Source organism: Ursus maritimus, unplaced genomic scaffold (assembly GCF_017311325.1).
Source record: "Ursus maritimus isolate PB19 unplaced genomic scaffold, ASM1731132v1 scaffold_15, whole genome shotgun sequence".
Classification (NCBI taxonomy): domain Eukaryota; kingdom Metazoa; phylum Chordata; class Mammalia; order Carnivora; family Ursidae; genus Ursus; species Ursus maritimus.
The window spans coordinates 29,585,127-29,721,187 of record NW_024423897.1 but is presented as its reverse complement, the minus strand read 5'-3'; the positions used below and the strand labels follow the sequence as shown (position 1 = coordinate 29,721,187).

Below are 136,061 nucleotides of genomic sequence, written 5' to 3'. Positions count from 1 at the left end.
TTAACCTACTGAGCCACCCAGGTATCCCAGGACTTACTCTCTTTAACAACTTTCCTATATGCCATACAACAACATTAGCTATAGTCATCATGTTGTACATTACAACCCTAGCATTTATTTATCTTATAACTACAATTTTGTATCTATGACCACCTTCCTTTAATTCTCCCTCTCCTCACCCTCCACCTCTGGTAACCACAAGTCTGATCTCCTTTTCTGTGAGGATTTTCTTTTTCTCTTTTAGATTTCACATATAAGTGAGATTGTACAGTATTTGCCTCTCTCTAACTTATTTCACTCAGCATAATGTTTTCAGGGTCCCTCCATGCTGTTACAAATGGTAGGTATTCCTTACTTTATATGGCTGAATTGAATTCTATTTATGTATATATATTACAATTTGTTTATCCATTTATCCATCTGTGGACGTTCAGGTTGCTTCCATGTCTTGGCTATTGTAAAATATGCTGCTGTGAACATGGCGGGTGCGGATACCTTTTTGAGTTAGTGTTTTCATTTCCTTTGGATATATTTCCAGAAGGGGAATGGACCATACGGTAGTTCCATTTTTAATTTTTTGAGGATCCTTCATCCTATATTCCATAGTAGCTGTACATTTACAACTGCACCAACAGTACACAGGGTTCTCTCTTCATATCATTTTTTATCTCTTATCTTTTTTTATGATTGCCATTCTAACATGCGTGAGTGATATCTCACTCACTATATTTCCCTAATGAGTAGTGATGTTGAACATCTTACATATACCTGTTGGCCTTTCATGTGTCTTCTTTGGAGAAATGTCAGTTCAGGTCCTTTGCTCATTTTTAAATTGGGTTATTTTTAATTTTAATTTTGTGTGTGTGTGTTTTTGGGTTGTATGAGTTCTTTATATATTTTGGATATTAATCCCTTATCAAGTATGTGGTTTGCAAGTATTCTTTTCCCATTCTTTAGGTTCTCTTTTCAGTTTTTGATGGTTTCTTTTGCTGTATTAACAAATTCTTAATTTTAATATAATCTAATTAATCAACCTACTTATTAAAATCATCCTTTTTTCTTGCACTTAATTTAATACACTCTTTCCTACTTCAAGGTCATGGGTATTCTACTTTGGTTTCTTAAATATTAAAGTTTTCCTTCCGCATGTCTTTAATCCATTAGAAATTTTTATAACTAGCATAAGGTAATAATTAAATTTTAGTCTTCCTTTGTGGTCTTATCATTGGTAGTCCCAGACTTGTTTTGTTTTGTTTTATTTTGTTTTTTTAAAGGCTCAACCTTTCTTCAGGGAGTTATAACCCATTTCTTTCATTTGTCTCATATTCTCATACCCTTATATATCCTTATATGGGTTTGTTTTTGGCCTCTAAGTTTAGTTACATTAGTCAATTGTCTATTCCATGCCCTCTCATACTGTCTTAATTATTACAGCTTTACAATAAGCACTGATGTTTGGGGGCTTATCACACCATCTTCTTATCCTTCTTCAGCAATACTTTGATTATTTTTAGTTCTTCCACATAAACTTAGAATCAACTTACCAAATTCCTTGTAAAACCCTGTTACAATTTAGATTCAAATTAAATAAATCGAAAAAGTCAATTTGAGAAGTGACATCTTTAAAACATTGAGGATTCCTACTTACGGTGTGGATGGTGTTTGTTTACATGAAATTGCTGACTTTAAAGTATGTTCGTTAGAGTGGACTTGATATACCAAACATTCAAGAAAGAAATGTCAATTCTACACAAACTCTTTGAGACCATGGAAGAGGAGTGAAAACTTCTAGTTTCATTTTGTAAAGTCAGAATCTTTTTTTCTTAAATATTTTGTTTATTTATTTGTCAGAGATAGAGCACAAGGCGAAAAAGCAGGCTCCCTGCTGAGCAAGGAGCCCAATGACTCGATCCCAGGACCCTGGGATCATGACCTAAGCTGAAGGCGATGCTTAACTGACTGGGCCACCCAGGCGCCCAAGTCAGAACCTTATAACAAAACCAGACAAGGACACTACAGGAAAAGAAAACCATAGACTGGTATTTCTCATGAAAACAGATACAAAGATCCTCAGTAAAATATAATCAAATTAGAATCAACAATTTGAAGGAAATGTTGTGACACCAAGGTTGAGTGGAATTTCTCCTGGAAAAGCAAAGCTGGTTCAGTGTGCAAAATCAATGCAATCAGGTTATCAGTAATTAAAGAAGAAAATCCATATGATCATATTTATACAGAAGAAGATTTTGACAAAATTCAACATCCATTCATGATACAATTCTTGACAAACTAGAAATAAAAGATTACTTAACCCAATAAAAAAGATCTCCCCACCTCCCCACCCTGCAAATAGATTAACATAATACTTTATTGTGAAAGACTGAATTCTTTTCTCTGAAGATTGGGAGAGAGGAAAATATGCTCACTCTCATCTAACTTCAATTTTACATTATGTTGGAGGTCCTAACCAGTGTGAGGGAAGTAAATAGGTAAATAAATAAATGCCATACAAATTGGAGAGAAAGGAGTACAATGTACTCTATTTATAGATGGCATGATTGTCAATGAAGAGTGTGCACAACCTACAAAAAGGTATCAGACGTAAAAATTGAGTTTAAAACTGAGGGCATCAGAGGGAGGGAGGGTGGGGGACTGGGATAGGCCGGTGATGGGTATTAAGGAGGGCACATATTGCATGGAGCACTGGGTGTTATACGCAAATAATGAATCATGGAACATTACATCAAAAACTAAGAATGTACTGTATGGTGACTAACATAACATAATGAAAAATTATTATTAAAAAAATTGAGTTTAGCAAGGTCAGAGGATACTAGGTAAAAATGTAAAAATCAATTGTATTGCTACATACTAGTACAAACAATTTGAAATTTAGCAAAACTCTAGAGTGGAGTTTAATGATTGGATGCTTATTAATTTAGTAAAGTTAACTTATTTTTCCATGTATAGGATGTCATTAAGAAACCTGGTCAGGATTTGATTTGGATTTTCAGAGCCCTTCAAAGAAAATAATTTATTCATTGGTTTGGACTTCTCATGGTTCAACATAGTCTTAGTGTTATTTTAAATCTCTGATGATGCACTCACAACTCAGCAGTTGTTATATGCAATACAGATTGACAAGAACTGTTATTTTCAACGATAGATCTGAAATAGCTTTGGTTGAGTTCAAATAATTTGTGGACAGAAAAGGCATGTGATCTGCATCATGGCATCTCATCACCCAAAAACATATGCTTAATAAGTTATAAGGAAGGGACAAAAAAAAATGAAAGATTTCCTGAACAAGCCTGTTGAAGGTGACAGTTGAAAAGACCTTCAGATCTCTTGGCACCCAACGTGTCACTGTGAATTTCATTTAAAAAATGTCTGTCTTTCTGAATTGCTTACAGGGTGAATTTATTAATAGATAATAACTTGCAAGTGAAGCATAGATGTGGTCTGGATATGGTTCAGCTTTTATTTACTTTTAACTTAAATGTTAAATTTTCTTCAAAACATTGACTCGAAACATGGTGGATTCCTATCTCCTTAATATAGATATTTTGGGCTGTGTTTTACAAGGCACATTATATAATATGGCACTGCTATGTTCATAAGCTGCCAAGGTGTTTCTTCCTAGCTGCCTTGATGATAGAAGTACCATTATGTGTGTCTCCACCAGAGCTACAAGGCATTGAACATTTTTTCTCTGCCACATGTCTGCAAGGCCCTCAAAAGAGGAAATAATTATTTTCAGGCCACCACAGTGACCTAAGTAAAAACATCTGGTATTTCTGCAACCAGTATCGTAGAAAGGTAGACTTACTAAAAGAGACCCATTTGCTGGTTAAGTAGTTATTTTAGAGGGCCATTATATATTCCATAAGGATATGATTTTTATTTTTCCCTATTTTTCTATATAAATTATTCATTTGTTCAAATATTTGTCAAATATTCTTCAGATGTTTGAGAAGGTGGTATGTGTCAGACAGTGAACCAAGATACCTAAATAGTTGTATAGGAAGCAAAGTGAAGCAAAATTATATGGAATTATTTCTAAGAACTAGTCAGTCCAGAAGAAACAAAAATCTTCAAATACAGAGGCAATAAAATACTCAGACTAGCTCTCTGTATACAAGTAAGGTTACCTTTTCATTCTGCTGTCTGAGATAGAATCTATATAAAAAAGACAGTTGTCATCACATGGCCTAAAACTATCACTGTCCTATGACTGTATGTCATGTACAATTTTATTTCCTCCTACTTTGTTTCAGATAAGAATATATAAAACATTTAAAAAGTGAAATGTTGCCAGAAAAGTGAAAGGATATGTTTGTTAGCTCCTGCTGCTCTGTTCTGTCAAAATAACTTTAAAATGCACTTGAGCTGCAAGAAAGTGAGATTGACCTTAAATGTTTGTGTCAGATTGTTGTTACCCTCTGGAGAGGTAGCATCATTTCAGAAACAAGAGAAAGTGAGGATTCAGTAAGTGAAGTCTAAGAACTTTATGTCAGCATTGGTATTCATGTCCTTGAGTTCTATTTACCCAAAGGAAAAACACGGTCAAAAAGCCCAGAAACATTTTGTGGGCAGCTTGTATAGTTCAAAACCAGTTTATTTGCTTTGGTGGCTAATTCTTTGTAAGCAAATTCTCATGTTTTTCCAGCCACAGTAGCCACACCATTGTTCAGAGAACTACACTTTCTGTATTATGATATTAATAACTAGGAGTGAATAGTTACCACAAATGTGGAAAAGAGGGAAAAACTTAAAACAAACATATTTCTTTTATATGAATGATGCCATTGGAAAAAGAATTTTATAAAATCAGAGGCAAGACTTAGGACACATAAATGGCATCTATTAGGTTTTACAAGCTTGTTTTGAACTCACAATTTAAGTTTGGGGGTCTAGTTAGCAGAGTGCATTTTTTAAAACCTACAATCTGGTGATCTTGATTCAGATAAAATAGAAATATATATAAGTCCTTATGGGTTTTTACAGATGGATTTAAGTATTTGGACCATCTAGTAGATTTAAGTGAAAATATCACTTTGATATTATTTCTTTAGACTGAAGGCTCTTGTGTGGCCAAAGGGGATGCATCTAAACTTCCCGAAGCCTTGTAATAGCTATGGGAACATATTCATGTTCGGTTCAGTAAAACGGTATTTGAATCAGCTTGAGTGGTGCCTTAGATTTCCCGTAACCCAACACCAGTTTTGCAATTCTTAAAACACAGAATATGAGGTCACTGTATCAAATTATATGGTTTCATTGATAATGAGAAGAAATTTTAGGACTCTAAAAACATCTTACCTAGGCTTATCTTATCTAAGCTTAGATAATTATGTATTTCTTTTACCTCATGCCAGGGAACACTGCAGGGAGTGGAGAAGGAGGGGTAGCAAAGAGACAAACGGGAGAGGCAACACACTATGGGGTAATCAGTATGATGGAGTATAATGGGAGTTTGGGAGTGAGATTCAGCTTGTAGTTATAGGGTGGTCAGCACCCTATACCAGTTCTTGTTTTGGAAAGATACTCTGTGAACACAGAAACCTCAAATTTGACATTAGATATTATGGAATGTAACTTGCAAGATCATGGAAAGCCATAAGGGGGGTTAACCGAAGAGGGAACGAACCATGAGAGACTGTGGACTCTGGGAAACAAACTGAGGGCTCAGAGGGGAGAGGGTGGGGGATTGGGATAGGCCGGTGATGGGTATTAAGGAGGGCACGTATTGCATGGTGCACTGGGTGTTATACGCAAATAATGAATCATGGACCATTACGTCAAAAGCTAAGGATATACTGTATGGTGACTAACATAACATAATAAAAAATTATTATAAAATAAAGGATGTTGCTTGATCCTAAGCTTGAAACATAGTTTGTTCCCAATAATGTCTGGCTTCTCTGCTTCCTACTACAGCACTTATTGTTCAGTAGGGGAATTATATATTAAGCATACTGGATTTTGAGGTCCTTGAGGAATGAACCATGTCTCATTCATATTTATACTTTCAGCACCTTATCACCCCTGGTGATGATGGAGTTCAAAAATATTAAATGGAAACAACAGAATTTTTATGTACAGGAAGCCCATGAGGGGGAGATATTTCAAAAATAAGCATGTTAAAAGTTACCTGAATATTATTGGTAGTGCCACAGTAGTAACTAGTGCTGGTGGAAGAAGAAATGGTTTTCACATGTGGTGTAGGATTCGAAGTCAGAGGAGTATGGTTCAGAAGAGTCGCTAGAGATGTTCATTAGTTCCCAGTTAACGGCTCTGTAAGAATCAAAGATGCACTTGATTGTTCAGATCCTGCTTGCTCCCTGCAAACGGAGGCAGGCAATGGAGTACCCAGAGGTTTTCCAGCCTTCCTTATAGTTTAGGGCAAGAATTTGAATGTTGGGATTAGGAGGATAGAATTTGAAACATTTCTGCCTCTCATGTGCAGAACTGATCTTTTATGTCTAGTAAAATGTGTAGAGCATAAAGTTGAAAATACTATATACATACCCTTCCAAAAGAGTTGGTTTCTAATATTAAACTCTGTAGACATAGATGAATAAGAATGTCTAAAACCTGGGAAATGGCACACTATTTCAAGGGGAAGCAAATAGAAAACCAAAACAAAATGGGAAGTTCTAAGAAATAATCTTGCACTCTGTGTTTTATGGAGGGGAAGGGCTCACCAAGAAAGTTGCTTTGGCTTCAGGAGAGAAACTTCATTTTCTTATATAGAATGATATGATCATACTTGGATAAGTAAAAATACTTAATTTGGTGTCTGCATAATTCTGTTGACTTGATTCTTTTATTTCTTTTCTGGAAATTATTTATTTTTTACTACCCTTATTGAAATGGTGAATTAAACATTTTCTTCTTTATTTAAACTATGAAGTGGAAAAACCCAAATGGGATTATCTCAAATAGTTAATATATATTTATGAAAATAGTCATCCTAAAAATATATATAAAATTTATACTGGCAAAAATATAACTGTTCACAAATGTTAAAGGTGTAAAGAACAAACAAAAGATTCTGATGACTGCACCATTAATTTTATTTTAACATAGGTCTTTAATAAGAAAAATACCCATTGGCTTCTTAGACTCTGTGGATATTGTTAAGACATACAAAGATTATATGAAAATATTACCTTTAAATAATTGTTTTCTACATGATTTTTATCTGTTCAAAGAATAATGAGGAAAAGTGATAAAGTAGAATTATGATTGTGTGAAAAGGGGAAGGAGGAAATGATTGTCAGCATCTGCCATAGTGGGTTAATGTCAATATTAAAAAAGATGATTTTTTGATATGTAGAGTCCAAGAAATCATGGACCCAGAAACTGATGGAGGAATTAATAACAGAACTGCATATTTAAAGACCTGGAGGCACAGAGGTCACGGCACATTCAGGAACCTGAAATAAGTTCACCATGGCCGGAACCTATGTTTAATTTAACAAAACATTAAGGGTGTTTCTATAGTGGATGTAGAGCAGGCAATTATAGCTGATCTGTGGTCATGATTTTTAACTGTTCCTGTGATCTGTAACTACAGATCTGTTAAATAATGATTAGTAAATCTAATTTTAAATTGCCTATCAAACAATTTGAAGAAATTTAAGGGCAAGTTAATGTTACGGGAGCATTACTCTAATTAGAAGCAAATATTCTTATAGATCCAGCTCAAATGATAAGAAAAATTGGAGTTAAATAAGAAACATACCATTCTACTTTGTTTCTACAGAATCAGCTACAATCCTAAAAGATATATAGCAACACTTTCCAAATAACATGGGTTTGGTTTTCAAAATTCTTGGTACCCTCAGAAAAACAGTAGGATCTTGCTGTAATACTCTTCATGATTTGATAGAATTCACATAATGCTATTTGATTATTCTTTATTCATTAATTTAAGAAACAGTTACTGAGGACATATCTTGTGCCAAGAATGACCTACAAACCTATGGAATACTCATCTTTATTAACTAACTTTTACTTTCATGAGTATTAATGGTAACAGTGAGTTACCATTTCACACCACCAGGTCACTAAAATATTCTTTTAAAGTTCTAAAAATACAACGTTTTGGTGAGAATGTGTTGGAATGGGAACATCATGCAAGTGTAACGATTACCATTACTGTGAAAAACCATTTCATATTACCTGGTAAGGTAATAAACGCACACATACCATCAGTTCTCCTAGGTTGGTGTGTATACTAGACGAGTGTTATAGGAGCAAAAACTACAAAACAAAAATAAGCAAACAAAACCTAGATTCTTTAATACTAGAATAATTAATTACTGATATCTTTATAAAACTGGAAAAATAAATATGAATTAACTGCAGCCAATTTTCAACATGGATGAGTCTCAAACCCACATATGGGAAATATTTACGAAATACATACAGTTTGGCTTCTTTCATATAAGGTTCAAAAGTAAGCGAAACTAAACAGTAAGTTGTTTAAGAGTTCACCCATATGTGATAAAACTAGTAATGAAAAACCAGGCATTGATTATTCCAGCATCCTCTTCCCTTAGTATCCTTCTTCTCCCTTTGATGGTACTATTTATTTGGCTTTCTGCTTCTCCACTTTTTCTTTACCTAATATCACCTGTTTCAAATCTTACCCTGTTTTGGGTGAATAGCCAAATTTGAATACCTTTTCTCCATAATCCAGAATTTACCCAGTCTTTTCTGTAACATATTACTGTATTATCACATTATATTTTGTGCAAGATAATTTACTTGTCCATGATTCCTTTTATTTTGCTACCATCTCAGAGATTATAAGTCCTTAATTGTTTACAACCTCACGGCCTTTAGTAAAGCACCTAAAATATGTACAATTACACTTTTTAATAGAATTGTATATTTTGACTAAAGTTCACTTTATTATAAAACCCTTAAAGTCCTATAATGAGGTTATAGGAAGGAAGAACACTTCGCTCTGTATTTTCAAATTTTAAACAAAATATAGAGGAGGATTGTTTTAGGGGCAAAGCTATAAAAATGGATTTAGGAAAAAAGATTCACAATGTGTGTGTGTCTGTGCATGTGTGCACATATGTGTGCACACACGCACAGATACTTGAGTTTTTTGAAGTGATAAATGTATCTAATTTTCAGTATAAAATCATGTAACAATAGAAACATGTCCAAGCCTCTGTTTCCAAATTACTCTCACCATGCAATGAGTGTACTTTTTAACAAAGCTTTATTTTCAAGCTCATTGATAAAATTTTACTTTGGAGAAATGGACTGTTTAGATTTTCAACAACTGCATCCCATCTTTCCATGTCAGATTGGGTTGCACAGTTACTGTTTTGAACCTTGTGATGAAGCTAAAGCTTGGTCTAGGAATAGAAGTACTTCTATTATTGTTTGCTTGTGCTTCTGTGAGTAAGGTTATGTTTATTCTGAATATTTATGGAAATCTTTTAAAGTCAGTTGTCCATCTCATCTGTAATCTCATCTGTAATTCCAACACATGAGAAGAAATATCCATATGAAAAGAGGTGAGAAGAAAAACCTCAGAAAAATGAAAGTGATCAGTCTTGGAATTGTGAATTTCATTTTTTTAAATGAATTTTTGTTATTACTTTGAAGCCAGGCTTGCAAAATTTAGGGGTCAAGTCAGTTTTTTTATTTGAATCAAATACCAGTGAGGACCTTTAAGGTTTTCTTCTCAGAATGCAATTGGTTTTGCATTTATTGAGCATTTTCTGTAATCCAGAAGCTGTGCTAGGAGCTTTGTATGCATTGTTTCAGATCTTTGTAATAGCCTTTGAGGGAAGAATTACAATCCCTGTTTTACCATAAGAAAACTTCCTTCAAATTCAGCTAAATGACTAAGCCAAAATTTGAATGCAGGTTATGTCAGACTCCAATACTCATATTGTATTGACTACACTGAGATTGTCCAGGCCAGTTCTTTAATAAACCTGTGAAATCGTTTATGAAAAAATGTGTTGTTACTATACCTTGGGCATGGAGGGGGTCAGTAATGAGAAGAGGCAGGGAATGATAATGATTTTCATCATTGTCCAGTCAATAATACTACTGGAAGGATTGGAAGGTAGTTCTTTCTCAAACTTGGTAAGTTTGGTTTTAGGCTGACCTGCATAACAACACATGTAAAATATTTTCTACAAGTGTTTATTTTTTATGTTCCTGTATCTTTGAAAACTATTGTATATGTATGCATACACTATCACATATACTTATTGAATCTGTAATTCTGCATAGGTGGCAACAAATCTGTTGCATATTTCATGCTCAATTAAAAAGAAATCTTACAACTTTTCTATGTATTATGGAAAGATCGACATCTGTCCTCCATTTAATTAGGTCCATCCTGATTATGTTAAATGTGTTCTGGCTCCCGTTAAGAAAATTACCTAAATATACATGAAGGAGAACCTTGTTAAAAATGAATTGTCAGCAAGAAACGGGAGATTTAAACAAAGAAACTCCAAGTAAAGCTTAACAAAAAAAATTATCTCAAACCTGAATGCTCAGACTGAATAATAACCCTGCCCCTTCATCTCTCATGACTGATCCATACGAAAATACAAATGCAACTTGAAACCAATAGTTTTGGAGCTTCAAGAGTTTGGTTAATTTTTCCTTCCTGTTACTTTTCACTTTGGAGCACCTTTTGGCTTCTGAAATCTGACTGGAGCCAGGAGGGGAAATGCCAAAATACTATGGGGAAAGGCTTGTTCTTGGGGTAATTTAGACCTGATTTGAGAAAGCCAACTCCTGCTATAAATTTTATGTTAAAAAAGTTCTGTCTGTGAAATTTCTAGTGGGCTGAACAGATGCAAGAATTTCAGATAATAATTAGATAATGTAAAAGTAGAGAATTGTCAGAATTCATGGGAGAGCTTGAGTTTAAGCTTTGGATCCTTAAGCTTGGGTTCTCTTTTTTTGTTTGTTTGTTTTCCTATTAATTGTGTGATTTTTTCCTCAAAAATTTTCTCTGAATTTCTACCTTAAAAATATGCAGCAGTAAGATCTCCCTGTGCCCCATCACTAGGGATATACAAGCATTTGAAGGGGGTGGAAATTCCTTTTATCATTTATTTGTTCATTTGCCCCACAAATGTTTGCTTGCCAACTGTATGTCAGGAGCTAGTCTAAGTTTTGGGGATATAACTGTGAACGAAAGGAATCTGTTCTTATGGACCCTAAGTGCCAGTAGAGAATAAACACAGACATATACAGTATGTTAGATTGTATTAAGTGCCATGCATTAGAATGAATCCGTGTACAAAAATATTTTATGTAGAATAGTTAGGAATGGACTTTCTGAAAAGTGACCTTTAAGCAGAAACCTGATTGAAATGAGTGAGTTAGCCATATAGGTACCCTGGGGGAAGAGTCCCACAAAGGAGGACCAGCAAGCACAAAGGTCCCCAAGTGCCCTCATGCCTGTGTATTGGAAAAGCAGTGAGAACAATGTGGTAGAGATGAGTGAGTATGGAGGAAATGGTAAAAGGCATGTTCAGAGTTTTAGCAAGAAAAAATTCTCAATTACTGAGTCTAGATCACAGGCTGGCAAGTGAAAGAAATTCACTGAAAATAGTGGCTGTTCCACCATGATTTAGGAGTATACCTGGAAGGGCTCTGCTACATGAGTGTAGAATATCAGACTGTTCCCTTTACCAAATTTGTCAGAAGAGAATTACAAAGGAGGAAACCTAAATGCACGAGAAGAGGTAGAAGCCTGTTGAAACAAGAGAAGGAGGCGATTGAGGGGGGAAAAAAATTCCCCTAATTAGGCTATGCATTTTTAACAGTTCAGTCAAAATCCCAAAATGATGCTTCCTATTTCTCTTCTTCCTTACCCCCTCTCTTGCTTTTCCTTGCTTCCAAAAGTTTACATGCTATATGATTTCATTATATCACATTCTTGAAATGACAAAACCATAGAAATTGAAAACAGATTAATGGTTGCCAGATGTTAAGGACAGGGGTGAGAAGGAAGTGGGTGTGGCCATGAACAGCAATATAAGGGATGCTTGTGGTAATGAGAACGTCCTATATGTTGACTCTCTTCACACCAGTATCCTGGTTGTGATATTGTATTATAGTTTTGCAAGATGTTACCATTGGGGGAAATTAGCTCAAGGATTCACAGGCTCTTGCTCTATTATTTTTTACAACTGCATGTGAAATCTATAAGTATCTCAAAATAAAAGTTTAAGAGTTTAAAAAATAATGACCACCATGATCATAGAGGACAGCGCGAGGCATCTGAACTCCGTCACTCACATCACAGTTCCCCCCTCATCTTTCCACCACAGCTGTCATGGTGCCATATGTTCTATGCATGTGTAGTCCTTAGTGTAGTAAAGCACATGTATCCCTCGGTGCAATAAAGCAACCTTGTGAATACTTGAAATTCACTGGTACTCACAGCAAAATGTGGTGTGGTTAGTTGAGAGCAGAAAAACTACTCAGATGAAACCAAACAGTTTTTAGAGGAACAAGATGAGTTGATTTGAAAGCTCATGTAAAATAAAAAGGGCCATGAAACATTTTGGAACATTTCTGGTAAAGAAGGTAAGTAGATTATTCTCCTTTTTTCCTCTCTGTTTGACAGGACACCAGAGTATGTAAGATTACAAATTCCAGCAAATCTTCTCCAACACTTAGTGTTACCAGAATTTCTTATTTTTCCTAATTTGATGGATGTGAAGTGGTTTCTTTATTTTCATAGAAATTTGTAGGAGTTCTTGATATTTTCTGCATATTAACCTTTCTCAGTGTTATGTGCTGAAAATAACAGTTCCCAATCTGAAATTCATTTTTTTAAAGATTTTATTTATTTATTTGAGATAGAGTGAGACACAGAGAGAGCGAGCACACTCAAGCAGGGCAGAGGGGCAGAGGGAGGGACAGAGGGAGAAGCAGACTCCCTAGTGATCAGGGAGCCCAATATGGGGCTCAAACTCAGGACCGCAAGAGCATGACCTGAGCCAAAGGCAGACATAACCAGCTGAGCCACCCAGGCACCTCCCCCCCAATCTGAACTTTACATGAAATAGTTTTATACTGTAAGATCATGTCTTTCTTAACATTTTGTTAAAACTGGCCTGAAACTATCTGGCATTATAAACTCATCACTTAAATTGTGTGTTGCAGCTGTAGGAATAGATAAACTTTAACAGAGGAAACCAAGTAGTAAAAAAATAGACCCATACACATATTTGAATTTGGTTTATTAGTAAAGTTACTGTATGTCCCAGTTTGCCTGGGACAGTTTTTGCTTATGCTTATTGTCTGAGCATTATTAGTAACAATTCCCCCTTTAATTTTGAAAGCTTTTTGTTTTGGATGAAAAAATATATATGGTCATCCTATATATATGATAAGGGTGGACCTAAAAATAAATAGGGATACCAATTGCTGTCCATATAAAATTTTATCCATATCTTACACTATAACAAAAATATATTTCACATGAATTAAAAATCTAAATATGAAAGAAATCTTTAAAACTTTTAGAAAAAATTATCAGAAAAGCTTTATAACATTAAGATGGGGAAGAATCTCTTTAAAATGACATGAAAACACAAACCATGTTAAAATGAAAAGTTTTTCTTTTGGAGAGCAACTTGACAATATGTGGGAAAGTTCAAAGATGATAAAACCCTAGAGTCCATCTCTAATTACACACCGAAGAGGACTTTTGACTTTGGGCACCAAGGGACTTGTATGAGATGTTTCACTGCATCAGTGGTTATAAAAATTTAGAAACAATCTCTGTGTGCATCAGTTTGAGGATAGATGAATAAATGAATAGTGTTATTTTCCTAAAATGGAATGCCATTCAGGAGTTAAAACAAATGTACCAAGTTAAAATTCTCAAGAAATCATAGAAAGATCTTGGCCTTTTTCTCTCCAAATTGATGGAGTCACCTCATACCAAGGCTGCTGGGGACAAATGCAAATTTCATCAATGATTATTTTTTGAAAGTAGAAGAAGAGGGACACTATATACTTTTATATTTTAAGATTTACTCACAAACTCAGAATTAAAAAAAAAACCAAACACCCAGCGTATAGTGTATTGTGTTTTAGCTGCCCAGGGATATCTTAGATACAATGAACAGTGAGGTTTTTGAAAAAATTGTTCAAGGATACATTCTAGAACTGAAACACTTCCAAAATTGTTATCCTATCCTGTGTTAAACTCATACGTATTAATACAAATATACTAGTTTATGTAATACTTTAGAGACTCCAGAAAAGAAACATTGCACATATAAGGTAAATTAAATATATTTTATGTTTTCTTGGGTCAGATTGTTATACCATATGACTATCTCTAAGATTTGTTTTAATCTAAGTTTGTTTTTACACAAAAAAGGCTGTATATTCCCTATATCCTATTTCTGACTTGGGTTGTTGAAATATTTTCTTGAATCCATTAAACTAATAAATCCCATAAACTAATATTTAGCCTTGTCTCATGGAGGTTTGGGTGTCTATCTCCACTGGACTTGAAGAATGTTTCTACTTTTCATCTTTGGTTTCACTACTGGCCACCACTTTCCCACAATGTTAAAACAGTATATCAAGAGGCCAAAGGGATATCAGTCCTAAAACAAATCACTTGCTCCCTGAAACTTGCAATTTTATGTTAATGTTAAAGCCAGTCCAAGGACTGAGACTCAGGATCTGGACATAAATAGTACCCAAGGTGGAGGGCAGCGTATTCTTTGGTCCACTCTCATTTTGCTTCTTCATCTCTGAGCTGAACATCTGTCTCCTAAATCCCATTTCTTTTTGCCTCTTCTCTTGCCTCACAAATGGCAAAGTAGTTAATGGGAGAGTGTCAGGGCGGGGATGATGGTGATAAGGATTTTATCTGAATAATTAGGAACCTATTTTTGTCTACTTCATATTTTATCGAGAACCTGGATTTTGTTGATACTATGAGTTGCCCTGTTTGAGACTTCTTCAAGTAATTTCCTTAAAAAAGTCTTTCACAGAAATAACCATATTTTATAATCTGTATTTCTTCAGAGTCATGCAGGGTGTGCTCATCAGAATATAAACTGGCAAATACCGGCATGCCACATAACAATGTGGAAGCCCTCTGACTTGTGAGAAGCACTGTACCTCATTTCTTTGACTGGCTTTTGCTATGTGGTAATTGTTAGGGAAACATCTGGTTACTGTCACATATTTGAGTATCCGATCTCATTGCATGACATTTTGTTCTGTGACATTTAGTTCCCACTTAGGACTTGGAATTGAAACCTAAAATTAAGTTCCATTTCCAACATAATAATAGGGAATTGTCCTGGATAATGATGTTTGAGGCTCTCCGTAATGGAATTTCAACATAGCACATTGGGGAAAAAATAATAGCAAATTGTTATCAGTGATTTTCTTTATAAAAATACAAATACTTAGAAACCATTTGGAGGGGCTGCTTTGGAATTTTTCTTAGTTTTGAAAATAGTATCCTTTGCTTTCTGGACTCATGGTAAACTGAAATGGACTCTCTTACAGTGAAGCTCATATACTTAAACATCTCTCACTTTATACTTTTTTTTTTCCTGTAAGGAAAGATTTAGGAATGTTCCTTTAAAAATGTCTGAATATACTTTTCTGACCTTTAGGTTTTCCACAACAGAACTGCATCTATCATAGGTTCTCCCTTTTGGTTCTTTCATAAAATAAAAAAGGAAAGGTTTTTAGGCAATTGCCATTTTGCTTCTGCATGATTTTGGCACTTAGCCTAGTGCCCAAGGGCCTGTAGTTCATATCCTGGAACTTGATTGGTAAACCCATTCTTAATCACTTATGCTGTTGGCTCTGACCAAGCTAGTCCTAAAAATTGCTGCTTTCCTCATCAATTTGTTCCTAGGAAGTGTTGTGTGTGTGTCCTTAGGTTTCTCCAGTGGACTTATTAAACTCACATGTATTTAAGTTAAAAACTGAAGCAGCCATCATTCAGAAGAAGGGCTAGTTGTTTTGCTACACTTTTTATCAAATAGACCCTACCTTAAAAACAAACAAATTATACTTAACAGGAAGTCTTAGAACTAGTTCCAAAGGAGGCAGAGTCTGTGATGGAGATTTGCATGTAGGAAGTTTATGGGGGAGTGCTCTTAGAAGGAACACCTGTGAGAGGTGAAGTAAACAGCTCTAGGCAGAGGGAGAAAAAAAGTTGATCTGAGATGAAGTCACAACAGATGTCTCAGCTGATGCCACAGGGATGACCCATCAAATAAGTGATAACTCTTATTCCCAACTGAGCAAGGGGACAATGCTTTTATACCTGACATTGAGCTGTCTTTGGATGTGGCTGACACAGCAGGGGCCAGGAGAAGCATGCAGCTTGCCTTTAGCACCTAGGGAATGAGTGCCTGAGTCCTGAAAAGGGGATTTGGGCAGTGTACCACCCGTTAAGTATTCAGGATTCTAAAAGCTAACCAGTTTATGCTTGGAAACAAAGAGGATAGATAGGCATAATTTCCCTCATTTCCCAGTTTATTTGCAAAAGGATTAAACATGTAACAGAAAGCAGGTGGCTACACAGTGAAGAATATGAAAAATATTTTTGTGTGTTTTTTTGTACCCCCTATTCACTGTGGGTTGGATAGTTATCACTTTCACTTTCAAGAAAAGTTAGGCTTTGTATTAGTTTTGAAGAAAAGCTGAAATATTGCTAGAACATAGCTATACTAAAGCATCTGTAATTTTACTGGAAACCCTGTGCTCATAGTGTTTATTCTTCCAAGTGAAGATCTTAAAACATCAGTCCCTCCTGGTTCTCAAACCAAACTTTCCATAGGCGATGGCACCTCCATATCTGAAGTAGGAAAGCTTATGTTCTTTTTATAGAATCTGTGCCTCCTTCATTCTGATGACTCAGAAAGCCCATTTTTTTCAGAGGAGAAAATTACACTTCAAAACCCAAGTATGTTCTCATGAGCTGGTAATCAACAGTGAGCTGAGAGAAGCATGACTTTCATATCCACTGCTGATCTAGTCAGTGGTCAGAAAAAGATTTTCTGGAGAAGAAATAATACATGAATTAAACCTGAAATCTGTGTAATGAAGTGATCTTCTTCAGTAAATGTGGAGATTTTGAAAGTGACCCAGTCATTATTTTAGCACATTAGGAAATGTTGTATAAATATTAACAGTTGACCAATGAAAGGGCAGAAAGTCAACATGGATTGAGCGCTTACTGCTTGCCAGTCACTGTACAAAAGAGGTGACAAATATGAATATTCAGTCCTTACCACTGTCCCAAATGTTAGGAATTATTATTCAGGTGGTTTTTTTTTCGTTCATTTTTATCTTAAATGGGATAACTTTTGTAAATTTACACTGCCGGAGAGTAAGAAAGCTAGGATTAGAAATGACCTCTGATTCAAAAGTATATGCTAATTCTCTCAAAAAAACATCCATTAAGAGCGATGTGTCACTAAAGGAAACCCCTTCACTATCCTTAGAGTACATTGAAGCAAAACAAAACATTGGGCTGTAAATGGTGTGGTTCTCATTTTTCTTTCTTTCTTGGCAAAGTGCCTATATAACGGAGGGAAGAACGAGTTTGAAATCAGGAGACCTGCTTTCGTTACCTCACGCTGAGCTCTGGTAAAGACACTGAACCTTACTTATCATTTATAAAAGTAGGGTATAAAAGCAGAATGAGAGAACTCAACCTTTCAGCTAATTTACTGCATTTGATACAGGAGACAAATCTTGAACAAGATTTCCAGTGATGGAGCTATGTTGTATCCTGGAACCAAACTGTGATATTCTGAATGTTGAGCGCTCCTGTGGTTACATGCAGCACTGACTTAGCAATGGGTTATCCTGTAGTCATTTTATTTCCGTAGCAGATGTCTATTTTGATGCTGGCTTCTTGCTTATTTGATTACTAGTTGTACATAAGATGGAAGTTCAGATGGCAAATGATCAAAGGAGGAGGAATAAACAAATTAGGAGAAACGGTTTGGCAAATGTGACTATATTTACAGAAGATCCTTGTAGTTTTGGGTACATAACACAAACATTTCCTTGTTTTATACATTGTTGGTTCTGGATGGATTTACTAAGGTTTTTGAAGAAGGAGGGACCCTTATTAGCTACCCATTTTATGGTTGCACCACTGTAGGATCATAGGAACCGATTCAGTGATGTATTTGGACTCAAAAGCTAATTGTGTAATTCTACTGGGAAAATTAAGACTACAAAGATGGGAGCTAGGATTGTAAATGAGTGTGAGCACACGTACCTATCTCTGGTGTAAACTGCTATGGATGGGATGGGACAGAAAGTCACTTGCATCAAATCATGCCCTTGAAAGGAGGTAGGAACGGAGAACATTTGATTTCTAAGATGAAGAATATTAATATAAATATGATCTCCTAATGTTCTCCGAAGTGAGCAATATTCATTAGATGTATAAATTTTAATATATTAGCCAATTCCATTATCTTATAGTCATGTCTCTTTTATAGTCTAATTATAAATATTTCACATAAAATAATTGAGGTGTTAATTCCTAAAATTGTCATTAATTATCAGGAATTAATGGGGGCTACCATATGTATATTTATATTTGTATGTCCTAACTTGCTTGTTTTTTGTTCCTCCTCTAGTAAACAAGGAAGGTCAAGATTTAAAAATAGCAGAACTCCCAAAAGCATGTGTGTGCCTCACTAAGTTTGCTGGCTTACATCAGATTCATCTAACGAGCATTTTGAGACTTGGGTCAAGTGTAATTTTTTGGAATCTATCATATTTGGGGGCATTGAGCAAACTACAAAATTTGGGGGGGGAAAGTATGATATTGTGGGGATATTCCAAAAATCTACAGGTTAAGTAAAAATTTACTGAGCAAAACTGTACTTTAGACTTTGCAGTGACATGGCTTAGGAGTTGGTTAAGGTTGTTTGATATGAACGTTGGTGTCAAATAATTCTGTGTATTAACATGAAAGCATTATGATTGCAGATATGTCAGACATCCTCCTAACTGAGGAGTTCTGTGAGTCTTATGTTACAGACTCTGTATTAGTTTCCCAAGGCTACTGTAACAAAGTCCACAAAGTGGGAGGATTAAACAACAGAATTTCATTGTCTCACTGTACGGAAGTTTAGAGAGTCTGAAATGAAGGCATTGGCAGGGTTGGTTCCTTCTGAGGGCTGTGAGTGCAGAGCTTTTGGTGGTTTGCTGGTGATCATTGGAGTTGCTTTGTTTGTAGATTCCTCATCCCAATCTCTGTCTTTGTGTTCATACAGTGTTCTCCCTGTGTGTATGTCTGCGTCCAGGACACAAGTCATGCTAGATTAGGGGTCCACTCTAGTTTGACTTTGTCTTAACTAATTATATCTACAAAGGCCGTATTTCCTAATAAGACTGCATTCTGAGATACGGAGGGGTCAGGACTACAACCCCTAACTGGTCCTATGTTCCAATTTTGTTTTTCTTTTCTTAAAAGTAGGAGTGAATGATTTCAATGATTAGGAAGCACTAGTTTTATCACTGGGGAATATTTCTAACCGTAGAAATAGAAATGAAAACATAAATAAAACCAGAAAGGTGAAAATAACAATTCCAGGCTCCCAGTATTAGAGGCCTCCAATCTCTACTAACATTACTGTGGAGTCTACTCTTTTGAAGCAGCCGAACGCAGATATGGGTCTAAATAAAGTCTATCATTTCTTGTGAGTTTAATAATGATAAAGATTTCATGTAGTTATTAAATATCACCTGGAGTTAAGAATGAGGAGAAAGAGAAAATGTTGCAGTTGATATGTGGTGATTTGACGATTTCTTAGGAGGTTTTAGAGGATGGAATGCAGAACTTTTCTAAGGTAAGATGAGAAGGAAAATTGTCCAATCTGACTTTAAAAATACTTAAAAAATTCTATTAAAAATACTATTAAATTTCATTTGTTTCCTGCATGAGGGTAAGCTTGCATTATAAAATTCACTTTACACTTTATAGCAATTTATCAGGAAAACAAATAAGATACTATGTATCTTATTTGCAATGTCATTTTTCAGTGTTTTTCTTTTGTTAGTTGGAAAGCTCCCTAAAAACAGATTTTTTCTTCTCATATCAGTTTTACAGATATTGGCTTAAATACTATTAATGTCAGAACATATTGATCATGTCACTGAAAAAAAATTGGTATCAAAAAGTCTGGTGGTTAAATACCAGATGTTAAAATATTTTTTTGTTGTTGTTGAATTGAATTGATAAGCGACCTCTAGCCCGAATGCCTCCTGTAACCATAAAAAGCAGTCTTTTTTTGATTTATAATACCTAGGAAACACTGATTTTAATTTACTGCTCCTTGAAAGACCTGGGAATATTTGCATTGTCAGCAGCTAAAATTGAGCACAGAAATGATAACTAATTTAGAAAATTGTGAGATTATTTAGTCATTTAAGATGTGTATAAGATAATTAAAAACAAACTTGAGGAGGGTTAAGACCTTACTGTAGTTGGTTGATCTACAGCTGGGGTCACCGCCTAAGTTGTATGAAGGCATATGTTCAATTTACAGTTGTAATGAGGAACATGGGATGTTTTGATTCTTCATTTGCTGTGTTCATCTCTAGAGGATGCAATTGCCTATATTAAAAAATGAACATAGGCTCTTTTGTGGAGGCTAATAAAAATGTGTAAGATAATACATGCCACATGCATATATGGTTGACATATGGCTCTTCTCTTTGAGTTGCCCTGAGCTGATATCATGGAGCAGCCACGTGGAAATATTCATTATTGGCCACTTAGGAATGAGACCAATTCCTTTGATCTCACTAGTTCAATCATGATTATTCCATCTTAACTAATACATGGTGTTTGTAAAGGTGTTTTCAGTAGATTATTCACTTGCAGGGGCATTTTGCGTTTTATTCTAATCAGCCAAAAACAGAAATGCATGTTATAAAGTTTTCTTTTGTCTCATAGTGAATGTATACAAGACATAGTAAAAGACATAAAGCAGATTTTTTTTTCTTTCTTTTTATTCTACATTTAAAAAAATGAATGGCATTTGAGTTGCAGATTTTTTCTACTTGTTGATAAACTTGAAAATACTGGTGCATACTTTTGAGGTAAAGAAATACTTTTGATGTCATTATGGTTATAGGTTGATATTTAGTAGGATTACCTTTTGATTTAGTGAAAGCTTGCATTCATCTCAATTATTATTCCATAAAGTTTGCAGAATTATAGTGATCCTGGCTACAGTCAGGGCCCTTCTCTTGGCTTTAAAACAAAACAAAACAGAACAAATGCAATCTTTCCCTTATAAAAAATGCACAAAAGGAAAACATCTTGAGATGTCTCTGATTTGAACAAATTAGGAGTAGGCTAATTAGAATTAGCGAAAAAGGTAAGACTAAATGATATGTGTTTTGAAAAAGGTATGTGTTGAAGTCGGTGGTCTCATTTACATAGGTATAACTAAGAACTGTATCTGTTTTTACATCTGTCCAGCACTGCCCCTCCCTTGGTACACTGTTCTTTCTTCCAGTTGCGTGGGCTGCCAGATTGGGATGCTGTCCAGGTCTGGCCAATAACAGTCACGCCTAGGATGTTTCCATTTGGGGATCTTGAGAGAAAGGTTTTGGGTTTTAGAGTAGGAAAAATGTAAATTGGTAGCAAGCAGTAGCCGTGCAAATAAAGCCAGTGTGAGGTAAGAGGAAATGAGTGCTGGGAGGAGGCGGAGTTTAGTTGCTTCGTGACCCATTTTTGGTGGAACACAGACCTGCCCATTTCTTTCCAGTATCCTTCCAAAATACTCCTCTTTTTTCTTAACTGCTTTGTGTAAGTTGCAAAAGTCCTTTTGAGTGAAATAGTTAAGAATTCTTAATCAACATGGTATTTGCATTAAATGGGTTACTTCTAATGCACTAGGTATTGTAAGTATTTCATGGTTTCCTACAGATATTTTTATTTAAACAAAGTTTGGACCAGCTAGAGCCTTCACTGATAAGGAAAAGGTAAATTTTATTTTTGCTGAATAATCATAAATCCTGAATTAACAGCATCCAAATTATTGGAACTGTGCAACATTAATGCTGATCAGTTTAGATAGTGCCCATAACCTGGCTTGGGCCCTGGACCCAGCTTGCATAACTATATACTTTGCTCTCTCTACTTTTCAAATCAAATTCATTGGACTACTCTCTCCCCTTGAAATCAGAGTTTGCAGCCTCCTGGCTTTCCTCCAAAAGTCTTTCATTGTTTCACAAGCCATCCTTGTTTTCAATTCATCCTTCTTTATCCACTGTGTAAACTAGGTGGACCTGAATACTTAGGAAAAATCTAAAGCATTTGGTTGTTATTAGAGTAAGGATAGCTGACTCACACATGTAAAGCATTAAAGAAAACTTACAAATGTTTGAGTGATTTTTTTCTCTTTTGTTGTTGTTTGGGACTGTGGGGCATTTAACCACATCCTGCCATGCATAGAACACTTGCACTTCTCTTTTTATTACCAGGTATAGTTAGGTATAGGCTAATAAAACAAACAAGGAAAATACTTTTATTTTCTTTTCCCAGCATTTTTATTGATTTATTTAAATGTAACATACTATACACTGTTCAGCCTTTTGGGAGGTAGGAGGAGGGAGAGATTCTATATCTTTATGAGGAGTCTCTTCGGAACCAGCACTCAGATAGACACACATTTGTGGCTGACACACCATGACATCATGGCCAGGGGCCACACTTCCCGCAGAGGTTGAGCTCCCAAAATCGTGATGATTTTTTTTTTAACATACAGTATTCAGGGCTGGAAGTGCTTTTCTTCAGTAGCACAATCCAGCTGCAAAGGGGACCAGAATTCTATCTCAATATCAAGCAAAGATGCTGTTTTTAAATGCAGGAGAATCTCCTTACCAAACTGTTTCTGTCCTTATCTCTGTGTGTGTGTGTGTGTATGGTGTGGGGGGGGGGCGGTGAAAGAGATGTTTTCTATTTTTGGCTTCTGCAAGCTTTGATATATTTTGCTAGAAGCTGTTTTAGTGTTTGGAGTCCGATAATGATGCCTGTTTACACATAGTCTCCTTGGTAATCTAAATGGCTATGTGAAATACGAATCCAGTTTGTGCCCTGTTTGCTGTTTGTGCAGTCATCTAATCCTGTATTTGTCTCACCAAACATTTAATTTTGGTTTTGGGTGGTCTGTGTTCATGTGTCAGGTGCAATTATTATTTTAAAATAAAAGAACAAAGATAATCTAGTTCTGATAGCAATATGTTACATTATAGGCCTCAGACTCAGTTACCAATTACATTTTCACATACAGATTCCAACCACAAAAATTAAACATTTTTAGAATCTGATTTGTTAAGAAGCAAGTTGGAAGCCAAATGCCATGAAATGCAACTTTAGCCATAAGCCAAAACTCTCTGCCTCAAGTGCATATCTTTTGAAATCCCAACTTTTTTAAGGAATGAAGAAAATAAGACCTTTTATGGGATGACTTTATGGGAAAGTTTCTTAATAAAACTAATTCTTAAATAAGAGATTAACTGGAAGTGCTGGTTAAGCATTGACACAAGTTATAGGAGAAGATCACAAAACACCAGCCTTTCTAGAGGTTAAACTTTAGTAAAAAGACACATTTAGTGAGTCTTTCCCTTATACCAAAATACTGTGTCCAAAAGATAAAAATAAACAGACCTTTTCAAAACAAGAAATATGAAGATAAAACTGCAGCATCAATATAATCTTATAGTTATCACTTAAAGTAGTTAAAACAAATAGTATTTTTCTACACTTTTTAAAAAAATCACTACAGACACTGCAAATAAGGCTTATGTATTTATTTACTGGAATACAATGTGATGATGACTGGTATACTCTTATGTATTGTTTTCTATACCTGCTCTAACAAAATGAATTTTGATATGGTTACATGATGGAATCTTCCAAAGCTCTTTAAATTGACAGAAAATAAGTTTTATTTGGTTTTGTAAAGACTAGATCATACAGCTCGAACAGGTTTCAGTATATGGTTACACATATACCAGGATATATTTGCTCAGTTTAAGCCCCTGGGAGAGTTACACTTCAGAGTCCTTGATAATTCCTTTGGGGGAGATGCACTATGTGGGACTTATAAAGGATTCTTATATATGCAGACAGCCTCTTCATCACTTACCGCTGTGACATATGGCAAAAAATAGTTGGTAAATAATGAGGCTGGGCTACTAAAATTTATTTAACAGTTTTCCTTCTTTTAGTATATTCTTGGAGCCCCATTGGTGTATTGAAAGAGAAGAATTTGGCCTTCTGGTCCCTTTCTCATGAAAGGAAGCCCTAGGAGTGATAGATGTTTTGAAACGATGGCAGGTATCTCTCATCAAGCACTGTCATATTTATTGTTGATGGTTCTTATTGCAAAAGTGATTTTAAGTTAACTGATAGCACATGGGGCTCTCACCCTGCTTCCCTATCTCCTCTCCTGTTCTTGAAGTGTTTGCCAAGTTTTAAAAACACTTTGTCATGAACATGCATGTGGTGTGCTGAAGAAAAAGAAAAGGTAAATCAGAGGGCAGCTGCTGAGGATACTCTTTAAAACCCCAAAAGATATTTAACATCCTATTAAATAAATAACTTAGAATGAAATAGAAAGGGATGAAGGCAGAATGCACAAGCATACCATACAATTTGTTGTGTTAGAACAGTTTTACACTAACATGTTTACATTTTTTAAATCTTATCCAACTCTTCCATGATGCCACGCCCAAAGCGCCTTCGGTTGTGCATATGATGTGACCCAAGTGCTTTCCAGTAAATGCTTGCATGTCTTACTGCTCATTGAATCATCAGGCTTGCATGAGCAATGAAAGTCTTTGATATGAGTTCGTATTCCATAAATAACTTTCCCAAAGATCATTCAATAGATTGTTCCATGTCCCTTAAGTTCTATCTCAGAGGTTAGAAAACAAGAATAGAAACAAAAACTTCACCAAAAACCCAGCCACTTGGTTGTTCACTTAGGACTAACTTTCATCCCATTTAATCTGCCTGTATCTCGATTATAAGGCATGACACAACTAATTAAAAGAACATCATATGTCAGCAGTGAGTACAAAACCTTCAAAGACTTCCTTTCTTTCAAGCAAGCAGACGTCTGCAATATGTCTCTGCCTTTGAGCTACTGTCTTCATGAAGAATTCCAACTAGTCCTGGCAAAAGAACCTTTGGTTCTACTGCAGCCACGAGCATTGCCTTCCTCTACGAGTGTACCACCATTGGAAGAAAATGCGCTGAGGTGTTTTTCCTTCGTGTTTTCTGTCCTCTCCTGGGAGCTCCTTTTCCATTCAATGCCACGTACATTTGCCTCCCATTGTGCTGCCAGTTAAAGGATGCATATGTGTTATATCCATTTTCCTCTATCCTCTCCTTCAGCTTACAGTCATTGTTAAATTCTTTCTGCAAGGGAAAAATAAAATCTTTTATTCCTGTGATGATGATACTTACTTCCATTTGACACAGACCATCCAGAGAACTCCAGTTCAAGAGTTTCCTTTGCTGTTGCCATTTGTACGTAAGTTGTGCCCTTCAACAGAAGAGTCAACAACAGAAGAGGAAACTCGTAGCCACAAAATAGATTCTGTGTTTGAGGGCTCATGATTCATTTTAATTGATCATCATAACCACAAGTTAGGGCCCTTTTAAAAAGCTGGTGTGTTTTGAATATGACATGGCTTAAGTGTCTAGATTGATGTCAAGAAGTAAACATTCCACTAACAGTATTTGTGATGATCCAATGATAAAGAATAGTGTTATAATCCTTTTTTTTCCCCCAGAGTAATGACCAGGGGTCTCATGGGAAAAACAGAATTACAGAAAAAAACATGGGCTTATCAAGTTTGCAAACTTTACCTATAAATCCATGATAAATGCACCCATATTGGTAAGAAAGCAGATCATATTGCAAAATCATAATGGTTCTAGATAACCAAGAGGCCAGGGAAGGGTAGGGGGATGTCTTCCTTTTTTACAAATACTAGATTTCTCCATTTTGTAGATTACATACAATTATCCATAACTTTGAATTTTAATAGATTTACTCTGAGGTCTAGAAATGATTGAGAACTAGGACATGGAATGCCTTGCTTTGTGAATTATCATATCAAAGAAATTACAAACATGGTGACTATCAGTGCCTTTATTGTTTAAACCTGAGACTTTGATCCTGGAAAATTCCACTCTATAGCCATAGTCCTTTGGCTTTGTTTCAGGTGGCCATGTGTTTTTAAGGTGGTCTTTGGGACAAGAATTGATGTTTCCTTCCTTCCATAAATCCAGTATCTCACTCTGGAGTTACCGATGAAGAGTAACCGCTAATCTTAAAACTCTGGCTTTAGAAATGTCCCTCTTCTCTTATATCCACACTAAAGCAGATATAAAGCTAAGGAATAGGGGCTTTTGCTCTTCTGGTTCTACCTTTTCCAATCCAAACCAAGGGTATTGTAGGCATCTTTCAGTTGGCCTCTTCTGGGCAGTTCAAATATTTTTCTCACCTTGGGATTTAATTTTTTTTTTTTTTTTTTTTTTTACTGAATTCTCAATATCCTGAAAGTGTGTATTTTTAAGTGTCTCGGTTTCTGTGAACTAGATCATCATTTTGAACATTATCAGAACCATCAAAAACATAGTTTGTCTAAAACTATATGGCTTCAAAGGAGAGATGATTTTTTACATGAATTATATTCATTCTAATAAAGGGGGTACAGTTTAGAGACTATGGGAGGATTGGGGCTTTTTGAGATATTTTATATTTGCAACAGAGCTGTATATAGAAAAGTAGCAGTGGATACTTACTTTTCCTCCCCATAATAAATTTATAGAACAATGTCTCTTTTTTTAAGATGTATTTATTGATTTGAGAGAGAGAGCGTGAGAGCTCATGTATGAGTAGGCATGGGGGCAAAGGGAGGGGATGAGAGAGAGAATCTCAAGCAGACTCCCACTGAGTGCAGAGCCTGATGCCAAGCTTGATCTCATTACCCTGAGATCATGACCTGATTTGAAAACAGGAGTCATTTGCTCAACTGACTGAACCACCCAGGTGCCCCTAGAACAATGTCTCTTAAAGTGAGGTACACCTATAGCAGACTCCTAATCGCAGATATTTTTTTTTATATATATTTACATCTTAGCTCAAATGTATCAGAATCTCTGGAGGAGGGACCTAGAAATCTATGTGTTTACAGCATTTAGGTGAATCACAAGTAAGAAAGTTTAAAAAAAAAAAAAAGGTCTTGGGGCTCTGCTCTGGATGGATCTGAGTGCTGAGTATATAGTGTGGGACAAGGCAGCCCCTGTCCAGTTTAAGCTCACAATATATTGGGGGAAGACAGTCAACAATAAACACATTCATGAGAGAATTTCTGATAAATCTCATCACAGGTAACTAAAAGGGGGGTGTTATGATAGAAAGCAATGGGCATCTAGTTTAGATACAGAAATGGGATGAAATAATTCACGCATTGTAGAGTTCAACAAGAAGCATAGGCTCAGTGTTTGAGCTGTTTTGGGATAGAAGAAAAAGCTTATTAAATATTTGTATGACGCTGTTAATTTCAGAATTCTCCATTTCTTCCTGATGTCACTTTTTTTAAAGAGTATTCTTTATCAATTAAAAGTTATTTCAATTTTTTTGCAATTAAAATTGTTTACCTTTTTTCTCTCATTCTAAATTTGTGTGATCTGGCTTTACTTTAAAGCTTTAGTTTTGACTAAGTGTATTAGTATTTCTGCAAAGAATATGAATCGGGTCCTCTTACCCAGTGATTCTGGTAATAGTAGATTAAGGAGAGATTCAGGCATGTTTGTTCAAGTAAATAAATAAAAAATGCCTCAAAAGTGATTATGCTGTAAACCTCTGAATGGTACCACTTTTTAAAATGGCCCATTACTCTTCTGGGCTCATGAGCAGAACTGTGCATAATGGAAAATTTTAAATTCCTTTAACTACCTCCCTCCTCCTGACACGCAAAAGGCAGTTACCCTAGACAAAGGAATTGGCCCACAGTGCGCGTGCCCAGCTCCCCAGTTAGGAGTGGACCTGATACAATGAAATACAAAACTATTCTGTAATCAGACCAGTGGCTCCTTATTTATTTATTTATTTTTATTATGTTATGTTAGTCACCATACAGTACATCATTAACTTTTGATATAGTATTCCATGATTCATTGTTTGCTTAAGTTTGGTTATCAAAGTGTTGGATCAGGAACACCTGGAACCTTGTTAGAAATGCAAATTCTTAGATCTTGTCACAGCTTTAATGTATCAAAAAATCTAGAAGTGTGTTTTAATCTTCCCAGTGATTTTGATCAAGTTTGAGAGCTGTTGGCTCTAGGCAGGCAGTGCAATTGTTCTTATGCTAATCAACAAAATAAGGTTATTTACACATGTTGAAGTGATATTCCTCAATACTTGCTATGAAACATAGAGAAGTATGTACCCAAAGCATTGGCTGGATACCAGCTGCATCAATGAATTAATGACTATTGTCTAGGTAAATAAAATTATGAAATTGACTGAAGGCACAGAAATGGTGGATTTCTTAATCTGCCTCCCCATCTCATATTTTAACAGAATACAAAATACCAAGCCCCTGTTTTATCTTCAGCTCTAAAACACACACAGTGTATGGTTTCCTACTCAATTTAAGATCTTTGTTTTCAATGATTCTTCTCCAAGTTGTCTGTAGCACCCGTGCCAATCTGACCAGATGCTTCCGTGAGAGTCTGACCCGTTAACAGTTCATAACATTGACTGACGAATGCCAGCAACAGCCTGTGTGGTAGACTGATGGGTGAACAACAGAGGAAATTACTGAGTTCCAAGAGCTGCTTTGCCAGCCCTGAAACTCTGGTGACCAGTCCACTGTGGCTCTATTTACTAGCAATAGAATGATAACAAAGCTCTTCAATGTCTGAGGGAAACATTCCAAAACTCTGGTAATGATTTACTGCAGTGGACTTGGAAAACTAAAGCAGAATACTTACTGAGCCATAGAGTTTCCCCTTCTTGTTCATGGCTAAATAATAGTTGCTGTTAATGGCTTTGACGGCAACAACTCCGATTTCCACTGAAGTTATCTCTAGGATACCTAAAACATACAATAAAAAATTTTTTTAAAAAAAGCTAAACTTAAAGGGTCACATACATTAAGGTGAAAGAAAAAAACAGAAGAACTATTGAGTTTTAATTTCTGACAGTTCTAAAATTAGTAGGTTTAAAAAACTGGGGGCACCTGGGTGGCTCAGTCAGTTAAGCAGCGACTCTTGATTTCAGCTAAGGTCATGATCTCAGGGTGGTGAGATCGAGCCCCATGTCAGGCTCTGCACTCAGTGGGGAGTTTGCTTGAGAGTTTCTTTCTCCTTCTCCCTCTTCCCCTTCCCCCCATTCTCTCTCTCTCTTTCAAATAAGTAAATCTTTAAAAAAATTCTAAAAAATTAAAAATTGGAAAAAAAAAAAGCAAATCTCTTTCGATGTGCCTAAAAACCCAGCAAGTATATTGAAACAAGTAATAAGTCTTGAAAAGAATTCTCTTATATTTTACTCTGAGCATATAAGGAAAAATATTGTTTTAATTAAAACGCTTCCTTTGCTAACTCTGCATTTTCAACCCCATAAATATTGAAATAACTCTGTCTTAGCCTAGATTACACAAAAACTTATCAGAGCACACATCTGTACTATGGTACTAAATTAAATCCATAGCATATGTCAATAATATGTCAGATTTGCCTCAATCTGTAAAAACAGTGGTAAACTATTTCTCCTTTGTAGGACACTTAGATAAACTAAATCTCTTGGCTACATTTAACTGATAAATTCGGTTTTGGAAAATGTGTTGACATTCTGCGATACAGAAAGACTAATCCCAACATCCACATTGTCTTTAAAATAGCAAAATCACTGCTCTGGGTTGGGAGAATATCCAGTATCCATCAGCATTTTTAAAGCCTTTTTTTCCCTAGAAAAAATGGAAACCTGAGGGAATTTGTAACTGATAGACAAGAGAACTGTTTCCCTAATGCACATGTTTTTGTTGGTACATCTAAAGGTAATTTTCTCTGAAAGGTCTGTAGGTAACTCTAGGGAAAGCATTCAGTACTTTACCTTGTCTTCAAGATACAAACAAATACATCTATTTATTTACATATTTAAAAATACTTTCTTGAGTTTATTTCTTTAATTCTCACAACAGTCCTCGAAGAAGGTATTGCTATTCTTAATTACAGATGAAAAACAGAGGATATGAGATTATATAACTCACACATAAGATGCTAAAGTGACAGAGGCCAGTAATGATGGATCCAACACCTAAGCTTCCAGCTTTCAGACTGTTCTGCTCTCTATCTCTGACTATTTGCCTCTCCATCCTATCTCCCCACCCTTTCCCATTCTCCCAATGGGATCCTGTTGGAAAACTATCTGACAAAATGACACATCAAGATAATAGTCTTTAACAGGCATGCCACAGAGGAAAATGTCAAAGTATCAAGGAGGGGAATCTAATATGTTTTATGTCACAAGCAGAAGGTACAGAGCAAGTCAGGAGGTTGAAATCTTGGACAAAATATTTAGGACAGTATTTACTTTGCCTAAGAAACAAGCACTGTCAGTAAATTGCAAGCTGTTACCTATGTATGCTTTTGTAACCAAAAATTGTTAGGATGAAAAGATTGAAGGATGATTTTAGCAAAAAATAAAGCAGGATTTTTGAAGGTAACAAAAGGAAAAACATGATACAAATGTTGCTAAATCTTTGACCAATCATTTCTGAGAGTGCATTGCACATGATATATCATATTTAGGTTGAAAACTCCTGGGTTTTTCTGCTTTGCACAAAATAGGAACTCAAGATTCAAAGAATTCATCAATCAATTAACCATTTTCCCACCCAGCAACCAGTTAAGACTAGTGTGAAAAAGTTCACTATGCTTCAAAATAGAAAGTGGGAAGACCTAGATGATTTTAGGTTTTTTCAGATTCTGAAAAGAATTTTTTGGGTATGTCAGTAAAGTATAATATGATAATTTCGTGGTAATGAACAATGACTGTCTTTATTATAAACATCTGTTACTGTGAAAGTAACTTTCTGAGGGGCTCAGTGTAGAGGACTTGTTCATTTTTTTTTATAAAGAATCTCTCCTGTGTTCTCTGTTATTTGAGTTAGGGTTACTGTAAAGATGATCAAGTTTGCTTATAAAAGTATTTTTGAAAAAGAGGACCAGAATTTTACTTGATGTTTGTTGGACTAATAACTTAGCATTCTATATTTGTGTATTTTGATGCAAAATTAAATTCCAACTGAAAGATGACCTAGGGGAAAGTAAGTGAAAGGAATACAGATTTCTCTGTATTTCTTACAGTTTTTGTGAATCTACAATTATATCAAAAGTTATAAAGTACTGTTTTGTTACTCGAAGAAACTAACACCTGAAGATTATATCATTAATGAAAGGGAACATAAATTCTATTTCTCTTTCATGTAAGTCAGATTTTTTTCTAAATTTGAAAACGTATTCTTGTAGTGAAATTCTATTACTTACATGAGGTTTTAACCACATCAGTTTTGATGTCTCTTAAAAGATGAATATGCCAGCTGGTATTCTAAATCTATTTAAGAGCTTTTGGACAGTTTAATTCAAACACATAGGAAGACCTATGGGGAAAAGGGCACTCTTTTAGGAAATGGAAACATAAAGCCAAGTAAGTTACGGCTTTCCTTGAGCAAAATCTATGCTGTATTGGGAGTAAAAGACAAATACACAGAGAATTACAATAAAACATATTAAGTGATAGTAAGAGCTAAAATAGAAAACAAAAGAGGCAAAAATAAAAGTAGTTCATATTGGCTGGGGCTCCAAGGTGGAGTTACTATTTGGACATGAGACTTGAATTGGGTTTTGAAGGTTGAATAAGAAGCATCTAGGGGAGAGATGGGAAGACATGAACAAAAGCATTAAGGTGAAACAGTCCGTGTTTTCAGAAAAATCATGTTTGATTTACCAACTAGGGAACAAGGAACAAGGCCGGAAATCATGAGAAGTGAGGTTAGGGAGTTAAGTAAGACTCAAAGTATCGACCATCTTGTATGGACTCCTAGAATTTTGACAAATAGGAAGTATTTTATCTAAAAATATATAACTTTAAAAAAATATGAGAAAAGGCCAATGTTTGGCAAATTTATTTTAAGTAAATAATAGCAATCTGTAAAATTTATTTTGAATTATCTTTGACATTACAAGTGATTGCAAAATAAATCAGCTCCTGTTAATGGGCACATTCCACCATAGTAATGGGGAGGATTTTGCAAACTGATGAAATCCAAGTGGAAATAACCTAGAAGTCACAATTTTCATGTAAATCATCTTTTCTTTTAACTTGCCAAGGCATGAGTTATGTTTTGATGAATCATTGAGTAGTTAATCTGAGGAGGGCCATTCACAAGTTTCTTTCCCAGTTTATGCTTCTCATCCTTCTCCAGAAGAGAAGCATCTGACCCATTTTCTCCCTAGCAATCACACTGGATCAAGAATACTTCTCTTTTTGGGCTAGTAGAATAAACCTATTGGCCAGCATGATAACTTTTTCCTTAAACATTTTTTAATGGATACAACATGAGAAAGTAAAAGGCAAGTAAAATTTTAATACAATGGACATAAACAAGGGGAAAACTAGATGTAAAAAACAAATGCAAAATCCCATCATCCTCTCCTAAATAAATAGAACATGAATATATAAAGAAATCCCACAGATTCTTTGAGTAAATTAATTTGACTAATATGTATTAAGCACCAATGTGTAGGGTTTGTGTTAGATCTTACTACAGAGGATGCGAAGACAAAGAAGACTTAGTCCTTGAAGGAGTTTTAAAACTGGGTAGAATAAGGACATATATAATTAAAGTAATTACAATACAAAGAAAATATTTTAAGAGGTACATGAGAGATAAAATACATTGTCTTGGTTTTAAATAGTAAAGTTGTTGTCCTGAAGAAGATGGTTGATGTTTGAGGTGAATCTTTCAGGGGTAGGATTTTAGTAGGTCAGAATTTGAAAAGTTGAGAGGAATAGTCTATGCAGAGAAAAATGAACAAGTAAAGAAAGGCATGGAGAGAAAAGGATTCGGTGTGTATTTGAGCTGTGGTTGGCTCTCCCCACCAATCGTACTTCGTGGGGACCGCTCAGTAAAAGTACAGACTGTACTTCATTGAGCAGCAGTGGTGCTGTCCTGGGTGAGGAATGTACTTTTCAAAAACTTTGTTGTGAAACTTGGAAGGAGCTCAATAAAGGTCAGAGCCTCTTGAATTCAGAATCAGTCACGTCTATTATTTTGCTCTAAATATTTTACTCAAAATTATAATGGTATATAGTTTGATAGTTTTAGTTGGTGTCCTGAAACATATTATGATTAGTATAATGTAATACACAAATCCTAACTTCTCTAAACTAAACCTCTTTCTCATGAGTTGTTGTCAAGTGTCCCACATAGGTTATGTTATATTATATCCTAACATAAAAAAGCCTGTAGAACTCCCCAGAGTTGTTATCACATTTACACTGTACACCTCAGAGATTATGTGGCCATACTCTAGAGTGTGGGGCTAAATGGCTCCAAATGTGGTCTTGAAAATCACCATAGATCATACCTCTTTAAGGGTGTATCTTTCTCAAAGAGCCATACCAATGTGGTCTTCTTCTTCTACATACATACATAGTTCATAATATGTGCTCAATATATTTTTATTGGATAAATTATTTTATTGAATGAATCAATAAGTGATCAGTCCAAGAAAACTCAGTATTATTTAAATATAGAATTTTTATAATTCTTTTTTTTTTAAAAGATTTTTACTTTATTTGAGAGTGAGAGAGACCGAACACAAGCAGGCAGAGGGGCAGAGGGATAGGGAGAAGTAGGCTCCCTGCTGAGCAGAGAGCCCAACATGGGGCTCGATCCCAGGACCCCGGGATCATGACCTGAGCTGAAGGCAGATGCTTAACTGACTGAGCCACGCAGGCACCCCCAGAATTTTTTTTCTTTTGATAGTATGGTCAAATTTGTAAAAGCTTGAGATAATAATTGTACATTCAAATAAAATGAAAATGAAAGTAAAAGGAAATGCCCAAATGAACATACTTTAAAGGAAAAGTCAGTGAATTACAAAATATAAAGATTTGTTATTGATAGGCAATTATAAATCTGAAACTCCTTTAAATTTCCTAAATAATATATGTATATCTCTTCAACTATTCATTATTAAAATTGTGAGAAAAGAGATCTCAAACATGGATCAGAAAGCCTATCTAGAGTGTGAGGTCTCAAGGCAACATTCTTGGTTAAGGAAGGAAAGCACCATCTGGGGTAAGTCGAATTTAAAGACAGTAATAGCACAAAAATAAAGAATGACACAGAGTGACTGTCATGTATCATATACTTTAATATTCATATCTGAGCCTCACAAACTATATTAGGCAAGCATTATGCTCTACACATGTTGAAATTGGGCCTTGGAGAAAGTAAATAAATTGGTGAACATACATTCACCTAGGGTATGGTAGATTTGGTATATGGATTCAAGGCCCATTCTCTTTCCACTAAATCAGGCTTTGTTGAACAAAGTTGAATATAGCAAAATAAAAAAAGGCAATGATAAAGACTGTTTTACCTATTTTGAATACTTCTCCATATTATAGCAAGCACTTGATTTTTAGATTTCAAAAGTATTTTAGAGAAGCATACTGATTAATCAACACAAAGCAATTAATTTCCATATAGATTAATTTTCTAGGTGACTAAAGTTTTAGAGCTCTTGGACGTTATTTATTTAAAAAATAGTTTGGCACCTTCGTCTCCAAGTTCATTCACTTCCTTGTTCATATCTGGAGATTACTAATAAGAATTTAATGTTTTTCTTGATGACTCACGGACATCAACATTATCTCTAATGACTTTCTCTACTGTGAAGTAGAATGCTCTGAAGAGCTTCTGAGTACCTCCATTAAAATAAGCTGATGAGTTAATATGAAATCTGGTTAGAATTGAGTCAAAATTATGGACAAGGCTTGGCGGTGTTTTTTCCTGAGTATAGGATATAAGGCTTTGTGTAGAAATCTTAGCTCTTTTTGATAGGTTCTCCAGAGAGTGACATTCTACACAAATGTAGTGCAAAATTCTGGGGAAACAAAAATATTTAGGTTTTTGTCTAGAACAAGCTACATTAGTTTTATCTTTTATATCTCTAGTAAAACCTGTTGTAATTCTCCTATGTTGTAAAAATTGTGATAACTTGCAAACGATCTAATGGGATATAATTTTCCTTCATAAATACTGGTATGGAAAAAATTACACAGCAATTATTATTTCAGCTGGTAGTTCACTGATACCCTTGAATTTGTTGAAAACATGATTCCACTCATGATTTTTGACAGTGAAATGCTACTTTACATCTAGGAAGTCCAATAGATTGTAGGTTTATAAGATCATGTCCAGAAAAAGTATATAGCAGTTTTCAATACCTAAATAATAATTAAGAATATTTCAAATAATGTTTTCATTTCTCTTTAATGTGAAACAGTTAAATTAATCAAAGCCTCAACACATTATGTGAACTGCTGAACTCTCACAGAGCACAAAGGATCTCCCTGAACACTATGCTAAGAGTCTTTACCAAACTTAAACTATCTTCTACCTGCACTAGGCTGTGTCCCTAAAGGTGACCTTAGGTCCCATGCTGAGTCTTAAGAAAATGCAATCCTGTCCAATTGCAAATTATACATTGTCCCAACCCACCTTCCCAAACCATTTTCAGTAATTCCCTACCTACTCCCTTCTGTAAATTTCACTTCCACAGTCTCTCATCTCTTTTTTTAAAATCACCTTTTCCATTTTCCAGTAATCCCTCTTTGTTTTCCCTTAATAGCCTCAGTCACCGTTGTCTTAGTTGGAGTTGAGCTCAATTAATATTGTAGTTTCTCTCCCTTACTGCAATAGTTTGTCTTATCACCTTTAAGAAGCATCTGGTGCTGTTTGTTTGCTGGACAATTACATGAGCTCAAAAAATATCACAGAGATTTTGAAGTAGAAAACTGTCACCAAATTCATAGGTAGCATGTGCCCAGCAAAATAGTCCATGAGTGGTGAAAGCAAAAAAAGGAAGAAGAGAATGGGTTTTTGAAGACTGACTGCAAGAGGAGAGCACATTGCTGAGGGGTAACAGAACTATGGTAGTATCTCTTAGCTTAAGCAGACCTGTTATGGATTGCATATTTGCTTGACCTTCAACAATTTCAAAAAACTTTAAGTTCACTGTCTTGAAAGATGTCAAAATGTATCTAATTGCTGTATATTGGTAGTGACTGGACGCAGCATTTGTGATATTAATTTTTTGTATTATCTACTTATTTTCCCATTTCATTTCTCTCCACCCTGCCCCCCAGCATCTGTCTCCCAGGCATGCGTGCACACGTGCGTGTGCACATACACACATACACACACAAGGCAGCAGCTAATAATTTCATGGACACATATGCACACACAAATTTTTAAAGGGAACATCAAAGTCATATTTTATGTGACAAAATTAATGGAGGAGTTTAGATGTAAATGAGAAGGAAATAGCTCGAGAAGAGCAGAAGAACTTGGTTTAACGTGTCAGCTCTGTTACTTAACCAGCTGTATGACCTTGAAAAGGTCATTTATAATTCCTGAGTCTTGGTTTCCTCGTTTGCAGATTGGGGCTATTTGTCTACAGCTCACAGGATTGCGTAGAATCTGGAACAGTGGCTACCAATAGGTATTTACTGTCTGCTGAATCAGGATGGTAGGGAGTTAGCCAATTTTTCATACCAGTGATTCTCAAACTTGAGCCTGTATCACAATCATCTGGAAGGTTTGTTTAAACACAGATTGCTGAGATTTTTGATTTAGGAGATCTGGGGTGGGGCCAGAGAATTTGAACTTCTAGCCATTTCCCAGGAAGTGCTGATTCTGCTGGTCCAGGGACCACACAGTGTTCTATACACTGTGATTCAGAGACGGAGCAGGACTTTGATATGAAAAAGCATCGACAGAAACATGTGCAGAGAACCAGAGCCACAAACAGGAATAGACACAAATAATGGTGGTAGCAGCTTAACATTAATGAGAAAATTTTAAAGAATGTGGAAAGAAGTGCTAGGTTTTTCTTTTGTCTATTTTTGATAGGTGTGGCACTCAACATCTGCCTAACTATAATTATGTGGATTTGGAATTTGTGTACAAATATACCTCATTTTTGTCTATAGGCAGTTTTTTTTTAAAGATTTGCAATAAGATTATCATAATCTTTATTTTCTTCCCCTCACTAAGAGTGTGGAATTGTTGTTTGAAACTTAAGTGCCTTCAGTTACTCCCTTAAGTACTTTACATGCTGGGGCTCCCGGGTGGCTCAGCCGTTAAGCGTCTGCCTTCGGCTCAGGTCATGATCCCAGGGTCCTGGGATCGAGCCCCTGCATCCGGCCCCCTACTCGGCAGGAAGCCTGATTCTCCCTCTCACACTCCCCTTGCTTGTGTTCCTTCTCTCGCTGTCTCTCTCTGTCAAACAAGTAAATTAAAAAAAGTATTTTATTTGCATTCTCAAGGGCAAATTGTGTTAACACTCTAAAATTAAGGGACCATGTGGTCCCTTTGGAGTTACACTCGATGGCCAAGAAATTGCTACAAATCAGTAGGGATAGTCACTTGATCCCATATTCTCCACCCAGAGTTAATGGCATATACTTGCTCTAGAACGATCTCACCACCTTTAAAAAGAGGACACCAGAGTGGGTAATCATTAATCTAGTTCTGGCCCACCTTGTACTATGTCAGACTCCAGATGCCCATTCACCATAATGCAACAGAGTGATTTAGTTTCTCCATCATCCCCAGTTCTTTCAGATACCCTTGACATTTAGAATTGCAGACAGAAACAGGACCTACATACGTTAGCAGAAAATTCTTACCATCTCTATATAAGAAGATAGATAATTTTCTCAATTTGCTAAAGACCAGAGTGACCTTTAACATTTTCAACTGGTGCTTCAAGGATAAATGCAGTCATTAGCTTGCCTTATTGAGGAATATAGTGGCAAATTCTAAAACATTTGTCAATTTAAGGCTATATTTAATTGACTGGTATTGTAATTTAACCATTGTCAATGACCTACCATGAAAAGTATCAGAAGCTAACAACACAATTTTCGGGACAGTAGTCTCAGTTGTAAATTAATTATTTAAGTGTGTTAAAGATTAATTTTCTACTGTATTTTTAATTGTAAATGGGATGTGACTCTGGAGTCTTCCATGTTGATCATTAGTCAACAAATATTTGCAGATGGTCATTTAATGTGTCTCTTCATGGCACTGTGCTAGATCAATAGATTTAGTAAACGTGACAATTTCTATTTTTTTCCCTCTCCAGAGATAGTCTTTTGTCCACTTTTTGAATTATTTCAGGAAATAGTTATCAACATTTTAATAGTGCCACATTTTCAAACATTACCTTCTGTGTTCTTAGGATATATTCACAATGAGACTTAGATTAGATGAGCTCGGGCATGTTCAGGGTGGCATGCCCATAGACAAGACATAAATTAAATGTAAGGATGAGGGTTTATTTGGAATTTTTGAGAATTGTCCACAGTGAGTGTTGATATAAATTTAACTAACTTGCGAATCAAGAAAAGATTGTATGGCTCACTTTGCATGAAGTAAAAACTTAGAAAAGCTTGTATGCCCCTAGAAATGGGAATCATACCCCTACTCCCAACCACCATCTATCTGAAAACAAACCAGAATGCTTATACGTTGAGTCATTTGCTGTGACCCAGGATAACTGACATTGGATCCCATTTGCAATGGGATAAATGGTAGGGAATAGCATAAAACAGAGGAGTTTAGAAAAGGAGGCTGAAGATACCCTCAGAAAAGCCCACTACAATTCATTTGAATGGTAAGAAGGCCATGGGTAAGGCTGAGAGTAGTTACTGAAATTATTTCTTCCTGAAAAGTAAACTTCGGTACCAGAAAATGTATTTGTATATATAGTCATAAAGCTATTTATAGTTTTGCCCATCTTTTCTCTATTTTTTTAGTAAAACCAATTCTTCAGGAAAAATTTTAGAAAATTAGAAATCCTAGTTTCTTGCCAGGGTGTCCTAGCCACACCCAACTTTGGTCCTATGTTATTATGCCTCCTGCATTTCACATTTGGGGAAAAAGCCTGATGGAATCCTCATGTGGCTTGTGTCTTCATTTGAGCCTTGGAGAAAAGGAAAGTCTGCCATTCTGTATAGGAAGGGTGTTAAATACTAACCATGTAAAAGTAAGGGACAATCACTGCAATGTTTTTGCTCTTGGAAAAATCTATGGAGAATACAAAATAGTGCTAGAAATGTGTTATGTTCTATTAAAGTCCACCAGCTTTCTAAAGTAGATCTACTATGATAAGGAGGTGTTGGCAGGAATGTCAGTTGTAATACTTCCTCACCTCCCACCAAAAAAAACCCTAAGTTATTATAGATTATTTTGAGAAATGTTCTGTGTTCAGTTAAAACTTCTGATCAGTCTAATTTAAAGCACAGACTTCAAAGCCTCAAAATCAACTAAAATTACTAAATAGGAAAACCTGGTCTCATTTTTTTTTTAATGATAAAAGTTTAGATCATTTAAGGCTTAAGAAAAATTTAGGGTTTAGTAAAATAGAGTCAGAGAAGAGCTTGGCAAAATCTAACCATTTTCTGGTTCATCTCTGATTCTCTTCTGTAGCTGATGACACTAGGAGATCTAGGGACGTCGAGGAACTTACCGGGCACCTCTAGGAGATTACTTAGGACTGAAATAGTCCGTGTTCTTTCTACCACACCATGAGGCTCCTGTAAACATTTACAAACTGTTGGCAGCCAGGCAAAAATTTTATATCTACTTAATGTTTTATAGACTAATTTATCTTGTTCATTACTCAGAAATAATTCATTCTAGTTGAGCTTGACCACTACATTTTATTTATAAAGAAAGAAAAACTTAAAAGCCAACAGAAAGGGTTGGAGAAATTACTTCATGGCATATTTCACTAAATGAGCACCATGTCAGTATAGATACTTCCCTTAAAGACATTCCTATAAAATGCCTACCACATTTACTAATGTTTTTATGAATTTCTATAATATAATTACATATAATTTAGACTATCTTTTCTCCTCAATTTAATGAAAAGAATAAAGTGGGTCAGTAGAACACATCTTGATGTTGGGTTTCTGGCAAGAAATAGTCTTTGTTGATGCATTGAAATGTTCACAAATTAGCTAAGCATGAACAGCCCTAAATAGTTTAAAATACTTAATGTAGAACAAGTTTTAGGATTCAAACTCAGGCTCACTTTGAACACATGTATGGTAAATTTTCTAAACTTTCAACATGGTATGAAATAATTTATAATTAGCTTCTTAACTCAAAGATTCTTTCCATCATTACTTAGATAGTGGGTAATTATAATACTAAGAAATATAAATACTACTATCAGTATATATATTTCTATTTAACGTGTGGAAAGACAATTCACCTGTGTATATATACTGGCCAAACCAAAACATTTACCATATATGAAACTATATATTTCTGTAACTCATGATATTGGCAACGAGGAATTCTGGCTTCTGCTGAAAAGGGGGCTTAATCAAGATGGGAAGCTCATGGCCCTCTGGACTGAAGATTGCCAACTTTTGGCCGTACATCAAGGTTGAAGTGATTCTGTATCCCCAGAGTCCCTGGAACTGCCCTGCAATTGCCACAACACACAGCTGGCAAAGAAAACAGATCACTTGGGCTGGAAATAGAAGACAGCATCACACATTCATTTCAGATCACAAAGTAAAGGACATAGCCAGTATTTTGCAGAGCATATTGGAAGGAATACTTTCATAGAAATTAATGTAAAAGGTTTTCTTGGTGCTTAAAATTGGTATTTGGAGACAGCATAAAACCAAAGATTAAACCTCCATGTAAGAGTCTGACGTTATAGCATAGACAACAACGGCAACAATAGAAAAGCAACATGGGAGAAGAGGAGATGTTCTAAGAACAGATACTGTTACCTTAACTACATGTGGGATGGTGGAGGGTTGGGGGGGGATATTATTCCTTCTCTAGTGAGATGCAACTAAAGATTGATATTAGAACCCAGCACATATCCGTTATTGCTCTTTGTCATTATACATGAGAAATGGGATGCTATGTATGATTTTTAAACTCTTATTCAATAATTTTATTGTTCTCATTATATCTCGAGTTAATAGCTATCTATAAAGAAAATATTAGACAAGAAGAATTCTATTTGGCACGTTATATCTCTTTCCTCATGGTGGATGATGACCAAGAGTTATCTCAATATCACATCTTATTTAAAAACCAATGCTTAGTTTGGTTTAAAATAATATGCTCTTGGGGCACCTGGATGGTGCAGTGGGTTAAGCAACCAACTCTTGGTTTCCACCTGGGTTGTGATCTCAGGATCAGGAGACTGAGTCCTGCATGGAGCTCCATGCTCAGCATGGAGTCTGCTTAGGATTCTCTCTCCCTCTGCCTCCCCACTTGTGCTCTCTCTCTCAAATAAATAAATAAATCTTAAAAAAATTAAATAGTATGCTCTTGAGAAAGTGCACATATCTTTTAGGAGAAAACATTATCTATGTGATCCAAGTTTGAAAATAAAAACTTATGGATAAGGGAAGGTTATATGTAGGTGGTGGTCCCGAGTGATCAACAGGAACACTTTGAAAAGCTTAAAAAATGCAGAGAGTCAATTAAGTGGAGAAATATATATGTATATCTTAGACAAGTGTTATTTTATACTTATCTTCGTGCAAGTCTTAGTAAACTTCTGAATAAAACATGCTGAAAGTTTAGCATTTAAGACTAGAAGATAGGTTTCAACTACTATATACTTGAGTTCTTAAGTATATATAATTTCTGGGATCCAGATTATAGGAAAAAAATAAAGAGAAAACCAAAACCTAAAAGTTAACAGAGGAGAAACACTGAGAGAAGTAAAATGATTGGACTGATTAGATCCAAACCATATGAACTGCAGATGTTTCACTTTACTCAATTCAAATTTTAACCCAAATTGTTAAAACCTTTAAAAATTTTGGGGAAAAAATAATATTCAAGGAAAAGCTATCTTAAACTTCTTGGTAGTATACTTCAGTTATGCTGGATAAAACTCCACAAAATTATGTTTTGAAGAAATGTTTCCATTTATGTTTATTTATCAAAATCCGAAAACATTCCCCCAGAAACTCAATTAATATGATTTAATTCATATAATCAGCTACAAGAATTTGACTTGACTTGTTCAATTCAGACTAATTTATACAGTATTGTCAAATAATTATTAAATTCAAGTGAAATAAGATAATTTATTATAATTTATGGGGATTAAAATTTTAGTGCATGGATATGATATAGGGGAAAACAGAAGCCAGAAATTTGAAAATAATTTGTCAAATTGCCACTAAAATGGCAAAATACAATTCTAGGTAAAGTGGTTGGCTTTTTAACAAGTCAGATTAGTAAATTAATTGAAACATCTGTAAAAAAAAAAAAACAGGTAACATTCAGTAGTTTCACACCATTCGATTTCTATTAAAAATATTTCCTCCTCTCCTACTAATTCTAGATGACCAAAAGAAAACTCTGGTTGTAACATAATTTAATTTAGTACAAACATTGAAATATTTCAGTGTAGATTTTTCTTGGGTAAGATTCAAAGTAAACCCTGTTTGTTTTCATATAAGAAGCTTTACAAATGATGTCCAAAGAGATTCAAATCTAGTGTCATAATTTAATTTTAGAAGGAGATATAAAGTCTCCATATTTTACTAAAACAGACCCAGAAATTCAGGACCCATAATACAGTATACATTTCTTGGTCAGTGCTATTAAATAGATAGAGGAATAGAAATATGCACGTCTTATACAAATAAACTAGTTAAAATACAATTGTAAACATTAAAAAATTAGTCAAATAAATAAAAATAGACATGCCCTGAATAAGCTCATAAAGCTTGATTAACTATGGCAGCATGGAAATGGGGCTCAGGAATGGAACTCCATTAAGCAATTTTTATTTATGGATAGGTTACAGCTCCTCTGTAGCTGAGCTTAATTCTTGATGCATTGATCAAAGAACTGGGCTTATTTTCTTTCAAGGAGAAATGTTCAGTACGCAGATTTCAGATTCTTTCAAAACTCTGATCTTGGATCATTTGGCTGAAGTGAGAACTGTGGTGAAGAACGAGAAGTGTGAATTTGGCTAGAGGTAGGAAGAGTCTCCATTTGCTCTGAGTTTGTTGAAAGTGTGACTCTTCTGTTTCTCTCTGTGGACCACATCTGTACTACCAGCACCTTACCCACAGCAGATGCCCAGTATATAACCATGAAACAATTAATTAATTTATCTCAATAAATTCATGTGCAAAGTACTTGTTTCAACTTTGGCAAACTTATTTTCCTCTGGAAAGAGGAAAGCAGGGAAAGGTATTAGCAGGTATTCCTTCTTGAGGGTGCCATTGCAACCCTAGGTACTTGGGTAAAGCCTGAAGCCAATTCATTTTCACCTTCCAGGGCAGACAGGAATGTAGAGTGTCCCCCCTCCACTGCCCAATTTGTCTTCCATTCTCAGCCCAGTCTCTGACTGACCCAGAGACTGATCCCTCACGTTCATCTTGTGTATATATATATTCCACTCAAAGTAATGAGTCGTTACCTCAAGGGACTGATTACCAAATATAATCCTATGAAAATATTTTTAAAAATATTCCATGTTTACTGTGTAAAGCCACCTACCGAGCATAAAAAGAACCACTGTGACTTGCATGGTATAGGGAGAGAAAGAATAAAATGAAGTCCCAAGCCTAAGTGCAGAATTATTCTGCACAACAGGACCACTTTATTCCCTCTCCTCACATAGGTGCACAGTCATAAGAACCTATTTGAAAAGCTTAAAAAAAAAAAAAAGTTCCCTAACCGTAAAGTCTAGTATTCCTGTCCATACCCTGGATGTCCTTTGCCTCAGAAACTTGGTCAAGGATGTTAAGGTAATGAGGTCTGCTGCAAATGTCCAAATACAAACAGTTACTTGTTGACTCTAAAACCCTGATGGGTGTTTTCACCTTGAGTGCTTAACAGCTTTCTGACTTGGTGGAGATCCTATCTTTATTCCTCCAGCCTACAAACATCCCTCTTTGCTTTCTCAGTCAACACTTTAAGTTCAGAGAGGATGACAGACTCTTTTCTTTATGTCTAGACTTAAAAGCTCCTATCAGAGTACAGTCATTTCATGCCCTTCCTCTTTCATCATCATCAACTCCTCTTTTTATTGTTTCTCTAACCTGCCATTCAACAAAAACAGCCGCTAATAATTATGTTTGTGGTACTAGGCTCTCTGATCTAATTGCACAGACTTGTGCCACATGTCTTGTCCAGTTACACAAACTTGATTTCCAAAAAGAGAGCTTCAGAGACACTTGCTTAGCTCTCTTCCCACTCACAAACTTCAAGGGATGTGCACATGATCCTGTTAAATGCCTGTACCTGACCATTGTGTTCATGTTTTATTTTCTTTCACCTTCATTCATCTCTTCCAAAAATACTGGCATCCCTGTAGAGTGAGGAGTGTACTACTTATTGGAATCTGATAGTTTCCTTTTTTCAGTTGCCTGCTAGCTAGCTACGATGTAAGGTAATCACCTGGGAAAGTCAGAGGTATTTTCGACTTTTAAATTGAAGCAAAGTATTGACTTGGTGTCAGTTTTTGGGCCAAATTTATTAAAAGCAGAAAAAATATATAGTTATATATATAGTTATTTTCTTTGCAAGATACTTTCTCAGACGGATTCTGTGTATTTCTCCTAATTCTAACTATAGCCTGACAATCTTACCTATGTTAATAAATACTTTTAAAAAAGTTTAAGGAGAAGAAAACCGTATAAGGAAAATTATTGCAAGTAGATTCTTATCCAGAATAATTTGTTGATATATTTGAAGAATTGATATTGCAGATAAATATTTTGCTCTTACTTTTAGCAAATAGGTATATCTCATTGATTTCTTCTGACTTTACCAAGTCTAGGTTTTATTATGTTTGTTGAAGCTTTTCTCTTCCTAATTGGTTGGCATATTTTGATGTTAGGCTTTTATTTTTTTATTTATTTTTTTTTAATTTTTATTTATTTATTCGACAGAGATAGAGACAGCCAGCTAGAGAGGGAACACAAGCAGGGGGAGTGGGAGACGAAGAAGCAGGCTCACAGCGGAGGAGCCTGATGTGGGGCTCGATCCCATAACGCTGGGATCACGCCCTGAGCCGAAGGCAGAGGCTTAACCATTATGCCACCCAGGCGCCCCTGATGTTAGGCTTTTAACCTGACATCGCTATCTTCTTCATCAACACCTCCAACCTCAAACAGCACCCATACTCACATGATAAGTGAAAAATATCACAAAATGAGCATACACTCAGTATCAGGGACATTTGTTTTGACATCTATGGCTCAGACTTTCTAAGTAGTCCTGGCACAATCACCATCTAGTCTCCAACACAAAACAGCTGTTTTAGGTGGCAAAATCTTGTCAAGCTGAAGAACCCAACCCTTCAGAATGGATAACTGGCAAGATCTTGTTCCAATTCGTCTTTAGTCTCTACTGAATCTAGACAAACAACTGTGAATTTGTGCCAAATTTCTCTTCCTGAAATAGGCAGCCTGGCTTCCCATGGAGACATAGAGTTTTTAGAGCCTTAGTGTCCCCAGGGTATCTGCTAGTACAAAGCTGGCCTCGGATAAGCCACATTAATAGCAGTTTCCTCTTGTCATTCTTAAGCTGTCCTTTTATATTTATGAGCTCATCTACAGGAGTTAAATGTTTTGCATATATTTTTACTACTTCAATAGCTGACACTTACTGAAAAACTGCAAGTTCTTTAATCCTTTAGTAAATAGCTTTTCAACATTTCCAAAAGTATTGGATTTTCAAAAGAAAGTTGACTAAAAAGGCATTATAAACAAGGTGCAAGGAGACAGTGGTAGTTGATACTTCTCTTTCTCAACATATGGCTTATGTTACAACTGAGCAGGTCCTCAGCTTTTATCTCTGGAAGCTGTGAGGTTGACTGCTTATAAAGTCTCATTGTCTAATTAATCCTTACTTAAAATTCACCTAAGTAGGTCTAACATGAATAGGAAGTTGGTTTCTGTTAGTTGTTCCACCTTTCACCCTACCACACATCTGGGAGATATTCAGTTTAAGATCAGGTCCAAGCCTTTTGGCATTAACTACCTCTAAACATTAAGATATCACCAGCAATTTGCCTCTGCTTCAGAAAATTAAAAGCATATTTGAGATATAAACATGAGTATGCCACTAATATTACTGGTAATATTTGAGAGCTGTTTTTTTATTATGATGAGGAAAAAAAGAAAGAATATTCTCAGATGAAATAGATAGCATGAAGTCCAAATGGTAATATTCTAAAATAACTGCATACACATTTTTATGTGAATGCTAAAAATAAACTTTATTAAATGCTACTGTTTTCCTTTATGGTTGTTATAACCATTGTTATGGTAGGGAACACAGGGACCCTATATAAATAGTATTATAACCTGGTCTATCAGAAAAATATCAAAATAATTTAAATTGCTTATAGGTTAGGGATTATTAGTTCAGTTGATTAGACATTGCCATTTTTTTGCTAAGATTATTGTCTATTTAGTTTAAAATAGCAAAAACCCTACTTGGATCTTTTATTCAAACTGATTTGATCCTAGTGGTTATATTTTGCATTCATATTCTGATCATAAAAAATTATATTGCGGGTAACACTGTAAATAGTTATGACCGGTAAAATTATTACTGTTGGTTATGACATCATTTATACAGGATAGTTAAAGGTAAAAAGAGACATGGGTGAATGGGAAGTGACTCAAAAATATATTTGAGAGCTAGAGTTATATTTTTTTGTCAAAATAGAAATTAAACAAGATTAGATCTTTCCCTAAAAATGTACGCACTTATTTTGGAGCTCCTTTCTTGCTGGGGTCTCCCACTAAGACTTTGTTTCACCACATCTTTTTTTTATCTTGGAGCTTTGCCCAGTAACTGAGACTCTAAGAAAATGCTTGCATTATATCCATCAACATTCAAATGCTTATGTCTACTAACTTTACGTGATTTTAGTTTTTATTAAATAATTGCTCTGATAAGAGAAAAAGGAAGAGGAAATTGAAAATGTAGCTTTGTGCCTTTAATTAGAGACTCAGAAATTTTTCTCATGTTTGGTTCAGTGTTTTCTAAAAAAGCACTGACATTTAAAACATTCTTTAAAAGGTCATTTTGAAGACATGTGAGCAAGTTGTACTGAGGGTGTTGTATGTGCAATTAGGGTTCCTTTCTCTGTAAAGCCTTGCCAGAGTCTTAGATGAATGAGGATCTACCAGCTCAGTTTTCAACACCTTCTGTATCTTTGGTCCTGACACAATGTTGTTGATCCCATTTTGCATGCAAAAAACCATATGGGACTGAGAATTAGAAACAGTTACCAGCCAAGCTACTATAACACATATAACCAAAGACCACCAAGGGCAGAAATCATACTAGCATCATGCCAAAAGGAATGTGAAACAGTGCCATGACTATTATGGTTACTCAATACTTATGATTGGCTGATATTTACATGTGGATGTTTGGGGGCTAGACCTGGAGACATCTAGGTTTTGTTTCTGATGGTAGTGCTGTTGAATATAAGTAACTAAAGGAAAAAAAAGTACAAATGCTTTCTTTTCTGTCTTCACTCTTGAGAAGCAACAACTAACAGGGTTAAACACATCATATGTGTAAAACACAAGTATGAACTCCATTTTACCATGGAATACTACAGAAATATGCTCAGTGTTTTGTTAAAAACTTTATAGTCTTGGTAGGGAGTCTGTTGATAGTAGTTCCAGCTTTGTCTTGGTAAATCGTGAGCTGTATGAATTTGGAAGAGCCATTTAACCCGTCAGAGTCTCCTTCCTCATCTGTAAAATAAGGAGGTTGCTCCAGAGGTGATTATCAAAGTCTTTTCCAGCTTTACAGTTCTATGATCTATGAACAAGAGCCAAAAATACAATTTAGGATTTGGCACCTGATTTTATACTACGCTGGGGCCATGAAACTGCTTCCTTCATTAATCTCACATGTTGAATTTCTCTGTGTAACCCGGTTTGACTTTGTGGTTTTTTTCCTTTAAAGGAACTAAGTATACTATCCCTTTGGCAACTGCAGGTGATTCTTAAAAGAACTTTTAATCATACTTGGAAAATAAACGTGGTGTTTAGTGGTGCAACACATCCTACTGCCCTCTAGTGGGTGAAACCATATCTTCCCTAGCTTACCCGCAGAATAGGTTAAGATAGCACTTCTCAAACTAATCACGTGGCGGGGTGTGTGTGTGTGTGTGTGTGTGTGTGTGTGTGTGTGTCATTTTCTGCATTACAGATTTCCAGGTGATTTCATTGCTGCTTGTCCTAGGACCGTACTTTGACTAGCAGGAGTTTAAGTGATGAGTGTTCTTTGGCACATAACTGGTTCAAGGAAGGAGGGAAACCCATTTGGCGTGTGCTGAGAAGTAAGTTTCTAGTTAGTAAAAGATGAAAAGGAAGGAGAAGAAAGGGGGAGGAGGAAGAAGGATGATTGGAGGGTAAGAAGGAGGAGGAATAGAGGGAAGTAAGTCCATCAGATTGAAAGGGCTCATTTGGCAAAGCCACATTGCTCTCGATCACTAGCCATCTCTAGAAAGTTTCCAAGTCTAGGCTTAATATGGCAGTATATACATTAGGACTTAGGGCCCCACAAAATTTTATTACATTTTAGTAAATTTTAATTAAAAGATAGGGAGGCCTACCAAAAAATTAGAATTAATTGAGCCTAATTTGGGAGACAATTCTACAATTATGTAAAAACACATTAAAATCAGTCTAGACAGAAAATATTCCCCATATTTGTATAATTTATTACAGAAGGAAGCTGTGTTGATGGAACACTGACTACATATGTCCAGATGCACTGAACTCTTGCAGAGCGGGATTACTTTCCAGACAGAAGAGTAGTCTAAGTTTAGCAGCAAAGAATTCGATCTATGTCCAAAGCACTTGTACTTGACCCTCTGCTAAGCACACTGCTGTCCTCACCTTGATGGCTCCAGTGTATACATATGGAAGCTGAAATTGGAAAAGATCAGAGTCAAGGTCCAAATTCTAATGAGACATCAAATATGTAGGCTTTTCACTGCTAGATTATGTTGCATTTCATTCATTTTCAAAATGTTAACTCCAGTTGACTAACCCATGAAGTGAGTCCTTTCCCTCTGTGATTTGATTTCCATATCCTCCACAGCCGCCTCTGTAGTGCATTGGAAGGTGATGCTGAGACTGCCAGTTGGAATGATAAATGATGTGTGTCTGGATCCCACTATCTCTACATTTGTATTTTATGTGTGGGGAGTTGACTGTAGGAAGAGGGAGGAGCTGGCAGGAGGAGAGAAGGCAGAGCCTGACCCTATCATCTGTTTTTAGGTCTGACTTCCTATTCGCTCATCCCATTCTCTAACTAACTCTTCTGGGCCTCACTTTCTTTTCAGAAGCAAATGGTCACATAGTGATTAGGTGATTATCATTTCTTTTGCTCCTACATCTAGGAAGGACACCACACACTAATGGTGTTATTCCAAATTTATCTTCCTAGTTTTGCTTCCAGTAAGCCTCATTGTCTTGAAGCTTTGTGATGCCCCATATCATGTTTCTGAATGACGATATAAGTGCTTTCTCATTTTGTCTATAACTTTGGGCTCTCCATCTTCTCCCATTTTGCCATATTATCCCTGCACTCTAGAATGAGAGTCTCTGAAAAATACTGCTTTCTCCAGCCCTTTCTCAAGTGTGTTTTGAATATTCCCGGGAATCATCTGTGAAGATTTCTTGAAACCCCATACCAACATAAGTTTTCTTCTGATTCACTGAAAAGAAATGCTTGCCGTATTATCATCCCAACTACAAAGGCAAATATAGTCAATTCACACAAAAACTATACTCAGAAATGCCTTCGATGCTTATCAATAGAAGTGCCTTTAGAGGTTATATTGAAGAATGTCAGTAATTTGGATTGGACAGATTGGATGTATACAGTAGTTAAATGAATTACCTCACTTCATACAGCAGTGGTTAACCAGGTTTTTCCAACCCTAGCCTAATGTTCTTTCTACTAGTTCTAGAAAAATGATGCTATGCAAAGTAGCTTCTACCCAGGATGGTAATGACTGGAGAACAAGAAAGCTGATGCCTGATACTGTTCAATCAGCTGGCAAATAAATATCCTGGTCATAAACCAGCCTCAGGAAGGCTCAGTGGAAATTAATTACAAACACTGAGAGGAAATAACTGAGTGTAAGAAAATTTCTATAGCACAGGACTTTTCTCCTTCTTCCTACTCTTTTTCACTTGAATGGTTTCCCCTAGTAATGTTATAGGATTTTTGAAGATCTGATATTGTATGTAGTCTAATCTCTTTCACATAGTGCCAGACTCAGAGTTTAACTTCAACATAAGGAAGGGTGAATAACAGCAAGAGAATAGCTAAAGATCAGAATAGCTTGTCTTTTTCTAACCACCAGTTGTAAGGGCCTATACAGACAGGTGGGATTATGTGGGTCACAACAAAACAATGATCAATCGTCACTCACCAAGAGACACTCATGCATCCTCATGAGAAGAAATGACCTACTCCACTTTCCCCTCAAGCAAGCACTGTTAGATTGGAAAAGTCTCCAGATCTCTTTTTTGCATCAAGAAGTTTTGATGCAAAACTTCGGTATCCTTAGTCCTGTTCACAGCAAGTATTCTACTTAGTATGTATCTTGGTATAGCATAAAAAAAAATCTTTCATATTAAGTATACCTTATCAAAAGAAAACTTAAAGTCTTCTTGGGAATTCTCCTGGGAGGAAACATTCAGATTTTATGATTCCAAAGCTACATGCCAAATATAACTTACGGCCTGCTCAATTTACTTGTTCATTTACAACTTGAGCATCGTTAATGGAAATCGATGTAGTTCTATTTATTTTGTGTTACTTTGTTGTTTAATACATGGAAGCTAATCATAGAAAACAAATCCTTCATACAAATTCACTAGTAGTTAAACTATATGCTTAGATGTTGCCTATATATCAAGCTTTAATTTACTGTTTTCCTCCCTGTTGACTATACATGTTGGAAAAGTACAGATTGTGAAAAGGGAAAAAAATAGTTCTGTGAACACACTATAGAATATGCTGTATTATATACGCAGACCCACTTTAATAACTCATAATTTATTTATATTCTTTAATATTAAAAATATTGGGACATAATTAGTGACTGTTAATAATGATAATGATCTCAACAGTAGAGGTGACCTTCAAATATTCTTAGAACCTGTGTTCTTTATCACCTGACCCAAAGTGAGAAAAGAATCTCTCTTAGATAAGATAGAATTACCACCTTTACTACCACTACTGTTGTAAACAATTTCTCCAATCCTAACAAAGAATCTAGGATTTAATGATTGTAATTGTGAATGTTATTTAATTTTCTAAAACAGGTAAGCCCATGCTATATTAATGATCCCTGCACTCTAGAATATTTTATTTTGGAAAAGAAAAAGCATGCCACTGACCCTGAAATATGATAAAGATAACATAAAGAGAAAGCTACCATTGCACCTTAAAAAAATACTAATTAATCAGATTCAATAATACACTATAGGAAGATGCCATTGTGGTTAAATAAGATTTATCTAGAAATTCAAATGTAGTTTAATATTAACTACACCCTTTGATACAACTAGTATTTAATATTAACCAAGGGGGTGCCTGGCTGGCTCAGTCGGTGGATTGTGCGACTCTTGGTCTCAGGGTTGTGGATTCAAGCCCCATATTGGGTGTGGAGATTACTTAAAAATTTTAAAAAATGAAAAAAAAATTAACCAAGAAGTTCAGGTCAATGAAATACAACATTGAATAGAAATTGGAAGGATAGGTATTGAAAAGAAGAAGCCATACTATCATTACCTTTGGGTAAATAGGATTACCTAACTACAATACCCAAATAATCTACTGAAAACCTTAGTAGTTCTTTAAGTTGGTTCAATACAAGATATTTAAAATTAATAGTTTTTCTGTATGCCAACCACTATTTGAAAATAATCCCTTTATAAATCATAAGAAATAAAAAATAAGAAACAATCATGAGCAAAATATGCAGGACTTACAGGAAGAAACTTATATTGAGAGACACAAAAAAGATGAATATAAAGAGTTATGAGTATTATAAACATTTCAGATTTTCATTTATTGTGTACTGGATACAATTTTGATGTTTTAACTTGGTAAAGGGGTCCTTCTATCCCATTGGGAAAAATAGTTAAATTTTACCTTTAAAAATATATAATTTTGAGGAAAGCATTTTGTATGTATCAGATAATGCATTATACAGATATAATAACTTCAGTGTGACAGTGGCACAAAGGTTAATGGATGGGAGGACAGCTGGGACACTAGTTATCCTACATATAAACATTTCCATCAAGCAGAAGGAGTGTGGACTTCTGTTGGAAATATGACATGACTTTTTATCACTTCTCAGTTTACTCATGAAAATGTCATTTCTATCCTGACTCTTCAAATTGTTAATCCTTGTTCTGCCCTCAACTGTTTGCATACATTAGAGGCACTGCAAAGACTTCTCAGGTTGAATATTTTTGAATTTATGACTACACGATATCTTTAAAAAATTGTAGCAGTATCAAAAATTTTGAGGGATATGGGATGCATTCTTATAAGTATGATTTTTAAAACTATATTTAAACTAATCAGAAAGCCAAAACAAGGGGCTTGAAAATAGCATGTTAGTAAAAAATAGATTTCTTTTTTAGTGTTGCTCCATTGTTACAAAAATATAATTAAGAATACATTTTCCCATGTAACAGTGTCCTTTATTATGGTTTCATCAAGCAGATAATTTATAATTTTTAAGAGCATTAGTTTTTTATACTTGTGAGTCCTGAATCTTGTAACATACTAAACTTGTCTATTCTTACTAGCTGCTTGAAAACCTAAGGGACACTATTTACAGTCCATTCCTAGCATAATTATGTTTGAAGGTAAAAAATTTGTGTTAACTCATTCTTGACTACATCTACAATTTCAACTTGTATTTTGTCTATGATCTTTACATGCCTTTTAAATAAATGAGAATTAGACATAGTGTAAGAAAATTATAAATAATTAATAGTCAAATACAATTTATGATTCAGATAGCATGAAAAACAGAAGATTCATTGTAGGATGCTGGACAATTACCTAAATATTTATATAATGGGGAGTGATTAGATCCTGTCCTCAAATTGATGTTATACTCTGAGTTAATGAAAGCATTAACTTTGAAAAACAATACCATCATGTAATCAGACGTAAAAATATAGGGAAATAATCTGGTCTTGGGGCATGAGAAAACATAAAACACAAGGACATACTCTCAAAGTGAAAATGATAGATTTGAATATAAAAAATTAATGATTCTGTATATTATTCTATACATAATAAAAAGATTTTTTTTAAAGATTTTATTTATTTATTCGACAGAGATAGAGACAGCCAGCGAGAGAGGGAACACAAGCAGGGGAGAGGAAGAAGCAGGCTCATAGCAAAGGAGCCTGATGTGGGGCTCGATCCCATGATGCCGGGATCACGCCCTGAGCCGAAGGCAGCCGCTTAACCGCTGTGCCACCCAGGCACCCCTATACATAATAAAAAGATTTAAAAAGAGAACATTTCTACTACAGATTTGACAAGGAAACTAACCCCAATCCATTAAGAGCTCGCGTTAATCAATGAAAAAGAAGAACTAAAATGCAACAGAAAATTAGGCAAATGACATAAAAAATACATCTCAAAAGAAAAATACAGGTTTTAAACATGCAAAATATTTAACCCCTAAATTAATAAGAGAAATTCAAATTAAAATAAGATAAAATGTTTTGCTTATCAAATTAGCTAAAATAAAAAGAACCAATGATAGCCAATGTTGGTATGGGTTTGGTAAACTCATGACAGGTGTGTAAATTAAAACATTTTAAAGCAATTAAGCAACTTACTGGAATAACCTTAAAACTGTTAAACCCTTTAACCAAATAATTTCACTTTTAGAAATCTGTACAAAAAAAAGTTAGGAATGACAGAAACAGATTGATGTACTAAATAGTACACTGAAATCATTATGTGTATAAACAACGGAAAATAATCCAAATGTCCAACTAAACGTGTGTTAAATAAATTATTATTCTATTCTGTTATTGTTTTATTTCCATTGACAATCATAGAAAATATGTTAGAAAAATGTTAGAAATAGCATCATTTAGTAATGTAAGCTCTAAATATGATACTGTATGATCACAATTCTCTAAGCTACTATTCAGTGCATGTCTTATATATTACTTATAAATATCAGAAAGGAGGAAGATAATCTAAAATAACTGATTATTTCTGAGTGATAGCCTTATTGGTGATCTTCCTTTTCCTTTTTAATCTTCTCTATTTTCCACAGCCAGTCCTTTGAACATTTTTTTCTGAGTGCAAAATAGTCAGAAAAGAAGACTTGATAATCAAAGTGGAGAGATACTAAAAGACACAGAAATTACGAAGCTCTGTGTAGACCTCCTAGAGTCCCTGAAGTGATGGGAGCTCCTGTTTGCCATTGAGAGGAGATAAATGTCATAACTCCATAGGAAGATGGGGGCAGATACCATTCAGATTAACAAAAGCACCTGTCCAGCATGTTTGGCTTCCTAAGCTTTGGTGTGTTTAAAAGATCAGCAGAGCTTTCCCCTTGCCCTCTCTCATTGCAGCACAAGCTCAAAGAAGCATTTATTATGAAGAGGCTAAATTGTAACAAAAGCCTCTCCTAGCTTTGAATTAAAATGTAAAGTTTATCTGTAACTTTATTTATCAGAAATGCCCCAACAGATGAGTTACCCTATTAATTCTCATTAGCTTTTTGTGACTTCAAGTATCAAAGACAAATAATAGAGAAATTTTATTATTTTTTTCAGTGAGGAATGTTATAAGGTAGAAAATTAATTTAGACTAGCAAACTATATTTAGATTTAGATTGTCAACCAGCTACTTAATTTGAAAGGGTGTGTTACAAATATCAGAGTGTGGATAGAAGTGCATGTAAAGCCAAATCAATGAATCTCATTTTCTGTTCATTTAGCACCAAGTATATTTAATTTTAAAAAGTCCCTTTCCTTTTACCATTTTCCTTTCTATAAGTGATCAAAGCGAACAATGAATATGATTTAAGGAGGGTATTTTTTGAAAACTTCTAACATATTGAATCTGTCTCAAAACAGATTAAAATCCAAGCACAAAGGACATTTAAAATTTTTGTTTACTTACTCTCATCTGAAGTCTGTACATCTTAGGTTCTAAGCGTTGCAGTGTGATGATCAGAATAGTTAGGTCGTTTTAGAATTCGGTAATACAAGCAAGTGTAAATTAACCCACCCCTCAAAAATGTTACACATACTGTAATCTAACTGGTGTTTAACTTTTAAATGTAGAAATATTTCTGTTCTTACAATATATTAAAGAAATGTGGGTTTGAGGAAAATAGAAAAAACACAAAATAAAAATAAAAGTTTAGTATAAGGCATCCTGTAAGAGAAATTATCCTTCTTTATATGAACGGGCTATGTTCTGTCCTAGCCAGAGAATTTTTCATGTTGTGTATTTGCTAATTATCTGAAATGCAGTGATAACCTCCTATCAACACACTACATGTGAAACAGAGACCTGTTAGGCCCATGCTGAGAAATTTCCACTTATTTATTCTTTTCCCACTTTGAGATTCTTTGAACGGTGTCCTCTTATCTTAAAGTTCTCCTCTTGCCATTTGACCCCTATCTTTAACATCTTGCTTTCTGCTCTTTGCTCTTAAGCTTCTCACCTTCTCACTTTTGACTGAATTCTCCCCTCTTCTTCAGGCTTTTTATTATCTTGAACAAAGAACTACCAGCCATCTGCCCCCATTCTTTTTATTCTCCTATCAACACCTATCTCTTGCCTCTGAAGGCTTAGATCTCCATTCTTATATTTCTTTAAAGTAAGTGCAACCTTATTCATTTCTCTTAACTTTACATATGTTTCTTCACTATTAGGTTAATAGGACAGAAAATGGTAAGAAATCGGAATTTATGGAAGACTGGGAATGAAGAATTTTAGAATATAGTCATGATCTTTTCCCACTTACCAATTGCCACTACTGCCAAAGTGACCAGGAACTTTCCACTTCACATGCATTTACTACTTTAGATAGTCAAGGAGGAGTGGCAATAAAGAAAAGAGGAATATATAAAAAATGATAGTAGCAGATGAAGCTGAATTAGTAGGTGGAGGGAAAAAGCAAGAGTATGTATCAACATAGAATTTGAAAGGTGACACGAAAATGGCCCAAAGAACAGGAATACCATTCTTTGGGCTTCTTCTTTCCCAATCCTTTCAAGGATTGCCTAAGAGCTATAAACTTAAGTTAGAGCCATAAGCCTGTGAAATCTACCCTTGTACCCATAAAGTGCCTCTTTTTTCAGCTTCTTGATACTTTCCTTTAACTCTTTAAAAAACACCCAGCATTGACTTAATAACAAAATATTATGAGACATAATAAAAGTTTGAAAGTTTAAGAACATGGCTTATGCAGGCTTTAAGACACAGTTAATCCCAGGACACAGTTAATTATTTCTGTAGAATGATGGCATTAGGTATTGTCTTTTGCCAGTGTAATAGTTTTACTTTTTTTTATTCTAAGGATATTAACATAAATGATTGCTAGCCCGTATCTCTCACTTTATGACTGAAAAGTGTGAGCAAACATTAAATTCTGAAAGAGAATGCCTTTTGAGAATTTAGGCTCCAGTGGGATAGCTGTTTTTGATAAACAGCTATTCCTCTTTCTAAGATTTAGAATCTACCACATTGGGTAAATTAAAAAGAAAAAAACAGGAGAAAAGAGAATTAGGATTTTCTATATTCTCCTCCACTCAAAGAAAAAGAAAAAGGTGAAGTCAAAGGTAGAATCATCCCAGGAAGAAAAGAATCCACTTCCCTATAAATATCCTAGTAATTAACATGAGAAGTACTCTAAATTAAGATGGATTTATGTGATGATCTGATTTATATCATTGTCTATCTAATAAGAGAAAAATTTATTCTAACCAATTCTTTCTTTGTTTCTATTTTTTTACCATCTCTGGGGTCTGTCTGATGTCTAGGTTCCAGAGTGAAAGTTTGCACATGAGTTGTTAGTGAAATAAATGGCAATATATGTGTATTTAATAAATATGCTAGTGTAAGGTTTTATTTTTTTATTTTTATAAAAAATATTTATTTGAGAGAGAAAAGGAGAGAACGAGTGAGAGAGCACAAGCAGGGGCAGCGGCAGGAGGAGAGGGAAGGTCAGAAGCAGGCTCCCCATGGAGCAGTAGCCGAGAGCCCCAAGTGGCCTGATCCCAGGGTCCTGGGATCATGACCTGAGCCTAAGGCAGACGCTTAACCAACTGAGCCACCCAGGTGCCCAATAGTGTAAGGTTTTATAATGGAATTTGCTTCTTTCCTATTTATATTATGCAGAATCTTTGAACATGTCTTATTGGAATGTGATGTCTATAGTAAATACTGGGCTAAATAAATATTGGTTAGATTTAGCTTTTAAGGAATTCTTAGAAAGGAACAAGAGTTCAAAGTAAAACTCCATCACTCAGTTCTACCTATTAGGTCATGAATCTGATCTATTGATTACAGTGAAAGACCAACACAATATGGTCCATTATTTTACATATTCAGGTAGATAGATGATACAGAAAGAGATGGAGGGAAGGAGGGAAAGAAAGAAAGAGAGAGAGGGAGGGAGGGAAGACATAAAATGACAAGACATTGGGCAAAACAATAAAAGCTCTACAGTGTCCACATTACAGACCACTCCCATGATAAGGGGATTGTCTCAGAAGATACTTCACACCATCGTTTGAAGACCTAAATCAATCAGAGAACTATCAAGGTTGCTCAGCACTGCTACTGTAGGACCCAGTTGTTAGAACAGGAACATGACTGCATTTTATCGCAAGTGATGGGGAAGAAATTACAGGACAGTGGATTGTTCATAGAATTTAAAATCAGACAGACTTGAACCCAGTTCTACCTTTTATTGTTTTAGGTGGTACTAAACAACCCTATTTCATAAAGTTCATGTAAGGAATAAATTATTTAATACATGGAAAATGTTTAGCAAATAATGGCTACTTTTATTTTTGTTTTCTAACCCAGTAGGCTTTGCAAAAATACCATTTGGTGACTATAGAGGCAGAGTTGGGAAGGCAGCCCTGTCTTTTCTAACATAAGCTTTAAAAACTAGGTATGTATCCCTTAATAACTCCATTGTTCCTTTGATATGTGTGAAGTTAATCCTATTTGGAAGCTAGTAGATGTATATTTTCAGTCTGTACCACCTATTGCTATGTATTCCTTAGTTGTCTCCTCTATAAAATTATCTTCTTTTAGTTTTAAATTTGATCTTCATCAGCATCACAGACAAATCAATGACTGCTTGTGAAGTACCATCTGTATCATTTACTGCAGGAAGTAGCAGTCACACTCTCGCATTTGGACCTTGCTCTTAGTTCAGCCACAAAAATTCAGTGAATACTGTGTCAGGCACATCATGTCAAGGGGCAAAACAATTTATGAAAAGTTAATAAATGTCCAATGTAGTGGTCACAAATCCATCTGTAAATATATAGGTCATAGTACAAACAATAACTTCAACCGAGGCATCTGGGTGGCTCAGTTGGTTAAGGTCTGCCTTTGGCTCAGGCCAAGATCCCAGGGTCCTGGGATCGAGTCCCGCATCAGGCTTCCTGCTCAGTGGGGAGCCTGTTTCTCCCTCTCCCTCTGCCTGCTGCTCTGCCTACTTGTGCTCTCTCTCTCTCTCTGCCACATAAACAAACAAACAAAGTCTTTAAAAAAATAACTTCAACAGAAGTTCAAGGGAATGAGTATTTTGGATTAGGAAAACGACAGAAGGTTTTATGGAAAAAGCAGAATGCATTATTCAAAATATTTACTGACTGCCAGCTCTAGGTCAAGCAGTCTAGAACAACATAGGTAGGAGGAGGGAGCTAAGGGACCTTTAGAATAAAGGAAATGAAAATTCTTTGTAACATTGCCCACATTAAAGTTCATCTACATTTTAAAACAGTTATACACTTAGAGATATTTCAGTAATTTAGGCTGAGGACTCTCTCAGAGTTCAGTGTTGTCTGTAAACTTAAGGGTATCACTTTTTACTCTGTAAGAGTAAAAAATCCTGCATGCAGACAGTTCAGGGAAAAGCTATGATTAAGGAACAGGGGAGTTGGACAGATGAGGATCCAGACATAGGGACCAAGAGGACAAGCCAAGAGGACAAGATTTCTGTTGGGAATCTGGGCAGAGAGTGAACAAAGGGGCGTCCATAGAGAACAATGAGAAGGGCGCGTGCATGACAACACGGTAAGGTGTCTGCTCCTCCGTCGTCACAGTCCAGTTTTGGGGTTTACGCAGACTGTATCCCTGCGTGAGGATACATTCAGGTAGATGACGGTACCATGTTCCATTAAAGACAAACTGTTAGCAAAAGAGCATTTGGAGCAATTCTACTTTTCATTAAGTTGCTATAAAACCATTTGAAAATTTTAAAAAGATTGAATGAATGTTTTTGTTCCCTAAATGTAAATCAAACAGAGTAAAAATGCCAGATTAAAGTGGAATTGTAATTGGGCAATAATTTTTCTTTTTACCAAAATAGGGTTTTCCTAATTTTTTTTTCCCAATTCCCTGACCCACTTCTGCTTCCAGGAATAAAAAATTTTGTATTTCCAATACTTAGTATTGAGAGAATGCAAGTTTTCCTTCGAGATGATTTTCTGTGAAACATTTGCTAATAATAACAGTTTCAGCATTTTTCTGATTTTGGTATGTACTGGGTCAGTGGTTTCTAGGGGTCAGTAAAGGGAAGGAAGTGTTTGGACTTTCAAAGGATCTCATTTGAAAAATAACTTTTTGAATTTGGATAAAAGCACTGTACACTCCTAGCAACTTCCCTGATTCAGGCTACAGTAGTAATTACAATTACTTGCTGGCTCCCTTCTTTTCATATTTTATGGGGATCTTCAATCTATGGCCTTGGGTGCCTTAAAGATTTCAGTTGTTGTGATCAGTGGTCAGATTACACTTGGCCTATAACCTGAATATGCATCATTTCCCATGCATGTGAATATTTTATAGTGATAAAAAGATCAAATTTATTTTAAAGCATTCATACTAGCTTTTTATCATTATGTAATTATAATGATTCCATGTAAGAGTCTACAGAATATCTTAACCTTAAAAATGGTCTTCAAGTGCCAAAAGATTGGGAATTACTGACAGTATATTGTTTGTTTTATTGAAAAATAATGAATGATAGAATGAGAAAACAAAAAGATTCAATTTGAAGGTACATTGGGGAAAAATAAGTAAAATAAAACTGAACTAGGATCAGTTCCCAAGACATCAAATTTCAACCATATTTTTTATTCTTCTGTTTCTAAGAATATTAATACATTAAAATTCCCATTATTATTGAAATTCTGTTTATATTAGCTCAAGCAAATGGCCATTACCATCATCAATTTCAACCCAAATGCAGGATTATTCTCTGCAATATGTTTGGGTATCTCTCATCTTAAAAACAACCTACCTTTCCCCCCCAGATTTCAAATATTTTTAAAAATTTTATTAAGCTTTTAATTTTAATTCCAGTATAGTTAGCATACAATGTTAGTTTCAGATGTACAACAGTGATTCAACAATTCTATAGATTGCTCAGTGCTCATCATGATAAGTTTATTCTTTAATCCCCACCACCTCTTTACCCCATCCCCTACCCACCATCAGTTTGCCCTCTATAGTTAAGAGTTTTCCTTTGTTTGTTTTGTTTCTTAAATTCCACATATGAGTGAAATCATATGGTATTTGTCTTTCTTTCACTTATTTCTCTTAGCCTTATGCTCTCTAGCTCCATCCGTGTTGTTGCAAATGGCAAGATTTCGTTCTTTTTTATGGCTGAATAATATTCCATTGCATATATATACCACTCCTTCTTTATCCACTCATCTATCAATGGACACCTGGGCTGCTTCCATAATTTGGCTATTGTAAATGATTCTGCAATAAACATAATGGTGCATATATCCTCTCAAATTAATGTTTTTGTATTCTTTGGGTAAATACCCAGTAGTGTGATTACTGGATCATAGGGTAGTTCTATTTTTAATTTTTTGAGGAACTTCCATACTGTTTTCCACAGTGGCTGCACCAGTTTGCAGTCCCACCAGCAGTGCATGAGGGTTCCTTTTTTCTCCACATCCTTGCCAACACTTTTTGTTTCTTATCTTTTTGATTTTAGTCATTCTGACAGGTGTGAGAATAAACAACCTACATTTGACCATGGGTTTTGCCCAAGTTCCTTTCCATTTTTTTCCTCCCTGTCTCAGCAAAACATAAATTATCTATACGTCTCACTTTTTATCCTCTTCCTCAGCTCAATAGGACTGGGCTTCCCCTCGGCACCTTTCATTAGGCACCAACAATTCCCATGTTGCCAAATTCTGATGGACTCTTCTCATCTAAGTCTTTTGTCAGTGGCATTGGAAGTAACTATTCTTCCATACTTCTGGAAACAGTTTTCTTCTTTGTCTTCTGAGATATCACACTCTCTGGATTTTGTTCCTATTCTTTTGGGCACTCTTTGTAATACAGTCATTCTTGTAATTTCTCCTTTTGATCTACTCAATAAGGAGATATTGTGTTGACTTTGGAGTCAGACCCAGGTACTATAAATGTTTGAAGGCAAAAAAAAGGTAGATGGATGAATCCATCCCCTCTGCTTCTTGCTGAAGTTAGTCCCGTGTCATGTCTGGTTTATCCCCCCTGAGACTCCCTTGGACTACTTCTGCCTCACTTAAATCTCTCGTTCATGTCACCATCTAAGAGATCATTTTGGGTTACATATGTGTTCAAGTCACACACTACTGCTTAAAACACGGTGTATGTCATGAGAATCCCTTAATGATGTGGTGGTTTCTGCCTCGCTGGCCTTTCTTACCTCCTGTCTTACACTCAAGTAATAGTGAAGTACTTGCAGTGTTCACTTATCTCAGGCTGGTTTAAACAATACTTCCCTTTCATGTTTGGTAAACCCTATGTATCCTTCAAAAACCTGGAGGTATGCTCTGTATGATGCTTCACCCTTGGCAAATCTTCCTTCTCTCGCTGAGAATCACTCCTTTTTTGGTCTACCTTTTTATATCTTATCCATACCTTGATTGCCATATGATTATGTGGTACTTGGTTTCAGGGACTGTGACTTACTTTGTAACCTTATCACAGAGCAAAAGTTCTAGCGGTAGCACATAGTAAGTGCTCATCAATAATTGTTAATTAATTGTTAATTAAACTTGTGCCCTTATAGCAGGATTCCATTGTACTGATGAACAGAACCCAATGTCTCTGGTTCAAGACTTTTATTGTTCCTATGGAAGAACAATTTTTTTCTTCCATTTTTCTTCTGTACAACAATTACTTTTAGTGTCTGGTAATATGATTTTATTTTTGTTGGGACCATATTTTTATTAAATTTGGAACATAAACACAGGAGTCTTCCATACAACCATTCTGTAATAAGTCGTTTTTCTTAGGGTTGTCATAATGTGGTATAAAATGTAAATAGAACCTGTCTGAGTGAAAATATTTCACAAATGTGAGGATAGTTAATAGATCCCAAGGATTCTACCCATCTTCTGACTGAACCACGGGTGAAGTAGTTACCAAGGCACTGCTAGGCTCACAGAATTTCTTTAAAGAAATATCTTAGCTATTCTAAAGAGTTGTGCATTTAGAGGTGAGCGAGCAGCAAGTTATTAAAAGTGTAATTTTCTTTTATGAAACCAATAGTAGGATGGCAATAGTATGTATTAAAGCTAATATTAATAAAACTTGGTAATGGAATGTCCTATCCTAATGGAAGCAGAACTGGGGACAGAAACAGGGTCCTGTCTTGACCTGCTCACCTGTTGGAACCAAATACAACATCAGGTGGCTTATAAACAGAAATTTGTTGCTCATGGTTCTGGAAAATGGAAGTCCGAGATTAGGGTGCTGGAATAGAGGTGAGAGTCTTTTTCTGGGTTATAGACTTCTTGTGTTCTCACATGGTGGAGAAGGGAGCTCTGTGAATCTGTTTTATAAGAACACTACTTCCATTCCTGAGGACTCCACCTTCATGACCTAATCACCTCCCAAAAGGTCCCACCTGCTAATACCATGAGCTTCGGAATTTAAGATTTCATTATATGAATCTTGACAGCACACAAGCATTCAGACTATAGCATGTACTTAACATGGGATTTTGGTTTTACAGTCATTCTGACACTATGCATATTAGGGTTTGCACTGTCCTCTGAGATATAAAGAAAATTCATATTTAACTGGAAGTCCTGTATTTTATCTGGCAACCCTGCTTGGGATGCTGGAAAGTGGTGAGTTTTGCTTTTCTTCATCACCTCTGGCTCTAAATTCTTGCTTGTACTAAACCCTCAATCTTATGTGTCAATTTCAATCTCACTTTCCATGAATCTTCTCTTCCTGATGCTCTACACTGATTGCATTGTGAAACTGGGTTCCTTTCCTGTAATGTTTTCCTCTAAACTCATTAAAGTCATCATGTATATAGTGGGCTTCCCTTTACATTTGCAACTAGGGAGGGGATACAGATCATAGCAGTGTAAATAATTTAAGATTAAAAAAAGATGGTCTTGTTTTCCAGGATACTTCAATCCCACTCTGCCCTCCTCCTACTTTCCACTATGAGCAAATTTCTCACTATCCACTTATCTCAGTAATCTTTTGCCTCCTCCTATTTTGTTTCACCTCCTCTGCATTTCTTCAAGCTTCTTGCTTCTCTTGCTACTTACCCTAGCAGCCAGATTTCTATTAAAAGCAATTTAGCTATTTTGTCTTTTTTAGCATTGTTTTAGAGACCATGTCTTCATGGCCTTAATTTTTTTAAATGGCAGTTCTTCCCTAAGAAAAATCATAAGTGTGTGTGTGCATGTGTGTGTGTGTGTGTGTATTTGTGCTTATATGTATCTGTATCTCACTACCTTTGGTGAGGTTCTGTTATTTCTCTTGCTAGAATGTAGCCTCTATTTTTGAATCAAGTTAGACTTTGTCTAGGTGGATATGTTGTATCATTTTGATTCATATTTGGTTTTGAAAATAGTTTGGTATTCTAATTTTGCTCTGGTTATGTATCTTTAGAAAACATTAAAAAGCTATTTGGGAATATGTGTCAGTAACTTTAAAAATTTGAGTACTCTTTGACCTAAAAGTTGGCTTCTAGGAGATCATTTGAAGATGGTGAAGTTGAGTCACTGAGAGCATAGGGTTTGGAATCATACAAGCCATCCTAGTTTTGCCATTGATTAGCTGTGCGAAAACTAAGTTTCATTTGTTTATCTGGAAGATTGGAAGAAGAAGAATATTAAGATAATATGATTATTTTGAGTATTTTAAGTAATGATATATATGTATTTCCTAAGTATGTATAATAAATATATATTATATGTAAGTGGTTAAGTAAATTATGATATAGCTACAAATCAGTCTTACAGGAGTCTTAAGCTACTATTTATAAGTATTTTTAACAATATGAAAAAGTATCCATGAGAAAAATAAAACTATAACCAAGATAAAATGTACTATGTGTAGCATGCTATCCACCAAGAATATCCACATAATATAGAATTATGTAATCTGTAGATACAGAGAAAAGAATAAAAGGAAATTGACCATAGAAGAGCAGTCACCTCTGGGTAGTGAAATTTTGAATAATTGTTATTTTAATACCTCTTTATCTTACATATTTCTAACAGTGGACATACAGTACTATTAGCAATGAGAAAATTATGTGTGCATAAACATATGGATAACATATACACATATGTAATGCATTATATATTATATAATTTAAGAAATATATTCAGTTTAAAATGTTCAGTAAGAGTTTTTTTTAAATGAAGAGTACTTTATTATATTCATGGTTCATTACAAGGAAAAAAAATTAGTATCTGGCTTTAGCAAAGAAGCTTCTAAAATCACCACGGTCATTCTTGGTTTTGATTCATGCTTTAGATGGCAGTGCAGTTATTTTTTCAGAGGAATACTGATTTTTAGTAACTTCCATGTTGAGAAAATTGTTTATATTTGCATCATGAAGCAGCTTAGAAAGTAATGCTCAATGAAAACTTACACATATTATATTGCAGCTAAGAATTTAGGAAGTACTTAAAATAGGTAAATATCCATTGGTTAGAATTAATCTTCTCAGGTCATGTCAGAGTGCTTTTTCTGGCATTGTTAAATTGATAAACACAAGCTAATTCAGTTTAGCCCATGTTAAAATTTAAATTCTCTTGGGTTTTAAATACTTTTATTGTCTCTCTTTTGAGGGAAGATAATCATGATAGGAATATCTTATTTATCTTTCTCAAAATACACTAATCAGCTGCACGAGGCATGCTTTAAAGACATGACAGTGGCTTCCAATTTTCTTACATAAAGAAGTGCTTTATCATTCAACAATAGATAAATGAACAAATAGATACTAGATAAAATGAGTCAGTGATTCATTCTCATATTATTTATGCTTCGGGGCTGTGCTTGATAAAAGACAGGTCATGTTCTCTGATTTATCTTATTTGATATAATCTACTTTGTTTTTAAAGTTACGTTGTTTTCCAAATATTTACAGAAAAATCTCTGAGGATTTGAGAATTACAAGTAAAACTTGAGTCAGATGATCACAAACACTGTGTTTGCTTAATTAAGGAGAAACATGCTACAATGTGCGTTTTCTTTGAAAACCGTAAGTAGGTGTTTTTCAGGGCAGCTCATTATTGGAATCACCCTTTTTCTTTCTTTCTTTGAGAGAGAGAGAGAGAGAGAGAGAGAGAGAGCGCACGTATGCGTAAATTGGAGGGGCATAGGGAGAGGGAGAAAGAATCTCAGACTCTTCACTGAGCATGGAGCCTGATGTGGGGCTTGACCTCATGACCCTGAGGTTATGACCTGAGCCAAAACCAAGAGTCAGTCGCTTAACCCACTATGCTACCCAGGCTCTCCTGGAATCACCTTCTTAAGGAAGGAAGACTTCCAGGTCACCACTGACTAATTTCTGTGCTAACATTTTTATTGCTACTTTGCTATTACTAATAGTTTGTTATTTGGAGGTACTGGACTGAACCGTGCAAATCAATTTTTATAGATAAGATTTAGAGGAATAGTTAAAAGCACACGATTCAGCCTAATAATTTGTGCTAAAAGATGCACAATGGGCATGGTCCTTTCATCAAATTAAACACATACACACATACAGATACACAATCTATAGTTAAATATTTATTGATTTATGCCTTATTATTTTGTGAATTTTCTAACAACTGAGAACTGTGTTTAATTTGACTTCAGTGGTAAAATTTAGAAGCTAGTGGATATTTGTAGAATCAATCAATCATTCTATTATTAGTGATTCCCCTCAGGCTAAGAAGGGCCAAAAATAATCAGAATCCTACTCCATGAGGGGCGCCTGGGTGGCTCAGTCTGTTGAGCATCTGCCTTCAGCTCTGGTCGTGATCCTGGAGTCCTGGGATCGAGTCCCACATTGGGCTCCCTGCTCAGCGGGGCGTCTGCTTCTCCCTCTGCCCTTTACCCTGCTTGTGTTCTCTCTCGCTCACTCTATCTCTCTCTCAAATAAATAAATAAAAACTTAAAAAAAAAAAAAAACAAGAATCCTACTCCATGAAAGAGGAGCACATTTGGAGATACAGTGACATGTGAGCGGGCGACTGTCATTTAGCACTGGTCACAGCATTGGGGCTGATGAACAAACACAACACCATGCCACTGACCTAGTTTATGGGGTGAGGGCTTTGGCTCTGAGGGACTTTTCTGAAGCTTTTGATACATAAGTACAGGGTGTATTGAAATCCATTGTCAGAACTCAAGGGTTCTGTAAAAAAGCTGCTTGTACACAATGCAAAAGCTGCCACAGAGGGAACTCGTGCCTGACCTTCAATGTCTCTAAAAGGCAGCACTAACGCAGAGTTGGCATGACCCTTATCTGGGCTACGGTGCGAGCCAGGCTCTTACATTTTGGGAACAAAATACAACTGTGCATTTCAGAAGCTTTGCCTGACTCCTTCCCAGCTCCTGTCAGAACTTCGAGATAACTGATTTTTGAGAATTGGCAATTGAAAGCCCAAGAATATTAAAGTATTCTAAGATGCGCACCTGTGTTAATTTAGATCTCCAAGAGTACCTGATTTAGATATTACCCTGGGAGAATTCTAGGTTCTGTAATTATGGGGACCGGGGAAGTTGATCTATGGCTCTTTTTCCTCATCAGTAAAATACAGACGTTAAGGTACCCAACAAGCAATTTTCTAGGTTTAAGTGAGTCGATGTATAGTGTGTGCTCAATAAATGCTAACCAAAATTGTTTTGTTACTATTAAAAATAAACTTTCAGGCTTCTTATTATTATATCCTAGGTTTGTCACAAGAATGGATGAGATACTTAGAAAACATGGTTTGGAATTTAAAAAATAAATTCCTTTAATGTGACATAGTACCATGTGTAGGTAGAAATAAATCACATAGCTTCGGTGTACTCATCTTTCCTATAGAGTTAGTACTGTTCATTTCACAGAGATCTTGTAATGTTTATGAATTAAATCATGTAGGTGCCTGAAACAGTGTCTGGTCGGTACACTCTTCTTTGTTAATATTAGTTGCCATTTCTGTAAGTTGTTCTCTCTCTAGTATCCACCAAAGAATCCAATGCCAAGGTTATATTTTTGACTGTCCAGATGATCTCACTGTTGTTGTTTGCTTTACTTTTTTGTTGCTGTTGAGAACTATTTTATTGTTCTAATTTTCTCTTTACATTCAATAAGCTTAGAGCTAAATGTTATGCTTAATAGCAACCTCTAGCATAGTTTCTAATAAAACTATTGCAACAAAAACCCTTTTTATGTAATTCCTATTCTTATTTCCCTATTTTAGTGGTGGTGGTTTGCATTTGTATTTTTTTAATTGCCTCAAATCCTTTGGTAATTATGTAGAAATAATAAGAGAAATCCTGAGGGTACTTTCCAAATGTCACAAGAGCTTCTCAGATACCCTCTAAATAGGAAGATTCTGTTAGTAAAATTGGATGTATCTGGAAAATTGTTCTTCAGCAAAAGAAGCTGGGAAGTAAGGAAATTTGTGGGGGCTTTACAGTCTCTTCTTATTAGCTTTAAGAATAAGTGAACCGTCTGCTAAGTCATCGTTAGGGACAGAAAACTCAGCCACTTATCATAAAAACCGGCTCTTATTTTCCTTGCTAGAAAGCAGCTACGCTTGAAAGAGTACTTCTAGTTTACCCAGCTGGCTCATATATTTCCATTTCTGAAATGAAATGAATTTATAACAAATGCACCTATTTCATAAGTAATTTGAATATTTTGTCTATTTTTGTCTCTTGCACTGGAAGTAATACAACTAAGTAATATAGCAAAGCACAGAGTAAGGTGGTGAATAAGAAGCGTAACTCTGGGATTCTTCTTAGTTTAGGTGAATTAGAGTATGTTAGATCTACCTTACCTTTTCAATGTTAGAAAGTCCCCCTCCTTTTTTTTAAGAATACAAACATACTGCTTAACAAAGAATGTATAAGATTCTTAAATTGCAGCTCTCATAACATTTAAATTTCCTTTTCAAGTTAAACTTAAATGAAAATTAGACAGTGGGTGACATGTTCAGTGTCAACCTTCTCAGTTACTAAAATGTTTTTGTCTAGCATGTATGTTGCCTTAGTATTGTAATTGATGACATTTCTCATTTTGATTAGGAGGAAGATATATTTTTAATTAGAAGTGCTTATTAAACATATAATATGTACTATATTGTATTTAAAATAATATGTCTTCCCTGACTCTCCAGCTACCTCATATTAAAGGGCAATTACATTGGCTTTAAGTCAAATAGCCACTTTACTCTTACATCTAATTGCTTATGAAGAACTTGAGAGCCCTCAAGTTTTGTTCATTTTCATGGCAAAGTTTAAACATCCCCTAACATGCATATCTAAACTTCCTATCCTGTTGAGGTGTCCAAACGGACCCTAGTCCTCATATAAATGTTAAAATCTCTGAAAGTGGTAGGATGTTTGGTTACACGCCAGGGGACGTCAGGGAATTTGTTCTGTTAGAAAACTGATAATGCAGCTAGTGTTTTAATACTAAAGCTGTGGTAGATAAAACCGAGGGCTACTGGTTCAGCTACTGCCTACCCTGAGTCACACTATCTCTTCTCCAAAACACATGTAACATATTAACAATCCGATAATTAGTGCACATTCCTGCCTGCTCCTTAAACCTCACTCCCATATGCGGCTTTGGTTGGATCTTGGTTTTATTAGATTTTATGATTCACTGCCGTTGTAATACCAGTTCCCTTTTCCTTCATTAGGCTTTCTCTCTGGACAGGCATTGTTGATGTAAACTCAGATCTTAAAAAGGCAGGGACTTTATCCTCTTTATCCTCTTTACCCAGTCTCTAAAGTATATACGTCCATACACTACAGAACTATAGTCGGAACGGCATGAACAGGAAAATACGGTTGACAAGAACTCTTAGTTCACTTGTATTAGCATTGAGAAAATGGGGTAGGGAAAAAGACAATTGATTCAGGAAGTGTGGTCATTGGCTTTTGGATTCTTCAGCATCTGCCAAAACATTCGATTAAACGCAGCCTCAACCTAATATTATAAATGAGCTTCTAAAGGGAGTATTTATAGAAAAGTCAAAGTATATTCCCTTTCTACATGGAATAATGTCTTTGTTGTGGACATGTTAAAAGACGGAACAGAAAGAGAAAACAGCTTACAAGGCTCTGATATGAATAGTCTTGAGTAGCACAGGGAAGCTTGCTGAGGACTCAAAAGTATGAATACATCCTGCTTAGTATTTACAATCTACACTAAAATGGTATCCTTTACTAAGAAAGTAGAGAACTAATCAGCATCTCAGGTTTCTGAGCTTCCAAGTGAAGGATGACTAATTGTTAGTTTACAAAGGTATCATAAAAACAAAGAGATTCCAATGGCCATGTTCTTCTGGAATACTTGAGCAACACTCAAATAACAGAAAGTACGACACAGCATAGAAGACTTCTTATGTATGACTCCGCACGGCTATTTTAAGAGCAGGGTGCATTTATTTTAAAGCATCATGATTCAGTTTTCCTAATCTGCATTTTATAAGTAGAATAAATTGAGATGAATTATCCTGAGTGGTACTTTGGGTCAAATATTCAAAGCACATCAGTGGTTTTCCCAAGAGGCCTGATCCACTAATGCCTTAACAAGGGAATGCTGATCATACAACTCTCAGTGTCAGGAAAGGGTGGGAGGTGAAGTTGTTACAGTCTCCCCTAGGAAATTAATGATGGGAATCTAAGGACGTAATTTCAGTTCCATTCCTAAACTTTTACCAACTCCATTCCAGCTCAGAGTCCATAGGTCAGCCAAGAGGGACAATAAAGAATATTCTTTGCCAACTTCGTTTTAACAAATTTGAGAATCAAAATCAATTAGAAAGATGACCATTAGCAATTCAGTTGAGATTGGCCAACTTCTCCCACTGAAAAAGAGTGGTTCCCAAGGGCAATATCTAGATAAGGGATCTCACCCCTTATTATCAACAAAAAGTTGGGTATGTTTCAGTTTATCAAAAAATCAACTCTCTCTGTTCCCTTTGGGGAAGAGAATTAGACCCAGATTCAACTTAGATTTAAGTCTAAAATAACTAATTTTATTAGCTGATCTACCTAACACTTTATTACACAATGCAGTCAATGTTGTAAACATGATTTTTGGCAATCTTTTACTTTAGCTCAGGAACTGAGTTGGAAAACACTGGACAACATTTGGATAATGACAATCTCATCTTGTCTTCTTTGGAGAGTAATAATGTAAACAAAACGAGCTCTTTACTGGCAGCCAAATGTAGTGGAGCTTGCGTCTGTTCCTCTTCTAATATCAATGTCCCAGGGTTATTTCCTAAATGTGTTTCTGGAGGCCGAAATGCTCCATGTCTTTATTCAGTGTAAGGATCTTATACAGCATTATCAACTCTTTCTTAGATTCTTCTCATGAAAAATATTTCTCAAGAAAATCATTAGTTTATCTGCTATTTTTAAAAGCAGTTCTAAAGTTCTCTGATACTTTAATGGAGGGAGTGTCCATGAAAAGGTGTCCAGGATGGTTTTAGTTGTTAGGAAGGGCAAGGGAGCCTTATCAAACTGATACAATATTACTCAACTGCTACTCTGAAGAACCAAGAATGAGGTGAGAGAGAAAAGAATTACACACTTCAGACTAACCGGGTGACCTTATAACCCTTCCCCTGCAATATACTTCGCTTTCAAAAATCTAATGTTTCACTTCTTCCTGCTCCAACTGCCAAAACTTTTAGAAGGATTGTTACAAAGAAAAAATATATGTGTGTGTGTGTGTAGGTAAGGGATGCCATTTAGATCACTAACACTACCTGTAATTTCCTACGGTTTGGTGAAAAACAAACACTCTAATGCAATTTGGAAACATGATGAGTTATTTTGTCTTGGCAACATCAAAATTCTAGGGTTGGAGTAATTAGACATTAGACCTGAAAGGGGCCATGGAAGTAATCTACTTCAACGTCCTCATGTTACAGCTGAGGAAACCCGAACCCCAAAAGATCAAGCAATCTCACAGTTCACTAGTACTGGGATACAAAATTTAGATATCTTGTAATCTGTGTGTGTTTCTTTTGCCATTAGTTTCCAGATCTAAAAATTTATGTGCAAATGGCTACCAGTGAACTTGATGTCAGAGAAATGGATGCGATTGATCATTTCCAGTTGAAATTTGAACACTTACCAGGTGACACAACATCTCAAGTCATTTAACCATCGAATAGTCTTATAAATGAGATCCTTGGTATCCTATTTGACTGAGAGGTAACAGGCACCTGAGGTTTAGTCAATGTGCCTGAGGTCACATGCTAAGTGGTGAAGCCATGATTTAAACAGAATGGATCCAGTGTCCTTGACCTTAGCCATTGTGCTCTTGGGCCTCTCTTTGTAAGGTGCTTAGGCAGTGTAATGACAAAGATGCCAATTGAAGGCAAATTTCTCCTCCTTCCTCCACATCTTGGTGAATATAGGATTCTTTTTATGAGCACAGTACCTTTTTACTTACAAGGTCTTCAGGACCAGCAATCTTCCTGACCTTTTCTGCTACGGAGGTCATCCAGAAGACCTGTAGGAATTCTACATTTCCTTCTATCTCCTCCAGAATGTGCCATATCCACCAGCTGATAAGATGATGAAGCAGAGCCCGTGTGTGAGGAAATGTGGACCTGGTGTACTCCAAAGGCTGAGTGACTGCAAAATCAGGAGACTTGATGGAAGACAAAAGCATTTCCAGGCCAGCCTAGACTATTGGGCCCCCAGTGTGTTTCTGCCCTTTTGTTGTTGTTGTTTAAGAACTGAAAGAGTGTCACAGATAAGAGGATTGTGACTCCTTGAGGATTAGGAGACGTCTACCTGGTAGAAGTTTCAATAGATAAGACACAACATACCCAAGGGAGGAGACCTTTAACCTATGCTTGTTGGCTACCTTCTTTATAAAACTTCTGCAGGTAAAGAAGGCTGCCAGCAGTACTCCAGCACAGACTGTGGAGTTCTGGATCAACAGTGGGATGCTTTCCCTGTGGTGCACTGGACTGCTGTCCTGGGGACACGATCTTAAATTAAGAACTCTTCGACACTGAGATGTAGATGCAATATTTTGATCCTCTTGGCTCTTCGTTATTAGGCTTAATAAGTATAGATTTGAATAAACATAGATTAAGCAAACAGAGGCCTATTTGAGTCAAAATCTCTAAAAACCAAAACGATATTATAGAACACGGACAGCTAGCTAGTTTCTTGCTCTGCTAATAAAGGACTCCCTCCAGATTGTTTATGTAGTGTGCACGGACTGTCAACTGATGTGGATTGTACAGGAAACTTTCAGACATAATTAACCTCAGTAGCCTTGTAATGCAGTTTCACCTATAATCCACAGCTCAGCCTGTACCCCAGAAGAATCTCACAGCTAGCTCACCCCAGGATTGCAACATTTCATGAAGATCTGTGATTAAAGCCAGACATATAGACAGTAAGAAACCATGTGGTGCATATTATCTCCACACATCAGTTTTAATGGTACATGCTCTACTCATGAGAACACCAAAAGCTAGTACATTGTATTTTAAATTGATATATCTGTTTTAAAAGCCAAGAAAAAAATGGAAATTATGTAATTAAGAGGATTTGTTTCCCAAAATAGAAGATTTCAGAATGATATTCACCAAGAAAGACTCTGTGGTACATTTTTTCTTTTTGTGTGATGCAATGTACACAGGCCCAAGCCTCCAAACCTCAGTATGCACAAAGGCTCAAGTCTTCCAGCTGTTGATTTTACCCCAATGAGAGCCCCCTAGCAAGATTCAAAGTCTTGTAAAGGTGGGGTACCATCCTGTACTTCTTTTGAACTGTCCAGAATGCATTGCAGAATGCTTAGATTTAGTTTTGTGCTAGTGAAGTCTTCAGGGTTTTCTTCCTGCTTTTAGGTATGCTCTAAACTGGCACATTTTTACATCATGGATTTTGTAAGGAAAAATTATATTGATACACATTGGATGTATGTATGGCAAAAATCAGGTGCATATTCAAAGACACTGACATGACATTTTCGATCTCCTAGGGAAAGTGATCCTTAGTTATTTTACCTGGCATTTGTCATTATACAGCTTTCCGGGGAAATCACAAAACCTTCCACTTTACTGGGGAGAGGAGAAGTCTAAATTAGACATACCTTCTTTGGGCCAATTGTACAGACTGCGTCAGAAGGAGGGTGTTGTTCATTGCCCGTTTCAGTAGGGACCTATACAACAGCACACGTAAATCAGTTGCATATGGCAGATACTCTTTAATGGTTGATTACCTTGTCCCTTAGTTAAGGTAGCTTGTGTTGGCTAGGTAATTGTGGTCTAATCCGACTGGACTGGAAAACCTCATTCTGACTTTAAAATATGGGATCTATATTTAGCCTTGTGGTTGTTTAGAAGATGGTACTTCCCTGGAATAAATTATCTTTTTGGAGTACCTGTATCCTTTTATGAACGCTTTGAGTTGGCCTTAAAATCATCCTAAATCCTCACAGTCTTAGAAACCACAAAACGGCTTTGTATTGACCAATGTTCATTCAACATTTTGGCTCATAATGGCATATTATGATTTCATGGGATAACATTTGCCAAGACACATTTGGAGGATTTTGAAGTCCAAATGTTGCAATTCATTATTCCACTACAAAATGATGTTATCTTAACTACATAAGACCCATCTTTAATTAAAATAGACTTTGTTGTTTAAAATATACTTCATCAAGAAAAGTAGTTTTGAAGGGTAAGACATTTAATGTATTAATTGGACTTTCTTATTGGGACTGACATTTAAGATATTCTGATGGCTTTTGATAGGTCAGTATAGCTTTTCCTGCTAATATCTCACATTCTCTTCCCTATGGCAGTCATTTATTCTGCCACAAGCATCTGGTCCTAGATCCCTGAACATACTATACTAGTCATAGTTCTATCTGAAGCCATGGCCACCATCTTGAATTCCTTGCCACCTCAGCCACTTTTCTAGATTGAACTCTTCCTTTAAAGAGCATCTCTCGAGTGTTTACCCCCACAGCTTCTTCATGCCTGCCTCTGTATTGACTTTACATACCATTCCATTTGTATTCAAAAATTAGGAAATTTTATACATTCTTATAACTATACTACCAACCTTGTCTCCTAAATTAGACTGTAAGACTCTTAAGCTTGGGGCCTGAAATCTTATGTCACTTTGTGTTGTGCCTGCAGGTACTTAATGTTTGCAGCACATGATAACAATCATTATCACTACCACTAAAAGTAGCAAGACACCTCTAGCAACCCATCACCAACTGACTGTCAAAGAATATATTTAAGATTCTATTTATTTATTTGACAGAGAGAGAGAGAGGGAGAGAGCACAAGCAGGGAGAGCAACAGACAGAGGGAGAGGGAGCCCCACGTGGGGCTCTATCCCAGGACCCTGGGATCATGACCTAAGCCGAAGGCAGATGCTTAACCAACTAAGCCACCCAGGTGCCCCTGATCGTCAAAGAATATTAAGGGCATAACTTTATCTAGAAAATATTCTGTCGTCGTCGTCGTCTTCTTCTTCTTCTTCTTTTTCTTCTTCTTCTTCACAACGTATAATATATCATTTGTTTCAGGGATACAGGTCTGATACAGGATATCAGTCTTACACAATACACAGTGCTCACCACAACATATACCCTCCCCAGTGTCCATCGTCCAACCACCCCATCCCTCCCAGCCCCCTCCACAACAGCAACCCTCGGTTTGTTTCCTGAGATTGAGAGTGTCTTATGGTTTGCCTCCTTCTCTGCTTTCTTCTTGTTTCATTTTTTCCTCTCTTCCCCTATGATCCTCTGCCTTGTTTCTGAAATTCCACATATCAGTGAGATCATATGATAATTGTCTTTCTCTGATTGACTTATTTCGCCTAGCATTAATACCTTCTAGTTCTATCCATGTTGTTGCAAATGGTATGATTTCATTTTTTGATGGCTGCATAATATTCCTCTGTGTGTGTGTGTGTGTGTGTGTGTGTGTGTGTGTCTGTGTCTGTGTCTGTGTCTGTGTATATATATCACACCTTCTCTACCCTATGACCCAGCAATTGTACTACTGGGTATTTACCAAAGATACAAATGTAGTGATCCAAAGGGGCACTTGCACTGCAATGTTTATAGCAGAAAATATTCTGTCTTAATGGTATTTCAAGATTTGGATCTTCTAAGGAGGCCTGATGCTGATGAAAGCATGGGTGAATTCCTAATTTTCCAAACTGAAACTTCTTTTTCTGAATGAAATGTCCTCCTAGTTATCTCATTGAACCAATATAGAATACAAACCAAAGTGCCCTGAAATGTCTATATTAAAAGGTATTGCACTTACAAGCAGTAATAAAAAATTTTAAATAGAAAGAGTTGCCTTGCAGAGGCAACTGTCTCAAGATTATTCTTCAGTGTTGAAATCTTGACTGGAATGATGACAATCAGAGTTTGCTAGTTCAGCTAAAAACGGCTTCTGCTGTCCCACAGAAGCTCTCTGGGCCTTCTTAGTTTATAGTTTATTGCTTTCTGAGTTCAAAATTTTTTTAAGTTGGAGGAATAACAGCTGAGATTTTTCAGACACTCATGAGAGACTTCTATTTTAATGCTGAGGCATCTGAAGGCCACTCAAGGGGTCCACCCATCCCACTCCTTCCCAGGGGCAGTGTCATAGATTTGAGAATTCTGACAGTCTCCAAGAACTACTGGGTGCATGGAGATGACCCATAGTGTTAATTAGGAGAGCAGAGCTTGGTGTATCACTCTGAAAACCCATTGGAGAGTAAGAGTTCCACTCCAGATGACTGATCATCAAATAAGAATTTGGAAGGGGTCAGAGCATCTGGAATTATCTCTCCAGATAATAGCTCTGTTTAGGAGCTGAGCCAGGGAGGAGAGAGAAGTCTGTCTTGCATAGTCTGGCAAAACTTAGAAATATTGGGCTTCTACAGATTCTTTGTGCCTTACAAACTCATTATTATGTTGCACTTAATAAATCTGCATTTGATATTTTCCGTAAGTTTACTTGAATTTTCACTGATTCCAGTTTGTCTGCTCAGCGGTTTTGTGGTTTCATTTCCTGAACACCTCAATGTCATTTTTCACTTATATCTGCATTTGCAAAAAGTCTTCCTCTCAAATACACACACCCAAAACTACCTCCTACCACTATCTCAGTTGCTCCCTTTACCAGAAAGGTGATCTATGTTTATTTTGTCCAAGCAAATTCTGTGCCTTTATGCCTTCTGCTGCCATTTCTGAAAGTCTTTAGAGGAGACTATACTCTCTAAAATGTCTTACTTGGCCAGATAACACACACACATAGAAGAGGGACAGTAGTCCATGATTGGATCTAAGCAAGCCTAACTTGGTATCAAGACTTTGCTATTCACTGTCCTTATCATCTTCAATAAATTATCTTTTAATTCTGAAAAATGAAAAAAAAAACCATCTGTTCCATACCATTTTTGATAGAATTAACCAGCACATTTGTAAAGCTCCTATAACCCAGCATATAGCATAGCAACTACTCTAATGTTTCCTCATATTTGACAACATTAACACTCACAGCAGCTGGTCCTATATCCATTTTGTTATAATGTCTCTCCCATATAGAGTTATCCTAGAGTAAAAATAGATGCTATGTGCTAGAGAATAAATCTGCATTATATTCCTCTTTGCCTTGTATGTGCTACTGTCCCTCTAGTCACAATGTCCCTAATCTCTTAGAGATATTCTATATATCCTGTCTTCTCTGCTGAAGAGATTCTTTCCTGGAGAAACATGAATTGTCATCACACATCTCTGCGTGTTCCTGACCGCGGCAAGCTTAACTCTTCCGTCTTTTTGTGCCTCCACTACACTGTTCTTTTGCTCTAAATGTACTGTATAATCATGTCTGTGTCTGTCTCTGGTTCTAGACCGTGAGCTCCCTGTGGGAGACAGCAATGACTAATTTTGTTGTCCCCAAAATATTTCACAGGGCCTAGAATGTAGTAGGTACTCAGTGTTTGTTAAATAATGAATATACCACTGAGTAAATATGCTCTGGAACTTCTCTGGTATTCCACAACAATATCAATTTTCCTGGAGTTCAGTTTGGGCAGAAATAAGAGAAAAAGATAATTTACCTAAAAATGACATGTTAATTAAATAATTTGTTTCACTTACTTCAGATCTCTAAATGCCCATCATTTAATGCACTATTAATATAGTTTTCGGCTTGTAATAGAAAAGATATGGCTCTTTAGGTAAAAACTTGCATTGGAATAACTATTGAATCTCAGTTAAATATAATTCTCTTTTAATAGCTAATTGTGAATGTTACCAGGAAAGTTAGATAAATAGTAGTAATGAAGTATATACTTAAGCTTTCATAAGGAAAGAAAATTATTAGGAACCAGCAAGATTCAGCCATTAGGTATTCTTGGAATCAATAGCAATTAAACAATCTATAGATCGTAAGGTTTAAAGACATTTCAAGTAAAGCTTGACTGCCATAAATTTTCCATGAGAATTTGAACCAAGCAAATTTCAGAGTATGAAGTTTGACACGAATTTTCTTAGACACCCAAGAAGCACCAAAGAAGTTATGTTTGTTAAAAAGTGAAAATAAAGTGTGAAGGATTTGTTCACTTTATTTAATTTATTTATTTATTTATTTATTTATTTATTTATTTATTTATTTATAAGATTTTATGTGTTTATTTGACAGAGAGAGACAGCAAGAAGGGGAACACAAGCAAGGGAAGTGTGAGAGGGAGAAGCAGGCTTCCTGCCGAGCAGGCAGCCCGATGTGGGGCTCGATCCCAGGACCCTAGGATCATGACCTGAGCCGAAGGCAGACACTTAACAGCTGAGCCACCTAGGTGCCCCAGATTTGTTCACTTTAAATGTGACTTTCCAGTAAGGTCACTGACAATATCTTTCTTCACTGATTAATGAGACCCTCTTTACAACATGAAGAAAGTGATTTTTAGCAACTTATATGTTCTATGTCATTAGGAAATTTATTAAATTAGAAAGTAGAATATCACTGTCTACGTATCTACTTGCAATCACTCATAATTTTGCATACACTTTTGGTCTATGGAAAATCTTATTCATTCTTTTTGTTCTCACTAGTTATTTTCTTGGTTTCCCCAGATAAATGTTTCTTCCATAATTTGTCCCTCCAACTCTTTCATGTGCCTCTGACTACACAAATAAGATAGCCCTGGATCACATGGCAATGAGGCAACAACTTGACAAGTAACATGATTTCTTTATATTTGAATCACATTGTAAAATTCACTATGTATTTCAGAAGTTCTCAGCTTCAGAGAATACTATAAAAAATAAGACTTCAAAAAGAAAACAAAACAAAATAAATAAAAAATAAAGAAGACTTCAGGGCTCAGATCTTAACTATAGACCAGGGTTTAGGTGGCTAAGAGATTTCCAAGCTTATCTAAAGTACATTTTCTTCTTTTGCAATTTAAACTTTTAAGAGAAAAGAAAAAAGAAAAAAACATTTTGGAAATATGGGAAAAATTACCTTATGATGGGAAGCTAAAGGCCTTAGAAGGATGAAGGAAAGGTAGTAGGTTCGATCCTCTGTGAGTGAATAGACACCCTTGTGATCAAAATGTGACAACTCAGCAATGCCATGTATATTAATAGGAAAATACACATCTTACATTAGGAAATTTCAGGATACCTAATAGGAATTGAATATTATTATTCTCCAGATATGATCTGGTTGTCAACCGCTCAGCCCATGGCCTGTGACAATGACAATATTTTGTTGTTACAACTGGGACAGGAGTATTACTGGCATCTAGTGGAGACAGACCATGGACACTGCTAACCACCCTATAAGGCACAGGACAGCCTCCCACAGAGCATTATCCGACCCAAAATGTCAATAGTGCTGTGGCTAAGAAAACCTGATCTAGGAGAAGTAGAATAGTGCAGCAGAAAAATTATTAATTAGAAATCAGAAGAAGAGAATTCTAGTGCAATATGATTAGCTTTTTTCATACATGTAATGAAGATATTATCACCTACCCTTCCTAATTAAAAGAGCTGTTGAGAAAATCAAATAAGATCATCTATGTGAAAGTGTCCTCTAAGCCAAATAAAGTATCCAAGTAAATTCAACCATTATGTGAATCCTTTTGATTTAAGGAAGTCAAGGTAGAAATATGGCAGTATAATCTCTGTGGATGGTTTTCTTTTCTTTTCTTTTTTTAAGATTTTATTTATTTATTTGACAGAGAGAGAGAGAGAGAGAGACAGCCAGTGAGAGAGGGAACACAAGCAGGGGGAGTGGGAGAGGAAGAAACAGGCTCCCAGCGGGAGAGCCCGACGTGGGGCTTGATCCCAGAACTCTGGGATCACGCCCTGAGCCGAAGGCAGACGCTTAAGGACTGAGCCACCCAGGCGCCCCTGTGGATGGTTTTCTATAGAGATGGTGGAAAAAGTGACGTTGCAGGATACAAAATCAACATAAGCAGTTGTGTTTCTACACACTAACAACTAATTATTTGAGAAAGAAATAAAAGAGAACAATCCCATTAACAATAGCATCAAAACCAATAAGATACTTAGGAATACATTTAACCAAGGAAATGAATGACCTGTACAATGAAAACTGTTAAGGCATGAACAAAAAAATTAAAAAAGACAGAAATAAATGGAAAATGTAAGGATTTTAATTAGGTTACTTAGACTCAGTTATTTCTCAGGAGAAACCAAGACAAAATGAACTAAGATGAGCGGATCAGAGGCTTAAGTTAAAATTTTTCATATATATATATATATATATTATATTATATGTATATACGTATTATATATTATATATAAGTATAATATATATATCCAGATAATATATTCAAAACTAGAATTGGCTATTAGTGAGAACTGTAGATTCTCCAATTATAATGATTTTTAAATATCAGTGTGGGTGTGAGATATCTAAAATGACAAAGAGTGTGGTTTGTGGAGAGAGAGGGGAGGTGACCTAAATGACCCCTGAAAGCTCCTTCCCTTCTACAACCTCCACTCAGACTTTAGGCCCCAAGATTAGCGTCAGCAGGCTCTCACAGGTTGTCTTGTGGGATTCCAGACATTGCCACATCAGGAGCCCTTCAATTGTCTTCTTTCGGTCTCTTCACACCCCTTTACTGTTGGTCAATTTGGTTCTCAGATAATTTGCCAAAGAAAAAGCTTCCTTTTCGTTATTTTCTTCCTTTTTTTCATAAATCCTGATTCTGTAATGCTCTTTTAAAAATACATTTGAAGGAAACTCAAAACCTTCTTCTTGCACCTCCCCCTTCTTGCTCCATAAAATTTCTACTCCACTGAGCCATGACTAACATGTACAGTATGCTTGCAATGAAAATTGTTTTTCCCTTTAAATGTCCTAACTCCAGACTTTCACTCTTATGACTGTAAGCTTGATTAGGACGTATGTTAAAAGTAAAGATCTGTTTTCATCCCAGTCCCAGGTCCCTTCCTTTGTCACTAAGGTACTTGATAGAAAAATCTCACCTTACCATGTGTTGCGGTTAGTTTCAGCATGGAGAACCACCAATAGATAATGCTATTAAAAGAGGAAAATACCCAACTTTGGAAGGGGGAAGCTAACTGCAGGCATAATTACCCAAAAGAGTGAGAGTTGTGTGGGTTTAGGCAAAAAGAGTCAGAGAATATTTGGCTCTTCTTTCAAAGTATAAAAAATTGTAAAAATGAGAAATGTTGAAAAATAACATAGCTTAATTGGACAGTTTCAGGGTGCATAGAATTAAGAGAAATTCTTTCCCTCCCTTCTGTCAGCATTATACCAATCACCTATGGTTTGGTGCTTTTGTAAACCACTCTTCCATCTTTCGGATCATATTTCCAGATTTTAGCCAATCCACTGCAAAAGTTCATTCTCATACCTCTGTATCAATTAGTTCCTATTTTGTACTATTTTATTTTTTCCTCCCTCCCCCAATGGAAGCCAACTAGAATAATGAGGGCAAAAGGTTATATATACATCTGGTCCCTCCATTTAACATCCTGGTTTATCTTTTAAGCTTTGTGGAGAACAATGGTGAAAGGTGGGCAGGAGTACCTTCTTATATGTACTTTAAATGAGGAAAAAAAAAAGCAGTATTTTGTACATATGTGACATCTGAAATAACTCAGACATGGCAACATTAAGGAAATCATTGCTTCTTAGTTTCATGTTTAATTGTGGGAGCCAGGAAAGAAGGAGGTGAAGAAAGAAGGCAGGACTTGCATGGGCTGACACTGAGGGACTGGGCTGGAGCAGGCATGGCTTTCATTAGATTTAAGTGAATTAGTCTGTTTCCTTTAAACAGGAGAGATTAACAAGCCACCAAGGGCCTGCTGTGGGATTCTGACACTTTTAGTGGCTTGTGACATATGATTTGTGAATATCAATTCGCCTTCAAAAACAGAAAGCACATCTACCATTTGCATGAGGTATGCCAAGAGCTGAGTCTAGGTTAGTTTGGTTGAAATTCATTAGGAAAGACATTTGCTAAGATAGGGGAATAAATCTTTTATTTGATTCAATATTTGGATCATTTTTAAGTTCTCCTTTGGATTTAAAAGTGGCTACATGTAGACGTAGGGGGTTAATATGAATGGCTTTCTTTAGTTAAAGAGAATACTTCAAGTCTTAAACTTGGAAACTATAGGGACATTAAATAAGAAGGGAAAAGTAAACTTTTAAAATTTTGCTTTCTTAGTGAAAGAATATATCTTTGGGCAGTTTGGCTTCAAGATAAATATTTCCCAAACTGCATGAAAATGAAATATTTTCTCCTCACAGGCGATTATGTCCAAAGTATCATCTTTGATAATAAGTAAATTACATAAAGAATTTAGAGCTGAAAGAACTGACAGAAAAATAAATTCATACTATAAAACTTTATTTTTTAAAACATTTCCAGTTTATCATTCTTTAAAAAGTTTACTACTGGAAAATATATTTTTTTGTCCTGTGTCTATTTTAGTCATGCTGAGTATCAAGACATAAGCGATCAGGAGCCAGCCTTTTGAAGCTGCAGGTACAAATCGGTAGATAGCAAGAAGAGATCTTCTCTGGTCTTTAGGAGGCAGAGTCGAGTCAAGAAAGCACAGAACACTTGATAAAACTCCCCCAGCTATACAGTTTAATTTCCTACGGTCCCATACTGACAGTTTGCCTCTACTTGACAAAAGGTTTTCAAATCAGACCAGTTGTATGTTGCATCCTGTGGAAGGGCGCAGTAGCATACTGGTTAAGGGCATATGCACTGGGGCCGCTCTACCTGGGTTCAAGTCCTAGCTCCACCTCTTATCAACTGTTAAGACTACAGTGAAATTACTCAGTCTCCTAGCTCCTTTAGATCTCCCCATCTGTGAGTTGGGGACACTATTAGTATCCACACCTTAGGGTTGTTTGAAGCTTAAATAAGTACAAATGTAAAGTATTTAGGACTAACTGAGCATTTCATGCCTTAGCTGTTTATTCTTTTATCCCATTCTAAAAACAGAACTGAAACAGTATCTACAACTCTGGAGCTAGGCAACCCTAGTTAAGACCATTGCCCCAGTTTACATCAATCATTCAATGTTGCCTAATAAAATCTTTGTTATATTGGTTTTTAAATAAAACTTTACCTGTATATTCAGTGGATTCTGTTGATACGCCAAATGATAAAACAAACAATCAGTGGGACATGCAGAACCCATACGTCGATTAAAATTGAACTGCCTTCAAACATTTTCAGTGATCAACATAGGAAAACAAGGATTTTCTATCCAGTTAATCTAAGAGGTTGTAGGAATATTACTGAGTATTTATTATGTTTGAGGTAAAATAAGAATGAATTTAAGAATACAATATTTTCTAAGTTATTTTTCTTTTTCTAGTATCTTTTTAGTTTTACTATATGACAAAATGTTACTATTACTGGTTGAAAACTTTAATTCAATTAAAATGTCAGTCACCAAATAAGGCCATAGGATGGTAGGAAGGTCCAGAACAGGATGCTTTTCTTCTATAATCCTTGTCATCAAAAGGGAAAATAACATGACAATTTATGGAAGGCATTTTTCTGGTGAAAAGCAGTGTTCAATTTGAGATTTTTTTTAAAAAAGTTGAAAAAATTTGATGCCTTCTTTGGAGCACAAGACATTAGGGCAAAAACACCTTTGGCCAAGTACCTCATAGAGCACAGCAGGATATAACAAATAATTTAAAACCCCATGAAGTCTTTTTGGATGGTGAAAAACCCAACCACACTCCTTGAGGTTGGTCAGTTGAGTAACCATCTCAGATTAATAAAATATGGCCAGTGTCAGTGACTACACGTAGCTCAACTCAGATGAACGTATTCTGGCCAATCTTATTAAATGACTTCGAAGCTTTCAGTACAAAGAAAAAATATATAAGAAGAAATAAACATGGGAAAAAAGATGCAGAGGGTGTGTTAATTGTTGATTCTTTTATTAATATTTCCAGATTCATATTCCCTCTGACTTTGCAGGAGACATCCTGTAAGTTATTTGGGCTGTAAATCTGGTCCAAGATGTCTTTTGTAGGAATAAAGAAATATCACTGACCCGGAAGGGAACCTATCGTGTGCATACTCAGGGAACACCCAAGGTGAACATATCACACAGCCTTTTCTGTAGTGCCTGCCAGTCCGAATCACCTGAAAAAAGGGTCATATCTGGGAATGGATGCTCAAATAATTTCCACAACTGAAAGAAAGCAAGCCTCACAACAGAGAGGAATTCCTCTCAGTGATGCCTCAGCCATTAAAGAGCTGTGGAGTTTGAAAGGTCATTTCCGGGAAACTCTAGAATCCCCTCAGTATTCTTTTTTCATGATTCTAGCTTTAGAAGGTGCACGGCAAACTCAAGCGATCACTTGGAGGTTTCTGTTCCTGCTAACACTCTTGGGATTAGGGGCGCTTGTACATAGATTCCTGTGGCTTCACAATAACAACAACAATAACAAAACAAGTGGGGAGGGGCCCTGAATCGCTGAGTTTGTTTACACAGTTGTCATGTGGTGTAGCACCCCCAGCTCTGGCTCAGAAATAGCAGTGGCAGGGCGCTCTGACACGGGGCAAAAATGGCCAGCTTCACACAGGTGTCGTCGTCTCTCCCCTCACCCCAGACTTGGCACATGCGACTCGTGCCTTTACACATTGAGCGTAAAACTAACCTCATCACAGATTTATCAATAACTTCCACCCACGAAAGAGTATTTACACGTCAGCATGTGTTTTAACTCACTTTTAAAATTACTTCCTCTTTACAAAATATACTGGCACTTTCCCCATTCCCAGAATATGTGGAAAAATGGAAAATATGCAAGCACGCAGTATGTGTATGACATTCATTCTGCCAAGTTTTTTCGATTATTCCAAGCTCAAGACACCTTTGGCCTTTTGTATCCTCACCTCCACACCTAACTTAGTGTCATCCTTAATTTGATTGCTTCTTAGAGATTAGTTGGCATTAAGAATCACTTGAGTATTTATTCTAGTTCAGACACCTGTGTGTGTACCTCTTACCAGTCTCCCCTCCCCCTGTGCAGTCCTTCCAGAATAGGACTCATCATTCACATTTTGAGTCAGCACTCTAGTTCATTCTGATCACGTGGTCCAGTGGCCCAACTCTGAGAAGCACTTAACATTGCCTAGTATTACTAGCTATTTCAAATCTGGCCTCTCTTGCTCTTTTGCTCCAGTTGTCTTTTCTATGTACTTATTAGAAGTAATCTTATTTTTATTAAGAGAAATAGGTAGGGGCTGCCTCTCAAACCAGAGCTCACAGCCAGCATTGTATTGCTAAGCATGTTCCCAGAAGCCGCCTGTGGATTCGTATTTGCTTGGTCTCAGAGACTACAAGTAAAAATCTTTGAATGCCACCAGGGATGGGAAGACTGATCCTCACCACCAGCATGCTCATTGTGCTCAAGATAATTGTAGATCGGATCTTCTACCCAGTTCCCTTGCATGAGAGCCCTATTCCTAATTGCACCCATTTCCCAATATCACCACCATTCCCTCTCTTCTCAAATCACAATAGTCCCAACACTCCGTTAACAGTGAGTGTGAAGGAGAAAAAGGAGTGAGCTCCATCACACTCCAGCTTAGGAGATGTCACCGTGAGCCTCAGCTTGGAAAAAAGCCCCATTATCCTAAGACATGACAGGAAAACATGTTTCTACTGTCTGCAACTTCATAGCGCCTATTCAGTGAGAGAGACCAATTTTCTATAAGAGGAAATACCAGTTTTAGAATCATGCTTTTTTCCAGGCTTTAAAAATTTAAGTGATGTAAACAGTCAGTCATGATAATAAATTTTAGGAGAGTTGCACCATTATGGAAACATTTTTGTGATGTGAAAATCTTGAACTAGGATGTTACGTGAATTTTATGCACAGGGACAGAGGATAGAGGATGCAGGGTATAGTTTCAAAGAGAGCAAATGTGGCTTCAACATATTGAGACATTGAAATACTTTGGAAAGTACGACTTGGTTACATTTTAATTATATTAATTATCCATTTATTAAATAGATCTTCTACCACCTTTAACTCTAAAAGGGCCTCTTTAAGTTGGAAAGGTTCCCATGGGCTTGGCATGTACCTTCAGCAGTGTGGCTCTTGGACCAGTGAGGAGGAAGAGAACAGATACTCTCTAATCCACACTGAATTCATCACCCAGTGGAAAACCAGACCACAGTTCTGCATCAAACAATCAAAGCCCTTCCTCTGCCCTGGTAGTGCCCAGCAATCAAGATACGATGTGCAAATAAACTATATTTTTAAAACAATGGTTTACAGATATATGGTCGTTTAAACTCATCGTCAATTTAGATTCAACTAAAATTTGAGGTTCTATTATAAGCTTTTTACAGAAATTATTTTAATCTTCATTGATCAGATGAAGAATCTAGACCTGTATCTCAGTCACACAATTCAGAGGTGGGTAAAGCGTTCACACTTACATCTGAATTCATGCTTAGTACTTTCCATGATAAGATACTGTTTTTGTCAAATTATCTTTAGTTTGGGCCACATAAAATGGTCATAGGTGACTGTATTAGTTTCTTAGGGCTGCTATAACAAGTTACAACAAAGTTGGTGGCTTAAAGCAACAGAAGTTTATTTTCTAACAGTTCTGGGGACCAGAAGTCCAATATCAGTTTCACTGGGCTGAAATAAAAATGTTGGCAGGGTCACATTCCTTCTGAAAGCTCTCTAGGTAAGAAACCATTCATTGCCTCTTCAAGGCTCTGGGTATGCTCCATCCATCCTGGGGCAAAATTCCTCTATATCTCTGAATCTGTAAAGCTAGAAAATAAAGTATCTCTTCCCAAAATACAGTGGTGGGACAGACATAGCATAGCAGTTACAGACCTTTCCATTACAAAAAAGGGAAAGTGGAAGGAAGAAAAGTGTCAACAGTCTCAACCAATTTCAAAGCCTAGCAGGGCAAATTTCTGTGGATTTCAGCGCCTTAGAAGAGTCCTTCGTAGCTTGTGGGTCTGGCCTCCGGGCCTGTGGTTAGGGTTTCCCCCTCGGCACCTGTGGTTCTGCCTTCTGTGCCTAAGGCCCTGCCCTCGTGGTGATCCTGGTGAGCTTTCCTTTTTGTTTTTTTAAAGCTAGCATGTATTTGTAGCCCAATAGTTTTATCAGCCTGTTTCCTGCCTGTACAATTGTGGGAATCTGACAGCCTTCTTTCATTTTATCCAACTCTGTCTCTTTGAGTCCAAGACTGGAGTGTATCTGCTGATACAACATTCTCAAAAACTTTGTGGGTCTTCTGTGTATGTCATAGGCACCCATGTCAGTAGTCAGAGGGTCCTCCTCAGATCCTCCTTTTATACTTTCTTTTTCTTTTTTTTAAAGATTTTTATTGATTTATTTGAGAGAGAGAGACAGAGATTGCAAGAGAGAGCACATGAGCAGGGAGGAGAGGGAGAAGCAGGCTCCCCAGTGAGCAGGGAGCCCGGCGTGGGGCTCAATCCCAGGACCTTGGGATCATGACCTGAGCCGAAGGCAGACGTTTAGCCGACTGAGCCACCCAGGTGCCCCCTCCTTTTATAATTTCTATTCCTAGCTTCTGTTGAGATGGCTGAGGGAACCTATCAGTCAGGTGCCTAATCTCTCCAGCACTAGATTAAGGCTGTCCGGCCTCACCCCAGGCCTTTTCTGTAGAGCACACTTCCTTAACAGTGTACCTCCTAATTTAGCCATCTTTTGCCATCCGGATAGGCTGAGGATTTCCCAAATCATCGAGTGCTGGTTCTGTTTTGCTTAACAATTCTTTCTTCACTTTATCTCTTTTCTCTCACATTTTACTAAAAGCAGCAAGAAATCAGGCTATACCTTCTTGGAATTCCCTGCAGTTATATTTCCGAGTTCACCACGTACAAGTTCTACTTCCCACATGACTATAATACACAGCTCAGCTAAGTGTCTGCCCCTATATGACAGTCCTGCCACAAGGACTGTCTTTCCTCCAGTTTCCGATAACATGCCCCCTATTTCCTCTAGTTGTCATCAGAATCACTTTTAATATTCATATTCTACCAATATTCTGCTTATGAAGAGATAGGTATTCTCTAAGATAACATAGGCTTTAGTCTCTACTGTGCTCTTTACATCCTTCTGAGCCCTTAACAGAGTGCTTTTAATGCCTGTATGTCTACAGAAGTCTGTTTAAGACAATCTAGGCTTTCTCCACCATGTGTCTCGAAATTCTTCCCACCTATGCCCATTACCCAGTTCAAAATCACTTCCACACTTTTAGGTGTTATCGCAGCACCCACTCTGAGGTATCAAAATCGGTATTCGTTTCCTTTGGCTGCTGTAAAAAATTACCACAAAGTTGGTGTCTTAAGGCAATAGAAGTTGATTCTTTCACAGTCTGGAGGCCAGAAGCCCAAGATCCATTTGACTGGGCTCAGATGAAGGTGTCAGAATGGCCAAGCTCCTTCCACAGGCTCTGGGGGAGACTCTGTCTTCTCTTCCAGCTGCTACAGCAACATCCCTTGGTTCACATCGCCTTCATTCATCTTCACAACCAAAGCATCACATCTTTAAGTCTCTCTTTCTCTGTTTCCATCACCGAACTGCCTTCTGTGTGTATCTAATCTCCCTTTGTCTGTCTTTTGTAATAAGAACAAGTGACAGCATTTAAGGCCCATCTGGATAGTGTAGGATAATCTCTCCATCGAAAAACCCTTAACTTAATCACACCTGCAAAATTTTATCGTAAAAACAGGTTCCAGGGATTAGGACTTAATATCTTTGGGTGGATATTATTCATCATATCATAGTTGTTATCTCCTAATATTGGTATGCTTGCAGAATCTGGTCCTTAACCTAGGAAATGAGTGTATTGAGTAAAAATATTTTAATAATAATTTAGTTCAGTGCACTCATTTCGTAGATTAGATGTCTGAGGTCAAGTTAAAGTAAATGGCATGCATAAGATTGCACAGCAAATGTTTTGACATGACCAAGACTATGAACCATATGCTTTTACTCTCATTCTTTGTAGTACATTCTTCTTCTCTAAATGAATTACCAAGAATTGCTCATTTCTTAATTGTTACCAAATTATTCCAGTATCCAGCTAACTCTGAAACAAAAGTATCTCACAGCCAGCATCAATTTTAAAAGAGAATAAAGTCATCATTTATATCCACTGACCATAGTCAATAGTAACTTTAGGAAAACTGGAAAAATATGGGAAAGAATCCATTTCAAGGATTACATAATATTTCCATTCAGAAGTTTGTGCGAATTTAAGTACTTAACATTCAGTTAAGTAATGATGGGCCTAACATTTTCTAAGTTCTCAGAACTGTAGAACTTAGAACCTAATGTAATTTTAAAAGATAATTTACTTCAACCGCATTTTTTTGGGTAGGTGGTATATTAATCATGCTTTCCAGACCAAGTGACTAAACCAAAGATTCTAAGTGACTTGCTTCCAGGACATACAGTTAAAAACAAAAATTTCCCTAGAAAATATATAGAAAGGGCCCATCATATGCCAGACTCTGTATTGAGGGTTCGCATGTGAAGGTAATGAGATATGTACAGTCCTTACCCTCAACAGGTTTTCTGTGTATGAGGAAACTAGATGGGTAAACTAATCAAGTGTGAGAGTGTGTTAAAATACTAGAGACAAAGTATGTAGGGAGTATTCAGGAAGGCCTCCTAGAGATGACGTCTAACAAGATTTTGAAAGGAAGGAGTGCTAGGGGCAAGGGGAGAAACATCACTCCAGCTAGACCTAATTGTGTGTGCAGGGTCTGGACATAAGGGGAAAGGCATTTTCTGGAACTAACATCTACTCAGTATGTCTATAATGGGGAGTATAGTAAGATATGGGGTGGGGAATCAGTAGGGAACAAATCCCGAGGGCCTTACAGGACATGTTAAGGAATATAGATCTTGTTCTAAGGACATTGTGAAGAAATTAAAGTAATTAATAGCGAACTGGCTTGTGTAGATTTGTGCCTTACACAGACCAAACTGGCTAAGGGTGATTTTGTAATGTGGGCCTTCAAGAGTAAATAGGGTGCCATTAATACTATGCTGGTATAAGAGGTGCATACTGAGACTTTCCCTGCACTCCAAGGCAGAAGGTCACCCCTTCTGAGCCTGGCCTAGGTTTGAATCCTGACTCACTTATGCTAACTATCTAACTTGAGCCTGACACCATAACTTTTAGACTCAGTTTTCTCCTCTAAATATAGTATGGGAGTAACAGTGACTATTTAATCCATTTTATAGAATTTTTCTGAGAATCAACTTATGACACATAAAAATGCCTTATGAACTATGAAATAAAGTAGTATGATAATCAATTTTCTGTTTAATCTTATATTAGGCCATGACTTAGGGATTCATTCAGAAAATGAGATAATTAAAAACAACACAGTAGTCCTAGCATAAAATGGTAATGAGAGTTAATATTTTGAGCTCTTAAAATGTGCCAAACCCTGTATAGAGAATTTTACATTTATAATCTCAGTTGTAAGTTTACAGACTCATCCTGCCAACACTGATGAGGTGGGTGATGTCATTATCTTCACTTAATAGTTGCAAAGATCATAGCCCAGTAATTTGTCCAAAACCACAAAGCTACCGAGCATTAGAACCCTGAGTCTATATCAAGAAGTTGGTGTCATCTTGGGTATAGCTGCATATTTGCTGTCTGTGTCTTACACCTTGTTGGTTTTAAAAGTATTTAAGTATATTCTTCTGCAAGAAAAGGAGCTGTATTGACTTTCTTTTTCTAATCACCCAAACCGGTAAGTCTGAGCTAATTTAGAACAGGAATGATAAGAAATACACAACGGGAGCAAGTACCACTGAGGCCTCAGTAATTGGCTTTGGGAATCTGCTGAGAAATGATAAAGCCCTTCCCAGTGCTGTGTATATTTTAAGAACTTCTGCAGTAGGGACTATTTTAAATTTTTTAGGTAATCATGAGTGCTAAGGAAGATGCCACTTGGGGTAGATCAGAACTACTTTTTTGTGTCCCTAGTATATAATCAGTTTTGGGTTTTGGTTTGTTTTGCTGATCAAGCTAGAATTTCAATATGTTTAGGTTATGTCTATTATACCATCATTTATATAGCCTTGTAAACCATTGCTCTGCTTTCTCTTTGTTTTTCCTTTACTTCAAAAAGTAACACAAATAAAGAAGGCCAATTTTAAATGAAAACTGTGTTAATGTAGTAGTTTAGCAGAAAAGTGAAGTCCTCCAATACAAGGGTATTTATATATCCTCCCCCCACACACACATGACAACACTTTCCAGTGTATTTTACTTGGTGTTTCATAAGGTAGCCCCAACCTGCAAACTCTGCTCCACCCCCTTCGCCTGCCTGTTATTGCCTGGAAGCTTCATGTAAGGTTCTGTGCTGTCTTTTAGGACGTTCTTTCTCTTCTCTTTCTATCGGTGTGCAGCTGGAGTCCTTGTTCTTAGCGTGACCCTGCCCGTGTCATTCATGCGTCCTGTGGGTTGCTCTTCACTTAGTTTCTTCCCTGCCTCTTTGGTGGTTAGTATAAATGTCTTATATTATCTTCCAACCCCGTGTGAAGATCTCCTGTCTCTATCTCTAGATTGTAAACCCTTTGAGGCTACAGAATTTATTGAGAGCTGAGCATCTGTGATAATCCTGGCCCAAAACCATATCACAACTTGAAGCATAGTTTGTCTTGAAATATCTCACAGAGTCACTTTTCTCTTTTTTGCCGTTTCTGCAGTCATCTGCCTTCGTCCAGTCTCCACAGTTACCTGTTTCATCCCTGTTTTTTCCCTTTGTTCTTTTACAATATGTCCTTGAATGCGTTATCTTCTATTCTTTATTTTTAACTCTTCTCTCTTTCCTCAAATTATCTTCAATTTTCAAATATCTGCTACTAGTGTCTTAATAAACCAGACCTTTACTCTTTTCCCTCAAACTTTAGAGCATTACAAACACTACAATTGCAAATCTTAAATAATTTGAGATGTTCTAATATTTCCTTTTCCTAAAAATGCCAGTTGTCGTCCTCATTCCTGCCTCTTTCTTCCATTCCAATATTTTTACTTCCCGCTTCAGCAAATAATCTGCTAGCTGCTTTCCTGATCCTTTCCCTTAAAACAAAGGGAAGCATCATCTTTACATTTTCTTTATATAATACCCATTTGCTGAGGTCTTATTAGGCACCAGGCACCATTAAGCTATTCCATGCATTAAATCTGACTTCCCCAAACTTCTTACCAAGCCCCAGGCTCAGGGTGCCAATTTTGTACTTCTTGGAGGAGGCATCAGTCCCCCTGCTCTTGCTACCTCCCACCTCCCATCTTCAAATGCTTCCTAGCCATGAGGTTTAGAATAGTTCCCAATTGTTTTCTTTTAGAGTACACTACTTGTTCCTTCCATAGCATTTATCCCAATTTTTCATCACATCTTTGTTTACTTGATTTTTCTATCTTTTTTTTTTGTCACTGTCTTTAGAGTGAAGCTCTGTGAAAGCAAAACCAGCATCGTTTTTCAGTACTGTACGTACGTGTCACACAGTATCCAACACCAAGCAGGCACTCAAGTTTCTGTCGAATGAATGAATGATCTCATTTAATCGTTACCATAGAGGAAAGAGGAAGATGTTGTTAATGTCATTGTTTTACTGATAACAACTTGTCCAAGTCATACACTATTACTGTATGGCAGTTCAAAGCCTCAGCCACACCCACTTCTGTGTCTACAAAGTGCATTTTCAATCCAGGGCCATACCTGTAATCACTTTTAGCAAAGCCCACACTTTTAATCCCTCCATCCTACTGCTTCTTTAGCAGGAGCTCTGGACTTAGCCTTTCTTACTTTGATACCGTGGCTGCGATTACTTCTGTAGGATTCCTTTTAGATCACAGGTTCTCATTTCAGTTAATTTAACATGCAGTCAAATGCCAGGGCTTGGGTTATATTTCCCTCACACCTTTCTTGTCATGTCAGCCTTTTTGCAGCACTACTCATTAGTGTGATCTCTTTCCTGGGAGTTCAAAACCCTTGTCTCCATCACTCTAGCAAAGCATGTCCTCCTCCTTCCACATTCTGTGTCTAAATGCTCTCTGTCTTCTTCTGCTTTTCCTCTGGCTTCGAACATTCTAATTATATGTTCTTTACCATCTCTCTTGCTTCAGCATTAAAGCACTTCTGTAGTTTTGTTTATCAAGTTTTTATTCCATAATCTGATCAATATGCTTAGCACTTTTTTTTTCATATGTGTGGAATCATACCCTTCTACAGAGATGTTCCAAAAAATGCCCTAGAAATCTGGTTTACTACATTGGTAATTACTTTTATTAATAACATTGTAAATATAGCTCACTTTAGATGAGAAATAGTTTGTAAATTAATATCATGTGTCCCCATTTTCCCCATGTTACAAAATATTATTTTTCTTTTAATAATTCTATCAGTAAATCAAAGCAATTTAGGCTTTGGAAATATATCTACATCTATACAGCTATATAATTTGAAAGCGGTTGTATTTTTTTAATTTGAAATCAATTGTAAAAAGAAGCTTGACTTTTAATTATTATGGTAACGGAGCAATCTATATAGTCAGATTCTGTATATAATAAAAATAAATTTAATTCAACAATCAGTACAAAAAGGCTCTTCCCTGAGAGAAATGTGAACACGCATATCTATTAATCAAAATTCTAACTCCTGTTGGTGTCTTAATATTTTTCCAACAAAGATATGTGCATTTCTATATTTGGTCAGTCTGGAGTATATATATGCATATGTATTTTATATGTTTTTCCCTTTGACAACCATTATTAATGAGAAAATGGGTTTTATTTTTAAAAGCTACCTTTGGCAGGGATGTACAGAGAATCTTTGTAATTTAAGGGAAATCATGGAAGCTGGAAATAGTGAAGACCTTTATGATTACCATTCATCTTCTTCGAAATAAATGATGGCTAAAATAGAGAATTAGTTATTTGATTCCCTGAGTCATCACTTTCTCTCAGAGGAGTCCAAAGACAAAAATGTACGGAAATTGACAAAGCAGCTAATAAGTGTTACATGTACTAAAACAGTTAAAAGAAAAGTAAAATGAACCTGCAAAGAGAGTTATTGGAAAAAGAATATTTAATCTGGGGTAAATTGCAGGATGATGATTTAGTAACCAGTCAGCATTCATTCGCAAAAGGTACTTATCTGTGGCTTGCCTATTTCACTAAAGGCAAAGCTATAAGAAATTGACCTGAGTGCTGGGATAAGGGAGAATTCACTGGAGATTCAAAATGAGAAGAGACTACTGATGAAGTATGTGGAATTTACATTGTTGAAGACTTTGATGCTCAGAATATAAGCTGTCTGTCTTGGATGTTGCACATCCAAAAATTTTGAGGCTGCTGGCTCCAAATATAATATGACATGCTAAGCAATGATAATGGATGATTTTCCCTGGCCTAAATGGTATGGAAAAGGTTTGGAAACCAGGGAAAGCGGGAGGGGGGAGAACAAGAAAAAGAGGAGGACAATAGTGAAGTGGTCAGGGACTGAAAAAGTATCATGGATTCACATGGCCTCAGAGGCAGGGCTATCACAGATATCTAATAGTTCAGGTGTCTAAATGCCTCAAGACAGAACTATTAGAAGTTGACGAGCCTTGAATTGTAGAGACTCTATGAATATGTCAGGTTATCCTCAAGTAGGGGCAATGCATCAAAAAAGGTTAAGGATGACCTAACACGTATGTTTTTCAGTAAAGCATGTTAACACCAGGTGCTTGAAAGAAAATAATGATTATAGAAAAATGCCTTTTAAAAAAAGTTCTCAATTTTGCAGTTAACCATTGCTACTTGGAATTAAGTTGCAGTTAACCCACACTATTCATAATTAAGTGATAGTTGTGGTGTAATTATGAGGTTATATTTAGTTGACAATTTACCTGAAGTTGGGGATATATTGATTTAATCAATACTTTGCCTCTTCTATTATGGTTAATTAAATGGTTCATTAATCGCTCAATGTCATCATTCACTGTAGGAAGCATGCCAAACATTTGAAAATTCCTCATTAATGATAACACACATACTGACAGATTAGATATAGGTAAAGGTGGACAGATTTAGGCTGAAGAATTATTAGGTGAACTATAAAATGAGGCAATGCTTTACTGCCAGCACTATGAATCTTTCAAATGGTAATTGGATGCACGTGTTAGCAGCAGTAAAAAGTCACTGTCCAGTTGTCCACCTTACATGGGAATCTACTCTGAGTGTCGTCTTTGATTTATTGTTCCAATTAGAACACAGTGTTCAAAGAAAGAACACAACTGACCTGATTTAAAGGCAGGAGAGCATTTAAGGCCATTATTTGGTGGATGACCTGGCTCCCTTTTAGATATCTTGAAACTTTCTATTTGTGTCAACTCTGTACTGATTAAATATTTGGTTTTAAACTGATTCTATATATAAAGCATCGACGCTTTGTATTCATTAATTCTTGATCAGAGTGTCACTGATGACTTCCCAAGATGCAGGTACATTTTCTTTCACTAACTTTAAAGGCCTGTTTCTAGGCTGTCACTTATCGTCCTGACTGACTGGCACAGGTAAAGGTAACAGGCACTGAAAAAAAAAAAAGAGTGCCAGTTATGAAAAGTAAGTATCTTTGATTGGCAAAACCAAGTAACAAACACCACTGGTCAAATGGTAAATGCAAATGATCTTAAATCATTGCAATATACCATGAAAAATGAAGATATTTCTGCAAAGAGGACTTGAGACAAAATGAGGTTCATTATCTTTTAGACTGTGATAAAGCTGTATTAAAATTACATAAACATAAATCTTATATCCAATCTTACTGGAAAATTAAAAGAGAACTTTAATTTCTGGGAGGGAAATGCTAATATTTTACTTACTTACATTAAGCAAGTATCAACTGTTAATGCTAACAAATGTTGGAACAGTAATACTAAAAACGTCATCTGAATTACTCTTCATTGCAAAGTTCACAGAATTAATGTTAAGATAGATTAAAATCACTTTGAACTAATACACATGTATTACTCTTCCTTCTGAAGCATAATGAAGAAATATCATTTGTACTACAATTTTGGATAAGCATACAGACAAATTAAGGCTTAGGAAAGATGTAGATATTCACAGGCAGCTCATAAATGTGAGGAACATTAGCTCCATTTCAAATGAGCTGTCAACTTTTTCCCAACATTTTGGCTTGTGGAAAGTTGGACGTTTGGATAATAAATGGGGTTTGCCTCTGCACATTAAGGTAACTGTGCAGGAATTTAAAGTGCTCATTCATATTCTATAAGTTCATTAAACACTAAAAGAAAAAAAAATGAACTGGTATTCCAGCCTTTTTGCTCTAAACCAGACAGTAAAAATATAGAAGAAAATATGCATGCAGTGGGGTTTCCTTCATTCTATAAGACACAAATTTTTCTTTTAAATTCTGTGCTTAAACATCATTTTGAAAATACGTGTTTTTAAAGAGTGATCCATACCTTTGCCTAATAGAGTCCTAAAATACCCAAGATCTACCTAGAGACTGGCGTTTCTGACTTCTCATACTCTAATGTTGGCATGTGATTTCTGCCAACTGTTTTCTTGGGTTTCTTCTAGTAGGTTATAAATCAGATTCACGAAGAGGAAACTCTGTAATTGTGCATTTTTTAATGGATTTATGATAAAGCCATCAAAGTGGAGGGTCCATATGGTAGGAATGCAGTAAAGGTAACAGGACAGTGTCATATAAACATTATATACAGTGTCTTCCACCTTCATAAATCCTCAACGCGCATGATTAAATGCTGCCTGTTATAAATTATGCAAGCAAACTGTAGAAATGACCTCAACTTTAGTAAGACAGGAGGGGAAGCCATAAGTTGTATATAGGTTTTCTTTCCAAAAATCCATTGTATATTTATTAGATGATATTCAAGTCCCTATTTTCCTCAACAATTACTTTTCTTCTGTTATTTAACTTCCTACAATAAGTCCTAGTATTAGTTTAAAAGTAAGGATGCAAACCTTTAATCCTAGACAGTAATTTGTCATTTATATGTGGTGAAGTACCTTGTTGATTTGCAGACTCATTTTAAAGCTTTCTTAACATAAATATAGCTTGAGGTCTCTAAGATTTTGCCCTTTTTAGAGTCATATATCAGAAGTTTCTGCAACAGCCCAATTTCACACTGGTATTTAAATCAAATTATTTTATTACATGTGGGAACAATTAAACATTTTGCCCTCAGCTGTAAACAATTACTATATACAATGACATTCATGGATTTTTCTTAAATGGTCATGTATTTCTAATGCTCTTTGTTAAAAAGGTGAGATCTGTGTATATGCATTTTGTGTTTCCATAATCAAATATATTCCCAAACAAAATATCAAGAGATATTTCACTTAGAGAATGCACTAAACTTGTCTGATACCATGTAGCCACCTGCAGTGAGGATACCTTGAACATGTTTCATCTGTGTTCCTCTCTCAATTTACTACTGTTCCAGTTTGAACCTGAAGAACTGTTGGTGTTCATAGCAAGAAGTGGTCATGATTTTGGATAATTTGTTTTTTAGAGTTTTGAGGTGTCTAATCCAAATATATTGGCATCAATGTTGCCAGTAGTGGAGGTAAAAGAAATAATACAACCAAATAGATCTGGTCTTGACCTGACTCTGCCAATTTACAGTTGAATGACCTTGGCCAATTTCCTTTTTTCAGCTTCATCTTTGAAAAAATGTGGATAGTTATACCTAAATTATAGGACCATTATGTGTTAAATGATCTATATATTTGAAAAAATAGGCACATGCTGCACAGTACATACTGATTTCTCTATTGTTTCCCGAACTCCTTTCCCACAAAGACTCATAAGCACTGTGGCTTTCCATTTTGAGAATAGCCGTTCTTGGCTCTCCCAAGTTTAGGGATACATTTTCTTTTCACGAGATGCCCCTTTTCTATAAGTGACAACCATGGGAGAAGCCCACAGTCCACTCACATCCAGAAATAAGTCTACCAGTCCCAGTTGCAAGGTACCTAACAGCTGTATCCAGCCTTTCTACGAGGCCAGAACTGGAGCTGAGTGGTAATGTTTCAAGGGCAAAGCTCTAGATGTAAAGAATGATAAAACAAACTTAAATGAGCCCAAGCATATCTAGTGACAGATACACTACAGCTATTCTAAATTATTCAAGCCTTCTTAGACATCTAGCAGAAGAACCATAATTCATCTCTGCTCCCTTTATTCTGTTTTCATACGATGGCATAGAAGCAAACCAAAAACCACCCCCCTTCCACTGGAAAAAAAAAAAAAAGTTATAATCACCCAAATTGAAGAGTTTCTTTAGCACATATAATATTTTTAGAACCATCCAATTTCTGGGAACCAGCTTTGGAGGTAGAAGTTAAAAATGATTTTGCAACGTTTATGGGTGATTTCCTTACTTCCCTTTTGTTAGTATTTTGCTGGCAAAAAGCCAGTAAAGCAGTTGTTTAATTACCCAGGACATCCCAAACATGTAACCCCCTAGATAAGCTGTTACTGTATTTTAGCAGCAATAATACTAGGGTCAAAAGTAACAAAGAAAATTAAGCTTCAAATAAGCAAACCTCAAAAGAACAGCTTTGTATATTGAGAGTAATTAATAACTTGTTTAGGAAAATGTTACTGAAAAGTGGTTTTTGGACAAGGAACTGACACTCTTCAGAAACCCTAATATTTAACAGGCTACCATTTGGTGGGCTGGCTGGCAGGTTACCCTGTAGGCATGGCAAAAGTTTGTTCACATGTAATTATGCAACATTTAGACAATATCTTAATGATACCATGTAGTTCAGCTGAATCAGTCCAGCTGGAAATTGTAGCAGAGTTCTGATTACCCAGCCACATGTGAAATTAAGGTTTTTTTCAACCTCTACTTTTCACTTGCTGTGTCTCGATACAGATGTTCTTGGAAAGCCTAAATTATTTATGGTTTGACATTATTTAACAGAGTAAGCCCCACCCCCTTTCATTTTCAACCACTGATTAAATTGCATTACTATATAAGATATGGTATTTTAACAAGGGCTATTGCTCTACTTTATTATATGGAAGAGATATTATTATATTTTGGACAGTTAGAATGGAAATTGTCCACACTAGTTTTTATGCAGTAAAAATTGTATACTCTTTTCTTCAGCAACAATTCTTACTGTAAAAATATAATTCAGTGTATACTCGTGGCAATCATTTTATTTAATAAGCACACATGATTATTATTTTAGAAAATATTAATTTCAGTTGCATAAACAAACTAGTATAGATTGGTCCTTGTATCACTTCGTAAAGACACTTAAAATATACCAATAGCAAAATCAAGTTAGTGTCCAGGAAAAAAAAAAAAGATTTTTGCTCAAGGTTAACACTTTGAAAATATATTTATCTCCATGAACTAAAATACAAAGAACAGTTTCAACCAAAGGGGATTTTCTTTCCTTTTCTTTCTTTTCTTTTTTTTTTAACTCCCAGCTCTCTCTTCAGCAAGTGTTTGGCTTACTTCTTCCCCATCGTCCTACCTGGATGACACCACAACTATTTTGTTTTAGAAGTGAACAAAGGTATTACATTTTAATCAACAGCTATATCTATACACAGTATCCAATGAATTCAGGTAACAAATGACTTTCAAACAAAAAAGTCATAAGTGACATCATTTCAGTCACGTTCTATGAATCAGAATGGAAAAAAAATAGGCAATGGACTATTTCACATCTCTATATTAAACACAAGACGGAATACTTTAAAATACTTTCACAAGTGTTTTTATTACTTAACCTATAGCTAATTTTAGTAAATGGAAGCAGCAGCTGCAGAGGAACAGAAGTTAATGTTGAATATATGTGGATCCCCAAATAAGAAATCTAAGTCTTAATGCCTGTCAATCTTTATTTAAAAAAGAAAATGCTAAATTCTGATTGTCTTTCCCCTTAGTACCAGATACTTTTTTGGGCCAAGGTATCTTGGAATGTCCGACCCATGTATTTAAGTTTGTTGACAAGAAAATTCCCAAACAACTGACACGTAAAGGTCCCTTTAAAACGTAACTTGGAAGGACCATTGAGATAATGCTAAATGGTCATTAAAGACGTTTAAATGTCATTGTTCTACTGTCTTCAGTGTGCCATTACATAGCCTCGGGATCCTTTCAAATAGCAATCAATAGAGGGTGAATAAGTCTCACCACTTGAAAGTAACTAGGAGAGGAAGCCAACAGAGTAATCTGGCTTTGCTGGACTGATTCAAGAGGAGACACAATATCCACCCCTCCTCTTCTAGTTCTCCCTCCCCCTACCCATTCCACACCCCTGCAAGAAAGAAAGAAGAGAAAGAGCTAACGAAAGCAAGAAAGAGAGAAAGGAAAACGGAAAAACGTCCAGGGATGGGGCGGAGGGCATAATTTATCCTGAATAGAAAACCTCATCCAATGGGACAAACTATAGCCATGGAAACAGACTTATGACTTTTACTTTGAAAATAAAAGAATGACAATGAAATTTGTGTGAGGTCTGTGTGAATCCAGTCCCAGATGTTTACAATGCTGTAGTAGTATGGCTCTGCAATATGAGAGGTTTCAGAAGAAACCAGTACAACAGGACACCACAAAGCAGCGCATATGCCATTGACAATGCAGACATGAGCATCATGTTACCAAGAGAGAAGGCAGGCAGAAGACAAATAGCAGCGGTGGTGCCTGAAAAGCTGACTTCATGGACTGCAATCACTCAAACCAACAAGAGGGGCCAAAAAAAAAAAAAAATCAAAACCAGAAAAATGTTTGCACTCCTGTCTAGATAGGTAGTGGGGTAAAGACATGGGGGTGGGGAGCCAACGGAATTGACTTTTCTTTCTTAAATAAAGCTCCCATAAAGCCCCTATAATTGACAGCGGATAATTATTTTCAGCTTGAGGAAACTGTCCCAAAACTCTTAATAAGATTGCCAGCGAAAAGAAACCAAATGTGTTTACTTGAGCCATTTACAGAAGGGAGAGAAAGGGGACCTTGAGATGAGGTGCGGAAGGGCTATGGAGAGGGAGAGGGGGCGTCTAGGCACAGCAACAACTCTACATCGCCCAGCGCGGTCCGGGAATGACAAGCTGGAGAGATGGGGCAGATGGGGTGGCAAGGAGTGGGGGGTGTGGAGGGAGCCGCGCCAAGGGGAGGGGGTGCGGCAGCACAATGTATGGGGGGGGGAGTGATTTAGTGTTAAAGTATTCCACTTAATCATTTTACAGGGGTTGGGGACGTAAATATTTAGCTGGCCACATCTGGAACAGATTTTCCCCCCCTTGTGGGGTGGGGGGGGTGGATAATTGGAAGGAGGGGAGCGCACATTTGTTACTTACTGTACGGGCAGTTCTCCTTCTTGGTACCGCTGACCTTCCCGTTCTTCTCAATCTTGAGAAAGTACTTGGTAAAAGAGAATAGCTTTCTCCAGCGGACATCTCCTTGGAGGTGATTGTAGCTCCGCACATGCCTCCCCGCACTGGAAGGAGAGGAGAAGGAGGAAGAGGACGAGGAGGAGGAGGAAGAAGAGGAGTTGGTGGCCTCTGGTGACACCATGTCCTGACCAAGGGCTTGGCAGGTGACAGGGATGGAAGACACCAAGAACAGCAACAAGAAGCAGCAGCAGCAGCCAGGCAGGTGGGGAAAGGCTGAGGCACAATGTGTCAGTATCCATTTCCACATTGTACTGAAACTCTCGGCACTGGAAATTGTCTCATCAGAAGGAACATACTGGAAGGGTAAGACCTGGTGCGAGGCAAGGAGACAGCTGGAGGTGGCGGCCGCTGGTTAGCTCCCTCTGGGCGCGGATCTGGCCAGAAGTGAATGCACCAACATCCATAACTCCTCGGAAGGGCCGGCTGCCTCTCCTCGCTCCTTTCTCGGATCCGCTGCCTTGTGCCTCTCGAGTCTCCCGGTGAATGGTGGACGTGGGTGGCCGCAGTAGCAGGAGCTGGTGGTGGCGGTGGTGGTGTTGGTTACCAGCGATCTTCACTCCCCTAGGAGTTACTTTGTTCTCTTCTTCACTCCTTTCTTCACCATGTTAGATGCAAAAAAAGGTCTGAAAAACAGATGACAGCACGGTGAACAAAACCCACAGAGGTTGGGGTGGGAGGCTGGGGGAGATATCTGCGCCTCTCTGGGGTTGGCACCTTCTGGTCCCTCTCCGCAGAGCCCCAGCCTGCTAGCCAGTTCTAAGAGTGCGTCCCTTTGGAGTTGTCAGAACTGGAGGCAAGCTGACGGTCGCCGTTGTTTCCTTCCCCCTCTTGCTTTCTCTTTTTGGTGGTGCCTGTTGATTTGAAGCCTCCAGAAAGTCACTTCTTGTTTGGGGGAGATGGCGGTTGGTGTTTTGTTTGGCCCTATTTCCCTCCCCCCCCCACCCCCTTCCTTTGGAAAGCCCGCTTGTAAACAGGTTGAAGCCTGGAGTCTAAATGTCAGTGATTCTAAGCCAGAGGTGGGCTCTGCCTTTGCTGGTCAGACCTCATTTGCAGGGGTGGAGAAGCGGGGGGAGGGGGTCAAACGGCGGTGGGACATCTGAAACCCTCGGCTGCTGGGAACGCCAGGGAGAGGGAGGGGGAGGGGGCCGAGGGGGGGGGAGAGTAGGGGAGCAAGGAGGAGAGAGCGCGATGCCTCCGCGCGGAGCTGGGGGCTGCCGGGTCCCTTCCTTGTGGCTCCGCGGCCGCAGCCTCCGCCCCGCGCCTCCAGCTCCGGCGAAGCGCTGTAGAGTGTCCGAGTGCTGGCGGCGCTGGCCACCGGCGTGAGCTGGCTGCTCGGGCTTCCCGAAGTTTGCTGTCTTCCAGCCTGAACCAGTCCCCTCTGGGGAGCCCCTTTCTCACTTGTTTTCCAGCGTAGGATGTCCCCCCCCCACCTTGTTTTGGCAGTGAAGTACTTCAGAGCCACCTGGAGCTTGGTGCTTGGCTGACTGTTTTTCTCCCCCCTCTGGCTCCCAGAAGGAAGGGAGGGCGGGGGGAGAGAGCAGAAGATGCTGTGGATAAACCCTCTAAAGCAGCGGATTATAGACTGGTCGGAGTGAGCACAGAAAACGGAGACATAATTAGCTTCTTTTCCTCCTCTTCTGCCAGCTTCCAAGGAGGTCTCTGCTTTAATGAATCACTTGATTTCTCGCTTCCGTTGCTGAAGTAAAAAGTTCACACTTTGGCCCTCTCTGCCTTTTAAGCTCAGGGAGATTTATCGTTACCCTTAAAAGTCGCCTCTCTCTTGGCGCAAATGAAATGGGGGACCGAAAAGACCAATTTCTAATTGCTAGCATGAGTCCTTTACTGAATCACCGTGCACTTCAAAGCGGACGCACTTTACTGAGATGGCGAAGATTTACCCATAGGATTTGGCCGAATGTTCTGCTGTTCTCTATGCAATTTTCTTTGCACTTTGCCATAAAAGGGGCGTCTTCTTTTTTCTATCTTTGCATTTAATGATAAGAGGGCTCTATTTTACGATACAACTGCACTACCAGCTCTCCCTCTTCCTCACATGCAGTACATGTCACAACACCCTCATTGCTAGCAATGCTCACAACCCAGGTATAGACAGAACCAAACCCCTGGCTAGGACGTCTTGCCAAGAATTAAGAGGCACCAGAGGCAAATAACTGTGATAATCGGTTCTGATCAGAGTAAGAGACAGTTCCTAGAGGATCACTAAAAGAATTACTCTGTACTAGGGAAGGCTTGATTGAGAGGAATAACTGAAGATGTAATGGTGTAAAATATTTATGTTCTGTGAGGCAGTTAGATATTAGTGTTATGTTGAAGCATATGAAATCGCCACTATTTTATATTTTTTGACCTTCCAAAGTGGCAATTTCACATGGTTCAACTTAATAGTTAGACTGCTATTCTAAGATGGAGAATCACTTCAAGGTGAACTTGGAAGTTTGACCTCTGTAACTGTAATTCAAAGGGAGCTAATCAGGAGAGCTGGTGTATCTACAACAAGCCAGAATCCCTATAATGTGCATTTGACCTCATTTTTCATTGTGAGCAGGAGAAAACACGGAGAGACAAAAAAAAATCTAGCTTTAGAGATGGGCATTAGGAATAATTGCCCAATTATGTTGTTTAGTGTCTTGAAAAAATGACTTTATATGCATGCACTTACATTTTCCTACTCATTCAGAGCCTTTGAAATAGAGCCACGTAATGTTAGAATCAGGATTTTAATTGCATTTGTTTATAACCAATTACAATGCTTACTGAAAAGATTTTGACAATGTGGTGAACAGCACAGTAGGTCTTTTAATTTAATACAATTCTGATTTCTGTAGCCATTAATTGGAAAGCTAAACAAATAAAGAACATACATCATTTGCTCAAAGTTTTATTCTTTCATTAAAGCATGGATGTTTAAAAATGAAATCACTGTGCTAATTTTAATTTTCTAAGAAAGTTCACAGTTTTATACCTGAGCTAACAAATGTCTGAGAGAAAGTGTAGTGTTTCTAAGGGACTTGAGTTTCAGTCCAATTGTTCAGTAGAATCCAAATGTTTGAACTGACAACTAATTAAAACTGCATTTTTAAAGTGTTTGATGAAACAATACAGTAAAGGTTCTGCTGTGAAAAGTTACAAAATATAGGAAGTTATAATTTTGAGGTTTCTCTACACTGGGCATCAACACTATTGATGCCAGCTTGAAATCCCTTTAATTTTTTTTAAAAGTCACAATAGACACTCCCTCCTACCCCGAAGGTAGTCTCCCCTCTACCCCCCTAGCCCCACATCTACCGACTTTCTACTCCAGCAGAGAAAGCTATTCAGATCTTCGTAAGAAGTTTTGTGTTTTTATTCTTGAAATAGGGAAAAAACACATTGTCAAGGTTCCACATTAAAATCTGTTGCAGCAGGTGCAGTGTTTAAAACTTCTAGAGTCCTTTCGCCGTTCTTCTGTACAGCGTGATGACAGGAAGGGCATTTACAAAACAGCCCAAAGGAAAAGCTGACATAGCTTTTTAGATTATATCTCATTCTTCTTTTTCTTTTCTGTACAGCCTTTCTTTTACAGCACAGCTGAATCCCTAAATACTCCATGGCTGTGCATTGTTAGGTCACCTCTTGGGTTAGCCCGAGAAAGCCTGAGAAAAGTTCCACAGGAAAGATGCACTATTTAACGGAATTCAATCTCTCCCAATAGATTTGAATCACTAACATAAATGTATGAATGTAGATTATATCTCTGTAATGAGGCCTGAATCATTCTCAGTTACTTCAAAGGACTGAAATTCTACCTTCCTTTTTTAGCAGCAATAATCAGGTCTTAATGGGTTCCTTTATTAATTGTTTCTCTGCAACGATTGAAAAGGACAGTGCAAGCTTCAGATCCGAGTGGTACCTACTCATTCTAAAAGGCTGTTTTTCTTTTTTTCTAACTTCTGGAAGGCATGCTTTATTTCTGTGTCCTAAACATATCCAGTAATATTAGGCTAGCTCTTTATTGGAGGAAATAGATGTGGCCTTTTGTTTAATGTGATGTCTTAAGAAGTTACTGAAGCTTTTAAAAGCAAGTCAGTGGCAGCAGCCACTGAAGAATCCTAAACTGTGACTATTTAACCTCAGAGAAGCAGTTTGCATATGTACTTCCAGATCCTTCAGTAGCTCTTCTGTTTGAGCAGTTTACATTTTAAGTATGTATTTCCTGGATTCTTTATGTTGCTTGGCACTATCTGTGGTTCAATTACAAGATGTGTGTTCTATTATGTGTGATGTAATTGGCAGTGTCAGTAAGCTGCTTCAAATAATAATAAGTCAGGTCAAAAGTCAGCCAGGCTGTTCTACTAAGTAGACATGTGCAGGCCTCATTTTTGAAGTCTGCAGTGGTAGTCCTCGTGACTGTGTGTTCCAGCCCATGTTCCCTTTCGGATATCAAGATGCCAGGTTTTTTTGTTTTTGTTTTTGTTTTTTGTTAAAATTTTATGTATTCAGTGGAGAGAGAGAGAGAGAGAGTGCACAAGCGGGAGGAGGAGCAGAGGGAGAGGGAGAGGCAGACTCCCTACTGAGCAGGGAGCCCAACGTGAGGCTCAACCCCAGGACCCTGGGATCATGACCTGAGCCAAAGGCAGATGCTTGATGAACTGAGCCACCCAGGCGCCCTGGGAAGATGCCACTTTTAAGACATTGTTGAGGCTTCTGGTCTTCCCAGGATGTAGCTAGAGATGATGCTTATGGTCAGTGACATTTGGGCCAAATCAAATAGTGATATCTTATTTTTTTTTTAAGAAGGCGTTTCAATTGAAAGGAAATGAGGTCTTAAATCACAGAGAGCATTGCAGTACTTGAGAGCCAGGGGGGACCTTAGCAATTGTTGAATCCAACTCATGTACTTTATAGCTGAATGAACTGAGGCCCAAGTCACTCAGTGGTAGAACAGAGTTTAGAACTCAGGTGCTGAGTCCTAATTTTAACAACCCTAGGCTGCTGTCCTAATATTTTTGGTAACACCTGCCTTGTCTGTTTTCTCTTTTCCCCCTCTCAGCTCCTCTTCTCCTTATCACTGACCACTCATGGCTCTAATGTTTGAGATGCCAGGGTGGAAATGATAAGGGGTTAGGAGGCTTTAGTTATGCAAAACCAATATATCTGTGCTGTAATAGAGTAGCCAGAGAAAAGTAATAAAATAGCTTGGTGCTGAATTATTGGGTACCGGTTGATTAGCTGAATAAATATTGATGTATATATTTGGCAGAGGGGGCGATGTTATCAAAACTTGTGAAATGAACACAATTAGAAACCAATGCACGCCATGTGTTTTCAGAATAATCAAGAATTTTTTTTTTAATGATCTGAACTTGTAAGTTCTCCTCCAGGAAATTCATGGCATCTTCTAAAAAAGTAGATTGATAGTTCGATTCTGCTTTCTCTATTCTGAGATTAAATTTCCAATAAAGGCAATGTGATATTTCAAAGCATAGGTATTGGCTTAAATAATTTTTTTCCAAAGCTTGAAACTAAATTAAATCTTCTATTCCCAAGCTTTCAAACAGACTTAATGATCTATTGTTGAGAATGAAAAATGGCCAAGGTAGTGAAGGAAAAAAAAACCCCACAACCATATAAGAATGTTTAAATTATACAATAACTCACAAAAATTCTTGGAGACTCAACTCTGCCTGTTGGCACCAAACACACCAAACATATTTCCAGAAAGCTGCTATTTGTCTCCTCCCAGCTGATGGTAAACAGAACCTTCCCTTGACAAAGCTGTGAAGTATGAAGAGTTCTGTTTGTTTTCTGTGTTTCCAGCTGTCCCTTTGTAGAGCTGTGCCTCCTTCCACTTCAAGCCCTCTAGGTTTCCTAGCTCTGTATCCTTGATCAGAATTTTAAATACTCTGATACCAGTCATTTATGTTTATGATTCAATTGGCAGGTCATCATGTTTTCTTTAAAGTTGCAATGTCTTACAACAGACATAATTTATCGTAAATTTCTTTCTTCATCCATTCACTTAACTAGTTTTTATTTAACTAATGTTTATGGATACCTATTATGTGCCAGCTGGGCATTGTGCATGGTGCAGGATTTTCCAAATAAATAAGACAGGGCAACATTCCTTGTAAAAAACATGAATGGATGAATGAATGACTTCAGGTACTTTATTATTAATTATGAACAAAATAAAGTTATCTTAGGACTCAGAAAGCAAATGGAGAGATTTGGGAGGAGAAAAAAGAGCCCCTGATTTATTTATTTTTTTTTTTTTCTGGTTGTCCTACTGTCTAAAAAGAGCTGAAGGAAACTGACTTCTGTTTCCTGGCATCACACAGGATCAGGACTCAGTCTTTTCTTATGTGTCGACATAATCCGTCACAGGTTCACCTGCAGACTGGGCATTTGGGCTGCGTCCTTTCTGCCAACTCAACCTGATTTTCTCTCCTTACCTTCTGCTCTCAGATGTCTGGATGCATATTTTATGCTTTCCAGCTTATTTTAGTTACTTCCCAGTAAGAGTTCCCTAATCTATACACTGTTCTGTGTGCCTCCTATTAAACATACATATTATCAAATATAATTTGACCTGAAACCCATTCTCCCTACTTGACCAATTTTGCCTCTGTTAATTAGCCTTCAACAGAGAAGATTAATTATCTAGTAATTACTATTAGAAATATTATTGTGTTGGGAGAATGCAGTATTCATGATGTTGGATTTTTCTTGGATTTGGTCCCCAGATCCATTTCCTGCCCTTTTCTGCTCAGCTCTGTGCTGACGCCTGTGCATCAGCAGTGTCCCTTGGACAGTGACTTGCCGTTGGTTTTGCTGGTGGGAGGATGGGATCTTCAGAAGATCAGAGTCCAGGAGAGAGAAAACTCTGGGTGTTTCTTCCTCTCCTCCTCCTGTTTGATTGACCGTAACTTTTCTGGCAGTGGCCATGTTCTTCCAGATCCATGTTTCCTGCTGGATGACCCCTCCTGCAAGGCTCCAACTTTCACTGGAGTCCCTGCAGTATTATTTCCTTCCCTTGATCTTTAAGCTCAAGGAGTGGTAACATTTCCTCTCCATTGCTGGTCTACCCTCATTTTTCCTTGCTTGTTTATTTCCCTGGCCTATACCTCTGTAACTGGTAACTTTGTTCAAGTCTCTTCATCTGAATCAACTGGGATAAATTCTGTGCTATATATAGTTAGGACAGTGACTAGAATGCACATTTTTTGCAGTGAGTGACTAGTGTGTAGTGATATGTCTTGTATGTGTACAGGGTAACAGAGGAGTGTAATTTAATACAAAGTGTGTTGTGGAACACCTAGTGCTTGCTTGATGTGCTATATTCATTGAAATCGACAAAAGTTAATGACACATGGCATTTGTCCTCAAGAAATATTTAATTTAGTATTGAGTTTTGATTGATTATTGCAGAGATTTTTTTTTAATTTAGTGAATGACTTTGAGGTCCAAAATCAAAGAGTAGAACATTTTGATTGCTAAATGTTCAACAAAATACTTTCACACCAATAAATTTAGAAAATGAATTCAGTAAAGTGGAAATTATGTTCATAAATAACATGCATTTGTGGAAGGCTGTAGTAAAAGCTCCATATTAAAATTACCTTTCTTCTTTTGAATTTACTATGAAAAATGTAAATGTTTCCTAATCTTTAAAGTCATTAATTTTTTGTGAGTGAACTTGTTACATTGAACTTTACTGATTGTTTAGTTAGAAAGGAAAGAGGGAAATAAATAGTATTATTTTCTAGCCTACTAGTTTTTCTCTAAAGACAATTCTTTAAAACTGGAGATGCAGCTAGCCTTAGGCATAAAAGCTGAGTACGGTACAAAAACTCCCAAGACAAACTATATATACAGGTAGTTTTGTGGATTGAACGCTGTCCAGATAATTCCGTAAATTTCACAGACAAATAACTTCTTACAGAAATGACTATAACCCAGGATTTATTGAGCTCAGATCAAGCCTTTGTCTTTTATTCTCTCCCTTATCAGCCTGAACAATGATAAAATTGTGAACCTTTATAGCTTGAAAAGACTTTAACTTCCTCAGTCCTGCTGCCCTTCACAGGTTGGGGGCGGGGGGAGAGGAGGAGGAGGAGCAGGAGGAGGAGGAGGAACAGGGGGAGCAGGAGGAGGAGGGGGAGGAGGAACAGGGGGAGCTGGAGGCCGTGGCCTGGGAAGATGAAGCCAGCTGCCCAGGATGACAGGCTAGTAGTGATGAGTTACTGCTACGCCTGCACTAAACTAGCAAATTGCAGGAAAGCTTCACATGCTTAGAAGATGTAATACACTTGCAAGAATAACAGTGGCCCCTGCTGAAGCTGTGGGACAGGGAGGGAGAACACTTCATAATCTCCAGGGCATTTAGCATGTTGTTTGGAAAATTCAGAGTTTATTCCAACTTGTGCCTTTAGAAGAGCACATCCTTGTGATTGAGAACATACTAGACTATCCCTAAATTAGGAGAGCGTTTGGATAAGTTGCTTGCATCCTAGCTAAGGGATAAAGAGGCTGCCCTCAGGATAAGAGTTCAAAAATACATCATAAAATGAATTTTCTGCTCCAGTACCTATAATGGCTTCTCCTAGTCTCTACCATTCTGGCTTTCACGTTCCTGTTTCAGTTGTCAGTGGGGTTTGGATATTTGGGTTTGATACATTTAAATTTTATGGGCAGAGGGAGAAAGGACTTAGAAATGTTTTTGGCTAACTCGTGAGAAATACATACTGTTTTGCCTTTAACCAAAGTTGTGCTCATTTGTGGGTGGATTAGGGTAATTTTTCCTACTTTATAGCAGTGGATAGCAATGTTTTCTGGATTTATTTATGTAGCCAGTGTTGTTTTTACTGTTTTATCTATATTTTCTGTGGTAAAAATAGGGAAGTGTATGTGACAAGTGGTTTAATCTTGTGTTTTCTACAATTAGAAACATAACTGTGAAGTTACCTTGCCCATTTCTTAAACACACACACACATGCACACACCTTCAAGTACCTCTTGTAGACATCTAGTCTTTTTTTTTTTTTTGAATTTTGAAGAACAAATCCTGTCAGATTATTTGGAATTGATTGAAAAATAATTTTTTTAACTCCAAAGCATCCATCAGGAAGATGACCAAGAGCTAAAATGACCCATTTTCATTCTTTTCTCTTTTCCCCCTTAGTTTTATTGAGAAATAATCAACATGCATCCCTGTATAAGTGTAAGGTATGCGGCATGATGGTTTGACCTACATATATGGTGGAATGCTCACCACAATAGGGTTAGTTAACATCCATCATCTCATACAGATACAAAAAGAAGAAAAGAAAAAAATACGTCCTTGTGAGAGAAGTCCTAGGATCTGTTCTCGTAACAACTTTCCTATATTATCATATAGCAGTGTGAACTGTAGTCATCGAGCTGTTCATTATATCCCTAGTAACTATTTATAACAGGAAATGTGTACCTTTTGACTATTTTCCTCCAAATATATAAACAGCTTTTGCATTAGTTCGATATTTACTTGTAACAGATTAATGTTATTTGTATGAATTGGTGCTGGATTCTCTCTGTTTTAGAGGTCAGCTTCTAGATTGACAGAAATAACCCCAGTAAAAGAATTGCTTAGTGCCGCAGAGAAGGTAGGCCATTGTAATTGGGAGGCAACTTTGAATACTTGATTTATCAAAGAAACTTAAGTGCTACGAGAGTAGACGTGTGAGTCCTCTGTCATTGACAAATAAGAGAGGGACACAGAGAGGAGTATTGACCTTAGATGTAGGTATTGAAGTCCAAGAAAGTGAAGTAACCTGTTCAAGAGGCAGAGCCCAGGACTCCTCTTCAGCCACCACCCTATGAATAGAAGAGTGCGGGGGTAGGTACCCAGGTGGAGTCCTTTGAACTTCAGAGATGCCAGTGTCAAAGTTTGGGGATATCTGTGTTGGAAGGATCTAAGGAGCAAGGACAGTGGCTCTTTACACTGATGTTTTTGTATTTTTCTCTTTCAGGTGCCTGATTTTATTCTTCTAGAAAGTTCTGGGTTTTGAAAACGTACTCAAAAACATATCCACTGTTTCTTTATTCCTTTCCTGAATGCAGACACTTGTTCTGCACAACTGCCTCTTCCCTTTGATTGTGATCGTACTACAGGAGCAGTAAAGAGAGCCTTTTCCCCTAACTGGGGGACTGTGCTCTATGTGTCAAGTTACTCTTCCCCTACTTTCGCCTGGGGCAGAGACCTGAGTCCTCAGCTAGATTTGCGCAAAGATCAAATGTGATTTGGTTATTTTGCATAGAAACCTAGGGCTGGATGGCTGCTCCTAGTTTCTATAATGAGTGGAGAAAAAAACCTTTTGAGCTACTTGAGGACGCTCCCAGTGAGCATTCAGAGCTTCCTTAGGTTCGACTGGCTTTGGTTCTTTACACCAGATCCCAAAGTGCGCACTAAAGACCTGGGGGATGATGCCAAATCAGTTTTTAGAGAACAAAGGGGGTGTCAACAGAAACAAATTCCCTATTTACTCATTGCTTAAGAGTTAGAATTTGGGGAACAAACTCTGCTGCCATTTGCAACTCTGTTTTTGTATTTTGAATTTGTCAGTTGAATTTCTGCTAATGCATTTTTAAATTGGGTAAAATTTTAAATTAGAACAAACACAGTAAAACCTAAGGACAGGATCGCCCATTCTCAAAGTCCAAAATAAAATAAAGTCTGTGAGGTTAAAAAAATTGTAACTAAGCAAAGCCAGGGGGAAAATGTGACTAGTTTATCTTTTGGTAAATAAGCAAGGGAAATGAAATACAGACAGCAAGGAAGCCACATATTTGGTAAAGATAGAAACCTCAGATTTTTTTTTTAAATAAAGCAACTTCCAGATTTAGCAATATAAAGTATAATTAGTTTTAGTCCTTAGGAACATTTTATTGATAAACATTACCCTTTTAGGCCTACTGAAAAATACACAAGGCTGTATCCCCATGACCGCAGACAAATGTTTTAGGAAGAAATTAATTGTGTAAAGTTTTGGGAGCCAGTTTCATTTACATATTTTTTTTGTCTTAAAAATATTTGCTTCTGTCATTTGGAGGGAATCTTTTTTTTTCTCCTTCCTATTTGACTTGTCTTTATTACCAAGTGAATTTTTCAAAGCCACCCCACTAAGTGACTATTAGGGAAAATTGGAAATTTGTGGTTGACGTTATGTTGGTGGAAGATAAAGAGAAAGCTATGTATCCCTCAACTCCCATCAGGGAAGAATAGGAGCTGTATGTAAATTACAGTTGAGAAGGGATGAGGTTAAGGTGAGATATTTTGTCACAGAGGCCATTCCCTACAGGGGCACAGTAGAGAGAGGGAGGGTGATGTACAGATGGAGGGGCTTCCATCTAGATCCCTTTCATCAAAGCAACTGTAAGACTGAGAGCCGAGCCCAGGAACTTTCCTCTTTGGTGGAGAGAAGTGGGTGAGGCACTGTGCTCCATTCTAAGAGTGTGTGAGGTTCCTGTGGAGGGGGCTGGAAGATTAGACAGGAGCAGGACAGACGGAGTTGTTTTCCCCCTGTTACACAGTTTGCAGAAGAGACACCATTTAAGACCCCTTACATAAATCATCACTATTTTCTGATAATGTTTTAATTTCATCACAATGTTGGAGACTATTAAAGTTAATAAAAAGTAACATGTTTTTGTTTGGGAGGGAGGTAATCTTTAACCAGTAGATTTTTTAGTGATTTTTCATTTAAAAAGGTCTTAAAGTATATAGAAAGGAAAGGTAATGTGCTTTAAATTGAGCAATATTTTGAAACTCAAATCAGTTTTTGCCTTAGCAGATGTGTATGCTATGTGCTGTTGAATGTTATTCTGAGTTTATTTTCTGACAAAGGTGTATTTCCTGGAGCTGTTTCTTATAGGAAAATATACAAATTCTCAGCGTTTACTTTCAAGACTTTCATACTGTTGGATGTTGAGTCCGTCCAGATACAAATAAGATGTAGAATGACAAATGTTTGATAACCTGTGTTTTAATTATCTCACTGATAGTATCATCTACAGTGTTCACATAGGGAGGAAAGAACAATTCAGAATATTTGTCAGGCTCTCATAGTGTGTAATTATTACATTTTCAGGTGAAAAAAGAGGGACGTGCAAGAGACCTGGAAGTTAGAATATCTAGATTATATTTCTGATTCTGACACAAACAGTTGTGAGGTCTAGGGCTAACATTTAGGAAAAGGGATAAATAACTTTTGGCTTTAAAATTCTCTAACATAGGGTACCTCAGTCAGTTAAGCATCTGCCTTCGGCTCAGGTCATGATCTCAGGGTCCTGGGATTGAGCCCCACCCACATCTGGCTCTCTGCTCAGCGGGGAGTCTGCTTCTCCCTCTCACTTTCCCTCTGTGCTCTCCCTCTCTCTCTGTCTCAAATAAATAAATAAAATCTTTAAAAAAATTTTTTAACATATGAGACCCAGTATCTATTTTATCAGTACTGCACCATGGCAAGAGAAAAATGGATGATACTTAACATTGGAAGTGGGATCTTGTCACTCAAGTTATTTTCTAGAATCATGGAATAATGGAACAGAAATGTCCATCTAATACCAAGCTCTCTTTCATTTTTTCCCATCGTTGCACACGAGGCAACTGTGGTCCATGAAGGAAAAATTACTTGCCCAACATTATCCACCTAATTAGTGACAGAACCTTTAGAAGCTGTGCACCCCACCTTCCCATTATTCTTCTCACTATATCCATCTTTGGCAGCAAAAACAATGTAAAACAGTTTTTTTTTTTTAGAAAGATAGTAATAGAGTAAGAAATATAGTGAGTAAATGCAAATGTGAATTAAGGGGGAACTCTGACTAAATAGATATAAAAAAATCTTATATAACTTAACTATAAAAAGACTGGCAAAAATCTAGGTACTTTAGGATGGGAAGGGGTTAGAAGTTAGGTGCCTGATATTTGATTCAAGATAAGAAATCAAGAGTAACCAGAGGCATCCCTGGTGAGCCCTCTGTTTGATTATTTATATTTTTAATATTTTAGAGTCCCCAAAGACACTGGAATGATCAACAGTTGAAAGTTCTGGGTCAGTAAGAAATTTTGAAAAGAAATTGTCAAAAAATTGCATGAGTGAGCAGAACAATGATATACTATTTCATCAGGTGATTTCTAGGAATTTATCCCAAGGAAATAATCCTTGGCCTTCCCTTTCATCTGTGTGGAAAGATGACTTAATTTTTAATATCAGTTGTTCTCTTGAACTAACTAGATTTCATCCCTAACTATTTTGGTCATGTCTTCTCTAGGGTACTTCTTTAAACAGAGAAGATTGCTTTCATTATTACTAGGCATTTCTTGTTTTTAATATACTTTCTTTACTTTCTTTCTTTCTTTTTTTTTTTTTTGAGAAAACTTACCATAGATTTTTTTAGAAAATCTTAGTCTAATATCCTTTTATCCATATATTTTCTCAGTATGATTATATATCACTCCATATACTTTCCCAGCTATAGTGTTGTCCTTTTTCCTTGTATATCCATACTTAGAGTGTTCATACCTTGAATTCTTAACCAACACTAATCTCGCTCTCATTTAAGTGGCTATGCAGTTAGATAAAAATAAATCAATTTTTACTTTATAAATTTCCCAATACTATTTTCATAAAATTACCTAGTAATTAATTTTAGCAACACCACATTGCAGAATACTGGGGCTTATCATTCCTGTGTTAGTCTATGCAAAAAATTTCTCCTGGTATTTTGTAATGCAGAGGTTTATGTAGCAGACACTACCGGCTGCCTATCCAAGAGCTATCACCAGCTTTTCCCTTTATGACCATCTCTAATTTATTTGGTGAACCCACCCTCCTCCTCAATAACTCATTGAATCAAACATAATAAACCATTATCTTTGCTGGTGATCGGATTTAGGATAGGCATATGACATAGTTCTGGCATAGGGGAAGGCTTCTGGCAATCTTACTGATAAATAAGAAGATGCCTCTTTTCTTCAGGAAGCCATTGTCATAGGTAGAGGCAGTCTCTGGAACTGCAGCAGAGTTTGAATCTATGAAGGGAGGAGCAGACAACAGTGAGCACCATGTGGGATGACTGAAACTCTGATGGGAAACCACAGGCTTTTTGGTCTGAAATACCAGAATACAGAATGATGACCTTGACGAATTGAGAGTGAGGGGCAATTATGGAAAGTGGAGGGCCAGAGAATGGGAGCCCCAAATTCTCTGTATAAGCTTGACATAATTATCTGGCTAAGCCCTATAACTCTCATATGTGGAATAGACCCTAGCTAAAGATAAAATAACTGAGCTGGGATTTGAGCTGCTAAAGAATTTGCATCCAACTTGAATCCAAATAATCAGTTAGGAATATAACAGAATCCTCAACATATCATTCATAATATCCAGTATATAACCCAAATTAACTCATCAGGTGATTTCTAGGAATTTATCCCGAGGAAAAAAATCCTTGGCTTTCTCTTTCATCTGTGTGGAAAGATGACTCAATTTTTAATATCAGTCTGACTCTTGAATCAACTAGACTTCATCCCTAACTATTTTGGTCATGTCTCCTCTAGGGAACTTCTTTAAACAGTGAAGGTTGCTTTCATTATTACCAGAAGAATCAGGAAAATGTGACCCTTTCTCAGGAGAAAGGACAATCATCAGATACCAATTCTAGGTAACCCAAATGTTGAAATTAGCATAGGAAGACTCTAAAGAGTTGTTATTCAATGAGGTTAATTAAGATAAAGGAAAATATACTCACAATGATTAAAAAGGTGGGAAATCAAAGCAGAGAGATTAAAAAACATTCAAACATTCAAAACATTCAAAAGAAGAAACAAATAGAAATTCTGAAGCTGAAAACCACAACAACCTTACTAAAAATGTCACTTCATAATAGAATGGAGATTCCAAAGGAAAGAATCAGTGAAACTGAACTAGGTCAATGGTAATGATCTGAAGTATATAGAGAAAAAGATTTTAAAAACATAAAAAGAGATTCTGGGACTTATAGCATCGTATTGTAATTGGTATCCCAAAGGAGAGAAAGGAGAAAATATGACAAAAAGAAGAAGAACGAAGGGGAAAAGGAGAAGAAATAGTGGCTAGAATTCTGAAAGACACAAATTTATAGGTTTACAGAGCTCAGTGACTCCCAAACTCACATGAACAATAGCTGTATATCTCTTAAGTAAATCAAATTATTATAGAAAATTTTATCACAAAGTAAACTGCAGGCTCAGATGATTTCACGAATGAATTCTAAGCAACACTAATGAAGAAATAACCCCAGTGTTACACTAAACATGTCATGAAAAAGAGGACAAATTTCTCCCAAATTATTTTATGAGATTAATAGTCTAAGATATTGCAAAAAAAAGGAAACTTTTTTTTGACCAATATTTCTTGGGAATGTAGACAAATAACTAACAAAATATTAGCATAATAAAATATTAACACAAAAAGAACATTACATGTCGACTACACAGGGTTTAAAATGCCTTTTTAAAAAAGATTTTATTTATTTATTTGAGAGAGAGAGAATGAGCAGAGGGGAGAGGCATGGGGAGAGGGAGCCAGACTCAGGTCTCGATCCCAGGGTCCTGGGATCATGACCTGAGGTGAAGGCAGATGCTTAACTGACTGAGCCACCCAGGTGCCCCTAAAATGCCTTTTTAAAAAAAAATTGAAATAAATGTAAATCAAACATATTAAATCTTAACTAAGCAGTGTTTACTTTAACAATGCCCTTTTTTAATATTCAAAATAAATATATAAATCACTGTGTTAACAGAATAAGGGAGAAAAATATTTCAAATGCAAAGAAAAAATTTGAGAAAATTTACCCATTTATGATAAAAATTCTCAGCAAAGAATAAAAGATTTCCTTAATCTGATAAATGATATATGTAAAAACAGATAGCTAATATCATACACATTGATAGAATATTGAATATTTTCCCCTAGATATTGGAAACAAGGCAAAGATACCTATTGTCACCACTTTTATTTAACATTGTTGGAAGTCCTAGTAGTCAATGGAATAGGACAAGAAATAAACATTTTAAGATGTAAACATTGAAACACTGAAAGCAACAAAACATTCTTGAGAGGAATTAAGAAGACCTAAATAAATGCAGAGATATACCATTTATAAATTGAAAGTTTCGGTATTTTTAAGATGTTAGTTATCTCAAACTTAATCTGTAAATTCAATGAAATCCTAATCATAGTCTTGGCAGATTTAATTTGTAAAAATCTAAAAATGATTCTAAAATATATATAGCAATCTAAAAACCTAAAATATTTCAAGAAGATTAGAAGATTTAAAGATTTACTGTAATTCTGCATCATCAAGGCAGCATGGGACAGACCAAAAAAAAAAAAAAAAGTGACAATGGAATAGAAGAGGAATCTCAGAAACAGATCCATACTTGTATGGTGATTTGGTTTTCAACAAAGTTACTTAAGCAATCCAGTGGTAAAGGAAAATATTTTCAACAAATGATGTTGTAATATCTGGATATCCAGATTAAAAATTAAAAAAAAAACCCAAAAAACCTTAATTGAGATTGAGGATTTCCAGGCCAGCATGTAAGCAGCTTAGAAGTCATAACAACTGTCCTAACAACAAATAGCTAGGAAAACTGAAAAATCAGCAACTCTCCTTAGATCTTTTTTTTAAAAAGATTTATTTATTTATTGAGAGAGAGAGAGAGAGCGTGTGTGCGCGCACACGTGCGTGCACGCAAGTGGGGGGAGGGGCAGAGGAAGAGGGAGAGAAGCATACTCCCCACTGAGCACAGAGACCCTCATGACCTGAGCCAAAAATCACTTAACCAACTGAGCAGCCCAGGCACCCCTCTTAGATCTTTTAGAGAAATGAGATCATAGATCAAACCACTGACCCAAATATTGGAGAAACAGACAGGCAGATACAAGGAAACAGAACTTGCTATAGCAGAAATCCATGAGCAGATCTCTCCATAGGAACCAGTGCCAGGGCAGAGATATATGAGCTGTAATTGACAAATTGCTGGAGGCTCAGTGTGGACAACTCTGAGAGTTAAAAACCATGGGGACCCAGTCATAGGAGGACTCCCACACTTCTGTGAATTTTACTTGTAGGAACTCTACCAGGACCTCACAGTGAATATTGGAGAAGAATCTTCTTCAGCTTCCACAAGGGGAAGGAATAGGAACCATGTTTAAATATGCCAGAGCATTTTGTTCTTAATGAGATGTTTTCTCAGGAAAAATCATTTTATAGGAGTGTAACTTCTGAGTTTTATCAGAACCTAATTTAACAGGGGAAGGGAGATATACAACTTTGGCAGGCCCTAGCTTTCTATACAGAAGAAGGGAAATACCAAATCTAGCTCCCATCTAGCCATCCTGTTCCACCTAAGGGCAGGAAGGTGTACTGAGAAGCAATGAAGTTCATAGTCCAGGGGTGAGTCACCAAAAGGCAGACATAATCATAGACTACAAAATGCTTCTCTTCCCCACAGCTTACCATTGAATCATTAAAGGCTTATTTACCATAGTTCAAGTACATCATGTCTGCCTTTCAAAACAAAAACATTGTTTGAAGAGACTGAACAAGCATCAAAACCAGAGTCAGATAAGGCAAGAATGTTGTGTTGTGACAGAATTTTTTAAAACTATATTAATATGCTAAGAAATTTTATGACATGATAGATAATATGCAAGAATAGACAGGTAATGTAAGTAGAGAGATGGAAATTCTAACAATAAAAAATAAATGCTACAGAACAACAACAAAACTGTAATAGAAATGAATACCTTTGATGGACTCATTAGTAGACTGGACATGGCTGAGAAAAGAATCACTGAGCTTGAGGGTGTGTCAATAGAAACTTCTAAAACTAAAAAGCAAAGAGAAAAAAAAAAGAATGAAAAAACAGAAAAAAATATCTAAGAACAGTGGGATAGCTATAGAAAGAATAACATATACATATAAGGGATACCAGAAGGGAAAAAAGAAAGGAACAGAAGCTTAATTCCCCTCAATTAATGTCAGAAGCCAAATCACAGATTCAGGAGCCTCAAAGTATGCTAAGGCATATTATATTTAAACTTTAGAAAATCAAAGATTAAGAAAATTCATTTTGGAAGAAGCCAGAGGAAAAAACACCTCTAGAGGAACAAAAATAAAAATTACATCTGACATCTCAGAAACCATGTAAGCAAGAAGGGAATGGAGTGAAATATTTTTAAATGTTGAGAGAAAAAAACCTGCCAGCATAAAATTATATACTCTGAAAAATTATCCTTCAAAAGTGAAGAAGAAACTTTTCTACACAGCAAAAACTGAGAGAATTGGTTGTCAGTAGGTCTGCCTTGTAAGAAATGTAAAAAGAAACTCTTCAGAGAGAGGGAAACTGATGTAGGTAAAAAACTCTGATCTACATTAAAAAAAAAAAAAGGAAGAACATCAGCAAATGAATAAATGAAGGTAACCTTTTTATTTTTCTTATTCTTAATAAAACAGATAACAGTTCAAAATAATAGCTCCTCTGCATTTGATTATATGTATGGTAATGTGTACTATTTATAGGAGAAGTGAATGACAGCAATGATACAAAGTATAGGAGGGAGGAATTAGGAATATTCTGTTATTAGAAGATATTTACACTACCTGTGAAGCGGTATAATGTTATTTGAAAGTGGACTTAGATTAGTTGTAATGTATATTGTGAACTATAGGACAACACTAAAAAAAAATAAGTACGATTGATATGCTAACGAGAGAAAAGGGAATAATAAAATACTCAAAGCCACAAAATATCTGAAAAAGTATGAAAGACAAAAATAGGAACAAAGAAGAGAACAACAAATAGTAATAAATATCATACATATTAATCCTACTATGTCAATAAGATCTCACATGTCAATGGTTTGAATGTACTAACTGAAATACAGATGGTCAGAGTGGATCAAAAAGCAATACCCAACAATATATTGTCTATAAGACACCCATTTTAAATGTTAAAATACATATAGATTAAAAGTAAATTAATGGAGGAAGTTCTACCATGGTAACACTAATCAAAAGAAAGCTGGAGTTGCTGTATTAATTTTTGGTGGAACAGACTTCAGAGCAACAAAAGTTACCAGGGATAAAGAGGGAAATTACATAATGAAAAAAAGGTCAGTACTCCAAGAAAATATAATAATCCTGAATGTGTATGTACCTAACAAAAGAACATCAAACTACTTGAGGCAAAAACTGGTAGAACTACAAGGAGAAATAGATGAATTCACTATTATATTTGGAAGTTTTTAAAAACACTATCAGAAATGGCAGGTTCAGTACCCAGAAGATCAATAAGGACATAGTTGAACTCAACAGCACCATCATTCAACTAGATATAATTGACGTCTATAGACTGTTTCATCCAACAACAGCAGACTAAATACTCTTCTCAAGTTCACATGGAACATTCACCAAAATAAATCACATTCTGGGTGCTAAAACACACCTTAACAAATTTAAAAGAGTACAGATCAGGCAACATCTGCTTTCAGGCTAAAGTGAAATTAAACTGGAAGTCAGTAGCAAACAAAATAGCTGTAAAACATATCTGTAAAAATCCCCAAATACTTGGAGATTAAACCACATACTTCTAAATGAAACATGATTCAAAATGAAATATCAAGAGAAATTTAAAAATACTTGAGTTCATTGAAAAGACAACTTACCAATTTGTGAGATGTAGTAAAAGCAATGCTCAGAGGAAAATTTACAGCATGAATGCATAAATTAGAAAAGAAGAAAGATCTAAAATTAATCTAAGATCTAAGCTTCCACTTTAGGAAGCTAAAAAAAAGCAGATTAGATTTAAAGAAGAAAAATAATAAACATACTGCAAAAGTCAGTGAAATCGAAAACAGGAAATCAATAGAGAAAATGAACAAAAACAGAGCTTAGTTCTTTGAAGAGATCAATGAAATTAATACACCTTTAGCCACAGTAACTAGAAAATGAGAACAAACACAAATTATTGATATTAGAAATAGGAGTCATCACTGCAGATCTGACGGATAATAAAAGGATAATAAAGGAATATTATGAATAACTCTCTGCCCCCAAATTTGGTAACCTAGATGAAATGGATCAATTTCTTGAAAGACATAATCTGCTGGAACCCACAGAGGAATAAATAGACAATTTGAATATGCCTATATCTATTAAGTAAGCTGAGTGAATAATTAATAACCTCCCAAAAGAGAAAGCAGCAGGCCCAAATGGATTCACTGATGAATTCTACGAAACCTTAAAGCAATAAATTATACATATTCTTTACAATCTGTTTCAGAAGCTAGGAACAGAGGGAATACTCCCTAACTCATTTTATGAGGCCAGCATACCCTAATACCAAACTAGACAAAGATATTACAAGTAAAGAATATTTGCCATGAACAGTGATTCAAATATATTTAATACATTTAATAAAATATTAGCAAATCAAATCCAACAATGTATAAAAATAATTATATACCAGGAACAAGTGAGATTTATCCCAGGTAAGCAAGGCTAGTTGAACATTGAAAAATCTGCTCATATAGTTCATCACATTAACAGACTATAGAGGAAAAATCATATGGTCATATTGGTAGATGCAGAAAAAGCACTTGACAAAATCCAGCATCTATTCATGGTAAAAACTCTCATCAAACTAGGAATAGAAAGGAAACTTCTAAAACTTGATAAAGAATATCTACAAAACACCTTCAGCTGACATGATACTTAATGGTGAGAAACTCAAAGCTTTTCCATTACGGCTGGAAATAAGGCAAAGATGTCTTTTACCCACTGCTTTTCATCATTGTGCTATCAGTCCTAAGTAACACAGTAACCCAAGAAAAGAAGATGTATACAGAATAGGAAGAAAGAAATAAACTTCTTAGCAGATGACATAATTATCTATGTAGGAAAAAAACTTTTTTTAAAGATTTTATTTATTTGAGAGAGAGAGGGATAGCGAGAGAGAGCACAAGTGGAGGTGGGGGGGCAGAGGGGGAGGCGGGCAGGGAGAGGGAGAAGCAGGCTCCCTGCTGGGATCATGACCTCAGCTGAAGGCAGACACTTAACCAACTGAGCCACCCAGTTGCCCCTATGTAGAAAAATTTAAAAACAACAACAGCAAAAAACACTTCATAGAGCTTAAGCATTTATAGTAAGATAGCAGGATACAAGATTAATATACAAAAGTCAGAACTTTTCTGTATACCAGTAATGAAGAAGTGGAATTTGAAATTAAAAACACATTTACAAGAGTGTCTGGGTGACTCAGTCAGTTAAGCATCTACCTTCATCTCAGGTCATAATCTCAGGGTCCTGGGAACCAGCCTGTATCAGCCTCCCTGCTGAGCAGGGAGTCTGCTTCTCCCTCTCCCTCTGCCCCTCCCCCCCAACTCATGCTTTCTCTCTTTCAAGTAAATAAATAAAATCTTAAAAAAAAAAACCTTTACATTAGCATCCCCCAAATGAAATATTTAGCTATAAAACTAATAAAATATGGGCAAGATCTATATGAGGAAATCTACAAAACTCTGATGAGTGAAATCAAAGAACTTAATAAATGGAGAAATATTCCATGTTCATGGATAAGAAGGCTAAATACTGTTATGATGTCAGTTTTCCCCAACCTTAATTGTAGATTCCATATAATCCCAATCAAAATCTCAGCAAGTTATTTTGTGGATATTAAGCTGGTTCTAAAGTTTATATAGAGAGGCAGAAGACCCAGGATCGACAACATAATAATGAAAGAGAAGAACAGTTGGAGGACTGACACCACCTGCCTTCAAGACTTATGATAAAGCTACCAGTAATCAAGACAGTGTGGTATTGGTGAAAGGATAGGATCAAAGGAACAGAATAGAGAGCCCAAAGGTAGACCCACATAAATACTGTCAACTGATGTTTGACAAAGAAGCAAAGACAATATATGGAGCAAAGATAGTCTTTTCAACAAAAGGTCCTGGAGCTACATGCAAAAAAACTTAATCCAGACATAGATTTTGCACCTTCGTAAAAATTTACTCAAAATGGATCATAGACCTAAATGCAAAACACAAAACTATAAAACTCCTAGAAGACAACATGGGAGAAAACTTAGATGACCTTGGGTATGGCAATGACATTTTAGAAACAACACCAAAGGCATGATCCATGAAAGAAAGAATTGATAAGTTGGGCTTCCTGAAAATTACATACTTAAGCTCTGCAAAAGACTGTCTCAAGAGAAAAAGTAGACAAGTACAAACTGTGAGAAAATATTTTCAAAAGACACGTCTAATTAAGGACCATTATTCAAAATATACAAAAAACTTTTAAAACTCAACAATAAGAAAATGAACAATCGAATTTAAAAATGGAGAAGTGACTTTGACACCTCACCAAAGAAGATATACAGGGGGCAAGTAAGTATATGAAAAGTTGATCAACATCATGTTATTAGGGAATTCCAAATAAAAAACAAAAAAGATACTGCTACACACCTATTAGAGTGGCCAAATTCCAGGATACTGACAGCACCAAATACAGGCTAGGATGTGGAACAACAGGAACTCTCATTCATTGCTGGTGGGAGTGCAAAATGGTATAGCCACTTTAGAAGACATGCAGTTTCTTAAAAAATTAAACATATGCTTACCATGTGATCCAGCAATCATATTTCTTGGTATTTACTCAAACGAATTTAAAAACTTATGTTTACACAAAAACCTGCACACAGATGTTTATAGCAGCTTTTCCTTAACTGCCAAAACCGTGGAGCAATCAAGACATACTTCATTAATGAATGGGGAAATAAACTGTAATACATCCAGAGAATGGAATATTATTCAGCACTAAAACGGGATGAGCTATATCAAGCCATGAAAGACATGGAGGAAACTTAAATGCCTATTACTAAGTGAATGAAGCCAATCCAAAGTGGATTCATATGTACTCTATGATTCCAACTATATGACATTCTAGAAAAGGCAATGGTATGGAGACCATAAAGATAATTAGTGGTCACTAGTCTTGAGTGGTAGAGAGAAATGAATGGGCAGAGCACAGGGGATTTTTGTGATAGTGAAAGTACTGTGCGGTACTATAAATAGTGGAAACATGTCCTTATACATTTGTCAAACCGAGAGTGAATCCTAATGTAAACTATGAACTCTGGCTGATAACAATGTGTCAATTATAACAAATAAACCACTCTGGTGCAGGATGTTGATAGTGGGGGTAGGTTATGCATGTGTGGGGACAAGCTGTAGATTGTAATTATTGAGGAATGTGGTCTCATGCATTCAGTCTTTTGATCCCAACTCTGCTGTAAAACAATGATCCTTGGGCCTGCAACTGTAACTTACCAGCAGATAAAGAACCACACAGCCTGTGCAGGATTTACCATCTTTTCTGGAAACATCTCTTCCTGTTTGAAGAGCAATGAGTGTTGCTTTGTTCTGCTTCAGCATGGAAGTCACTGGCCCTCAGGCATTTCCCCAGCTTCAAGTATTGCAGACTCCACAAGGGAGTCCTTTTACCACGGCTAGAGAAGGATGTAAGTGAGCAAATTGTCCTGCATTGGCTGCGGGGAAAGACCTATTGGCCGTGGGTCACACCCAATATTGAAGCTGATTTTGCTCTGTCTCTTCTCTATGTAAGTAAAGTATTATTTCATCCAGTGCTTGCCTGTGTTGTGTTTTCCTTGGTAACTCTGATACTAAGATCTGGTGGACAGAAATAATTGTAGTCCTGCCCTGAGATTTAACTGGTAATGCACTGTACTCTGACTGACAGGAGCTCTCTGTACTTGCTGCTCAGTTTTGCTGTGAACCTCAAATTGCTCTAAAAATAAAACATATTAATTAATTAAAAGAAGTAGCTTAACTCCTACTTCACTATACACAAAAATTAATTCAAGATGAGTTATTAACAAAATGAAAAAGCTTACATCATCAAATTTTCAGGGGAAAAAGAAAAACAGGAAAATTTCCTTACCATGTGTGTATAAGCAAAAGTTTCTACGGTTACAGAAAGCAATAAATATAAAAATTGATAAATTATACTTTATCAAAAGTTAAAACTTATGCTTGTCAAAATACAAAATTAAGGAAATGAGTAGGCAAACCACAAATGGGGAGAAAATATACACAAAGCATACATCTGACAAAGAAGCGGTATCTAGGATATAGAAGGAAACCCTGTAACTCAATAAGCAAATAACCCAATTAAAAGTGGGCAAAATATTTGAATAGACATTTTATAAAACAAGATATATGAAAGGACAATAAGCAAATGAAAAATTGTTCAATATCATCAGGCATCAGTGAGATAAAAATTAAACCTGATTTCTTCAATTTACTGTGAAATGTATCAAAAATAAGATGGTCGTATGGCTGGATGGAATGAGGAAAGAGAAGGAAACATGATACCACAAATACACTAAAATGTTGCTTGTCACATATAGGTGATGTGTATTAGATGTCTTGCAAAATCCCTTCTACTTTTTTAACACTTTTCATAATCTTGGAAAATATAAAGACAAAAATGCAATGATGAGACTTGAACATGATTTGCATTAACTTATAAAGTATCCAAAGTAATCTAGGATATGTAAATTATAGATTTTATTTAAATGTGACAAATGCTATAAAAGAAAGCAGGAAACAGTGTAGGGATTGGGACATTGGTGGTGACTAAAAGTTTCAAATAGGGTTGTTAGAGAATCTTCACTCTGGAGACCTGATATGTCTTAAGAAGACTCAGGCTCCTGTGTTGAGAATGATTGTAAGGGAACAAAGGTAGAAACAGAGGGACCCTTTTGGCAGGTAGGGTCATNATCCAGGAAAGAGTGATAGCTTAGACCAAAGGTTGTGACAGTAAACATTGTGAAAAGTGGTTATATCCTAACATATGTTAAAAGTAAATGGAAAAATTGACTTAGTGTGGGAGAGAGAAAGAGCAGAGCATTGCTAGAGTAACAATGTCCTTGAGTAGGCAAGGAGGGAATGAGATAGTATATGGACAAAGACATTGGATTTAGAGAGGAGAATGGATGGATCATTTATGACAGGAAGGAGGACATGGTATATGACTCAGATCCTGGCCAGTGGGAAATGTATTTGAGGCAGTTTGTGAAGATTCTTCTCTGATTGCTTCTGTTTTCTCAGTAAAATAGGAAGCAAGGTCATCAACTGAATTTCTCTTTGCTTTTTAAAATTAGAAACGTACATACACTTTGACCCAGAAATCCTACTTTTTAGTATCTATCCTATAGAAATAAAACACTGGCATATAAGGACATAGGTATACAAGTTTTTAGTTTGGCATTATTTACAGTGACAGAACAAGAATCTAATTAAAGTTCATCATATAGAGAGAAGTAATTTAATACATTTTTGTTATCCATAATGAATATTTTTTCTTCTTTGAAAATGAATTGTGTATATATGTGTGTGTGTGTATTTATCTGGAAGGATGGCTCTGTAATATTTTTAAGTGGGCAAGGAAAAGTATTATGTATGCTGTTACCAGTTTCAATAAAAACCTTACATGGCCATATGTTTACATAAATATGGGTAAAGATGTTAATAATAAACAACTAATGATTTTAACATTGAGGGAATACAATTTTCTCCCCTTTTTATATCGCTGTGTTGCTTCAGATATGATAAATACCGCTTTTTCTTCTAAAAGAATATTTATCATGTTATCACGTAACATGATATATATATATCATGTTATCACGTAAAAACATTATTCATGGAATACAGTTTACGTACGTAAACTAAAATCATCTGTAACACCACCACAATTATCAATCGTCTGCCCAGATTCCCCCCAAAAGCCTTTTACTCCTTCACGGAGTCCCAACCCTGGGTGTGTTGCACTTTGGCTTCCAACAGCCTATACCTGTGACTGGTCAAAAGAAGACCACTTTTGCTTGCCTGTGAAGAGAGCTAGAAGTACCTGGTGTTGATGTCTGCTCAGGGCAATTCCTAGATAATGATGGTCTGGTACAACACAGGGGTGTGAGAGGCACCCTATCCTCTGGGACAGGATAACTGTGAGGTACAGCCTACACTCCAGAGATCCCTGGTGGAATCAGATTGCTACTATGCTGCAGGGGCAGGGGGCTTTGCTGAAATTGCATTCTTGTTTGGCTTTTCCTCCTTCCTGTGTCCTCTTTCTCCTACTCCTTACTGGCTTTTCCTGGGAGCGCTTGCTTCATAAATCACTTGCACATGAATTCTTGTAGCTGGGTGTATTTCAGGGAAACCCTGAATAGCTGGGTCTCTTTCAGGGAAAGTTATGCTCAAAAAATACTGCTATTAAATTCTCTCCCTGTCATAATCAAACCTTTACTCTTTAGGCCTCTGCTTTGATAGGTGACAACTAATTAAACTGTTTCAAAAGAGGATACGTGACAGTGTTTTGCTAGGGTTCCCAGATTTTATGTAAGTCTACTCTTAGTAATTGATTATTTTCCACCAATGACTTTAGTGGTTAAATTTCAAAAGTCTCTTTGAAAATTGAGTCAATAAAGAATATGTTTAGGAAAAGCCAAGATCTATGGGCTTTTTTCTAATCGAATTACATTTGTTACCATTTATTTCACATTCCTAGAAGTCTTCTCTGGTAGAATTAATTTTTATCCTTATTTCTTAAAGCCAATTTGCTCACTGTCTGCTCTGTCCTATTTAAATGCACTGGTGTGTCCCACTTTATACCCCACCTAGAAAAAGGATGGCCCAAATCATTAGAACCTGGTCATTACCTCCCAGTTCCCAATTCTGACCCATTGTTTCTTGGTGCAGCCTTGCCTGGATTCTTGGCTGTCTTGGCTTTGACTCTCAGGCTTCTTTGGTTTGACAGCACATTTGGACACATTTCTGCAGATTGACCCTTGGCATCTCTTCTTGGAACACAAGTGGTATTTGGATTCTGGCACCATGCACCGCAGATGCAGGCAAGAGCTTTGCTACCTTCTGAGGAGGCCCCTCAAATTCCAGCCAGCAAAGCCAGGCCTGTCCAGGCTTTCCTTCAGAGAAGAGGATTGGAGAGTTGCCACTTACTGATTTTCCCAAATGTCATTGCTTAACCAGTGTTGTGAAGACTGAATTTCATAAATGTGGATTCTTGCCTATGGTTACAATTCTAAAATATATTATCCTTATTTTCTGCCTTAGTTTTGGTTGATTGTTTCCTAAATTTATCTTGAAAATGCCTATCATCTATTTGCATTTATCCTAATTTTCTGATCTTAATAGAAGATAAGATCATCAGTGAAATCATAGTGTAAAGCCTCTAGGTATTATTTTTGAACTCTTAGCTAGACTTTTAAATTTTTAGTGAAATAGGTTTTGTAGTAAATTCTATGAAAATTACCAAGAGAATAACAAATAGCACCTACCATAAGGTGGTTTATAGTCTGTGTAAAGAATATTATTTCTGGTTTATAAACTGGAACTTCGGAAGCCACTTGCAAAAGATGGAAGAACCTTCTTCGAATGTCTAGGTCCCTGACAGAATGAGTGAGTGAATGAATAAATTCTTATCGGTCTTTGCTCAAATTTTACATCTCATCTAGAATTCTTTCTTTAGTCCCTATTCCTATATAAATTCCTGCCAATGTTTAGGCTCATCTCAAATCCTAACAAAGATCCAGGAAGGGTTGGATTTGAGATATGAGAGATGACTGGTGGATAGTTTTAAGGAACATGACTATCAGAAAACATATATTTGCTCCTAGTGATTTTCTTTTGAGGGTTGATGAGTTTCTTGGAAGTAGAAAACTATATTTTGTCCAATATAATAAACCCACAGGTGTAACTTATGGTTCAGTAGAAAGTTCCAAAAGCCAAGGTATAAGGACGACCTTGAACTCTTGAAGTTCTTAGGTTTAGCCACATGGACTAAAGATTCTAGTGAATCCTAGGTCTGAGTATGGTGTAGTGCCCAATCCTGAAATCAGTTCCAATCTGTCCTAGAAGCATGTGCAGATCCTAAGGACATGAAGTGCTCTTTGTGTGGACTGAAAAGCTGTGTACTATATTCTGAAACACTGGGTTGTGGCAGGCATAGCGTATTCTTCAAAAGTTTCTGAATTATTATTGTAAAGTGATTTCCCATGTTGGCACCACATTTCCCAGCTATTCTTGTCATTATGTATTATTACCATGATTGAGTTCTATCCCATGGAGTATGATAGGAAGTGATAGTGCTGCTTCCCAGACTGGCTTATAAAAATCCCACATGGTGGGGCGCCTGGGTGGCACAGCGGTTAAGCGTCTGCCTTTGGCTCAGGGCATGATCCCGGCGTTATGGGATCGAGCCCCACATCAGGCTCCTCCGCTATGAGCCTGCTTCTTCCTCTCCCACTCTCCTTGCTTGTGTTCCCTCTCTCGCTAGCTGTCTCTATCTCTGTCAAATAAATTTAAAAAAAAAAATCTAAAAAAAAAATAATCCCACATGGTGCGCCTCCTTTCTCCTTCCTGCTACCTATAATGGAGACCTCTCCCAAGGAAATTTGGAAGCCACTTGCAGAAGATGGCAGAAACTTTATACGTCTAGGTCCCTAAATGACTATGGGAGATGGCTGCTCTACCAACCTGTTATCCCACCTAGTACTATCACATGATCAAGAAACGCACTTCTATTGTTTTGAGCCTTTTATAGTTTTGAATCTACTGGGTATAATTGTGAGTCTACTCTTACTGGTACAGATGCCCAACCCATTCAGCTATGGAAACCTATCCTCTTCTAGTAGAGTGGGCTGGAACATTGCAAAGGCTACTGACATATTGCAGTACTGTTAGGGCTGAGAGCATTAATGTTGCAGATGAAAAGATAAGAATAGATACTTTAATGGGTTCAGAATCTTGTATGAGATAACCAGACCAGCAGTGATTGTTAAAGGTAGAGCTTGGAGTAGCTGAGTGGGGAGCTACATACGGTTTAGCTGATGTTGGAGTGCATAGAAATCCCTTGTTGCTGAAGTGAGGGAGAGGGTCAAGGCATCTGAGTTTCTGAATAAGCAGATGGGAAGTTGGAAATAACAATATTTGAGTACTAATATTAGTGTGATCTAAGATGTGCCATAGGTTGGTGAGGCATATATGCATTGCATTATGCTATCCTGTAATCAGGCACAAAGAAGATATTCAACAGATGTGTGACTCAATAGATGAATGACAGCTGTGTTGATAACTGAAAATATTTATTGAAAATGCTCTAGTTAAGTAGATCAGCACTCTGCAATAGAATCTATGCTCTTAGATAATTCTAGGCATTCAGATTACTCTATTACTTACAGATGGAATAAAGTGTCAAGTACTTGAAGTACCCATTCAATCACTCAGGTATTCAGAAATACTCACCGAGCATCTCTTCTGCCTATGGACAATGCTAGGCATAGTGATAACATGGATGATTAACACAAATGAGACCTCTGGCTCTGCCTGGGGCTTATTTGCCAGTAGGGAAAATAGCATAAAAATTAATAAGCGAGATCATAAATGTTGGAATTAGTATTATGAGGGAAATAAAGAGGGCCCTTTAACAAAGAAGATCAGGGAATGAAAGTGGGAAGTCAGACATGAGAAGAATGATGTAGTCAAAGGGAAGAACAAGCATAAAAACACCGCGGCAGGGAAAAGTTTGGGAAGTTCAAGGAGTTTGGAAAAAGTTGGTGTGGCTAGAACATGGTATGTAAACAGTGGTGTTGCTTGATATAAGATTGCCAATGTTGATAGAGGCCAGATCAGACATCTTATGGGTCATGGTGAAGATACTGAGTTTTTTTATTTTTGTTGTGTGTGTGCGTTATTGAATATATCTGATATATAGCATTATGTAAATTCAAGGTATACAACATGTTAATTTGATATATTTCTATATTGTAATATGGTTGCCACTGAGGTGATAATTAGTGTCTCTATGACATTACATAATTATCCTTTTTAGTTTAGGGAATAATTAAGTTCTAGTCTCTTTGTGAGTTTGATGATTATAATGAATATAATATTGTCTATATCAATTGTGCTGTATATTAGGTATCTATGGCTTATTGTAAGTTTAGGATATTGAGTTTTATTCTAAAGATAATGAAAATAAAGTGAGAGTTTTAAATGTAGTAGTGAAAAAGATCTCAGAGGATGTGACGTAACCAGTTAGGAGGCTACAGCCATAAACCAAACAAAAAATGATGGTGGCCTGGGGTGGTGATGGCAGAGATGCAGAGAAATGGATGGTTAGAAGAATATTTTAGAGGTAGACACAACATGTTTTACTGTGCTGATAGAAGGGAACAGGAAGGTCTAGGGTTACTCTGAATTTCTTGTACAACTGGATGGATATGGGATGATTGGGGTTGGGTCAGGAGTAGGACAGAAACTCAAATGGCCTTTAACATGTATATTCTGAAGTGTCTGTCTTTAATAAAGCAGATGTCAGTAGCCAACAGAACACAATGATGTTATCATCACCCCTGTGCTGGCTTATCCAGAGAATATATAGCTTTAGGAAGCCAATAGTGTGTATTAAACAGCTCCATTTAAGTTAATCTTACATTTAACTCAAGAGAAAAGATAAATGTCTCAGCTCTTAATTATAGTCCTTTATCTTGGTTACTAGTTGTTCCCAATATATTTCTGTATAACCAATTGTCATAAACTGAGTAGCTTAAATAATTGCTGTTTTATTATATCGCATGGATTCTATGAGTTAGGAATTCAGGCAGAACTCCGTTCTTTTTCTCCTTACGGTATCAAATAAAGTCACTTATTAATGTTCAGCCAATAGGCTGGTCTGTAGGGTCTAAGATGACTTCATTCATTTGTTTGGCACTGTGGCAGTGATAGCTAGGACTGCTGGCCTCAGTGGGGCCTGTATACATTAATGTCTTTGTGCGGCCTTTCCAGCATGACAATTTCAGACAAGCACAATAGATTTCTTACGTGAAGGCTGGCCTCTCCCAGGTGATCATCCCAAGAAAACCTGGCAGAAGTTGCAAGGCCTTTTATCATCCTGTCTTAGAAGTTACATAGCATCACTCTGTTTGTTCAAGCAGACATAAGCCTTCCCAGATTCAAAGAAAGAGGACATAGATTTTACCTTTGGATAGGAGAAGTTTCAAAAAAATTGTAACCATTTTTAAAAACTGCCAGGTTAATATAAACAAACTTCCAAATCTTATACCTTCTAGTATTATAGTTCTTTAGGTTTTTAACTTCTTAGCCCCTTTAAAACAGTAAGTCCATCATTTTCAGGTGAGTGTTAATTCAGTAAATGGAAAAATGAAGAGGAAAAGAAAATTAAGTTCTTTAATGCCAGAGACCTTGGATTGAGAGGATTCTCTCAATACAATGTCTTCTAAAGGAAGGAAAATATAAAGAAAGGGGCATACGTCTAGAAATAAAGGAAACTATGGTTTCTTTTTTCAGTTCTTTACTTTGGCTAGTTAGAACACATGAGTAACCAAGAAGTTGAATTTGTGAGTTAGAGAATGCAATTCTGTTTTATAAAAAGCAAGTAGTTCCATCCTTCTTTTGTGTTGTAGTTAGTAAAGTGTAAGGGTATATATGGTGATAGTGGACATCCCTGCTATGTTCCTGACCTTAGGGGAAAAGCTCTCAGTGTTCCCCATTGAGAATGATATTCACTGTAAGCTTTTCGTATATGGCTTTTATGATATTGAGATATGTTCCCTCTATCCCGACACTGTGAAGAGTTTTAATCAACAATCGTTGCTGTATTTTGTCAAATGCTTTTTCTGCATCAATTGGGAGGATCATATGGTTCTTATCTTTTATTAATGTGGTGTAACACATTTATTGATTTGCTGATGTTGCGCCACCTTGCAGCCCTGGAAAAATCCCACTTCATCGTGGTGAATAATCTTTTTAACATACTATTAGATCCTATTGGCTAGTATTTTGGTGAGAATTTTTGCCTCCACGTACATCAGGGATATTGGTCTGTAATTCTCCTTTTTGGTGGGGTCTTTGTTTTTGGGATCAAGGGTAATGCTGGCCTCATAGAGTTTGGAAGTTTTCCTTCCATTTCTAATTTTTGAAACAGCTTCAGAAGAATAAGTATTAATTCTTCTTTAAATGTTTGGTAGAATTCCCTTGGGAAATCATCTGGCCCTGGGCTCTTGTTTGTAGGACGATTGTTGATTACTGCTTCAATTTCCTTGCTGGTTATGGGTCTGTTCAGGTTTTCTATTTCTTCCTGTTTCAGTTTTGGTAGTTTATACATCTCTAAGAATGCATCCATTTCTTCCAGATTGCCTATTTATTGGCATATAGTTGCTCATAATACATTCTTATAATTGTATTTCTTCAGTGTTGGTTGTGATCTCTTCTCTTTCTTTCATGATTTTATTTATTCAGGTCCTTTCTCTTTTCTTTTTGATAAGTCTGGCCAGGGGCTTATCAATCTTATTAATTCTTTCAAAGAACCAGTTCCTAGTTTCATTGATCTGTTCTACTGTTCTTTTGGTTTCTATTTCATTGACTCTAATCTTTATTAATTCTCTTCTCCTGCTGGGTTTAGGCTTTATTTGCTGTTCTTTCTCCAGCTCCTTTAGGTGTAAGGTTAGGTTGTGTATTTGAGATATTTCTTATTTCTTGAGGAAGAGTTGTATTGCTATGTAATTTCCCTCTTAGGACTGCCTTTGCTGCATCCCAAAGGTTTTGAACAGTTGTGTTTTAATTTTCATTTGTTTCCATGAATTTTTTAATTCTTATTTAATTTCCTGGTTGACCCGTTCATTCTTTTTTTTTTTTTTAAAGATGTTATTTATTTATTAGACAGAGAGACAGCCAGTGAGAGAGGGAACACAAGCAGGGGGAGTGGGAGAGGAAGAAGCAGGCTCATAGCAGAAGAGCCTGATGTGGGGCTCGATCCCATAACGCAGGGATCACGCCCTGAGCCGAAGGCAGACGCTTAACTGCTGTGCCACCCAGGTGCCCCTGACCCGTTCATTCTTTAGTAGGATGCTCTTTAGCCTCCATGTATTTGAGTTCTTTCCAAATGTCCTCTTGTGACTGAGTTCAAGTTTCAAAGCATTGTGGTGTGAAAATATACAGGGAATGATCCCAATCTTTTGGTACTGGTTGAGACCTGATTTGTGACCCAGAATGTGATATATTCTGGAATGTTCCATGTGCACCCGAGAAGAATGTGTATTCTTTTGTTTTAGGATGGAATGCTCTGAATATATCTGTGAAGTCCATCTGGTCCAGTGTGTCATTCAAAGCCCTCATTTCCTTGTTGATCTTCTGCTTAGATGATCTCTCCATTGCTCGGAGTGGGGTGTTAAAGTCCCCTACTCTTACTGTATTATTATCAATGTGTTTCTTTAATTTTGTTATTAATTGGTTTATATAATTGGCTGCTCCCATGTTAGAGGCATAAACATTTACAGTTGTTAGATCTTATTTTTGGATAGATCCTTTAATTATGATATAGTGTCCTTCCTCATCTCTTATTACAGTCTTTGGTATAAAATCTAATTTGTCTGATATAAGGATTGCCACCCAGCTTTCTTTTGATATCCATTAGCATGATAAATGGTTTTCCACCCCCTCACTTTCAATCTGGAAGTGTCTTTGGGTCTAAAATGAATCTTTTGCAGACAGCATATCGATGGGTCTTGCTTTTTTTATCCAATCTGATACCCTTTGTCTTTTGATTGGGGGCATTTAGCTCATTTACATTCAGAAAAACTATTGAAAGATACAAATTAAGTGCCATTGTAGTACCTGTAAAGTCACTG

General features: G+C 36.6%; 1 protein-coding gene across 1 annotated transcript; it reads right to left on the bottom strand.

The window, feature by feature from the left end:
* Positions 1 to 23,850: 23,850 nt before the first annotated feature.
* On the bottom strand, positions 23,851 to 103,124 carry FGF10 (fibroblast growth factor 10). The gene is made up of 3 exons (XM_008692560.2): positions 102,128 to 103,124; positions 29,072 to 29,175; positions 23,851 to 25,480 (listed from the first exon to the last, which is right to left on the bottom strand). The coding sequence occupies exons 1-3, from the start codon at positions 102,468 to 102,470 to the stop codon at positions 25,283 to 25,285; spliced, it is 645 nt and encodes a 214-aa protein (XP_008690782.1). The 5' UTR covers positions 102,471 to 103,124; the 3' UTR covers positions 23,851 to 25,282.
* Positions 103,125 to 136,061: the final 32,937 nt, after the last annotated feature.

Bases quoted from the DNA above. Each gene is read 5' to 3' on its own strand.
- FGF10 (XM_008692560.2), bottom strand. From the start codon at position 102,470: ATGTGGAAATGGATACTGACACATTGTGCCTCAGCCTTTCCCCACCTG. The intron at 29,176-102,127 runs GTAAGTAACAAA...TGTATGTTTTAG, and splicing joins GAAGGAGAACTGCCCGTACA to GTATCCTAGAGATAACTTCA. The intron at 25,481-29,071 runs GTAAGTATTCTG...TTTCCCTTGCAG, and splicing joins AGGGGAAACTCTATGGCTCA to AAAGAATTTAACAATGACTG.